This window comes from Saimiri boliviensis, chromosome 13, assembly GCF_048565385.1.
Source record: "Saimiri boliviensis isolate mSaiBol1 chromosome 13, mSaiBol1.pri, whole genome shotgun sequence".
Taxonomy (NCBI): Eukaryota; Metazoa; Chordata; class Mammalia; order Primates; family Cebidae; genus Saimiri; species Saimiri boliviensis.
This window is the reverse complement of record NC_133461.1, coordinates 101,931,595-102,075,773: the sequence shown is the minus strand read 5'-3', so window position 1 is coordinate 102,075,773 and position 144,179 is coordinate 101,931,595. Positions and strand designations below refer to the sequence as shown.

The 144,179-nt window shown below is 41.0% G+C and overlaps 1 protein-coding gene and 1 non-coding gene across 5 annotated transcripts; both read left to right on the top strand.

The window, feature by feature from the left end:
- Positions 1–29,859: 29,859 nt before the first annotated feature.
- On the top strand, positions 29,860–127,486 carry ADRA1A (adrenoceptor alpha 1A). 4 transcript variants are annotated; one of them, XM_010347764.3, is made up of 4 exons: positions 29,860–29,915; positions 30,095–30,297; positions 31,881–33,441; positions 115,961–119,051. In XM_010347764.3, the coding sequence occupies exons 3-4, from the start codon at positions 32,559–32,561 to the stop codon at positions 116,476–116,478; spliced, it is 1,401 nt and encodes a 466-aa protein (XP_010346066.1). In that variant the 5' UTR covers positions 29,860–29,915; positions 30,095–30,297; positions 31,881–32,558; the 3' UTR covers positions 116,479–119,051. The 4 variants fall into 4 exon arrangements, with proteins under 4 accessions (XP_010346066.1, XP_074240184.1, XP_074240185.1 ...); XM_074384083.1 differs by adding an exon at positions 127,365–127,486 and having other exon boundaries at positions 29,874–30,297; positions 115,961–116,346; XM_074384084.1 differs by adding an exon at positions 121,009–127,458 and having other exon boundaries at positions 29,874–30,297; positions 115,961–116,346.
- On the top strand, positions 97,783–97,889 carry LOC120360639 (U6 spliceosomal RNA). The gene has a single exon (XR_005577090.1). It is a non-coding gene; the product is annotated as a U6 spliceosomal RNA (small nuclear RNA).
- Positions 127,487–144,179: the final 16,693 nt, after the last annotated feature.

Here is a 144,179-nt window from a genome sequence, read left to right as displayed (position 1 = left end):
GGGTCATGCTATGCCTATTTGGCCCAGTCTGATATCAAACTTATATGCTCAAGTGATCCTCTTGCCTTGACCTCCCAAAGTGCTGGGATTACAGGCATGAGCTACTGTGCCTTACCTAGAAAGGAAGATTCTTATATGCTGTTGGTGGAAAAGTAAACTAGAACACACACTATGGAAAACAGTAAGGCTGCTCCTTTAAAAAACACAAATAGAACTACCATATGATCCAGCAGTCCCACTAGCGGGTGTTTCTTCAAAGACAAGGAAATCAGTATGTCCAAGAGATATCTGCAAACCCATTTTTAAATAAGTCAACACTCCTTAGCCAGTCTCCAAGAGGTCGCTGATAAATAATAATAGTGCATCTAATTCCCTGTACTGAGCCAAGTGAGCACCAGGTCAGAGGTGAACCACACTTCTGGCGGGCATGGAATCCGCCTGCAGAACATCAAAGACCAAAAGTGTCAAGGAGCCAGCCCAGCGAGAAGAGGGAACAAGGTGAGTGGGCTGGGAGCAAGTGGACAACGAAGAGGAGACTGGTAACGAACGGCGGATGTGTGAGGCTACACACTGCATGGTTCCAAGTACATGACATTTTGGAAAAGGCAAAACTGTGGCGACAGTAACAGCAGAGTGGCTGCCAGGGGATGGGGAAAGAAAGAGATGAACAGGTGGAGCACAAAGCATTTTTAGAGATGTGAAAACTATTCTGTATGATACCGCCATGGTGGATACTGTCACTGTGCATTTGCCAAAACCCACAGAATACACAACATAGTCCTAATCTATGGACTTCGGTTAATAATTATGTATCCATATGGGTTAATTACTTGAAACAAATGGACCACATAATACAAGATGTTATTAACAGGGGCAATGGAGGGTGGGGGTGCTCAGGGGGTAGATGGAAACTCTGTACTTTCTCCCCAATTTTTCTGTAAACCTGAAATTGCTCTAAAAAACAAGTTAAAGCCTATTATTTTTTTCAAAATGGATGAGCACAAGGAGGACATCATAGAAATAATGAGCATCTGAAGTGAGAGTCTAACAGTTTCGCTGGCTAAGCTTAGCCCAGACACAGGGAGCAGGTTTCGGGGACCATTGGTAAAGAGTAATAAAGACCCACTGACAAAGAGGGAAAAGGATGGGGATTGAAGATCCTGATATTCACAGCAAGGCAGAGGGGGCCTTTCCACTACACCAAAAAGCTTTTCTCCAGAGCAGCTCCCTTCTGCTTTAATTTCTTTCTTACGCAGAAGCTACCAACCATAAAATCTGATTAGACACTTGTATAATTTGGCTAAATGTGTTTGAAAAGTTAGCTTTATTTGTGGTGTAAAATTTTTATAACCCTCATTTTCTAAAAAGCAAGGATGATTCTTCTTCCTCTGCTAGAAGTTACAGGTGCTGACCAACTGAGTAACAGTAAACCCAAGTTTTGACCTCACTGATCAAGGACCTAAAAACAGAGACACAGGTGAGATTTTAAAGTTCTGAAGTCCTAATTTGTGATGAATTTGTGGGGTAGGGGGGTGGAGGATTCTATTTAAACCTGGAAAAATGTAGAGTTCAATTAAAAACTTCACAATAGTAAAGCATGCGTTGTGCCTGTGCACTTGTTAATTAACTCCCCCTGTTCTGTTTGGATTACATTTTAAAATAGTGCTTATTAGTTAGCCCACGGCTCCAGGTCTAGGACTTTTATTTTGCTCTAGAAAAAAAATATGTGAAAAGCCATCTTTGAATTTATAATGAGCTCAGCATCCTTAACAGCTTTCTCCCCACACGCGGTGAAGCCATGAGCAGAACAGCATGGTGGTTTGGAGTGGGCAAATTTTAGATTCCAATCCCAGGTCCTCTTATTTGTTATAAGACTTTTAAGAAACTTTCTCAACCTTTTCGAATCTTAGTTTCTCATATCTAAAGCAGATGAGAACTGCGTAAGGATAAATAAGTAGTTTATGGCTGGTTTCTTGCACAACATCTAATACACAGTAAGCACCAAACACATACTGACAGCTACTCTTATGCAAATTTCCTGCCTCTGTGCCCCAGCACCTTAGAGAAAGTCTTCGGGATCCGCCTGTCACCCTCTCTCTTCCTGTATCTGCTTAGTTTGTCTTTCTCCATTTCCAGCTCCATAGCCCTGGCTTTGGTTTGTCCTCCGCCCAATCTATTTCAGACTGGTTCCTGACTCTCTTTTGCCTCTGGAAGCAGTCTCTTGACTCCATGGCCGGTGGCTGCAGGCTCAGTGTATTCCGTTCCCACTTTCTCCTCTGGCCTTTAAAACCTAAGCCTTAGCCAGATCCTACCTAGTCCCAGAAGGGAGTTCAGACAAACTATTTTACACAAACTATTACAATCTTCCTTTAATAGAAAGACATTGAAAATGCAAACGTCCAAAAATTAGTGAGTGCATAAACAAATGATGGGCTGTATGGTAGGAGCTTATACAGCCTATAAAAGTATGTTTACAGAATTTTGAACAAATAAAAAAAAAATGCTTTGGTACAGTCAGTGTACACTGGAAGCAAGAGGAGTGTCCCACAGACCTGGGTATATTCTGGCCTCAACATTCATTTGCAGTGTTATATATCACAGGTTATTTAAGCTCTCTGAGCCTGAGTTTCCTCATCTGTTCAAAGGGGATGGAACCATACACCTCTTAGGATCACTTTTGATAATTACATCAGATAATGTGTGTAAAAACCTTAGCAGTCTGGATATTCCAATAAGAATCAACTCCAAATAGCCAGTATCAAAACAACAAAAACGGATTTTTTTTTTTTATTGCATTTTAGGTTTTGGGGTACATGTGATGAACATGCAAGATTGTTGCATAGGTACACACATGGCAGTGTGCTTTGCTGCCTTCCGTCCCCTCACCTGTATCTGTCATTTCTCCCCATGCTATCTCTTCCCACCTCCCCACCCCCCGCCCCTCCCCCATTTCCCCCCAACAGACCCCAGTGTGTAGTGCTCCCCTCCCTGTGTCCATGTGTTCTCATTGTTCAACACCTGCCTATGAGCGAGAATATACGGTGTTTGATTTTCTGCTCTTGTGTCAGTTTGCTGAGAATGATGGTTAACAAAAACGGATTTTTTACTCACACTTCAAGTCCATCAAGAGTTGACTGAGGGCTCTGTTCCAAATAATCTTCAATCAGGCACTCAGGCTGATAAAGCCCACTATCTGGAGCTTCACCTGGCACCAAAGCAAAGGGAAGGAATTGAGCAAGTCACATGGCTGATCTTACAGTTTCTTTCTGCAGTGTGTCATGGCTATGCCTAACTTCAAAGGAGATAGGGGGATGCAATCATGCCACATGTGGGAAATAAGGGAACCAAAATATGGATAAACAGCACCAGTGACTATCACAAATACCAATTATAGTGCTGGCACCTAGAAGTTTTCCACAATAAACATATGAATATAACATCATACATTTGTACATGTAAGATGCATAAAAATGAGAATATGATACCATTTTAACGGCAATGACTTGACAATCAGATTATTGATCAGATGAACACTTTTTCTGCTTCTATATTTGTTCTGTAATTATTAATTTTGCAGAATGAGACTATATTACTTGTAAATAAAGATAAATGAATAAGAATAATATTACTATTTATGCCTAGCTGTTTTTATCAAATTTTTAAAAGAATAATAGGATTTAAATATCATTCTCGATCTGGCTTGTTGGCTCATACCTGTAATCTCAGCACTTTGGGAGTCCGAGATGGGTGGATCACCTGAGGCCAGGAGTTTGAGATCAGCCTGGCCAACATGGCGAAATCCCGTCTCTACTAAAAATACAAAAATTAGCCTGGTGTGGTGGCATGCATCTGTAGTCCCAGCTAATCAGGAGGCTGAGACAGGAGAATCGCTTGAGCCCAGGAGGCAGAGGTTGCAGTGAGCCAAGATCATGCCACTACACTCCAGCCTGGGTGACAAAGTGAGACTCCATCTCCAAAAAAAAAAAAAAAAAAAAAAAAAAAAAAAAAAAAAAAAGTAATAATAAAATAAAAAATAAAAATCAATCTTCCCTCTCTGTTAACTGCAACTTTGGGTGCTCAGTACTTAGTGAAACAAACAAAAAAGGATATACAAATTTCAGAAGAGCCAAGAAGAATGTTAGCAGCCTATGTTTAGCAGCATTACAGATTCAAATGCTAGACTGTAGCACATGCCAAAACATGGGAGTTACAAACTGTACCGCAAATAGCATTGTAATGAGATACATAAGGATGGCAACAATAGACACTGGGGACTAGTAGAGCGGGGAGGGAAGGAAAGGGGAAAGACTTGAAAATTAACTTGAAAATAGTGGGTACTATTCTCACTACCTGGGTGATGGGATCATTCACATCCCAGACCTCAATATCACATAATGTACCCATGTAACAAACCTGCAAATATACCCCTGAATCTAAAATAAAAGTTGAAATTATTTTTTTAAAATGATACCACTAGTGAGAATCCTGCATAATAAGCAGCTTCATCCAAAATTGTTTGATCGAAGTTTAAAGTCCCCCCCAAACTTCATCTTACTTGCATTCAATAAAACAAAAAAATCATAATCTTTGGTTAAAATAGCCTCAAGAAGCCATTAAAAATTATAACTTTTGTAATGGAAAAAGGTGGCTGGATGTTTTTTAAAATTCCCCTAGGACTGAAGAAACTCGAAGCGTGTATCTAATAAAACAGAAACTCCTTGTGAATGATATTGCAGATTTAATGTCCTCCATTACATTTCTCCCATTCAGCAAGGAAAGCATTTTCTTTCTATCTCTGTGTGCAGTTACCAACCACTGACCCAGCACCCTGGCCTGACTCCCTGATAAACTGTGACCCCCAAGTCTGGGGAGAGGAGCTGGCTGTTTTGAGTCACAGTTGTCTGAGCCAAAGATGTCAGTTTTGTTGTGTTTTGTTTCTTACTGGGAACAGGGTAATTGGAAAGAGGTTTTGAGTTAAATGGTGCTTATAAAACAATCCAATGCAGCGTAATATTGTACTTCTGCTATAGATGATGCAGGCAAATAATTTATTTGTCATCAAAATTTTATTTTCTTCAATAAGTTAATGTCACATTAAAAAGGTGGAGGAGATTGATATTTATTAAAAGAGAATTTTAATGCATAATGACCACATAAAATGTGTGAACCTTAATTAGTTCAAACAAACCAAAGGTGGAAAATATTTGGTATACAACTGGGGATATCTGACTACAGGCTGGGTATTAGAAATGTCAAATAATTATTATTATTTTTGTTAGCTGTAATAATAATATTATAATGCAGGCAAATGTCCTTATTTTTATAGAGATATTCTGAAGTATTAGGCATGAAGAATGTCAACATATTCATAATTTTTAAAAATTAAGCAAAAAATAAAGCAAATGTAGCAAAATACTTACAGTTATGGAATATAGAGGATTATTCAGAGTATTATAATATTTTATCTACTTTTCTGTATGCTTACAATTTTTCATTATAAAAATTCTAAAATTAAATTTGAATATTTTATTCAAAATTATATATTTAAAATATTTATTAAAATATATACCTAAAATATTTTAAAATACTTTTTAATTCTTAAATCTCTTCATTATAAAAATGTTTAATTTTCCAGCAGTAGAAATAATATAAGGTATGAGAATACAATGATAATACCAGAGTATTATCAAGCTGGGAAGGATAGCAGAGAACATTTACTTTAACACTCTCACTTTTAGAGACGTGGAAATTGCTGCCTCAAGTGACCGGAAAGTTACCTGAGGCTACATAACTGGTTGGTGACTGATATGATTTGGCTCTGTCCCCACCCAAATCTCAACTTGAACTGTAATTCCCATAATGCTCACATGTCTTGATGGGAGATAATTGAGGTGTGGAGGAAGTTTCCCCCTTGCTGCTCTCCTGAGAGTGAGTTCTCACGAGTTCTAACGGTTTTATAAGCATCTGACATTTCCTCTGCCGCACCCATTCCCTCTCCTGCCACCCTGGGAAGAGGTGCCTTCAGCCATGATTGTAAGTTTCCTGAGGCCTCACCGGCCATGTGGAACTGAGTCAATTAAACCTTTCTTTATAAATTACCCAGTCTTAGGTATTTCTACATAGCAGTGTGAGAACAGACTAATACAGTGACAGAATTTAAAGGACTGGCAAGGTTTCCTGACTCCTAGGTACAACTCTACAACCACATTCTGATTCCTGGATTCTGTCCTGCCCACAGGTGGTCCGCAGCTAAGCCAACACAGCTGCTACTCCAGAGCCACCAACTCCACCTCCTCTGGGCCATCTGTTGCACCATGGACAGCATCACCACAGTTGTCCCTGTCCCCACTATGGACTGACAGGAGCTTCAGTCACTCCACCCTTATGCCAGTCCCTCCTCAGATGCTGTCCCCACTCTCAATTTGGCAATGAAAACCCGGTACAGTGCCCACTTCCTTCCAACACTGGAACCACTTTCACCTCTGACCTCTTAGGTTCTACCAGAGTAAAGAGAAGGTTTATTGTCATTTTTAACAAAGCAAATACCTCCAAAAATGCTTCAGTCCTAGGAGATATATCAATTGAGCCATATTTGCATTTCTTTAATATAATCTTTTTTTAGGTTGTGAATTTTTGAAGTGTGTTAGCAATGAACAGGCAAAAGAAATCACAAGGGAAAAAAAAAAAAAAAAAGAAATCACATGGATTAAATGCCTGATGTTTTCTCAGCAGGAAGGTCTTGCAAACATTTAGGCAGGTTATAAAATTACAAAGTGCCTAAAATTGCAAAAACAAAATTGGTTACACAGTTCATATTGATAAAGAAAACTTAAAAGTTTTTAAGTCAATTCTCATTTATCATTCTAGTTTTAAATATAATCTTCCTTCTTTTTGAAAATTTAATTTCAGGAACATGCTTCTATTGTATTTTTAATTCATTTATTGTATATATTTATTGAACATGATGTTTTGAGATATATATATATATATACATATATATATATATATATATATACATATATATATATATATCCCTACATAGTGAAATGATGACCACAGTCAACTAAATTAACTTAACTATCATTTCACATAGTTGCCTTTTTTGTGTGTGGTAACTATGCACATTTCCAGTGTACAATAAAATATTATAAACTCTAGTCCTTGTGCTACACATTACAGGGCTAGGCTTACACAGCCTGCAAAACTGAAACTTGGTAGTCTTTGACCTCTATCACTTTACTATACTTTCATAGTATGAGGTGCTGAAGGTAGAACAGTTGAAGGATTATACAAAATACTGAACACACACAGAGAGAGAGTAACACTAAAATATTACTTTTATTTATTATGATTTTGCTTTACCACAAAACTTTCATCAGTCTATGTTGTCTTCTGGCAAAGAATTATAGTTTTTTTGTCTTACTTGGGGATTAGAAATTAATTTCAGTTATGGGATTTTTGCCACTCTCAGTTCTATTTAGTGCCTATCCCAGGACCTGTGAGGCCCAACAGGTAGCAGGGAAAATAGGAAAGAATAGATCACTCCATCCTCGGAGTCCCTCCACAGTGCCCCTGCACCCCGCTCTGCTCTCTGCAGCGGTGGATCTCAACCTCACCTTCCTGCTCTTTTCTGTTCTGGCTGCTTCCTGGAACCTCACTCCTCAGCTGTCGGAATTTACTACTGCTTCCAAACTCTTTCCCATCTCCCAGACTTTTCCTGGTCCTAAACCTTCCAAACAACTGTTCCATTGCTTCTTGTATTCCAACATAAAATAACAGTTTATGGCTGAAAGTAACTGCCACCCCCTACCCCCCAAAATTCTAGAACTAGAAAAAATAATAATGAAAATTAAAACTTAATTACTTTAAAATGTATACACTGTTTTACTATGTGTTTTGTGGTTATCCTAGAAATTTACTCATTTATGTTAATATATTTAATGGCAGAGTAAATTTGGTGAAGAGAAATTTAGTGAACTAGCACATAGGTCAGAAAATTTTATCAAGACAAAAAGCTTAGCATGACAAAACAAAGAAGAGAGAAGAGATGTGGGAGATTCAGTGGCAAGATCTAACATGCAGTTGATTAAAATCCCAGAAAGTAAAGGAGAAAATAATACAATAATTGAAGAGACAATGACTGAGAATTTTCCAAAGCTAATAAAAGACATAAATCTATAGATTTAAGAAATCCAAGTAGGATAAACAAAAAAAGAAATTCACACTTAGGTATATCATAATACAAAATGCATAATTGCAGAAAACCAAAGATAAAGAAACATCCTAAAAGCAGACACAGGTAAAAGGACAGATTATGTTCAAAGGAGTGACAGACTAAAGCCTCCCTCTCAGCAGCAATATCAGAAATTAGAACACAGCAGAAAATGACCTTCAAAATACTCAAACAAAATAACTGCCAACATAAAACTTGATACTCAGCTGAAAATATCCTTTGAGGATGAAGATCAACAAAAAACATTTTCAGATACACAAAAATGAGAGAATTTGTTCCCAGCAGACCCATACTAAAAGAAAACTAAAGGACGTTCTTTAGGCACAAATAAAGTAATCTCAAATAAAGGTTGGAGATATAGAAAGAAAAGAAAAATGACAAAAGGGATAGATATAAGGATAAACCTAAATAAGCACTGACGTTGAAATTCTAACCTCCAATGTGATGCTTTAAAAGATGGAGCCCTTGGGAGATAATCAGATGTAGCTGAGGTGAGAGCCCCTTGGTGGAATTAGTATCTTTATCATACACTAATCAGACAGGAGTGATCTCTTTCTCTCTGCTATGTGAAAACATAAGAAGAAGGAAGGTATCTACAAGCCAGAAAGAAGGTCCTTAACAATAATGAACCTGCTCGTACCCTGATACTGGACTTTCCAGGCTCCAGAACTGTAAGAAACAAATGTATGTTGTTTAAGCCATCCAGTCTATAGTATTTGGTTATAGATGCTGGGGCTAAGACATGGATATGAACTGAACTAATTTAATCATCATGAAAACCTAATGAAGACCTGTTCTTATTATCTACACCTCATCACTGAGAAAAATGAGGCACAGGGAAATTAAATAACTTGTCCAAGATTAGATAGGTCATAAATAGTGGGGTCAGCACTCAATCCCAGGACTCTGGTCACAGAGTCTGTGCTTTCATCGACTATTCATCATTGGGTGGGTAGTGTGAAGAAATTGAATGGACATCAACACCCACTTTTAAAGCTTGGATTTGGACAGATTTGTATTAGAGAATAAAGACTGGCAAATGAGGGCTTGTGCAAGTGTTAACCTAAAAAATAAAGAAATATGGTGTCACCTATGCCTGCAAAGACGAAGCGTTATGGAATGAGTTGCTCAAATTCACACAAGGTGGCAATGGGGGAGCTTGCCTTCTTTAGATTAACCTTCAGATCCCTCTCATTTTGGGTAACTGTGGCATGTCTCAGAAGCAAGGAGGATGAAAGCCTGAGAAAAGACATCCATGGTTCCAATCTAACTCCACAAAGAGAAGTCCAAAGAAATGCAGAATATAGCCTGCTTTCCTCAGTGGTTTTTGGTGGTCCGTTCTTCCCTTCTCCAGACTTACCCGAATGTCATGTAAGCCCAGCCTTCCATTAACAACTGCCATAAAAATGAATTGGACTAAACTGACTGGAGTAGGATATAATCTAAAAGTAAACAAGGTATCTTTACTTGATACTGCTGAATTTCTCCCACTTTAAAGAACATTCCCTTCCAGATGCCTCCACACCCAAAGTCATGGTCCATCTGTCAGCAGCCATCACTGCATCTCCCCGCAGTACACGCTGTTTGCAGCACAGCATGGGACAAGCTCTCTCACAAGCTGGAACTAGAACCTATTTACATTTCTTCCTACAAACATGAAAATCCTGAAGTGTCTTAGATCAGTTTTGCTTTTGCCTTTGAAGCAGATGCCTCTTACTTTTCTAGCTGATTTCACTCCAGGTAGTCTTTCTGGCAGGGGAGGGTATTCTTAGTGGGTATATGCTGCAATGACCCAGGGTAAGCACCCAGTAAATATTTGTTGGGTGACACAGTCAAAGAAGTCGTCCCCTGAATGCTTTCCATGAACCTAAGTTTTCATGGGCCTAAAAGGAGAATGGCTATTTCCATTTGAATTTGGCCTGGCATCAACACTTCTTGCTTTCTCTGGTTTTGATACCACTTCTCCCACTGCCAATTTCTCATAATTCATCTGGAAGCCTGGGACAACTCAAACTGTCCTAATGCTCAATGCAACTCCAGAGCGTGAGAGAGTAATTCTGTGGGCTCCAGGCAGCAATACCCAGGGACTGGAGGCCAGAGTAGCAAACCCTTTTGGAATCTTGGAGTATAGAGGGAAATATCTTGCCAGGGGGAGACTTGTTTTGGTGTGGAAGTTATTTTACTCCATGGTAAAGTAGAAGCTGTGACATCTGAAAGTGGGTAGGGAACACTGGCATGTGTAAAAGCAGAAGCAGTTCGTGATGGCAGCGGATGAAGGTCACATTTGCATGTGATTCAAAACACTGAGGACAGAGCCACTTCAAGTAGCTGTCATGTGGCAATACCTGTCCATGTGCCAGTGCCCCAGGGGACTTTTCTGCAACAATTATTATACTCACTTTCCCATAGCTGCTTTGATTGCTGAAGCTGGACTGTCTCTGGGTTCCTTGTAACTTTCTCAGGCAGACACAGCAAACAAATGTAATTTCTGGTTGTACCTGTCTGAATTGCCACTAGTCAGTGGTGGGATTCCTACTTCTACACCTAATTGGAGGCTTACATAGTTTTTGGTGTTAGTGCCACTTGCCATTAATTTGCAGAACTTCGTAACTGGAAGAGAAGAAATATTTCTTTAATACTTACTATATTTTCTCTTTAATACTATCTATAATGTATTCATGCAATTAATTACATGTTCACCTCTCTCGTCAGTCCCTGAAATCCTTGAGAACAGGTAGAGTGTCTCATTCATCTTCATGGTCCTAGCACTTGACACAACGTCTTTACAGAGTAGGTATTTAATAAAAGACTGTTAAGATGCCATCTTTAGCAATCATCATCCTATTTTAAATCTTTTAAATGATAAATATAAGAGACTAAAGCTGTATGTCAAGTGGAAGGAAACCTATTCAACTCCCTAATCCCCTTTACCTCTTCTCACACAACTGCGGTGAATTCGAAAATGAGAATGGGGAAAACCTGCCCAGTTTTGTGCTCCCTATTGAAAAATATTCCTTAAGCTATTTTGATATAGTGTTCTACACCAAACATTCCAGAAAATTCTTGGAGAATCTTGAAATACAGAGAGCCTCCATAATTTTTCTCCTAAACACAATGCTGAAGGATGCCCAGTATCAAGTGTACAATATTAAATGCACAGCAAACCTGGTTCTGCAGTCAGAAGCTACTCAGTGGAAGCCAGGATTCAAACCAATTACCCATTTCTGCTCAGGTTCAGCTCCCTAGCTTCAGAAACGACATAGGTTTGTATATATATAGTTCCGGTGACAGATAGAGTATGGGAAAATCCTAAAGAAATATTGGTTTGAATTATAAATTATTAGAAAGCTTCTAACTTTTCTCAGAAGCTATTATTTTGTTTGTGTGGGAAACTGCTTTTAAGGAAAAATTGTGGTTTCCTAACTTTCCACAAAGGCTCAAAACCACAAAGGAAAAACAAATATTTTCATAAAACATATTCGTAGAGGTTGATTTTCAAATGCCAAAGATTTTGTCCTCTTAATATTAAAATGAGTGGTGGCTCATTTCTTTGAAAAAAGATTTTTAGCAAAATCTCAATTTCAAAGAAATTTTTGCTAAAAATTAATATAATATACTTTGGTAAGGAGGAATGCACATTTAACTAAATGCTGTTGGCTGTTTGTGGCCACAATGCTTTCTTGCTTAATACATTTAGGAATTGAACAGCTATTAATTGTTGCCAAACTTGGGCAACTGTCAAGACACAAAATGAATTTTTATTGTTCCCATGAGACTTTTACGGTATTTCTGCAGTGAAAGCAGGTATGCTCATGACAGTATGGCCATAGATTCTTAAGGTATGTCTCCTAAAAAAGCTAAATAAGAACTTCAACAAATTGTGGTCAATACGATGATCAAGCATACTTATTTCAAAAATTGTATTACAAATTTTGTTTGTATTTTGTTTGTGCAAACATTAAAATATGAAAAGCATACAAAAATATAAAACACGATATCCAATTCTCCAGTCTATTTTAATCTTCAGCATTCAATATCAGACCACATCTTTCTTTTAAAAACCTTGAAATGCTTACCATTTAACTCTGCCAGCTCTTTTATTCTCTGGGCCCTCATCCTTACGCTCCCCTGAAAACATGAGCACTTCCCAATATTTTTAAGTGTTCTCAAACTCTCTCCTCAGCTCCATCTCTCAGATGATAAAATCACTCACAAGTAGTTATGTAATGTGCCTATTCCAATTCTTATAAGCTCTATGAGAGCAGGGACTTTGTCTTGCTCCCTGCTAAATCCCTACGTAAGGAATATGAAAGCCAGCTCACAGCATCACTCCCGGGCTTCCATTACCCCTGTCTATCTAAAACTCTGTGCATAACTCTGCGTTCTGCTGCATTTCTCACCAGTGACCTCAAACTCAATGTATCTAAGCCACACATGTCACATTTAGTAACCGACTCACAAATCTCCTCCATCTAGCTTTATTATACCAATGGCACCACAATTTTTAAGTCACTTAGAAGTATCTCTTTTCCCTCATTAAACATTGATTTAATTGCTAAGTTATCATTGCTGTCAACTCTTTTTTTTTTCTTTTTAGATTCTAATATAACAAACCAGAGTAATGTTGAGAACAGAAAGAAGTGCTAACTAGATGAGCCATCAGGACCAGCAGGATGTAGAATCAGCCTGGGCTAGTCTGAGAAAACGGGACATACAGTCACCTTAGCCAAATGCTAAGTTAGTGCAAAAGTAACTGCAGTTATTGCCATTACTTTTAGTGGTGAGAGCCACAACTACTTTTGCAACATCCTAATACTATGCTAGAAATCATACTTAATACCAACAGTGCCTGTCCCCTGGCACGTCAGCTATATTGCAGGAGACCAAGCAAATACAAATAACTATGAACTTAGGTACGAAGTGATAATTACCAACACTTATATAAACATTTTGCAAAGTTTGCTAGATAAATAGATGTATTTTGGCTAGGTATATTAGGTAAAGTATAACAGAAAAGGTGACATTTGGATGAGTTTTGAACTGTGTTTATGATTTAAACATGAGTGTACTGGAGGGGAGAGCAAATCTGCTGAATGAGTAGTGAGACCACAATAGAAATTTCACAGTAGAAATTTCCGAAAAAGAACTAACCAGAAAAATCACAATAAAACATAGTCAAATATCCAATAAACATATGAAAAGTTGCTCAACCTCATTAGTAATAAGGAAAATGCAAACTAAAGCTACAATGAGCTATTCCTACATACCAAAATAGCTGAAACTATGAAGACTCATAACAGAGAATCTTGTACTATTAATGGAAATGTAATTGGTACCACTGCTTTGAAAAGGCGTATGTCAATATTTACTAAAGAAGAACGTACAGAATTTATACTTGCCCAATGATCCAGCAATTTCATTTTCTAGAAACAGACACAGAAATAAAAATTCAGGTACTTACACATCAAAATATTTTAACAGTATGTTCATAGCAACTTTATCCACAATAGTTAAACACTGGACATAATCTAAATGCCCATTAAGAGTATAAAGGATACATAAATATTGGTGTATTCATACACAGAAATAAATGAATCAAGTGTCAATAAATGCTCTATATAATTTATATGAAGCAGCATGATCCATAGAAAACAGTATGATTAAGTCTCACAGATACAATCTTGAATTAAAGAAGTTAAACATGATTGAATATATGCTGTATGATTTGCATAAAGCTCAAAAATAGGCATAAGTATAAAATTAGACATCAAGATAGTGTTTACCTATGGGGAAGAGGATGGTTAGCTATGAAGGAGGCTTCTAGGGCTTGTGGCAATGTTCTGGTTCAAACTTTGGCAGTTGTGATAATCTATTAAATTGTGCATTTACAATTGGTGAACTGTGTATTTTGCTTCAATTTAAGAAGTTTAAACAAAAGATAATGAGAATTTTCAGGAATTAAAGAATTACATGAATCTTCATTTTGAAATGACGCAAGTAGTATCTGATGGAATAGAAATAAATTCACATTTTGTGAAATTTTAGAACATAAAAGGTAAAAATAAGACTCTAAGAGTTACTAGAGATAAATTACTACAAAAAATGATGACTACATCAATAGCAAAATTATCATCAGCAAAAATGATTACTCATCTAAATGGTAAAGATAAATATATTAGAATTTTATCACCAATGAAACTATCTTTCAAGAGAAAACATGAAATAAGGATGTTTTCAAATGTATATAAAGAAAATTTTATGCAATTTATGAAACATCTGTGAAAGAACTATTAAAGGTTGCTATTCTTACAAGAATAAAACATACATTAAAAAGAATTATAAGAAGAACATATTAAATCTATAATCAGAGTGGAATATATTAGGCCATTTCTATCAGAGACTAGTGGATGGAGCAGATCTAAAATTTGTGAGAATAAATAAAATCCTCATAACTAAATTAATGTGTTTTAGCTAACAGTGGTATAGGTATCCCTACACTCAACAAATAGAGACTACCCATGTTTTCCAAGCACATAGAAAACAGTTCAAAAATCGGCCATGTGCTAGATTACAAAGTGAGTCTCAAGAATTTTATAGAGTAAATACCACACAGATGGTATTCCCAGACATCCATGCAATTAAATTGCATATCAATATTAAAATAATAAAGTTTGATATTAAGGAAATCACACTGCTGATTACTTCATAGATAAAAAAGAAAACCATATTGGAAATGTGTGAAACATCTAGAACTGAATGACTATGAAAACACTAGATATCAAATCAAACATTGCGGAGTATTAAGTTGAATTCAGTTATTTTATTGCTGTAGCTGCATTTGATTTGCAAAGAAAGTTTAAAATAAATTATAAAACATTCAACTGCTGAAGTCTAAAGTGCCCAAAAAATATATTCACATAAGACTAAAAAGAGTGTTTCTTAAAAAGAGATAAGTAATTTAAAAACAGCAGAAGTTAGTGGAAGAGAAGGCAAAGTAACACATTATGATCCCGATGCAATTAAATTTAAAATCAGAATTAAAAATATATTAGTTTAGAGGTAAAACCAATACTAATGAAAATTAAAAACAACAATTTTTAAAAGTTAATCATTAAAACTATGGCACTTTTGAGAAAGTAGGAAAAAATAGGATCTAAGTCTAGACAGAATTCTTAGACTTGACACCAAAAGCATGATCCATGAAAGAAAAAATTGATGAACTGATCTCACTGATACTTAACAACATTTACTCTTGTTATAAGGATGAAAAGACAAAACAAAAACTTGGAGAAATTATTTGAAAACCACATACCCAACAAAGAACTAATATCTAGAATATATACTAAGAACTACTCAACCTAACAAAAAAAAATTCCAAATAGAAAATAGTCAAAAGACATGAACAGACCTTACACTGAAGGTGACATTCAGATGGCAAATAACCTCATAAAAAGATGCTCAGAATCACTAACCATTAAGGAAATGCAAATTAAAGCCACAATGAGACATCATTACATACCTCCTCAGAATGACTAGATTTTTTTTTTTCATAAAAATGTCACAAAATCAAATGGTAGTAAAAATGTGGAGAAGCTATATTGCTGATAGTCATGTAAAAGGATATTGGAAAATAGTTTAGCAGTTTCTTATAAAAATAAACATGTGCACAACATACAACCCAGCAATGACACATTTGGACACTTACGCAACAAACCTGAAAACTTATTTTCACATAAATGCCTACACACAAATGTCTATAGTACCTTTATTCATAACAACCCAAAACTGAAAACGACATAATTGTCCTTCAAAAGGTGAATGGTTAAACTAATTGTGGAGCATATATATCATGGAATATTATTAATCAATAAAAAGGAATGAATTACTGTCACATGGAACACCTCAAATAAATATCTGGGATATTAAACTGACTTTTAAAAGGCAATCCCGGCTGGGCATGGTGGCTCACGTCTGTAATCCCAGCACTTTGGGAGGCCGAGACTGGCGGATCACAAGGTCGAGAGATCGAGACCATCCTGGCCAACATGGTGAAACCCCATCTCTACTAAAAATACAAAAAAAAATTAGCTGGGCGTGGTGGTGCACCCCTGTAATCCCAGCTACTCGGGAGGCTGAGGCAGGAGAATTGCTCGAACCCGGGAAGCAAGGGTTGCAGTGAGCCGAGGTCACGCCACTGAACTCCAGCCTGGCGCCCGGTGACAAAAAAAAAAAAAAAAAAAAAAAAAAAAAAAAAAAAAAAAGGCAATTCCAAAAAGGTTACAGACTATGTGTTTCCTTTTTATGTAACATTTTGAAATAAAAAATATTCAAAGAAAAAGAAAACAGAGTAGCTGTTGTAGGGGTATGGGAGAGGTGAGGGTGTGGAAGGAAAAGGAGGTGGGCATAAAAGCCTCCTTGTGGTGATGGAGCTGTTGTATATCTTGAGCATGTCAATATCGATATACTGGTTGTAATAGTATACTATGGTTTTGTAAGATATTACAAGTGGAGAAGCTGATAAAGGGTACATGGGATCTCTCTGTATTCATGTCTCACAATTGCATGTAATCAACTACTATCTGGAAACAAAATAAAAATTGACATAATACAGAGGGCAAGATAGCTTAATAGGAGGTCACAGGCTTTACTCTCCCTGAAAGTCCAACTAGCAACTATCCACAGACAAGAACACCTTTGTGAAAACCCCAAAACCCAGGAATGAGACTGAGACACACAAATGGACCGTAGAACCAAATAAAACCTGCATTAGAAAGGACAATCTCATTTCGATGACATCATTCCCTCTCCCTCCCCCAAGTCAGTATAGTGCCACATAGAGAGGATTCCCCTGAGCTCATAATTTCCGTAGTGGGAAAAGAAAACTGGAAGCAAACATCCAGTTTCCCTAACATTCTGAGATACTTCCCAGGAAGCTCACCTCTATCTTGCCAGAAATGAAACAATGGGGATAATGGCAGTGCTAGACCACCTGGGGTCAGGTAGAAACTAAAAAAGGAGGTGAACTCGGCAGTGACCAGTGTACCAATCTTGAAGGTCGTTCTGTGTTCCTAACAGTGGTGGTGACAGATCAGAGATAGCAGCCAATCGTATAGCTCACCTGCAAAGCTGAGCTGGTTGCTCCCAGAAGCACTGTGAGAAGTTCAACCTGGCTTGAATTTCTATACAGCCAGTCTCCAACCCCAGCCTCAAATCCTATCCCAAGGCCCCACCCAGGCAGCGAGATGCCTGCCACAGTACATTTCTGCAGAGAACAGAGGCTTAACCTGCCAGACCTGGGAGTTCAAGCAGGCTGGTCTTGAACTCTCGAGCTCAAGCCATGGCCTTGGAATGTGTGACCCAGCCTCAGAGCCTAAACCAAGGCTCCACTCAGGCAGAAAAACACCTGCCACCCACATTTCAGCAGAGAACAGAGGCTGGTCTTGCTCAACTTGGGAATCCAAAAAAGTAAGCCCAGCCTCAGAATTCACTCCAAAGCCCCACCCAGGCAGAAAGACAAGTCTCAATCAGACATCTCTGTGGAGCTAAGACAGTTGTATGGAACAAAGAAAGGCCGTTTTATGGAGCAAGGAAAGACAGTTCTATGGAGCAAAGTATGGACCCATTTATGCTGAGCTGTAACACCACCTGACCTCAAAGCCCAGCCTGCAGCCCTACCAAACTGCAAAATGCAAACAGTGGTTCCACCTGGCCAGGGAATACACACTGCAAATCTGCCCAATGGGTGGTTATTGCAGTGCCTAGCCTGCAGCTGGGCCTGTTTGCAGAGCCCAGTCAATAGTCTTGCCAAATGGTGGAACCCAGCCAGTAGTCCCTCCAGACCCCAGAGCTAAGACAGTAGCCCACCCAACTAAAGAAACTGACGGGAATCTCTGCCTGCTCAGGGTTTGTATAAGCTGGCCCATCTAGGATCAGAGCTAGACTGAGCAATGAAAATCTATCCCTGCCAATAACACCTGTAGAGTCCAGAACAGGTGGCTGTCTGCTTAAATGTGTAGACACCAATGCAAGGACCCAAGAATCACAAAAAAAAAAAAAATCAAAGAATCAAGACACCACCCCCTAACAATGAACACTAAATAAATGAAGATCTAAGAAATGGCTAACAAAAAATTTAGAAAGATTCTCTTGAAGTTCAATGAATCACAAGAATATACTAATAGGAACTTAAATAAAATTTGGGAAATCTATGAAAACAAATTTAAAGTTTGAGAAAGAAATGGAAACAAAATTTTAAAAAGTAGTAATTCTAGAAATGAATAAAATGAACTAAAAAATTCAATGGAAAACTACAATAACAAGCTTCAATAGCTGATTCGATCAAGAAAAAAGAAAAGAATCAGGCAGGTGTGGTGCTTCAAATCTGTAATTTTGGCACCTTGGGAGGCCAAGGCTTGAGCTCAGGAGTTAAAGACCAGCCTGGGAAACCTGGCGAAACCCCATCTCTACAAAAATAAAAAAATATATATAAAAAATTAGCTAGGTGTGGTGCCACATGCCTGTAGTCCCAGCTACTTGGGAGGCTGAGTTGGGAGGATTGCTTTAGCCCAGAAGTTCGAGGCTGCAGTGAGCCAAGAGTACACCACTGCACTCTACTGTGGATGACAAAGTGAAATACTGTTTCATTAAAAAAAAAAAAAAAAAAAAGACAGACGGGGCATGATGGCGCATGCCTGTAATCCCAGCACTATGGGAGGCTGACAGGCAGATCACCTGAGGTCAAGAGTTAGAGACGCTGGACGCGGTGGCTCAAGCCTGTAATCCCAGCACTTTGGGAGGCCGAGGTGGGTGGATCACGAGGTCGAGAGATCGAGACCATCCTGGTCAACATGGTGAAACCCCGTCTCTACTAAAAGTGCAAAAAATTAGCTGGGCATGGTGGCACGTGCCTGTAATCCCAGCTACTCAGGAGGCTGAGGCAGGAGAATTGCCTGACCTCAGGAGGCGGAGGTTGCGGTGAGCCAAGATCGCGCCATTGCACTCCAGCCTGGGTAACAAGGGCGAAACTCCGTCTCAAAAAAAAAAAAAAAAGAGTTAGAGACCAGCCTGACCAATATGGAGAAACCCCATCTCTACTTAAAAAAAAAAAAAAAATTAGCCAGGTGTGCTGGTGCATGCCTGCAATCCCAGCTACTTGGGAGGCAGAGGCAGGAGAATCCCTTGAACTGAGGAGGTGAAGGTTGTGATAAGCCAAGATCGGACCATTGCACTCCAGCCTGGGCAACAAGAGTGAAACTCTGTCTCAAAAAAAAAAAAAAAATCAGCGAGCTTGAAAATGAGTATTTGAAATTATCCAGTCAGAGAAGCCAAAAGAAAAAGAATTATAAATAATGAAGAAAGCCTGCAGGTGTTATGGTACACCATTAAGAGAACTAACATTTTTTTGAAGTTTTATTTTCTTTTATGTATTTATTATTTTTTACTTCATTTATGTGCTGAATGTGTAGGTTTGTTACATAGGTATATATGTGCCGTAGTGGTTTGCTGTACCCATCAACCAGTTATGTAGGTTTTAAGCCCCACATGCATTAGGTATTTGTCCTAATACTCTCCCTCCCCTTTCCCACATCCTCCAATGGTCCCCAGTGTGTGATAATTCCCTCCCTGTGTCCATGTGTTCTCATCAGAACATTGTTATAACAGGAGTTCAAAAGGATGAGATACATAAAGAACCAGTAAGCATAACTAAAGAAATAATGGCTGAAAACTTCCCAAATATGAGAAAAATGCAAAAATCCAAGTTTAGCAAGCACAAAGTCTTCAGTAAAATTTAACACAAAGAGGAGTTAACTAAGACGCATAACAACCAAATTATCAAAAATCAAAGACAAAGAAAAAATTCTGAGAGTGGCAAGAGAAAAGAAATATATCACTTACAAGGGAGTCCTAAAATGGCTGTCAGTAGATTTCTCCACAGAAACCCTGCAATACCATGACAGAGTGAGATGATATATGCAGAGAGCTGAAGTTAAAAACAAACAAACAAAAAACAGAAACAAAAACCAAAACCTGACAACCAAGAATGATTTTACCTGAAAAATCTGTAGTTCAGAAATTAAGAAAAAAATAAAAGCTTTCCCAGACAAAGCTAAGGGAGTTCATCACCACTAGCCCTGTCTTACAGGTATCACTAAAGGGCATTTTTTAAGCTAAAACAAAAGACTGATAGTAAACAACATAAAACATACAAAAGCACAAAACTCAGTGGTATAAGTAATACAGAGTCATATTCGGAATATTCTGGGACTGTAATGGTATTTTTTAAAGGAATTTTATCTACAGTACAAGGATTAAAAGGCAAAGTATTAAAAACAACTCTAGCTGAAATAAGCTGTAAAGAACAAATTATAAAGTGATACTGATTTTGGCATAGGAAACATAAAATGTGGGGAGGAGAAAGTCAAAATGCAGAAATGTTGTATGCAACCAAAGTTAAATTGTTGTTAGCTTTAAATAGTCTGTTTTAAGTATAAAATGTTTTATGTAAGTCTCATAGTAACCACAAAATAAAAATCTATAGTAAATGCAGAAAATATAAATAGAAAGGATTCAAAACATCCCACTACAGAAAACCATCAAAACACAAAGACAGCAAAAGAGGAAGAAAGAAACAAAATATCGATTAAATTCAAAACAGAAAATTATTTACAAAATGACCGTGGCTAAGTTCTTACTTATCAATAATTACTTTGAATGTAAATAGATTAATTTCTCCAATAAAAAGGCATAGAGTGGCTAAATGGATTCTTTTAAAGACCCAAATATGTGTTGTGTATGAGAGATTCACCTCACTTTTAAGGACACACACAGACTGACGGTGAAGAAATGGAAAAGATATTCTTCTATGCAGATGGGAGCCAAAAGAGAACAGCGGTAATCTGAAACTTATACTTTACTTCAGATAAAATAAAGTTTAAGTTAAAAATTTTTTAAAATAGGCAAAGACATTATGTAATGATAAAGGGATCAACTTAAGAGAATGTTGTGATTGTACGTCAATGCATAAGTGACACTGGAGCAGCTGAATATATACAGCAAATACTAAAGTACCTGAAGGCAAAAACACATTGTAATACAGTAACGGTAGGTGACTTCAATACCCCACCTTCAACAAAGGACAGATCTTTCAGACAGATAGTAAATAATGAAACATTGGGCTAAAACTATACTTTGGATTAAATGGATCTAACAGACACATGTAGAACATTCTACACATATAGAATAGCAGAAGACACATTCTTCTCAAGCACACACAAAATATCCTTCAAAATAGGCATATGCTAACATAAAACAAATCTGAACAAATGTAGAAGGATTAAAATGACATTAAACATCTTTTCTAATCACAGTAGTATAAAAACTAGAGATCAATAACAGGAATTTGCTAGAAATTTAGCTAATGGAGATGAATCCCCCTATGTTAGTTTAAACTCGTGTTTATATCATTAATTTTCTCTCCTCATATTTATAAACTCATTTGTCATCAAAAATATCAAATAGATTATCAAGATCCTCAGCTTTCAAGGTTTTTTTCCCCCAAGATTTTCTCAGCTGATTACTCAACCATTCTTTCCAAGGATTCCAAGGTACAATTGGTACTTGTGATAAAATCAGACTGACCTGACTTCTGATGTGTATCTTTCCTTATAGGCTTAATTCCTCATAATTGGATTCATTTGACTGCTACAAGGGCATAGAAAAGGTGATAAAGGTGGTTTCAGAAAGTAAGAAAAAAAGAACAGTAAAAATTATTCTGTTTTGCTTTTTCTGATGCTGGAGAGAGGAACAAAACCATTTTATCAATACATGTCCCACATCTTCGTTCAAAAAGTAAATAAACTGGCCGTTAAATTAACAAGACTAGAGAAACTCTGAATATTGATCCAGAACTCAAGCTTATCCATCAATAAAAGAGACAAAACACTCTGATTTTAAGCTTTTAAAGTAATAGTGTTATTATCTGTTGATCTTCAGCCAGAAAATTGAAGGGCTGCTCCTTATCAATACCTAATCTTTTCATTTCAGAAGGAGAGAACTTTAAAGCTGGTACAAATTCTTATCTTCTTCATGTAGGTTAATTTTAGGAAAATTCTCTGAGAGAAGTAAGGAAGCCCCTAAAGGTTCTTTCATGAGGCCAACCATCCTGATCATAGAGAAAAATCGCTGATAAGTCAAATTCTATAAAATCTACACAAAATGTTTGAAGCTAACAGGTTACTCAGGTATAAATAATATGATACTTTATATACTGATTATGGAAGAACTTATAGGGAGACCCTGTCTCTTCATATAAATTCATGACATTTTTCTTTTAAATGTCTATAAGAAGAAACGGCAACAAATATCACAAAGTGCTAATATCTTTCATGTATGTATCACCTTTGGCCCTCCAAGAAGCATATACCAAAATATTTCATCATGCAAGAGATTCACTGGGAAGTGCTTGTAAAGACAAGGAGGAAGGGAGCTGGGAAAGTGATCTGGTTTAGCTGTGCCCCCGCCCAAATCTCATCTTGAATTGTAACTCCCATAATTCCCACATGTCATGGGAAGGACCTGGTGGGAGGTAATTGAATCACAGGGGAGGGCCTTTCCCATGCTTTTCTCATCGTGGTGAATGAGTCTCATGAGATCTGATGGTTTTATAAAGGGGAATTCCCCTGCACAAGCTCTCTTTCCTACCACCATGTAAGATGTTGACCTTGCTTCTCATTTGCTTTCAGCCATGATTATGAGGCATCCCTAGCCATGTGCAACTGTGAGTCAATTAAACCTCTTTCCTTTATAAATTACATAGTCTCAGGTATGTCTTTATTAGCGCATGAGAACAAATTAATTCTCACGCTGCTAGTAAAGACATACCAGAGATGGGGTAATTTGTAAAGGAATGAGGCTTAATTGACTCAAAAAGATAAGGAGTGCCTCCAGACTATGATCCAAGTTGACATCCTCTGAAAAAGAAGGGAAAGAAAAGTGTCAGACTATTGCACAGTTGTAAGAAGCTGACCTGAGACAAATTCACCAATTCAAGAAATCCCATATATTACAGTAATGAGCCTGCATTAGACCCTTTGCCCTGCTTTGCCATTGGTTAAGAACAGCATATAGAAAGTGTGGCATGAATACAGGAATGGATCCAGAAGAGCAAAATCTAAGACAAACTAAGTCAATTTTGCTCCTTGAGCAGATCAAATGGCATGTTTTCAAGGCCACCATAATATATAAGGCGTTCTTACAAATCAGTAAGATAAAAGAGGAAAATACTAATATCAAAATGGGTAATGGACATTATACCAAATTATCTATTATCCACTCAGGCTCATTTTTTCCCTTTCTATGCTCTTCTCTGCATTTCAAACGTTAGAATAATCCATGCCATCAGGATTCTGGGTCACAATTCACCAGTGAGAGGAATTTTGTGAGATTTTGGAAAGTGGAAGAGAAGCAGAAGGCATTTCTCACCCGGTAACAGCGCTGTGCAAGGATGAAGACCTCAGCCAACAGTAGAGGTAAGATTTTCCCAGGAGCTCCTGGGTGACCTGCACATCACTGGTGCTTCAGGCATCTGAAATCACCAGCATGGTTTCCTGATACACCTGCACTTCAGAATTCCCGGAAGCTAACAGTAGCTTTCTCTAGTCTGTTTTCCAATTTAACCTAGAAATATTATAAGCTCCTGATTCCCTGTATTAAATCCTCCCTACATGAAACAACTATAGTTTCTGACCAAATCCTGGTGTATTAATGTGTTTTTACACTGAGACTGGGTAATTTATAAACAAAAGAAGTTTAATTGACTCACAGTTCTGCATGGCTGGAGAGGCCTCCGAAAACTTACAATCAGGGTGAAAGAGCAGCAGGAGAGAGAGGAAGTGCAGGAGAAAGTGTCATTTTTAAAGCCATCAGATCTCATGAGAACTCCCTCACTATCACAAAAACAGCATGGGGGAACCCGTCCCCATGATCCAATCTCCTCCCACCAGGTCTCTCCCTTGATACCTGGGGATTAGAATTCAAGATGAGATTTGGGTGGCGACACAGAGCCAAACCATATCACCTGGCTAACAGAAACATGAATGCCAAATAAATGTATAAAATTAAAATCACAATTAAAGAATACTAATTTTTAGAAACGAGATTTCTTGAATTAAAAAAAAGTTGGCTAAGGTTTATTTACATATATTTATGTATTTGTCTAGTTTATTATAAATAGTCCAAGTTGGCAAGAGACAAAAAATAAATAAGTTAAAAAATGAAACAGGTTCTGTTATGTACTCTTGTTGGGAGTTTACATTTTACATTTACATTTATAAGACCTTTCTAGAGGGCAATATCTATTATAACCTCTTAAATGTTCATAGTTGTTGTTATTCTAATTTTGAACGGAAATTAATCATGAGAAAAGTTAATCTTAAGGAAAATTTAGAGTACAATGTTATGAGTATTTATCAATGTGGCACATATAGACCATGTAATACTATGCAGCCATAAAAAAGAATGAGTTCATGTCCTTTGCAGAGACATGAATGAAGCTGGAAGTCATCATTCTCAGCAACCTAACATAGGAACAAAAAACCAAACAGTGCATGTTCCTTCTCATAAGTGGGAGTTGAACAATGAGAATGCATGGACACAAGGAGGGGAACAATACACAATGGGGTCTGTCGGGGGTGGGTGCAAGAGTATGAGGACAAACACCCAATGCATGCAGGGCCCAAAACCTAGATGACGGGTTGACAGGTGCAGCAAACCAACACAGCACATGTAAACCTATGTAACAAACTTGCATATTCTGCACATATATCCCAGAACTTAAAATAATAAACAGATAAAAGTATTTATCACAGTTCAAGTTATAGATAAGAAATTTTTAAAGCCTGAAAATTTAAATATTTAATTTATCATAACATATAGTGTCTTAGTCTGTTCCAGCTGCTATAACAAAATACCTTAGACTGGATAATTTATTAACAAAAGAAATGTATTGCTCTGAAAGCTGAGAAGTCCAAGATCAAAATGCCAGAAGATTTGGCGCTAGGCGAGGGCCAATTCTGCCTAGATGTTGCCTTCTACATGTTCTCACATGACAGAAGGGCAAAGAGGCTTCCTCTTGTATAAAGGCACTAATTCCATCCCTGAGGGTAGAACCCTCATGACCTAATCACCTCACAAAAACCCTACCTTCTAATACCATCACCTCAGAAGTTAGGTTCCATCATACAAATTTTGTGGAGAACACAAACATTCAGACAATGGCATATACATAGAAAAGAATCACCGTGGAGCTCTTATAAATTATGTTTTGGTATAAATGTAATAATAGAATGAGTTCATGAAATAATGTAAGTGGAAAAGTAAGATATATAACTATGGGTAAAGTATGATAACCCTATTTTATATAATGTATACAATGTATAATTTTTGAAATAATGAAATATAGGCATACATAATAAATACATGTACGTAAAATATTTCCTGGCATGTATGTGTGTATATATATTTATCCATGTATATAATTTATACACATTAGCAAAAAATGAGAAAATATGACAAATATTTAACAGTGGCTATTTTTCCAGTGGCAGGATTACAGGTAACTTTTATTTTCCTACATTTCTGACTTTTCCAAATGTGCTATTATGAGCACAAATTTTATAATTAAATACAAGTCAATAAGCATTTCAATGTGCCTGTAACAGTCCATCAGCAAATAAAGATAAGGTAAAAATGTGTCTGCACTTGGTACGCATACTGACTTTCTTTTACTTCCATTTCCACGTAATATTGACAAACATATTTCCAGAATTTGATTGATATGTGTCAGCTCAGATTTGCTATGCAAGAGCAGTCTTTTTTTTTTCCCAAGGAATCATTTGCTGATCAGCTATAGGTGGACTTGACCCCATATTCCTACCACAATATTCCCACAATGTAGGGATGGGGAGTGGCATGACTCACAAAACTTGGATTATGTTATTTTCTCGGGGTGATGAGAATTTGGACAAATGATGCCCAAGACAGAATTATTATCTCATCAAAGAGATCCCTCAGCAGTGTCTGTGTGCTGTGCAGTGTTCTCAGTTCGATAAAGGATTAGAACACAATCCTTCTTTAGAGGACTGTGACTCGATACTGCATCAATATCTTTCTGAGAAATATTTTTCATTTTATTCCCTCCTTAACGTCTTAAGCCTTAGGAGAATTAGTTGAAAAGCCAGGGCTTTTGGGTAGATACTAACATTAATACTTCTACTCTGTCATTTGTAATCATCAATTCCAGAACACTGCTCCTAATTTCACTATGTATTGTTTTCTAAGAGAATGATAGATTATTTATTTTTTAAAACCCTAATTCTACCACACTTGCTGACTTCCTCACTGGTCACTAAGAAAGTCCTGCCAATCTGGCCAGATCACCTGAGGCTGGGAGTTTGAGACCAGCCTTATCAACATGGAGAAATCCTGTCTCTACTAAAAATACAAAAAATTAGCCAGGCATGGTGGTGCATGCCTGTAATCCCAGCTACTCGGGAAGCTGAGCAGGATAATCACTTTAACCTAGGAGGCAGAGGTTGCGGTGACCTGAGATCATGCCATTGCACTCCAGCTCAGGCAACAACAGTGAAATTTCGTCTCAAAAAAAAAAAAAAAAAGAAAAGAAAAAGAAAAGTCCTGCCAGTCAACACACAGGTGTGTGTTCATTGCTCAGCCCTTCTCCAATCAGACTCATTCCTCTAGCATTCCTGACACACACGTGTGTGTGCACACACACACACACATCACTCTAAAATGCGGTGGCTAATAGTTCACCGTCCTCACTTTTGTCTAAAAATCTCAATCCTGTTGATTCCACAAATCCTAAATCAAGGAATATCATTTTATGAGTCTTTCCACAACCACTCTTTCAGTGGATCCTTCAGTTTCCATCACACCTGAAGTCTTCAAAGTATCACCCTCAGATCAAGACAAAAAACATCCCTGGCTAGGGTTTCAGGCTTTAGAAGCCCAGATTTGACTCCTTTGGGCCACAAGACTAATGCGATATGCCCACCTGGAGCCTATGCTCTCCCTTCTAGACCATGCCCTGAGACTCAGATCCCTTGCCCCACATGGCCACACAATCACTTTTAGGACCATCCTCTCTGGGCTGACAACATCACAAGTGTGTGTACCCCAAGGCCCAAGGCCAAGAAGGCAACTTTCTGGATATATGGGCTGAGTGTTCCCACACTTTTCCGTGGCCCCTCAAGACACAGGACAATGGGGAAAGTGGGAAGAAAAGAAGTAGCCAGTGATTAGGGCCAGCTCTCCCAACTCAGCTACATTGGATTATTCTGATTACACCATTTGGCTCAAGTGCAACCCTCAAGACACTTAGCACATCCTCCAGCTAAATTTACCAGTGTTCATGGATGACCTAGGTTAGAAATATATTTCACTATGAAGTAACACATAAAATGAGAAGAAAGGGAGTTAATAAGATTAATAATAGAGTTGTGAGCATTATGAGCTGAGTTTTGGAGAAAGATAATTTCTTTCAACCCTAATAACAAGCTTGTGGAAGTTCATTATCTCCCTTTAAAAATTAGGAAGCCAAGGTTTTGCCATGGTCTCACAGGAGGATCAGAATAGCATCTTTATGACCCCAGAGCATACTCCTCTTCACTTCACATACCCATGCATCCAAATCAGACACCTTCTGGGATGTCCATGTCAACCATTTCTTAAACAGTAACCAACAGATGGATAGTTTCCTGTTTGTGAATCAATGGTAGGTGACTGAAAAATTGGTTCCGAGAGTTCGTTTTGCAAAGAAGCAGGCTGAGAAGCAGCTTTGAAAGACCCACCTGCTAGCAGCATGAAGAGCTGCTCTTCCCTATCTTGGCACTAACTAGTTATTTGTTGGACGTGGGTGCAGGGGTGGATTATGTGTATTCCTAACTGTAGGAAAGTGGGGACTGGGAGTTACAAAGACCTTTATAATTTTGACCTTGCAGAGCTTAGCAATTTTCAGTTGCTTTTCTTGCTGGTAACACTCCTTCCCTTATCTACCATGGAACACATCTTAATGAAGAATTTGCATTCATGGTATCAGATTAATGAATATGAAACTAAATAGTGTATATCTCTCTGATGGATGGGATTTCTGAAGCACAGACATTATATACATATTTGATGATAAAGTACTAGAAGTGCAGGGAATTGAGGTCAAGCTTCCTCCTAAAGGGACTGAATCTCAGAGACAGCAGGTGACCTAGTAATCAGAGGGGGAGCTGTCTGCTCAACCAGGATGCTCCTCCTATGGCACAAAATTCCATTTTAAAAACTATTAAATTCAGCCGGGCATGGTGGTTCACACCTGTAATCCCAGCACTTTGGGAGGCTGAGGCAGAAGAATTGCTTGAACCTGGGAGGCAGAAGTTGCAGTGAGCTGAGATCGCACCACTGCACAACAGCCTGGGCAACAGAGCAAGACTCCACCTCAAAAAATAATAATAACAAATTCAAATCAAATGTGTTAGTTGTGAGCTCTGACTCTATAGGTGTGAGGCAGAGGTGGAGGATTTTGTATACAATAGAGAAAGAAACATAAATATTAGGTCTTCAATAACATAAGACTCCCTGACCCTCTCATGGGCATTCCTCTAAAGCATTTTGAGATTTATTGCTATAAAAGAGTCTCCCAAATATTATCCTACTTAGAAAAGTTAATCATTTTAATGTCATTTTGTTCACAGGAGGGAATTTAAGTGCACACCACTGCTTATAGTTATCTCTTTGTTCCTAAGTTTAAGAGGATGTAGTAAATAAGAACATTCAACTTTGAATCAATAAAGATGAAAGAAGATGACTTAGGTGGTGGGAATCAGAGTGGGAAAAACTTTTGTATGTTTCCAATATCCTGAAACACATATGACTTTATTCAATCACAAGGTAAACAAAGTATGGAATTTACAAGGAAAAGGTAATAAGAATGGTGGTACCAGCTTTTCATATTCCAGCTATTAATTAATTAAAGAGAAGTAGCATTCCTAAAAGGTTATCATTTTTTCAAGAAAATTGGAAAAGAATGTGTGGCATTTAAAAAATACTAAACCCTGTAGCCATAATTCTCTTAAAATTCATTTGTCTTAAGAAATTAGAAGTGGATCATATTAAATAAGGCTTAGATATGTTCACTTTATCTTCCTGAAAATATAATTTCATTACAATCCGATTTATCAAATTTATCTGATTTTACTTGCTATTTAAAATACCTTATAATTTACTTGCATATTTGGAATAACAATATTCTTAATATGCTTCTTGATTTTTGACAAAGCCTAGGCCAAATGTTAATCAAATCAAGCTGTTCAAAGTTACTTTGTAGCACATTTCCTTTGAATACATCATACACACAGCAATATCTAGCAAGGGCGTCAATTTTGCTTTATTTTTAAAATCAGACCATTTAAAGAAGTTATTTACTACAAATGACTCTACACATTCACGCGTGCGCGCGCGCACAACACACACACACACGCACACACACACACACACACACACACCCCTTTTTAAAGAAACGTTGGAACCCAACCCCCTCTAGGCAGGAAGAAAACATTACAGCTGTAGAAACACTTATGCCTGTTGCCTTAGAGTAATACGGCAGCAGCAGGAGATTACGGTACTAGCTGGGCTATTGCCTGTGTTACGTCAGCGAGAGCTGCAAAGTTCCTTGCCATTCTTTTCTGGTGTCGGGGAGCTGAGTATTAAAAGGGTGATTGTAGAGTTATCGCTTATCTGTATTTTTTTTTTTTCTTTTCCTATTTTGACTTTTTTTTTTTTTTTTTTTTTTTAATGCAGGTAAAGTGACAGAGGGCCAGGAGCTTAGGGACATTGGTGGTGGAGGGGTGAGTCAGCGGGTGCAAAAGGACAAGGATTTGGTTTCTCCGAGAGACGGTCCCCTCTCTCCGCCTCCAGAGAAGAGCAAGCAGGCAGTTCGCGGGACCGAAGCCGGGTCCGCCTCCCCAGCGCGGGAGCCGGTGGTTCAGCAGCGGCGCTTCAAGGTAAGTGCGCTGGGCCAGCGTCCCGCAGGGCCGAGTGGGTGAGGGCAGACCCCCCCCCACCCCCGCCGTCTGGAGAAAAGGAATCCCCACTTTTCCCAGCGCCTCCGGCTTTTTCCACTAGATTTTATACCGTCCCCCCCACGCCACCTCCGATTCCCTTACATATTCTGCGAAGTTGCCTTCTACTTAACAAGTGTCCTTTTAACCCTGTGTTGATCACCCGAGGTAGGAGGAAAAGGGTTTCTGCAATGGCACGTTTTTGATACCACCTGTGAGATCTTGAACTTGCATTTAAAATTAATTAATTAATTAATTTGAGACAGAGTCTCACTCTGTCAACCAAGCAGGAGTGCAGTGTCAGGATCTCGGCTCACTGCAACCTCCACCTTCCCCGGTTCAAGCGATTCTCCTGCCTCAGCCTCCCAAATAGCTGGGATTACAGGCGCGTGCCACCACACCGGCTAATTTTTTGTATTTTTACTAGAGACGAGGGTTTCCCCGTGTTGGCCAGGCTAGTCTCGAACTCCTGACCTCGTGATCCGCCCGCCTCGGCCTCCCAAAGTGGTGGGCTTACAGGCGTGAGCCACCGGGCCCAGAGAACCTGCGATTTTAACAAGTCTTTTTGCCCCAGGTCCCGCCTCAGGGCCCAATCCCAGAAAGCAAGGTGGGCACTTTCTCACGCCTGCCAAGTGCCTGCGGTCGGTACGCAGTTGTGGAAACCCAGTTTTCTTGTGTAGCAGGTGGCCCCCGGACCAGAAAATGCAAGGCGGCCCCCACCCGCTGGCATGCCGGCTTAATGTTTAAGCCTGCAAAATCCGCAGTGGCTGTCCCTTGCAAAGCTCTCTCTGCGGAGGAACGTCCTCCCCCCGACATTCCCCGGCAGTCCTGCTGCGGTTTGGAGCCGGAGCCCTTTGGGTGGCCAACGGTGAGGATTGCAAAGGCAACGTGGACAGACCTGGGTCGCGTTCAGCGCTCTGGTCTCTCCTGGCTTTGCTTGGGACCTGGCTCTCAGGACTGCTTGGCTGGTGGACACACCAGCGTGCCCTGCACACTCGAGTGAGAATTTCACTGGCGTGAGCGTGAGCGTGCGCATGGCCGTGGCCCTGCGGTCCCTGGGTCGCAGCGGTTCCCTCTCCCAGGCCGCCCCCTCCAGGTGACTGCGAGGCAACCTGTTCTAATGGACACCGAGCACATCCTCGGAATTCCCTGGCTATGTCGGTGCGACACACTCTCAGCCTCAATCGCCCCTCGGTGGCTTCGGGGATTTTAATTTCGCGGTACCGACTCACGCAATCCAGCCTTTGAGCGCTGGAGCCTCGGGTTTGGAGGATTTGTTTTTGTTTGTCGCTTCGGATCCTGAACTCCGGCAGAGGTGACGCGTTAGAGCGCGCCAGGCAGGTTCCCAGTGGTCTGGGCGCGAGATGCGCTCAGGAGTCGCCTCCTCTGCATTGGGGCTAAGCGGCCTGTGGACCGCAGAACCAGCCCTGCGCCCGGCTGGCGTCTCGCAACCCGTCGACCTGAGCACGGCCTCTCTCCCTGGGGCGCCTAGCTCACAGCCCGCCTTTCTCTTTGCGCTCTTTCAGGTGGACGCGGTTAAACGATGCTCACAGCCGCCTGGGTCTCGGCACATATTTCACATCCACGTCCCCTGCCCCGCGCACCTAGAAGCTGCAGCGAGCAAGAGCCTTCGGTGGGGCAGCTCAAAATGTAGCTAACTGCGGGCTGGGAGCAGCGCCCAGATGCCATAGGTCCCTGCCTTTGAGCGTCGACGGCTGATCCTTTGGTTTGCTGGGGAGGCTGGCGCTGGGGTTTTGAATTCCGAATTATGTGCATAATGCTGAATCTTCCCCCAACCAGGACGAGTCAGACAGTACGGAAAAGCAGACTCTCACTCTCATAATTCTTGGATTGCATGTTGCACGGAGTCTCTCTCCTCTATCTTCGCACCCAGCCTCGGGTACGGAAGGAGTCGGGGTCCCGGGTCAGGCCAGCCCAGCAGGTGGAGAGAGTTCTTGACCACCCCGCGCGCCCCTGGCCATGTCGCCTTTCATGCCCTGCCCCTTCGCGTGGCCTTCTGAGGGTTCCCAGGGCTGGCCAGGGTTGTTTCCCACCCGCGCGCGCGCTCTCACCCCCAGCCAAACCCAGCTGGCAGGGCTCCCTTCAGCCGAGACCTTTTGATTCCCCGCTCCCGCGCTCCCTCCTCCGCGCCCGCCCGGGGGTGGCCCTGGAGAGCCGGACCTCTCCCGGCCCCGGCTGGGACCATGGTGTTTCTCTCCGGAAATGCTTCCGACAGCTCCAACTGCACCCAACCGCCGGCACCGGTGAACATTTCCAAGGCCATTCTGCTCGGGGTGATCTTGGGGGGCCTCATTCTTTTTGGGGTGCTGGGGAACATCCTAGTGATCCTCTCCGTGGCCTGTCACCGACACCTGCACTCAGTCACTCACTACTACATCGTCAACCTGGCGGTGGCCGACCTCCTACTAACCTCCACGGTGCTGCCCTTCTCTGCCATCTTCGAGGTCCTAGGCTATTGGGCCTTCGGCAGGGTCTTTTGCAACATCTGGGCAGCAGTGGACGTGCTGTGCTGCACGGCGTCCATCATGGGGCTCTGCATCATCTCCATCGACCGCTACATCGGCGTGAGCTACCCGCTGCGCTACCCCACCATCGTCACCCAGAGGAGGGGTCTCATGGCTCTGCTCTGCGTCTGGGCACTCTCCCTGGTCATCTCCATCGGGCCCCTGTTTGGCTGGAGGCAGCCGGCCCCGGAGGACGAGACCATCTGCCAGATCAACGAGGAGCCGGGCTACGTGCTCTTCTCAGCGCTGGGCTCCTTCTACCTGCCACTGGCCATCATCCTGGTCATGTACTGCCGCGTCTATGTGGTGGCCAAGAGGGAGAGCCGGGGCCTCAAGTCCGGCCTCAAGACCGACAAGTCGGACTCGGAGCAAGTGACGCTCCGCATCCATCGGAAAAACGCCCCGGCAGGAGGCAGCGGGGTGGCCAGCGCCAAGACCAAGACGCACTTCTCGGTGAGGCTCCTCAAGTTCTCCCGGGAGAAGAAAGCGGCCAAAACGCTGGGCATCGTGGTGGGCTGCTTCGTCCTCTGCTGGCTGCCTTTTTTCTTAGTGATGCCCATTGGTAAGTCTTGACCACCCCACACTTTAGCATTTGGGGGTCTTCATCCTCCTCCCCTTCTGGTACCCCAAACTCCCAGTCTGGGAGAGGAAGGATTAGCATTTCAAACAGCACAGCTCTAGGGCAATTAGACAAGTTTCCATTGTTGAAATGTGAATTTTCATTCTCTTTCTAGTCCAGTCTCATTTATATTAGGTCCTAGAGCACTTTTTCAACTGTAAAGTGCCTTCCAACTGATGCAGATTAATTGGTCTCTTTAATAAGAATGTCAACTTTTCTTTATGCCTTTTATGCCTATAAGCATGTATTTAATTTAAATGCATCTGCTCTCTCTATTCTCAGAGTCTCCAGCAAGTGCTTAGGCTGAGGGTGGAATGTCATTTTCACTCTGCTACAGAATGCAAATTCTCTTGGCCTGAAAATAAGTGCCACGCTTATTTGGGACAAATGTGTGATTTTATTATTGCATTAGGTTATTCCTAAGGGTTTGTTTAATGGTCTGTTTATATTCTATATCTGTGCTAATTTTATATTATGGATTCAGCATGGAAGGAATTATGGTGAGCTACTAAGGAAAAATGATTTTATGTCCAAACCAATGTAAGCCTTAATAATTAATCTTGTTTCCAATAAGTAAATACTTATTTTTTAATTTTAATAGTAAATATTAAAACAAACACTTCTTTTATCCAGGAAGTTGACACTGTTTGAAAATAATACAGTACACATAATGTTACAAATCCAATTTTTGCAGATGCTACATTAGCTGTTGTCAAAATTAATTAGCTCGTTATAAGTATCGGCAAGCTGATCCACTTAGAAGAGTAATCTATCTCCTTCAATGAGATCCCAAAATGGTTGTGTGCTATTTTTAGTTTGTAAGCTCAAATATAGACCCAAACATCGATTATCCACAAACTCTAAACAAAACAAAACATCATGGTAAGCATTAATAAAAGTCCATTTCAAGTGCTTTACGGCCTAGTTTAAATGACATGTACTTAAAGTACTTTATTTTGCAACTCTGTGGAATAATAGCAACTCTTTTTTTGTACCGTTTATGTTCCAGACATTTTCCCAAGTTTTTTTATTTCATTAGTCTTCTCAACAACTCAGTGAGGTATGCAGAATTACCCTGCAATCACAGGTCGTGGGAAGGGATTCTTCAGGTTCTAATACCATGACCACCAGCCCTGGATAGCTATTTAAGTGTGAGTTAAAATTAAATGAAATTAATTTTATTTTTACTCAGTTCCTCAATTCCTCAGTCCCACTGACCACCTCTAAAGTGCTCAATAGTCACATGTGGCCAGTGACTACTGTTTTAGAAAGCAGAGATACAGGTCATTTCTATCACTGCAGAAATGTCTGTCCTGGGCTGCCACAGAGGCTCTCCTAATCCAACACCTGGCCTTCCACTGTGCCTGCTGGTCAGAATCACTTACTCTACTCCTGGAAATACATCACAAGTTTGAAATTATAGAAATTACACTCTTTACCTGAGCCCCTTTGCACATTTATTCACACATCTACTTGCTCAATAAGTATTTGTGGACCCTTCATTCTATGCACTTTGGATGAACAGGGCAGAAAAGCTCTTGCCAATGAGAAGTTTCCATTTGGAAAGGATAGCCATAAGCCAATGAATGTATCCTGAAAAATCAAGGATCAGCAAGCACTATCAAAAATTGAACAAGATGAGAAGCTAGAAAGTGACAAAGACAAAGAGAGCCTGCCTTAGTGGTTAGTGAGGAAAATTCTGTCTAAAGAGGTGATACTTGAGCAGAGTCCTGACTGGACTGAAGAGCAAAGCTTGCAAGATCTAGGAAGAAGAGCTTTCTGGGCAGAGGGAACAGTGAGTACAGAGATGGGAAACAGCCTGACCTGTTCAGTGAAGATCACGGAGGCCAGTACGGCTCAACTACAGACAGGGAGGGGGCAGTCAAGTTCAAGAAGAGATTGGGGAGGTAGACAACACCAAGTCATGTAGGGTATTTTAGGCTAAAGTAAAATTTGCATATTATTCTAATTGTGAAGGGAAGTCATTCAGGGGTGTTTGGCAGGTGAGTGGCTGGTCTCATTTGTATTTTTAAAGGATCATTCTGGTTGTTGGAAGAATGAGCTCTTTGGGGACAAGAGCAGAAGCAGAGGCTAGTTAAAAGTCACTGAGGTGACATCTTGGACTCAGGTGGGACAGGTAGAGGTGGTAAGAAGTGATCAGATTCAGCACTTATTTTAAAGGTAGAGTTGATGAGTTTGGACAATGGTGTGAGAAAAAGGGAGGTTTAGGGCCTGAACAACTGAGTAAATAGTAATGCATTTTACTAAGAGTTACAGGGTTACCAGGGACTGCAGGGAGTGAGAAGTAGGAGCCTATATTTTGTATACACTGTGCTGAGAAGCATTCAATAGACAAAGAAGTAGCCATGCTAAGTAGGGAGTTAGATACTGTACATAGATTTGGAGCTTAGAAAGGAGGCCGGCTACAGGTATAAACTTGGGATATATCAACATCTTTAAAGCTACAGGAATGGAGATAATGACAAGAAAGAAGATAAAGAGAGGAAAGAAAGATAAGAACAGAGCCTCCAGGAAACTCTGATACTTGGGGATCAGCAAAAAGAGGAGAAACAACCAGCAGACAAGATTGCAAAGGAGTAGCCAGGGAGAAGAAAAATCAGGAGAGTGTGATGTCCTGCAAGGCAGGAGTAATCAACTGTGGCACACACAGCTGAAAGGTCAGATTAGAAGAGGGTGACTGGGAGGCAACATGGATTTGGCATAAGGAGGTCCTTAGTGACAGGTAGGAGGAAGTTTTGTGAGGCTCACAGCTCCAGGGGCATGATGGAACCAAAGGCCTGACTGTGTACTTTCTAGAAAGAACAAAGAATGAAAATAGTGGGAACAGGGAAAATAGACAACTCTTGTGAAAGGTTTTGCTAGACAGTAGAGCTAGGAAATGTGGTGTGGCTGGAGGGGTGTAGAGAGAGCTTTCAATGGTGGGAAGTGGGGATATGACATGATATTTGCATTCTGATGGGAATGGTGAAATAGAGAGACACTGATGGGATAGGCCAGAGAAGAGATGGGATTCAGTGCCCAAGGGAAGCACTGGGAAGTGGCAATGAAAGCAAAGTGTGTGAGCCCCGAGGCATGTAGAGATGGAGGGAGAGTGATCTCCTCAGGATATGTTTATGTCCTCAGTGAAATATGAAGGGAGATCAACAGCTAAGAGTGAGATGTGAATGGGAAATGATGGCAGTTTGTACAGCAGAGAAGGTGTGAAAGATTCATCTTTCGGAGTGAGAGAGTAAACATAGTATGGAAGTTCAGTAGAGGCACTGGGAAGTCCTGAGACCTATTTGCGATTTACGGTCATAACATTAAAGTAGAGCAGTCAGGAGGGTTGTGTGTTTTTCTCTAACAGCTAAGTAGCTGAGGGATACTGGAGGCATTGCTGAGGACCGACTATGAGTCTCCGAGAACGTGTTTGTGAAGAGACACAGACTCGGTCGCCTTGGGGAGCATCCACAGCCAGTTGGTAGAAGGAGCCAGGGTGATGATGGGTGGCCTGGGATTTTGGAGTCTGGGTGGTGACTGAGCTATGCAGGGAGATGAGAAACAATAACCTGGGTCCTGGAGTCATCTAGGGGAAGGTGGACACTCTGCCTAATCATAGCCCACTCTTGGATCTGCTCTCCCAGGGAGTCAGCAGTGTGGAGGAGAAGATGTGGTGGAGAGCAGTAGGAGCCCTCAGAATCAGTTTGCTTCCTTTAAATCCTAGTAAGGTGCCAGACATAGTGGCTCATGTCTGTAATCCCAGCACTTTGGGAGACAGAGCAGGTGGATCACTTGAGGTCAGGAGTTTGAGATCAGCCTGGCCAACATGGTGAAACCTCATCTCTACTAAAAACACAAAAATTAGCTGGGCATGGCGGTCTATGCCTGTAATCCCAGCTACTTGGTAGGCTGAGGCTGGAGAATCACTTAAATCCAGGAGACAGAGGTTGCAATAAGCAAAAAAAAAAAAAAAAAAAAAAAAAAGTGATATGACAGGAGGGAAGTAGGGAACATACAGTTCACAGGGTCTGAGTAGCTGCTCATGTGTGCAAAGGATTCCTAAACCTGTCAATCTGTGCTCCCCAATTTCCTCCTGATACAAATTGAGTAAGAGATTATTTCCTCCAAGAATGTACCGCCTGTGCAATAAGCACCAAGCTCTGAGCTACACAGAATAAAAAAGACGAGTAAAGTACAGTGCCCTCAGGGTCCTCACAGTCTAGTTAAGGAGACAATTTGTCAACAATTAATGCAAGTCTGTGACATTGGTGCTCAGAGTGATATTACATGGTGCTCAGGATGGCGCTCACAGTGACATTATTACAGTGCTAAGGAGTATAGCAGTGAACTGTCTGTTGGTCACTGAGAAGCTTCTACAAGCATGGCCATTAACAGAACAGAGACTTAAAGAAGATGGCACTATTTCTGCTGCGTCATCAACTAGATGTTATACGTTTTTTCTTTATTAAAACTGTCTTAAGTATGATTTTCATGCAAAATGTGAACAGAAGAATAAATATATTATTATACACAAGGGACATAGTTCTTAAATATGACGTGCTCTTTTAGAAAGAAGAGGCTGTCGGTCTGTACTAGACTGCGGGAGAGAAAAGGGATTAAAAACTAAAACCAAAGCAGGGATGAGTGTGCTAAGCACAGCCAAGAAGTGAAACACCCATGTGTAATAGGACCTGACCCAGGAAACTCAGGTGGTTAGGCTATTTGATTGTGAAGGTCCTTCCTGTATATTGTGAGAAGTCTCACATTCCCTTTTCCCCAAGATTGCCCCCACTAAGGCTAGGTTGCTTGCTGCATGGAATAGCCTGAGTGTTGGGAGGAATCTGACTTGCCTGTTTCCAAGTCTAAATCTTGCTAGTCTTGTTCCCGTTTTGCATCCTAAATGTTTGGTTGAAATTCAGAACCCCTTCAAGGGAGGGAGGTCCCATGAAAGGTTGTTGGCAGTCATTTCTAATGTGAGGTGGCTAGCAGTCATTTATACTTTGGAGCAAATCCTTTCGAAAAGCAAATTTTGGTCATGGAGATGAGTAGAAAGACTATGAGGATGTGAGCCTTCGACACACAAAAAAACAAGGAAGGAGGAGGACTCTGCTTCCCAGGAAGCTCCAGCCCCTGAAGTCTGGGAGTTCTCTTTGTTGATTTCATCCCATGTCTAGAGCTCACTAGTTCCAGAGGCAGTGTGCTGCTGACTGGAGAAACTGTTGGCCTGAGATTTAAACCTAAGCTTCTCTTTTCTATCACAGGGGGTGTCATACAGGTCAGCTGCCCAGCATAGTGCCCACCACAGAGTAAATGGCAATGAACGTTCGTCTCACCAGAATTCAAATGATTCACAGACCATTACTGATGTATGTCAACACACAGATGTTGCCATGAGGGATGGATGTCCTTGGCATTCTGAGAAATAGGAAGCACTGGAAAGAAGAAAATGGAGCAGGCAACATTCATGGAAAACATAGTTGTATGTCTGAATTCTGGATATGTTATCTGAGTTAAACACAAAATCTAGTGTTATTATAGGACCTAAGCCATTGGTTGCTATTGCCACTGAATCAAAGGAGGCAGTATTGGGCTGAGATGTGGCTTACATAGACACAGAATATTTGAGAATTATGATTATAAATGAACAGAAGGCAGCACATTGATGGGGCAGGGGAATGTGTTTTAAGATTGGATGTTTGGGAAGGGCAGAGCCGGCAGGGGATTTATCAAGTGGAGGTAGCGAGGCAGAGAATGATTCATTCATTCATTCATCCAGCAGAATTTCACTGAGCATCTACTATATGCCAGGAAACTATAGAATCAATAGAGATAAAGAAACATAAATCTCTGCCCTAATGGAGCAGAACATCTGAACAATTAGATATCTAGGGAAGTTTTAAATGATGCTATATGAAAAAAATGACAAGGAAAAAGGACAAGTACATACAATGACATATGATAACCGCAAACCCTCTGTGGATGCCCAAGATAACCAGGGATTGAGGCTTGCTTCACTACAGATATAAAGGGAGCAGGCCCCTGGTTCTCGTGGAAAAGGTTTACCTCTTAGAGATAGTGGTGTGAAGAGAAACTAATGCCATTAGGATTTATTTTATTTATTTATATTTTTAGTGACAGGATCTTATTCTTTCACCCATACTGGAGTGCAGTGGTAATCATAGCTCACTGCAGCCTTGAACTCAAGTGATCCTCCCACCTCAGCCTCCTGAGTGACTGAAACTATAGGCATGCACCACCATGCCTGGCTAACTTTTATATTTATTTTTATAGAGATGGAGTATTGCTATGTTGTCCAGGCTGGTCTTGAGCTCCTAGGCTCAAGCAATCCTTTTCTTTTAGCCTCCCACAGCTTTGGGATTATAGACATGAGCCACCATACCTGGCTAGAATTTATTTTAAGATAAGAATCCAGTGTTTCAGATACTCTTACTGCACCACAAACCATCCCAAAAGGGAGTGGCTTAAAGCAACAGCTGTCTATGTCTCACAATTCTGTGGGCAGAAGTAAGTCAGCATCCAGCTTGCCTGGCAGTTGAAGCTGGCCATGAGTCTTGGTGGCCTCTCTTCCCTCCATGGCCGAAACCACCTTTCATATGGCACGGCAGTTCTCCTCCAAGAAAGCCAAGGCAGAAGTGGTGAGGCCTTTGAAGAGCTAGGCTCACATCTGGTCCAGAACCACTGCTGTTTCATTCTGCAGCCACAGCAAGTCAGGGGACCAGCCTAGGTTCAAGGGAAAGCCAGACGGACTCATCTCTTGATGGAAGAGCAGCAGGTGCATGCAGGGAGGGTGGATCGTTGTAGTCCTCTTGCAGATCACTGACCTCCCAAGTGTGCCAAATTACTTTTCTCTCCCATCCATCATTTATACTGAGAATTTCCCAAGTGTCAAGTTTCATGCAATGCACCAAGTAAAACCAGTTGGGGTTCCTGCCTCCCTGCAGCCTTCTAATCTCCAGAAGGAGAAAGACATTAATCAGACAGCCACAAAAAGTTATCAAAAACTGTATACAGAACAATGAAGGGAACGTAAATGATACCTTGAAAATACATCCTGTGGCTAAAGGTCGTCCTGGACTGGGAGGGTAGAAAGGTCTTGCTGGGAAGGAGGGCTTGACTATTGAGCCAAGATCTATTGAATGAGTAGGTGTTTGTGGCAAACATGGGGAGGGAGAGAAGAGAATGTGCGAAGACTATAGTGGGGCCGGCTTAATGCTCATAATGGCTTTCTAGAAGGCCACTGTGGCCAGAAACAAGAGGCCAAGAGATAAATGGTGTCCAGTGAAGTTGGAAAGAGAAGAACCAGACTAAACAAGGCTTTATAGCCATTTATACAAGTTTGTGTTTTTATCCAAAGACAAGCAGGAATGATATGATCAAGTTTATACAGCATTTCAAAATATCAAAGCCTTAGTGAAAAGAAGATTGTGGATAGACCAGTTGGGAGACCTTTATGTAGGACAGGGGAGCTGAATTCTGCCAAGTGCAATCCTTCTACTGTGCCATTTAAAAAACTTATTTCCATGAGCTGCCACATTGTTCTGGAATGCCTCTTTTGTCACTGCCTTCAGAGCTTAGATTTATGAGAAAACCTTTCTCATGATCAGAAATAGCATAACCGCACTTGGCTTTAAATTAATTTTGGCTCTTTCCACAAGACATTATCTGTCAATGAAGATTTACCATCATTTTCAAAAGAATGTGCTGCAGGCTCAGAAGACGTCAACAATGAGCCCTAACAATGCTTTGAACAATAGCTGACTCTTTCAAGTCACGCTATAGACAGGTGAGTTATTACTTGGATGGAGTAATAATCCTTCGTCACTTAGTAACAAAGTCATTGTTGTGTTCTGTCACCTCATGGTTTCACGGTGGATGTGAAAACAGTTTTCTAAGGCATTTTCTTTGTCTAACAAGTTTACTATATTTTAGCCCTGCTATTTGGTTTGCCAGTTTGACACATGCCTAGTTGGCTTTTCATTTTTACGCTTTGTATTTCTTCGCTTTTTGAACATTTCTTTTAAAAAAAAAATTTTTTTTTCCTTTAAGTTCTTGGATACACGTGCAGAACGTGCAGGTTCATTACATAGATATACATGTGCCATGGTGGTTTGCTGCACCCATCAACCCATCATCTCGGTTTTAAGCCCCACATGCATTAGGTATTTGTCCCGATGTTCTCCTTCTCCTTGTCCCCCAACCCCCAAGAGGCCCCAGTGTGTGATGTTTCCCTCCCTGCATCCATGTGTTCTCATTTGAACATTTCTTTTTACATTTTTATCAGTCACTTACATTTCTCCTCTTATGAAACTGCCTATCTGTGCTTTTTGGCCACTTTTTATACAGCCGTTTTTCTGTCTTTTTTTTTTTTATTGGTAAGCTCATTTAATACAGTGAAGATAAATAATTTCCTGTTTATCATAAATCCTGGGTTGCTGGTCTTCTCACACTATATTCAGACGGGCCAAGAAAATGCAGCTTATTTTCCAAAATTTGATGTGATCTTTTCTACAAACTTCCATGGAAATACAGATATGCATGCATTCATTCACATGCACACATACACACACACACACCCCTCCACACACACATGCACACACACATGCACACAAACATGCATGCACACACACTTTTAGTTAAATCTAGTAAGCTTATTCAAATCCAGTAATTCACGTATCATCTTTGCATATTCGGTCCCTTTTGGATGGTTTGGTGTCTTAGTCCATTCAGGCTGCTATAACAAAATGCCATCAACTGGGGGGTTTATAAACAACAGGAATTTGTTTTTCACAGTCCTGGAGGCTGGAAGTCTGAGCTCAAGATACCAATATATTTAATGTCTGAAGAGGGCCTGCCTTCTGCTTCATGGATAGCACCTTCTGGCTGTGTGCTCACTTGGTGGCAGGAGTGAGGCAGCTCCCTGGGGCCTCTTTCTGCCTCACCTCCTAAAGGCTCCATTTCCTTATATCATCATATTGGGGGCTAGGATTTCAATATAGAAATTTCGGGGGCGTATAGACATTCAGACCACAGCACAGAGCCTTTCAGATCTGCCCTCTAACGTACTGACCAGGCCTAGGGGCTTACAAACCTCATGGTAGTCAGAGAGGGTTTGACTGTGATTCCATTGGTTCCTGGCGCCAGTGACACAGGGTCTGTTGCTGTTAGCCAGGGAGTCACTTTGTCCCTACAGCCCTGTGAACAACTTTGACAACCTCCTGCACCAAATTCTCAACAATGTTTCCATCCCAGCCTCAGGGTACAGAGAGCCCAGTGGGTTCCTTCCACACCATGCTCTCTACCTCACCATGCTGGCTGCCACATTCACGGGTATGGTGGCTTTCATGTAAAGAACCGACATTCCAGGAATGGAGAAGGGGAGAAAGAGCCTCTGCCTCCATCTTTAACTTCAGGCATTTTTTTGTGACAGGCAGGATCTTGCTCTGTCACCTAGATTGGACCGCAGTGGCACAATCAGGGCTCACAGCAGCCTAGAACCCCTGGGGATCAAGTGATCCTCTCTTCTCAGCCTTCTGAGTAGCTGGAACTACAGAAGTGCACCACTGTGCCCAGCCAATCTTTAGGCATTCCTACCATTCTTGCTGAGAGAGAAAGAGCTCAGAACAAATACCCACTGTCTCTTTCTACCACCTTCTTCCCTATATTTCTCACAGTTCCTCAGGGAAGACAGAGAAGTCTTTCCTCTTCCTTTTTCTGGCTAGAGGGGTCACTCCCCTTTTTTCCACCTTCTGTGGAATAAAGCAATAAAGCAATAAAGATGAGGAGTATCTTTAAATAGTATAATCTTTATACATACTTAAAACTATCTTTTCCACTTGGCTAGTTGCATTCTGTTGTTTTACGGTTTTTTACAAATATTAGGACATTTAAAATTTTTACATAGTCAAATATTTTCATTTGCTTTTTCATGGGATGTGCCTTCTCAGGGATGCTCAGCGACACCTTCACAATGTGTCTATTTCCTCCTCATTCTTTTAGAGCATCATTTGTAATCTACCTGGAATTTGGGTTTATATTTTGCTAGATTATACCTCACTGTATTTATTTTGAAATGGTTAGCCAGATAGTTTCAAAAGACCAAATAATCTATCATTTCCTCTCTTTTTTGGTAAACCACATTTGTTATACTAAAAAAAATTTCGGATCTATTTTGGAACACACTCACTTTTTTCCCATTTATCTGTCTCTCTGCTCTAGTATTGCTGTCACATTATTTTAATGACTGTGGTTGCATAATACATTTTAATATTCTTCTAGTTTAAGGCCTGGACGAATATTCTTTTTCAAAATTATTTTGTCTATTCTTGTACATTCATTCTGCCATGAAAACTCTGGACTCACTTTGTCACTTCATTTACTTCCCAAACTACTTTTGAACTGTTGTTTACACTTTAATCACACCTGCTAATGTCTCGTGGAAAATTGATTATAACAATGAAGTTGGGAAAGGCTGCTTTGACATTTTGGCAGATATGACACTGTTCATTGATTTTAGATTGATATACTTCATATCAAAAAATATATTTCTATAGTTTATAGAACTATACAGATCTAGATTTAAAATGTATTTTGTTTGCATTTTTAATATAATTCATTCAAAAATGAATTATTAATTTTGTTAAATTACACATCTGCTTTACTGATATCCACCCATATAATCTGTTTTCATTGATATTGATTTGATAAAATTTTATTTCATATTATTAACGTATCCATGTATTCTTGGATTAAATTCTACTCAGTCAAGTGACATTACCCTTCTTCATGTTGCTGTATCACAGGAAGTATTTCACTTTTCATTTGCATCTGTATTTCTGTGTGAAATGAGTCTATTGTTTTATTTTAATCCACTGCCTTTGTTGCATTTTGGTAGCAGGTTTATGTTAATTTCGCAAAGCAAATTGTGACACTTTTCTTTTTTTTTTTTCTGTGATCTGTAACAGTTTAAATAGCCTAAGAATTATGTGTTCCTTGAAGGTTTGAAAAACTTGCCCATAAAACATTCAGGCCCAGCTCCTTTTATGGATGCAATTCTTTGAGACTGGTTTCTATTTCTTCCATGGATAGTGGTCTATTCTGATTGTCAGAGTTGATAATCTTTGTTTTCTTATTTTCTGTTTGCCTTCTCATTGAGGTTCAAGTTTTTAGTACTGACTTCTACATGAAATTCTGTAACTTTTTATTTCTTTGCTGTCTTTCTTCTTTTTGTCTTCACTCAAACTTTCTGAAAACCTGTATATTTTATTAGTTTTTTTCAAAGAATCCCAGTCCTGAATTTATTATTCATTTTAATCTCTTTTCCAGTGCATTAATGTAATCTCTAGAGATTTCTCCCTTTTATTCTCTGGTTATATTTTGCTCTTCAATATTAGCTTAACCAGAATGTTTAGTTCTTGTATTTTAATTCTTTCTTGTCTAAAATTAAAAACAATCCAAGCTGTACATTTGCTTTTCAGCAAAGTTTAGTTTCTTCCCGTATGTGTGGGTAGGCAGAACTGTCATCCAGTCAGTCTGTCTTTCTGCTTTTACTATGGCCCTTCTCCTGTGTAGGCAGGAAAGGATTTGTTGTGTTGTTTGTTCATTTGAAAATAATTGGCAATTTTCTCTCTCACTTTCACAAATTTAATTTCTAATATACTGCACTGTGGTCAGAGAGTGTGAACTCAATAATTTTTAGCTTATGGAGCCTATTGAGATTTTCTTAATGACTTAATACACACACACACACTTAATAGATTTAATTTTTAATGTGTATTTTAACTAAATATTAATATTGTTGTCTTCCAGATTTTCTTTATCCATTCATCTTTATCTTACCTTTATCTATTATCTACTTTATTTGTCAAATATTGAGAGAGGTATGATAAAGTTTCCCTTTGCTGCAGGGTTTCTTCCGATTATGTCTTACATTTTTAACAAGTTTTGCTTTATATATGTTTATGCTGTTCCTTCATGCATAAAAGATCAAGTCAATAATATCTTCATTTAAAGGTAAACTTTTTGTTCTATTTAATTATTCTTCCTGGATATGCACATTTGAAAAAAATTAATATTTCAATCTCTAATCTATTTCTGTTCACATTAGCTCATCATTTTAAATAGCAGCTTGTGTATTTCACATCAAATGGGTTTCTCATAATCCATGTCTCCAATCTGGGTATTTGTCATTAATAAGGATTTAACTATTTTTCATTTATCACGACAGATTATTTGGTGTGATTTTTGTCATCTTATATGCTTTCTGATGCTATGCTTCCTTCGTTTTCACTATTTTCGGTCTTTCATAAAACGGGTCTTTTTTTCTTTGCTTTTTAATTCTGTGGTGGTTTGGAAAGCTTGTCTCCTGCTTTTTATTTTACTAGACATTACTTTTGAGCTTTTCAAAAGCAAGTTTAAACCTTCAGTTCTTGCTTACTGTTACTCCACCACCTACCTTTGCCCATGGAAGCTAAGAAGTTTAGCACACTCTAATTTTCTCTTCTCCTTAAAACCTCTTACTTTTAGTTAATAAAATAGTGCATTTTAAATCTACATTATTTTCATTAAATTTTGTATTGCCTCTCCTGTCTTTTATATCTTTCTATAGTTTACTGATTGTCCTCCTGTTATATATGATCATGTACTCACTCCTGTGCTCTAGATTTTTCTTACTCTCCCAGATGGAGCAGAGTTGAGCAAACCATGGCCTGCTTTTGTGAGTAAAGTTCTACCAGCTGGGTTGGCCATGCCCTGTAATGGACATATTATCTGTGGTGCTTCCATGTGACAGTAGTGGTCTTGGGTAGATGCTACAGAGACTGTATGGCCCACAAAGTTTAAAATCTTAATTATTATATTAGAGAAGACTAAAGCACCAAACATTTCATTCACCAATAAAGATATAAGCAAAGTCCATGTGCAGTGATTCACACCTGTAATCCCAGCAATTTGGGAGGTCGAGGTGGGCAGATCACTTGAGGCCAGGAGTTTGAGACCAGCCTAGCCAACACGGCAAAACCCAGTATCTACTAAAAATACAAAAATTAGCCAGGTGTGGTGACACACACCTGTAATTCTAGCTATTTGGGAGGCTGAGTCACAAGAATTACTTAAACCCAGGAGGCGAAGGTTGCAGTTAGCCAAGATTTCCACACTGCACTACAGCCTGGGCAAAAGAGCAAGACTCTGTCCCTGATAACAACAAAAAAGATATTAACAAAACATATTTTCTCTGCTCTTACAGGCCTGAGCCTTAACACACGAAAGACAAGAATTTATATGACATAGAATTCAAGTGAGCTTTGTTTATTGATTTTTGTTTTGTTTTGTTTTTTGTTTTTGCATTTCAAAATATTCTTTTTCCTTCTTCATTTCTTGGCATTTAATGCTTCATAAATGATATGAGGTTCCTTTGATTATTGTTTTTTGTCAAGTATTCTCTTTGTTTATGTATTTATTTTTTAACCAAGATGCTGATAAAATTTTTTCTCTATTAAATTGAAAAAGTATATCTCCTGGGGACTTCTGTTTGGGGTAACTTTTCATTGCTATTGCCTGAGACCCAGTGCACCCTTTGCTCTGTAGCCAAAGGCAGCCTCCTTTGATGATCACGTCCTCTGCTCTGCTCTTCCTCTTGGAATTTCAATTCCTATACCTGCCCTCTTTTTCTTTTGCATTTCTCTCTCATGAGTCACTTATTACTAGTTTCTTAATTTCCATTTGAATTTCTCAAGTCATGTTCCACTTTACTTATTTGGTTTTTGTAATACACAATCTCCATATTCCCTCCATCCTACTCCACTTGGTGGGCACACTGTCCATCTTCATTGCCATCTACCCTTGTTTTATGAGCCAACAGCTGCTTAAGTCTTTTTTGAATACAACTTAGAGGTCTTCTTCTGCATCACCATTTTAAAGGTGAACACTTGCTCTCATGGCTCAGATCAATCTCCTCTATTGAATAGCTGAAGCTTTTCATGGGAACACTACTTTTCCTCTTTCTGTTCAGCCTCATAGAGGGTGACCTGGTGTTAAAATTTGAAATGGGCTTTGTTTGAAACTGGGTGGGTTCCTCTTCAAATCTTTCAGATCCAGATTAAGAGGAGAAGGGAATAGATTGTCTTTGTTTGCAGTTTGAATCTGTGAGAGTACAGATCTGTTTATCCATCAGGAGACGGAAGTAATGCGTTTTGATTTTGCACAGCAAAGGCCTTTTCTCTTGTCTGCTTGGTGCAGGGGGTGTAGTGCCCTCTCCTCCAGGTGACATGACTGATCGCCTGGGCACCTGTCCTAGAGAACCTCCCCCATCTGCTGACCTTGCCTGGGAAAGCCAAGGGTCCTTCCCATTCTGCCTAGATGTGAGCATTGAGATTTGCCTTTGACAAGCTGCTCTGATCCTGTGTGTGCCACAGTTTCTATTTTTCCAAGCCCTCGGGGCTATTCCTGAGAAGCAACTGAAGCCATCCCATCTTTCCTGTCTTTTGTTGATGTGAACCGAGTACTCATCAGTTCTTTATTCAGGCTGGTTCTAACCAAACTGTAGTTTCCAGAAACTTCTCAGAGATTCTGGTTTATGAACATTGGCTTTCCCTAAGGTTTTTAGCAGGGAAGTAAAATTTCACCAGTAAGTATATTCTTTTAGATGGACTGAGAATTTAGAAAGAGGATCTGAGAGTTCGGCTCTGTCTAGAAGTCACTGCCTGTATTCAGGCTCCTTTTCACAGGGATATTAAAGTGTGAAGCAGAAGTGAGAGTCACCTGCAGTGCAATTCTCTCCTTCAGTCCTTAGAAGTTTATGGTTCAAGACAAAGCAGACCCATCCTCCTGCAGTTTTTGACTCTCAATGGTTAGAGGAAGACACATGTGAGTCTTCAGACAGTAGCAGAATCCCTACACAGTTCAGTAAGCTGAGCTTTCTCTTGTGGCTGTGATCACGAGAGGATTGGGTAAAACCTGTGAAGAGTTTAATGAGTCTTTTCCTAGGAAAAAAAAGAAGTGAAACTATTCACACACCTGGGGATGTGTGTGATGTTAGGCGGTAGCCTTGTCAGTTCACGCTGCCATAATAGAATACCTGGGCAGGTACAGACTGGGCATCTTAGACAGCTGACATTGATTTCTCAGAGCTCTGGGAGCTAGAAGACTGAGATCAGGGTGCCAGCAAGGTCAGGCTCTTGGTGAGGATTCTCCTCCTGGGTCACAGATGGACACCTCCCTGCATTCTCACCTGATGAAGAGAGACAGAGAGCTCTCTGGTCCCTTCCTCTTTGCATAAGGGACGAATCTCATCACGGGGGTTTACCCTCATGACATCATCTAATCCTAATCACCTTCCAAAGGCCCCACCTCCTAACGCATCACACTGAGGGTTAGGGTTTCAACGTGTGGATTTGGGGAAGACACAAACTTTCCAACCATATTAGTGGTAGCTGCACAGCACCGTGTCTAATTTAAATCCCAGAAGTAACCAGGAAGATAGAGGTTGCTTTGCTCATGTAGAGATGAGGAAACTGAGGCACACAAGGGATTAAGTGACATCTTGCAGTAGCTGCCTGACTGCCTTCCCTGGAGCAGAGGAAAGGATTCTAGCTACAGTTAAAAGCCCTGGGATCACACCTGGTTCTTCCCTTCCCTCTTCACTCTGCTGTCCTCATCTGTAGGAGAGGCGCTTGGGTTGAGCCCAGTGGCTTTCAGATTCCCAGCTTCAGAACTCTTTGTGCAAAAGAAATCCCGCTCAGAAACTCAAGACATAAAATGGATAAAGGCAGCACGGTGTGGGTGAAGCAGCCAGAGAACCCTGCGTCCCGAACACTCAGCCCTCCCTTCCTGCTGGCAGCGGCTGCCGAGGGGGTATCCGGAGCACAGGCTGCTCTCTGTGCTAACAGTGTCTGATCCCAGACTCATTAAATGGTATCAGAAGAAGTTCGGGAAGAAGTGCGGTTTGTATTTTCAAAGGAGAAGGAGGCAAGGTTGACAAAGGGAACATGAGCTGTCATTATTCTGGAATGCTGGCAGAGCAGTCGTCTTTGCCCAAAAAGGGTTTGAAAAGGGAACACTGCACACTCACTTTTTTTTATGTGCTGTCCACATTTAGCTTCGTGCCGGGGCATTCGTTGCCAGTGAGAAACCTGCTGTCTACAAGTAGACCACATAGTTTAGTTCCTCTTAATGAAAAAGGTTTTTGACGTTTACCTGGAATTTTCATGTTTTTTCATTTCATGAGTTTGCTGTCATCTGGAAATTACTAAAGACCAATCTCAGAAACGGGTTTTTAAAAAGACACTTTGGGACAGAATAAAATCCCAGAATACTAAACTATTCCTAAAGAGGTCACATCAATAGTTCTCATTTGGGGGTGATTTTGACTTCCAGGAGGCATTTGGAAAGTTCTGGAGATATTTTTGTTTTTGTTTGTGCAGTGTTTTGGAGGTTTTGGTTTTTTGGTGTGTGTGTGTGTGTCTGTGTGTGTGCTTGTTTGTTTTCAAGACAGAGTCTTACTCTGTTACCCAGGCTGGAATGCAGTTGTACAATCTTGGCTCACGGCAACCTCCACCTCCCAGGTTCTAGTAATTCTCCTGCCTCAGCCTCCTGAATAGCTAGGATTACAGGCGCACACCACCATGCCAGGCTAATTTTTATATTCTCGTAGAGACAAGGTTTCACCTAACCCAGTTGGTCAGGCTGGTCTCAAACTCCTGACCTCATGATCCGCCCACCTCTGCCTCTCAAAGTGTTGGAATTACAGGCGTAAGCCACCACACCTGGCTGTTTGTTTGTTTTGAGATGGTGTCGCGTTCTGCTGCCCAGGCTAGAGTACAATGGTGCAATTTCGACTCACTGCAACCTCCACCTCCTGAGTTTAAGCAATTCTCCTGCCTCAGCCTCCTAAGTAGCTTGGATTACAGGCGCCTGCCACCATGCCCAGCTAATTTTTATATTTTTAGTAGAAAAGGGATTTCTCCATGTTGGCCAGGCTGGTCTCGACCTCCTGACCTCAAGTTATCCACCTGCCTCGGCCTCCCAAATTGCTAGGATTACAGGTATGAGCCACCGCGCCCAGCCCAAGATCTCTTTTTGTCACAGTGTCACAATTGGAGTGGGTGATGCTGCTGGCATTGTGTAGGTTAGACCAGGGATGCTGCCAAAAGTTCCACAACCACAGAAGAGCCGCCACAACAGAGAATTAACCAGCCCAAAATGGCAACAGTTCCAAAATCAACAAACTCTGGTTTATGCTACAGGAATTCCTGAAATTTACCAAAATACATTAGAAACGGCACATTTAAAGCAGACATCAGTTACTATTACTGTTCAGATTTTATTTACTGTGCTACCAACATCTTAGCTAGTGATTCAAAACAAAACAAAACAAACAAGCCAAACAAATCCTCAGGTCTCCAGATGCCTTGAGGTCCCCAAAGAGGCAATAGTTGTCTACTCACTATTTGTTGCATTGTGATTAAATTCACGTAATGCGAAATTCACAATTTTAATCATTTTAAATTGTAAAATTGAGTAGCATTTAATACACTGACAATGCTATCCAACCATCACCACTATCTAATTCCAAAGCACTTCATGACCCCAGAATGAAATCCGGGTCCCATTAGCAGTCACTCTGCATTCCCCACCCCCCAAGTCCCTGGCAGTCATCAATCTGTATGGATGTGCTGATTCCTGATACTGCATATGAATGGGATCATATATGTGACATTTTGTGTGTCCTTCTTCATTTTGCATAATGTTATCAAGTTTCATCCATGTTGTGGCATGTTTCAGTACTTCATTCCTTTTGTATGACTGAATACTGTTTATTTGTATGGATATACCATGTTTTATTTATCCGTTCATCTGTTGATGGACATTTAAGTTGTTTGTGCCTTGTGATTACTGTGAATAGCATTGCTGTGAAAATTCATGTACAAGTTTTGTTTGAGTACCTGTTTTCAGTTCTTTCAGGTATACTCCTAGGAGTTGAATTGCTGGGTCATATGGAACTTCTACATTTAGCTAATTAAGGAACTGCCAAATTGTTTTTCCTAGCAACTTTCCCATTTATATACCCACCAGCAATGTGTGAGGGTTCTAGTTTCTCTACATCCTCACCATTACTTGTCATTTTTTAAAATAATTTTCATCCTAGTGGGTGTAAAGTAGTATCTCTAGTGATATTGCTTTGCATTTCCCTAATGAATAATAATGCTGAGTGTCTTTTCATGTGCATGTTTGGCCATTCTTTGGAGTTATATCTATTCAGGTCCTTTGCCCATTTTTTAATTGGGTTGTTTGTCTTTTTGTTGTTCAGTTCCAAGAATTACTTATATATTCTGGATGCCAGACCCTGATCAGATATTTGATTTGCAACTATTTTCATTCACAGGTTGCCCTTTCACATTCTTGATGGTACCCTTTGGTGCACAGCTGTCTTTAATTTTTATGACATCCAATTTATCTACTTTTTCTTTTGTTGCCTGTGTTCTTGCTGTCTTATCTAAGAAATCATTTGTCTAATTCAAGCTTGTCCAGCCCATGGCCAGGACAGCTTTGAATGTAGCCCAACACAAATTTATAAACTTTCTTAAAAAATTGTTTTTTCAGTTTTTTTTTTTTTTTAGCTCATCTGCTATTGTTAGTGTATTTTATATGTGTCCCAAGACAACTCTTCTTCTTCCAGTATGGCCCAGGGAAGCCAAAAGATTGGACACCCCTGACAAAGTTGCAAAAATGTATCCCTTTTTTTTCTCCTAAGAGTTATAGTTTTACCTCTTACACTAAGGTCCTTGATCATTTTGAGTTAATTTTTACATTAACTTAAATAATTATGTGATTGATTGTAGGGTGCTGATCCAAAAAATATGTATATTTGAGTTAATATAAAATGGTGAAAGGTAAGCTTCCAATTTCATTCTTTTGCAATTTCATTCCAATTTCATTCATCTTTTGGAGATCCAGTTGCTCAAGCATCATCTATTGAATATACTATTCTTTCTCCCACTGAGTAGTCTTGGCACCCTTGTCAAAATTCAACTGACCATACATACATGAGTTAATTCTGGACTCTTATTTCTATTCCAACAAATGGAATTCTATTCCACATTTCATATGCCTTCTGTCTTTATGACAGCACCACACTGTTTTGATTACAATAGCTTTGTAGTTAGTTCTGGAATTGCTACCCACTATTTTTTACATTTCTAAAAATTTAATAGAAACTTTCAAAAAGACTACCTCTTTTTAAAGAAAATGATGTACAATAGTACAGGAATACAATGTCTTTGTATTCCTAAGTTCAAAAGCTCTGAAAATGGAAAGTTCTACATTAATAATTTGGGGCCAAAGTCTGACCTTATCAGAACTAATTCGGCAGTGAACCCAATCTGAACTCAGGTGAGTCCATTTATAGATTTTATATTTTACATGTTGTATTGCAGAAACTTTTATGTGTTTGATTGTAGGGTGCTGATCCAAATCCCACTGGTAGTAGTATATAATATACAACATATGATCCATAGGATCTTTATAAAATCTAAAAAATCCTAATTTCCAAAACACATCTAATACCAAAGATTTTGAAAAAGGAATGGTGGACATGTATCACAGCATTGGTTATCTCATGATGCTCAAAACTCTCATGAGTTTAAAATCATTGATTAGAAAAACACAAAGGGAAACAAATAATCCCAACTTGTTTTATGCACCTAACATTTAGACACAACACGTGTTCGCCAATATATTAGGCAGTTTACCACTCTGTCTCTGCAGCCATTGTGTTCCGTTTGTGAATTCCTTCAGATATTTACACAATGTGAAATGTTGCATTTGAATCAGTTCCTTTGTTTTAAAAATTGTCCTTGTGGATCATCTTTTAAAATAAAAATGCCCAGCTTATCCGTGAGGCGGGTGCATTGTGAGTCTGGTACATCCAATCCTATATTCTTAGCCCATTATTCAAGTGTAGTTTCATTTAATTCCATAGTTCCTCTATATGATAGTGAGTAGGTATTTTTATCCCCATTTTATCTGACAAAAAAAAAAGTTAGTCTATATAGTTTTAACTGCCCCATAGAGTCATGTTGATCATACGGCAAACAAGGCGTTTGCCATGACCATCAGTTCCAAGAGAAAATATACAGTCCTACACTTTCTACCCCGACCCTGATTATCTCATGTGGTTGACTGGATAAAGGGAAGAAGCAGACAAATGAGAGGAATTGAAGCTGGAAAGGGCCAGGAGAAATAGAGGGATGAGCAGGAAACTGGGGGACAAAGGGAGTAAATTACTAACAAGGCGAGTCTAATGTTCACTGAGTTCTCAGTGTCATGTCCAGTTCTTATCCCGCACTTGCTGATTAATCAAGACTTATTTACAAGGCACTAACCATCTGCTGGGAGCTCAGTTCTGAGCTAAGTCTTCCAGAGGTCAGGAAGAAGAGAAGCTACTTTCTTCAAGTCTAATTTGGGGAAAAGGATAACACACATGAAACAATAATCATCAGGACAAGATAATGTTCATTATAAATGCTCTAGGAATCCAGAGGGGAGATATGCCAGGCTGGTCTTAATTGTGGAAATTTCCATAGAGGGAAGGAGTCTTCAACCGGGTCTTCAAAGGTAGGATTTGAAAAGCCAATAGAAGTTCCAAGACAGGAGTGAACACAGCACATTCATGAGATCGTGAGATAATCCTCAAGTGAGAGTGTGTGGTGTCTATGTGTGTGGGGTGGGGGAGGAGAGAGAGAGAAAGAGAGAAAGAGAAAGAAAGAGAGAGAGAGAGAGAGAGAGAGAGAGTATGTGTGTGTGTATGTGTGTCACGGAAAAAACACTGACCAGAAGACTTGGTGAGACAATATTATTCTGGGTGTCTTTTTGAAAATCAGACAAATATTTTGGCCATAAAATAAGAGGAAGTGGGAGCCACTGGCAGTCTGAGGCAGGGAACCAACATTGTAGAGCAGTGTTAGAATAAGATCAGGTCTGCAGTGGCGAGGTGTGCTGAAGTGAGAGATTCAGGCTGGCTGTTTAGGCTTGAATGAGGACCTGCCCAGGGGTGTGGCAGTAAGATACAGAAGGTCGGGGAGAGAACAGTGATATTTCAAGGCAGGTCAATGGGAATGAGAGACTGCATCTGAGGAATCAGAGTGAAATTAATGAAGGAGACTTTTGAGCAGGGAGTAGTTGTCTGTAGACACAGATGCTGGGAGAGGAGTTGCTTCCAGAAAGCCTTTAGTATTGACCATAAATTGCCTGAAATTATGGTGTTTAAGTGAAACTGTCCGTAACTATGCTGTTCAACATGGTAGCCTCTAGCCACATATTAGAAATTAAATTGAAATTGAAATTAGATAAAATTAAATATTCAGTTTTGCCATCAGGCTAACTGCATTTCAAGTGCTCCATAACTTCATAGAGCTAATGGCCACTGCACTGGACAGCACAGATATAGAACATTTCCATCTTCTCACAATGTTCTATTGGACAGGGTTGACCTAGAGACTAGTAGAAATACTGGCACTTGGTGAGGGAGAGCTCTTGAGATGAGAGTCATGGGAATAGAAAATAGCAAAGCTAAGGAAATGGGTCACCTCCTCAGGAGAGCTGAACTTTAGAATATGTTGGCATGAAGAACAAGAAGCAGAAATTGCATGACGTTTTGGAAAAGTGGGGGACTCAGCATAGCATAAAATCCTGGCAACAAAAAGAAGAGAGAATTTCAGTGAAGAGAAGGTGATGCCAATGTCAAATACAGCAGAGAAGTCAAGGAGAAAGAAAATGAGAAAAAAAATAGTGTTTAGTAATCTGAGGTCATTTGTGACCTATCAAAGCTGATGCAGAGTGGGGAAGAGACATCATTGCATAGGAATGTCACCCGCTTTCTCTTGTGCTGGGGTAGGAGTTGTGGATCTAGGAACAGTTTCAGCAGAATGTTAGGGATGGGAGGCTTGTCATGGAGGATGTGGAAATGAAAGTGGAGATGGGGATCAGAGCCAGGAGCTGAGAGGACAAAGCAACGGGATGAAAGATTGTACTGTCACCATCAAGGGCTCCACCAAGGGTCAAATTTTGGTGCGGTCTTTTTTCCCCAAGAAAAGAAAGATTAGCACAGAAGAAGGGGGAATCTGTAGGCAGTGGTTGAGCGGATTCGAATGAAGAGGGTGGCTGGGAAAGCCAATGCCTTCACAGTCCGAATGGAGTAAGAAAGGAGGTGCTAAAGTGGGGTAGCCTTTGGGGGCTCAGGCAGTGGAGCGTAACGGGAGCTGTCATTTTCTGAGACTGGAACAGTTGCTTGAAACCAATGTGTCAGCCTGAACTGCCTGCTACTCCCCACTTCCCTTCCACTGGATTCTTTCTTGTGATTGCTTTCCATTTGGATTTCAGTTTGCCCTTTATGTGCTTTGTTTCATTGAATCCATGTGAACATTTGGGGTCAATGGGTATTTTGATTCTCTTTTCCAACCTGAGGAAACTGTGGCAGAGGGTGGTTAAGTAACTGGCCCAAGATATGCAGCAAGTAAGTGACAGAAGAAGCTGGAACCTGTTCTCTCTGGTGCCCTTAACATCCCTTGTATTCTTCACCCAGGGCACTCACGCAACCAGCCTATTCCTGCTATCGTGACTGGCTTGCTGCAACTCTGATCATGCCCACATAAGGTTGTGTTTGCTCTCTATAACCAAAATTCTCCTCTCGTTACTGAGAGGTGGAAAAATGGTTGAGGGGAAATTACACAAATAACACCTCCTGGTGTCAACCCAGTCTCCATAGGGGACAAAAATGCTTAGCAACTCTTTCAAAGTATCCAAGACAAAACTTGACCTTTAAGCAGTTTCTCCATTTAGAGTTAAATTTGTCTTTTGCAAATATGAATAAATCAAGACTTCCTGTTTTAGCTATTTAATGGGAAGGTAATATTTCCAACCTGATTTTAAATTTTTCTTTTGCCAAATTCCAGAGGGCAAGGAAAAAAAAAAAGAATGCTAAAGTTCAGGATAAAAAAGAAACTTCCCAAGAAGTGCGCTGGTACAAACCATTGCTGTGGTCATCATAAATGTCTTTTACTTTTACTTTGCAAACCAAAGTCTAGGGTTTCCATGGTAACCGCTTTGACCCCAGCTGGTTTGCATCATTTTGTTTGTATAGAAGCCAGTGGAGCAGGGCTCGGCTGTGTCACAAAGTTCAGGTGTCAATATGGATCTCCCGGGACAAATACCAGAGAGAAAAATATTGCATGCAACACCCTCTCCTACCCAACCACTACCTTCCCAAACCCTAGCACCCTGTTACGGTGCTGACCAAATGCCCAGGGATTTCCAGTCTCCCATCCTCTCAAAGTCAAACCTCCAGCTGCATCCAACTGTGACTTCTCTATATGTCTAACTGCGTCCATTGGAAAGGAGTTAAGCAGCAGGCTTTTAATTTACAAATGTCGCATCCATTTGAATGTTCTTGGGCAATAGTGTTTCATAAGGGTCAGAAGGTAGATTCGACAACCCCAGCCAAGTGAAAACTTGAGAAACTGCAGATTGCCTTCCTGTTATTCACCCAGGATTCCAGATGGAAGTTATTTATCAAGGTCAGGGCAAAGCTGCATACAAAGGTGTCTCCTACAGAGAACATGTGGTGTGAGGCTGTGCCGAGGGTCAAGGCTTCCATTCCTGTTCGCTCCTTGACCTTGGCAGAGTTAACCTGCCTCCGAGAGCATCTCTCGGAAGAATCATACGAACAGTTCATGCCTTTCTTCCCCCACACCCTTCCCACCACCCTACCCCAAGTCCTGTTCCTATTTTCTAGGCTTCGTGGGGGCACTAAGGAAGAAATATGCCTCCTTCCGCCAAAAGACTTCCATTTCTTAAAATAAATCCCAGCTTTTCTCCTCTGGAAAGCCATCTCAGAGTGGACTAAGATCTCAAAATATCTTTTATTTACTTTATTCAAGAATCGTTGAGAGTCTACTGGGCGCCAGGCAGGAACAGACCCTGATTTCAAGGTGGACACTAGCATGTAATCAAGCGCAATAAAGGACCAAAATCATTGTACACATACAGTCGGGGGAGGCTGGTTTTCCAATATGAAGTTCAGGATGTCAAAACATTCTTCATAAAGAAGTGAAGCATCACTTAACTAGCACCCTCATTGCCTTCTAATATTATTAGCATGCATAGTCCATTGTTAAATACACAAATTTGCATGCAAGTCTGTCTTGAGATCTATTGAAATGACAAAAATCTCTAGTGTAAAGACCTGGTCTTCGTTATACAGGGTTTAATGTCTGACCTTCCCAGAATAGAGCTGGTCACACAGTGAGGGTCAGGTGGCCTTAACTCTGGTTCCAGAGCTGAGGGGACACATGAGAAGAAACACAGGTGGTTTACCTGAGGGGGTGGCCCTATGCCGACGTTGAGGAGGGAGGCCTTTGCTCTGTGTCCGGGTGAGGAATGGATCGACATCTAAGCCCAAAGCTATAGAATAGGAACTTAGACACTACTTTTCTACCACTTCTTTCTTTGATAGTAATGGCATCTACAATTTTTAGCATTTCAAATGTTCAGATGACCCTGGTTCTCCCTTGCTTTGTGCCCTTGGGAAGCTTCCTTCTCTCCAGGCCTCAGTTTTTCATCAGCTGAATGATGGAAATGGCTTAAGTGATCATCTTTTAAGCTCTAAATTGTATTCCATAGGCCTAACCTGAATCAGTCTTAATCAGTTTCGAATCCTCAAGGCCTAAGCACAGTAGATAGTCCTGAATAAATATTTGTTGAATTAAATTGAAGAGACTCAAAGTCCAGTCCTACACTGTTGGCGAGCACAGAGATCCCAGTCACTGTGCCCTATTTTATATGAGCAGCACAGTGTCCTGTTGAGGTGGTAGGTGAAGGGTCTGGATTTTCTACCCATCACTAAGCCTCAGAAGATGGTATCAGTGACTAGGATCTGTAAGCTGCTCCAACTTGGCTTCTTCAGATATAGATTCATACAAAGCCTGGACATGTGCCTTGGGTTGTTAAATATCTGAATGTAAAAGGGAAAAATACATCAATTGTCCAAAGTACTTAAATGTGGTCTTATAAACTAAAGAAACCAACCACGCAGCTTTTCGGTGCCTGACTAAAAGAAAGCATGGTATGGAACATCTGTAGCATTAAACGTCTGTCCTGGTTTGTACTCAACTACTTGGCTTAACTTTGCACAGCCCTGAGAAATGCGAGTCTTGTGATTGGTATAGACAGCCAACTGGAGCAACTCAAGTCAGAAAAACATCTGAATTGTCCTGGTTGTACACTGCACTGCATACAGCCACTGAAATACAATTTCAGTTCTCTCGTAAGTTTCAATTCTACGTTACTTTGGTAGAAACTAAAGTAATGTATTGAGATAGGAATCAAAGCCATTAAATGTGGGAACATTCTGAGCATACATGAGAGGTACTGAGCTTCTATTCAGTGAGCCTTCTCCAAACATGTCAGCTCACTCAGGTGGGTGTCAAAATAGCCCTTGCAAAATCGTCTCATAAAGCAAATCTTCTTTTCCTGTGCTATAACATATCCCCACGGTAGACGCTGGTCAGGCCTCTGGCTGTCTAGCCCAATGGCTACTGTAGACTTCTTCTTCTTTTTTTTTTTTTCTTTGAGCCGGAGTCTCTCTGTCGCCCAGGCTGGAGTGGAGTTGTGCTATCTCAGCTCACTGCAACCTCCACCTCCCTAGCTCAGGTGATTCTCATGCCTCAACTTCCCAAGTAGCTAGGATTACAAGCATGTGCAACCACACCTGGCTAATTTTTGTGTTTTTAGGAGAGATGGGCTTTGCCATGTTGGCTAGGCTGGTTTCAAACTCCTGGCCTCAAGTGATCTGCCCTCCTCAGCCTCCCAAAGTGCTGGGATTACAGGCATGAGCCATCGGGCCCAGCCTGGCTAGTGTAACACATTACCTGGGGAGCTGGGTTTGTAAAAATCTGCCTCAATTAACTCTGAATAGCGTTGCTGGAGAGGGAAAAAATTTGCATACTACAAATGTTACGTGTTATAAAAATGTAAGATCTTCTTGTTACATAGATCACAAGGCATGAAGAATCACATCGCTAAAGCAGCAGCTGACAAGGGCCGGATCACCAAAGAAAATAAATGTGTAGGGACATGTATGGCAATATGACAGAGTAACTTGACTGCTATGAAATGTAATGGTAAAAACAGGGGCTTGTATTTGCTTGACGTTGGCTTTCTTTCTAATTTCATTTTTTACTATTTATTTTTATACATTTAAAAAAAAAAGTCATAGTGCACAATGGGTTTGAGAAAAACTGACTCTTTACACTGATGATTTGAGAAGCTCTGGTATGTGTGGCATCAAAAGCCCCAGGAAACAAGTGAAGAATTAAAAGAGAAGTCTGCATGTTTTACCTATCCAGCAAAAAGTCTGCAGGGGGTGGAAAAAGTCCAGCATTAAAACTGGACAGTTCACTTCTCTGCCAGATGCTAGTGTCCTGTAGACCCAGCCAGAGGACATGCTTTGATGCTCCGCCCTTGGAGATGAACTGAGTATTGTGAGAGGAATACAGGTCCAAAGTGAAAAGCTATCCGACCACAGGGGCTGATGGCTCTTCTGGGCTGGTAGGATCTAGGTGGAGATTGCTGTGCTCTACAAGGCTAAATAACGCTCATGAGCGTCCACGGTCAACTGAAGAAAGAGAGAATGCTAATTTCCTTGTCTGGAAACATCAGGAATGGCTGAATAATCAGCAGACAGCCTGACCTGTATTTTGGTCATCCTATCTCTAAAAGAATGCAACCTAAAAACACATCCTAGGCCAGGCGTGGTGGCTCACTCCTGCAATCCCAGCACTCTGGGAGGCTGAGGCAGGCAGGTTATCTGAGGTGAGGAAATGGAGACCAGCCTGACCAACATGGCGAAACCCCGTCTCTGCTAAAAACACAAATATTAGCTGGGTGTGATGGTGCGTGCCTGTAATTTCAGCTACTCAGGAGGCAAAGGCAGGAGAATCGGTTAAACCCAGGAGGTGGAGGTTGCAGTGAGCCGAGACTGAGCTACTGTACTCCAGCCTGGACTATAGATTGAGACTTCATCTCAGGAAAAAGAAAAAAATCCTAATATCAAATAGAGAAAGCTCCCCACTTCCACCCATCTCATTTCAGCTTTTCACCTATGATTATTCTTCCAGGTAAAATTTAAAACTATTTCGTTTAGTTCTAAGTAGACTCTTGGTTGGAATGCTGTTAATCTATAAGTTAGAATGGATAAAAATCTAAAGACTTCCCTCCCAGAATGCATCACTTCTTTCAAGTCAGTTCATTTTTGTAGTTTCTCTATTGTTTATTGCATACATTGCTTATTAAATGCATGCCTTGGTATTTTATAGTTTTGTTGCTGCTGTGAGTGGAATCTTGTCTTCATTTACATTCTAATTATAATTAATGCTGGCATATAAGAAAGCTATAGATTTGAATATGTTTAATGTTTACCCAGCAACCTTCCTGCTTTAGTATATACCACTAATAATTTGGGTTATCCAGACATTTAAATAATTATCAATATTTACTAACTCTGCTTTTCCTTCTCAATACATCTATCTCACTTTTCCTTGGCTCATTGCATGAACTATTATTTCCAGAACAACACTGAATAAATGAAGATATCCTATTGAAATATAACAGGCTTTGTTTTCATCTCAACAGAATAAATTATTTTGGAGCCATATGCCAGCCTCCTCTTCCTCTCCATAGTTTCTCAAATGCTTGCTGACAGAAACAAAATCTCATTCACTGGAGTATGAAAGACAATCTTGGTGAAAATAGGCAAGCCGGATAAATTGTCTCTGCTTTGCCTTAGCAATATGGTACTAGGAGAAGGTAGGATTTAGGGACTGATTGTATGTCTATTTCTCAGGTTCCTGCATTTTTTACAGCATCTTAATTGCTCTCAAGAAGAGTGACTGAGTCATTCCTGGGCTTCTTAGTTTGGGCTGGGTCAGTGCAGTTGCCTGAATTTTCCAGCACCCTATGCAAAGTTCTGCCATGGAGATAGCTGGATGTCTTTCTGAGGTGTTTACTTTGAATTTTATTCTTGGTTCCAATTTGAACCCGTATTCAAGGCACCCATCCCTGGCAAGCAAAAGGAGACGAAATTTATCCCTTGGTTCTATTTCCAACCCATTCAAAAATAGAAGGCAGTCAGAGTTCTCAGGAGCTAAGACGATGGGGGGCTGGGTGCTTGGCTTCCATGTGGCAAGGTCAAGGGAAATCATCCGGCCCGTGTCACCACTGAAACTGCCCAGGCTGGAAGTCTTGTCTGTTCCCCACTGGAAATAAATTTTACACTCTGAGAATCAGGGGCCCTCTTTTCTTCTGCCTACTCTCATCCTTTATCTATTTCTACACATATGTATACCTGTAACTCAACCAATATACATACACGTGATTGTGCACCTGCGCAATGGACACTGCAGTGTGCCCTCTGGGTCCGTTCCCTGTGGTGCCGGGACGGCCAATGTCTGGCAGCTCCCAGCTGGGTCTCAGTCCTGGCGGCTGCCCTCTGGAGACGAGAGCCTCCTCCTTTCTGGGGGCAGCCCACATCCAGTGACTGGACAGCTGTCCAGAGCAATGCCAGCTTCCCTGGGATGGGCTGAGGCTTTTATCCTGACTGCATGGCAGCCCAGCTTCTCCCTCCACCCCATTCTGTTTGCCTCCCTCCCACACAGACATGACATGAAAGGCACATCCTCCTGCAGGCAAATCTCCATCTCCAAGTCAGCCTCCTCTGGTAGACTCACTCTACTTTCCTGCCCTAGACAATCTGCTTCAATTGTTAAAGTGTCATCATTTTTCTCTTTTTTTTTTTCTTTTTTATTTGGTGGGAGTGACCGACCCCTATTCATGTCTTGTGCCATACACCAACTTCAGCTTCCTAAATTTCTCCGAAGAAAACCCATGTCCATGTCCCCGACCTGATTTGTATCTGCCAGTGTTTTCATTAAGTTTTCTCTGAATGCAATCTGTAGTCTATTGATTCTTCCTTTCCTCTATCAAAGGATACTTATCTAGTTTCCAGACTTTTGCCTCCACAAAGAGTGCACATTGTTTACAGGGGTCCCTTTGTACCTAGATGCTTTTACTTCTGTGGGAGAGACTCCTGAGAGGGGGATCTCTGGTTTAAAGGGTATGTGTGCTTGCAATTTTAATGATGTTGCCAGGTCACTTTCTCAGAGGTCTGGGACATGGTTTTGCCAGCAAGGCAGAAGAGCAGCCTGCTGCCTGCTCTCACCGTGAGCATCCCACCTGGAGTTCCCACCTGCAGATCAAGAACTAATCCACTCCAAAGACTCTGTTCACAACTTTAACATTTCTCAGTGCAAACCCAATCTCGTCCTTTCTCTTGTGAAAGGGAGGGAAGATTGGGAGGGGGAAGAGAAGGTTGGTGGGCCTGAGGAGTATCCTTGGGTTCTCAGGTGATTCCTTTCTCTAAATGGATGATAAATGTGGGCCGAGACCAGCGGGCCTCTTTCCCTACTCGAGCCTATAAACCACACCGCCAGGCCCAGGCATCTCTTAGGGAGATGTGGGAGCCAGCCTAGAGCAAGGGACTCCACAGGGCAGGGAGCCCACAGTGCAGGGGCGGTGGCTGCTGACAGCCCCAGAGACCACAACAAGGAGCACTAGATGGCACAGAAGGTGCCAGGATGGGAGGGAGGACGAATGCAGCTTGTTCCCCCCAGGGCCCAAAACAGTCCTTTGTTCCCTGCAAGTGAAACTATATTCTTCTTGTCCTGGAAAGAAAGCAAGAAGACAATGGGCATGTGGCTGATCTACCCAGGCTGGAAAGAAAACAGATTGAAGTGGCTATTCTTAAATTTAGGAAAATCTATTTAGGATATTTGGGCATAGATGCCCCTCCTCCAGTGTCTAGGACATTGGGTGTAACCTGGCACTTCCGTGACCTCTACACCCTTTCCAAACTGGCCATCATCAGTGGTGGGGTGTGGGGAGGGGGCTGGCACTGGGCAGTCACAGCAGAGCTCAATATTAGCCTGCCCACTTGAGCACCAGGCACAGCATTGCAGGCTCTCTCTCCCCACACTGTCTCTCTTTCTCTCTCCCGCCTCTCTCCTCTCTTTCTTTCTCTCTCTTTCCCCCTCCCACTCTCCTTCCCCCTCTTCTCTCTCTGCCTCGTCATCATCACTGGCATCTCCTCTCCCCTTACTCCTGTGTGAAATTAGGCTGACCCTATATGCTGTTTTTGTGACACAGAATTATTATCCATAATAAGCATTTCATAAGTCAATCCATTTCTGCCAATTGTTTTAAATCTCTCTTATTAGCTATGTTAAGCATGCTATTATCTTAATCTTCTTAACATCCATGTGAGAGTTTGACAAGTCAGCAGGGGATCTTGCCTTTGCTGCCAAGGATATGTGATTAGGTTAGGGCTCCAGAGACTGTGGCAGCAAAGCCCCAACGAGACCCATCTCCCGAGTCTATTTCTTTAACTGTAAAAGACCTCAGTTCCCCCAAAGTCCAGGAAGAAACATCCCCAAAGTCCAGGAAGTGCATCCGTGAGAATGAAGACACTTCTACAGACCAATATCTTGGGCTTTCATCCAGTCATTTAACTTTGTGTATATAAGATAAAGAGAAAAAGGGTGAGAGAAAGACTCCCTCCCATCCTCAATGACCCTAACCTCATCTGGGAGGCTACTGCAACCACCCAGCTTGGTTCTGGCAGGCTATAGAAGCAATTTTCATATTCCAAAGGAGTTAACACAAGCCTAGAGGGAGTAGTTGACACTCTGGTAGAACTTGAATTGTGCTTTCCCCTAGGATCATCTCAGGGTAAGCAAATAATTTGAGTTTTGGCAGCTGCGATGACTGTGGGCAGAACAGCTTATTTCTTGGTTAATTCCTTAAATAAATCCTCATCTCGGCAAACTCTTATTACAGCCACAACTGATGAGAAGGTTTGACTATACTGTCTCTCCAGTCAAACTGTCTTTGGTTTAACCCTCTGTTAACTCTTCCCCTTTCTATGTTAGGGGAATATGGTCTGGGTTCAGAGTGTCATCTTTTCATGGCTATTCATTTCCCTGTGGTCCAGTCATGTGTTATCCTACCATAAACAAGGGAGTCTTGATGAGTACGTTTGAGGTTCTGGAGATACCAGAAGAAAACAAGGCTCCAAGCCAGCTTTTAGAGTGCAAGATCTTAGGGAGCATCATAATATCACAGCCAAGCTTCTCCCTTTCTTTGAAATAAGGGCCTCAAGAGCAGCCTTCAAGCTTTGAGAGCAGGTGCAGAAGAAATAAACCATGAAGCATCTCTTCTAATATTTGTCTTGCATATCTACCCATCCTTCGGCTTTCTCTTCAGGGGACCTATCCAGAAGCAATCCCAGAAGCAGAGTCAGCTCTGGGAGGGAGGTGATAATTGGATAGACTAGATCAGTGACAGTTCTGACATAGATCTCAGAATGGAATCCATTAGAGGCTCAGGGCAGTGGTCACTCTCATATACACTGGGTGCTATCTTTGATCATCAGACATTCCTTCTCCCTGAAACACGCCAATTCCCCACCCATCCCCACCCCTCGGACATAGAGCCTTGACATTTAGGAGTGTGGAGCCACTGTTTCCCAAATGCTTTGACCTCTACTTAGCTTGTTTGTACCTTAGCTAAGGATTGTCATGTTCTTCTGCAAAACACATAGTAGGGGCCTGTGGGGCTGTCTATAAGTGATATGTTATAGAATTGCTTTTTTTCCGGGTTTTAATTTTCTACTAGGCTGTTCTGAATTCCACTGCAGCCTTTTTGCCTATCTTTATAATAAACTCCAAACACAGGGAGTGTTTCTTGTTTCCAGATGTGAAATCCAGGATTATGTAACTTAACAGCTGTATTTCTTTAAGAGGTTATTAAGCATTTTATCATATTACTGACTGTTTTTCCTTTTTTCATTCATGCAATCATCCTTTTTTTTCCCTAACCATATTATTTTCCTATGGGTAAAATTCATATTATAATTTTAAGTGCCAAGGAAAATTCTATTAGAATGACATATTTATGAAAAATGTAGGATGAACTGGGATCTTTGAAGTATCTTTGCTTTAAGAAGTGCATATAGCTTATTGCTTCCCCACTTTTGAGGAAGTTCCCCAGGCACCATCTTGTTTTCTGGTTGTGCCTTTCCCAGGACAGTTCTGCCTTGCCCCTTCCACCCTGTGAGGACATGGATAGAAGGAGCCTTCTATGAACTGGAAAGCGGACCTTACCAGACACCACATATTCTGGCACCTGGTTGCTGGACTTCCTGGCATCCAGAAGTATAAGAAATATATTTCTGTTTTTTTATATGCCAGCTAATTTAGGACATCTTGTTATAGCAGTCCAAACAGACTAAAACACTCGGAGAAATTAAGTAGGTATCACATGTCACTAAGCTAGCAAGTGGCAAAGCTGGAATTTAAATCCACATCTGTCTTTAAGATTTCCATTCAATCTAAACATTTCCCTTAAACAACTTTTGGCTGCAGTCAGACATTACAATGATAGCTATGGTATCATCCTGTGGCAGTTTTTAGAAAAAAAACAATTATTTCACAAACATGAATCATTGTTGTATTGTCATAATAGTAAAAAGGTTAACCTTTATTTAGTACTTACCATGTGCCAGATGCTATTTTAAGCACATCACATGAATCATCTAATTTCATCCTCACACTGTACCATGAGGGGGATTCAGTTCTTGCACCCCGTTTTATAGATGAGGAAACTGAGGGTTAGTAAGATGCAGAACGGGCACGATCATGCCTGGCTGTGTCATCAATACATATAAACTTGTGGCCTCCCTCGGACTGTGTAACCCTAAGTTTTTTTACTTTTCCTAAAATTGTGAAATGAAGAATGTTATGGTAATTAACTGAAGTCTTATGAGATGATCTCTTGAATCTATTTCCAGTTGGTAACTGGTTGCTTCTGGCTGGCAAATAGCTCTCCTACAGGTCCTATTCAGGGATCAGATGGGGAGACCTTCGCCCTATGCAAGGCATGATGTAATGTGCTAGGGAGCTAGCAAAAGACCCAAGATCTTGCTCTCCGTCTGGGGAGGCTGACAGGAACATACCAAGAAGGCAAAGCAAGGTGGCACATGCTGGAGCCAAGGGCACAGGACCGAGGAGCACCACAGTGGTCAGACTTGGAGGTAAGCATAGACAAAGAGGAACACAGGTCTGCAAGACTGTTAAGGCCTCATGGAAATGTTTTCATTTCTTTAAAATCAAGACAACAAAACAGACTTTTGGTCAATGAAAATGTGTTCATATACAGTATAGTCATCTTTTTACCAATAGAGTTATACAATATAATTTTTAACACTATGCATGGAAGAAGGAGCCTATGAAGGCAAGAGTCATCGGAGCCATAAGAGTCATAATGTGACCCTGCCATTGCCCCCTGGATGCAGGTCACTCCAAGGCCTTTGTGGGTGGCAGTGCCACACATGGACGGAGGCTGGATCCCTGAATTTGGTCTGCAGGAGAACTGCTTGCCAATCAGAAACACCCAACTACCCACTGGAAATAGCTACAAGAGATCATCTCATGAGACTGCAGCTAATTACTGTAGCATTCTTCCTTTCATTGTCTTAGGGAAAAAACGAAGAAACTTCAAGTTCCATGGCCTGAGGAAGGCCACAGAAGGAAACTCAGCCTGACCTGAGCTGAGCTTTGAGGGACAGGAAGTACTAGCTCAGCTGGAATGCACCCTTTGTTCATGAGCTCCATGAGGGGAATGAATTCAGTGTATAAGTGACCTGGCCATCTCCTCAGGAAGAAGAGGTTAGCACTCTCTGCACAGAATGTGTTTTGACATGGCCAGGGCCCAGCTCAGCACCTGGAACATTGTAAATATTCAAGGAATGGGGTTCATACCCTCATGCAAACACCAGTGTGCAGAACTTGGAAGTGGATTTTCTGTTTTAAGGAAGTATCAAATAGTCAGTCGACCTTTAGTATTAAGCCAGGACACCTGCAGGATACAAGAAAGACTGTTCTCCTAAGGATTGTTAAATCAGGAGGGAGAGTATAAATTAGCATGCATGTACAATTTATATATCATTACAAGCTAAATTCTGATTTTTCTTCAAGAATGACAGGGGCTCTGTGAACTGACATAGTTAAAAAAGACTTTTTGGAGAATGTGAAACTTGACCCAAGATTTAGGGAGTAAGTGGGATCTAAGTATCAAAATTAGGACATTTTGACAAAAATAGCTGACAACTAGAAGTTGGGGTAATATGGCTTCTGGGGGATGAGAGGCCCCAGGATGACCAGTGAAAAGTGTTCATGGTCATTTTATAGGAAATGAAGTAGGGCAGAATTAGAAAACAAACAAGCCCCATCTTCCTCCCTGCCCACCCTCCCCATGTTTTGTCGAACAACCAAACTATCCCACTTGAGTGTTTCAGGGAAGAATGGTTAAAGGCAGAAAGAAAAGAAGCGAAGCTACAGTCAGAAAGAAGAAAACAAGCAAGGGAGTGAAGACGTCTCTATTACCCCCATGCCCTAAAGAAGGAGCTGTCTCCCCTCTCCCAACACAGATGTGGGGACCAAGACCCTGAAAGGCCTGGAAAGCTCAGGGTGGGACATGTAGGGGCTGTGGGGAGCAGTGTCTCTCTGCAACATGCAGGCATTATTTTACGCCATACTTGAATTCTGAACAGTCAAATGCTGTCAGAAGGAAGGTGACATGTTCCTCCACTGGCAACTCAGTTCCATGCTGCAGATCTGCCTGCTAGTTCAAGAACTATGATGCCATCAAAATCCAATGTTCAATCAGAGAAGGAAGCCACCCTCTCTTCCTGCAGATGATTAAGAGGCAGACATACTCATGCAACGGAGAGCCTTGCTGTCTTTTCTTCCAGGAATAAAGATGGGCTCATTTAACATGATTTCTACCTGTTCTCCTGCAATTAGTGTTTAAGTGACTGTCTCTGGGTATTAGTCACTCTGAGGAAATGAAATGATGCTGTGGTAATTGGCCCTGTGTGTGTGTGTGTGGTTTTGTTTTTTTTTTCCTTCACTTCCCTAGGGAGTTCACTTGGCTCAGAAAGCATTTTTTAACCTAGACCCTGTCTGCACTCTTTATTTAGCTAATTAGAGGGCTTAAGGGAGCACACTGGCATTGAGCAAAAAGGGAGGAAGTGGGAGGGGTAGCATGTTCCACTGCGAAGAGCACTTGATTGAACTGGAATATCCGGGTTCTAGCCCAAACTCATCAATTTTCTCTTCTATTATGCGCTTACATTTTGGACAGCCGTATTTCAGGCATTATCTTATTTGAGCCTCACAATAACCCTACGATGCCGGTATCATGACCTCGTTTTCAGAGATGAGAAAAACAAAGCTTGGAGGAGGCCGCCTGGACTGTGGCTTCCCAACAGGCATGCAACAGGGCTGAGATGGAGGCTCTAGTCGGCCTTAATTCCTAGGTTTTTGTCATCCTTTATCAGTTTTTACTTACTAAATAGACCCCTGTTACCCAGGATGAGTCACTTCACCCCTCCGTTCTTGCTTGCTTTAACTGTTCGTGATTCTGTAAAACCGTGGCTCTTCTGAAGCTCTAAGTGCCTTTCTTTCTGAACAGGTGGAGAACTACTATACATCCTTTCTGTTATCTTTCTGCTATTTTCTCTTTACTTGCCCCTACCTCTTTTTTTCTGCTTTTCTTCTCTCTCCTACTACATCCAAACAAAGGCCAGTATAGTATGTGTGGGGGCTGAGCAAGGAGAGGCAGGGGAAGGAGAGAGAAGTAGCTCTATTCATTAGGCACCGCATTTTCCAGCCCTGGGCAATACCTTCTTCTAAATGAGCTCAGAGTAACATAGTATGGAACAAAGAAAGCCTTGGAGTATGAAGATTTCATTTCTAATTCTGTCACCATCTTATTATATTGTGGGGCTTTGACTGAGCCACAGTCTTATGGCGCCTCTGGTTCCTCACTTCAACAACTATAATTATAATACACATCAGAGAGTGATTGTGCCCTTAGAGTTGCAAAACTATGCAGGTGTCAAGTATAAATGAAGAAATGATGGTCCTGGTAGGAGTCCTAGGTCATCTTGTCCTGATCCTCTGTCTTACAGAAAAAATGGAGGTGGGCTTCCTGGTGCCACTTAGATAGGTGGTGACACAAATATGTTGACAGCCTAAGAAGCCTGATCCCTATCCCGGCGCTCCCTGAGTCAGTGTGTTCATCCCAGCTTCCAAGATGGAGGGAAGGTTTTGTTTCATAGAACTCACAGATTTCATGGGAGAACAATAATTACCTGTCAATGGACCACCTCCACTTTCTCTGGTTAATGTTTTAGAAGGTATCAGAGATAGGACTCACCAGAGACAAAGATATTATGGTGGCGTGCATTCCCATTCATGACCTATCTCGATGGTGAATTCTGTGAGGCTGTGCTCCGTGAGGAAGCAGATGGAAATCACCACCCATGCCCAGCCCCCAGAACGTGACAGAGTGTGGAAGGCAGACACGATACCATGTGGCCATATGATCATGTGTCACAGAGAGAAGCACACTTCAGAGAAAGGTGAGCCACACGTTCTGCTTCATGATACTGCCCTCGCCTATTTTTTGCTCATTTCCTGCTGGTGTTTGTTCTTCTGTTAATACCAGTAACAAAAAATTAGATTTCACAGGTGGAAAGGAGAGAAACACATTCTTGGCTGGGATGTATTTTGGATCTGTGTCCCTGCCCAAATCTCCTATCAAATTGTAACCCCTAATGCTGGAAGTGGAACCCGGTGGGAGGTGACTGAATCACAGGGGTGGTTTCTCATAGTTTAACACCATCTCCCCTTGGTGCTGTCATCATGATAGTGAGTTCTCATGAAAGCTGGTTATTAACAGTGTGTGGCACCTCCTCCCACCTCTTTCTTGCTTCTGCTCCAGTCACATGCCTGCCTCCCCTTCTCCTTCCACTGTGATTGTAAGTTTCCTGAGATCTCTCCAGTAGCAGAAGCCACCATGCTTCCTGCATAGCCTGCAGAACCATGAGGCAATTAAAGTTCTGTAATTTAATTTTAAATACCTAGTCTTAGGCATTCCTTTATAGCAGGCGTCCCCAAACTTTTTACACAGAGGGCCAGTTCACTGTCCCTCAGACTGTTGGAGGGCTGCCACATACTGTGCTCCTCTCACTGACCACCAATGAAAGAGGTGCCCCTTCCTGAAGTGCGGCGGGTGGGGGGGCGCGGATAAATGGCCTCAGGGGGCCGCATGCGGCCCACGTGCCGTAGTTTGGGGATGCCTGCTTTATAGCAATGCATGAACAGATTATTACAGCCTGTATCTAAACCAGCCTTGGGTTATTGTCTGTAAATAGCACCTTAGAATGTACACTACAATGTTTTCAACACAGCTTTCTTTTCCTTTTTTTTTTTTTCATTCTGCATTAGCCCTGTAAGAATCATTGTAATCTTCATTTCATAACAATGTAAATCTGTGCAGTCTGATATAGTAGCCACATGTGGCTATTTGAATTTAAATGATTTAAAATTGAGTAGATAAAAAGCTTCACTTCCTCAATGATCCTGGCCACATTTCAAGTTCTGAGTAGGTGCATGCTAAGAACTTGTTTGTATAATCCCTTTTAACCCTCAGACAATTTAGCAAAACATTCTGTGAAGTAGGCATAGCTTTATAGACAAAGAATCTGAGTCTTGGAGAGATTTGCTCTCTTATCAAGACAAATACAACTGAAAAATAGTGGATATCGCTTGGTCTGACTCCGCAATTTTCTCTCTCAACCATGATACATACTTTGCAAAAAAATTTCACAATTTCTTAAAAATCTGAACATGGAATTAGCAGACAACACAGTAATTGTTCTCCTGGTCGCATATTCTAGAGAGATCAAAATTTATGATCACACAAAAACTTGTACAGGAATTTTTACAGCAGTTTTATGTGCAATATCCCCAAACTGAAATCAATCCAGATATTTGTTAGTGAATGAAGGGTTAAGCAAATGGTAATACAACTCTACTTAGCAATAAAAAGGAGTGAACTATTGATACATACAACGTTCTCTAGATGAAGCACCAGAAAATTATGCTAAATGGAAAAAGCCAGTCCCAAAATGATTGCATACTGTATGATTCTATTTATATAACATTCTTGAAATGATAAAATTGTAGAAATGGAGAACAGATTAGTGATTGCCAGGAGTAAAGATCGGGGTGGGGCAGGAGGGAAGTGAGTAGGGCTATAAAAGGGCTATTTGAGAGCTCCTTGCCAGGATGAAACTATTCTGTATCTCAACTGTATTGTTGTCAATATCCTGGTCGTGATATTCTACTGTAGTTTTGCAAGAGTTGCCAGTAGATGAAACCTGGTAATGTGGTTTGAATGTTTGTCCCCTCCAAATCTCATGTTGAAATGTGATTCCCAGTGCTGGAGGTGGGGCCTGGTGGGAGGTGATTGGATAAGGGGGTTGCCTTCCTCATGAATGGTTTAGCACCATCTCCGTGGTGAAGTGAGTTCTCAGTTCACTCGAGATCTGTTTAAAAGTCTGAGGCCTCCCCACTCCCTGCTCTCTCTTGCTCCCACTCTCACCATGTGATATTACCTGCTCTCTTTTAGCCTTCCACCATGACTGTATGCTTCCTGAGGTCCTCACCAGAAGCAGATGCTGGTGCCATGTTTGTACAGCCTGCAGCAACACGAGCCAATTAAACCTTTCTTTATAACTCATCCAGCCTCAGGTATTTCTTCATAGCAACACAAAAAAAATGGCCTAATATGGCCTAGCCTAGTGGCTCACGCTTGTAATCTCAGCACTTTGGGAGGCCAAAGTGGGTGGATCACCTGAGATCAGGAGTTCAAGACCAGCCTGGCTAAATGGTGAAACCCCATCTCTACTAAAAATAAAAAAAAATTAGCTGGACGTGGTGTTACCCACCTGTTACTCCAGCTACACAGGAGGCTGAGGTAGGAGAATCACTTGAACCCTGGAGGTGGAGGCTGCAGTGAGCTGTGATCATGCCACTGCACTCCAGCCTGGGCAAGAGAGCGAGACTCTGTCTCAACAACAACAAAAAATGGCCTAATGCATCTGGTAAAGGTTACACTAAATCTATCTGTATCATTTCTTACAACCATATATGAATCTACAATTAACTCAAAATAAATTCTATTTTTTTAAATGTGACTAGCCAAATACGCTCATCACTTATAGAAGCTGCATCTTCTCAGAATCTGTGTCATCAAGCCAATTCTTTTTAACAGTGCTTGCATATTGTCATATACATGTGAGCATATGGTACATGTGCCGACAAATGCATGGATTTGTAAGGTGGTTGCAAAGAATCAGAAAATGCTTGGCCTATGCCATGGGGAAGGTGGTGAAAAGTCTACACTGAAAAGAGAATGGCTGTACTATTCAACCGGACAGAGACAAAGTAAACCTATGGTGATCAAAACTGTTTAATCAAGAAGGCATCCCTGAGGCTGAGATTTAAACATTTTTCCAGCATTATTGAGGTAATAATTGACAAAAAAACAAAAAACTGTATACACTGAAGGCACACATTATGTTTTGATACACATAGACATTGTGAACTATTCACCACAATCAGGCTAGCTAACACATGCAACACCTCACAGTTATCTTTCTGGGGGGCCACGAAGGGATGAGAACAAAAAACATCTACACAGCAAATTTTAAGTATACACTGTATGATCAACTATAGTTACCATGCCGTACGTTAGGTTTCCAGAAATTATTCCTCATGCATAACTGAAATTCTGTACCCCTTGACTAACATGGCATTCCCTCCATGCCCTACCATGGCAGTCACCATTCTACTCTGCATTTGAGTTTGACTTTTTTGGATTCAACAGGTAAGTGACATCACATGGTATTTGTCTTTCTGTGTCTGAATTATTTCACTTAGCATATTGTCCTCCGGGTTCATTTGCGTTCTCCCAAATGGCAGGATTTTCTTTTTTAAGGTTAAACAATATTCAATTGTATTCACAGCTAGTGCTTGACTTACGACCACGGTAGGGTCCGCGGAACGGTCGTAACACGGTTTGGTCGTAAGTTGAGTAGGCTATATGTACAGTTGAAATGGTGCACGCAGAGATGGTAGTGCTGCCAGAAGCTGGTCCAACTGTCGTACGCCCAGCTGGGCAACGTTTGCGCTGCCAGACGCGGAGCAGTCGGGGCTAGCGATTGTGGTCGTAAAGTCGAATGGTCGTAAGTTGCATGGGTCGTAAGTCAATCAATACCTATATATATCACATTTCCTTTATCCATTCATCTGTTGATAGACACCTAGATTTTTTCCTTATCTTGGCTACCGTGAATAACACTGCAATGAACACGGAGTACAGGTATCTCTTTGACATACTGACTTCAAATTCTTTGGATATGTATCGAGTAGTGGGGTTTGTGGATATATGCTAATGCTATTTTTAGTTACAGGTTTTTTCTCTGTGGGGGTTGCTTTTCTATCAGGGTAATGTTACTCACACAAAATGAGATTGAAAGTGTTTCCTCTTCAAATTTTTGGAAGAGTTTGAGAAGGATCGACACTGATTTTCTTCTTAAATGTCTGGTAGTGTTCACCAGTGATGTTATCAGGAATTGGGCTTTCTTTAGTGGGAGACTTTTTATTACTAATTCAACCTCCTTACTCATTATAGGTCTGTTTCAATTTTCTGTTTCTGCATAACTCAGTCTTAGTAGGTTGTAGGCTTCTAGGAATTTATTCATTTCTTCCACGTTATCCAATGTGTTGGTGTATTACTGTTCTTCATTAGGCATATATTGTTTTACTTGATGACATTTCATAAATCCTGGAGGCTTTCTTCACTCTTTTTAATCTCTGGATAACTTTAAATTCCTGGCCTTTTTATTCAGAGATTCTTTCTTTTCCTTGATCAAGTCTGCTGTTGAAGCTCTCTACCTCATTTCCAGAGGTATTATTGTATTATCCAGCTCCAGAATTTCACTTTCGTTCTTTTTATTTACAGTCATATGAAACGAACAAGGAACATTTTTGACCATTTTCCTATATATTATGCTTTGAGATTTTTAAGCCATCAATTCCTTGAATGTTTGGTGAAACTCATCTGTAAAGTTTTCTGGGTCTGTTGTTCATGTATAAGAAACAGGAAGTGCAGTTTTTAACAAATGATTTCAGAAAATTTTAAAGCAAAAAATGTTAATAATGTTGTCTTTGGATAATGAAATTCCAAGGAATTATTTTTTACTTAATATTATTCCATTTTTAATATTAAGATTTAATTTATATAGAGTAAAATTTACTTTTGTAGCATCCAGTTCTGTGAGTCACAACAAATTTCTGCAGTCATGTGCCATGACCATAAAAAAGACAGGCAAGTTCTATCACCCACAGAAGTTTTCTCACATCTTCTTAGAGTCAAACCATCTGTCCACCACTGGCATCCCTGGCAACCACTGACTGTTCTGTCTCTATAGTGTTGTCTTTGTAAAAATGTCGCATAAATGGAGTCAGTTTGTAGCCTTTAGAGTCAGACTTCATTTACTCAGCGTAATGCATTTGAGATTCATCCATGTGTTGCTGGGATGTTCTTTACTGTTGCTGAGTAGCATTCCACTATGTAGATATACCACATTGTATTCATCAATCCCCAGCTGAGGGATGTATGTCTGTGTTATTTCCAGATTTTAGCTCTTAAAACTAAAGCCAGTGTAAGCATTCATATACAGGTTTTGAATGAACTAGTTTTCATTTAATTAGGGTAAATATCAACAAATGAATTTCTGGGTGGTAGGATAAGCTTAACTTATTTTTGTTTACTTGAGACAGGGTCTCGCTTTGTCACCCAGGCTGGAATGCAGTGACATAATCACAGCTCACTGCAGCCTCAACCTCCCAGGCTCTATCAATCCCCCAATGTCAGCCTCTGTGGTAGCTGGGTCTACAGGCATCGGCCACCATACCCAGCTAATTTTTGTATTTTTTGTAGAGACTGGGTTTTGCATGTTTCCCAGGCTGCTCTCAAACTCCTGGACTCAAAGGATCCACCTGCCTTGGCCTCCCGAAGTGCTGGGATTACAGGCATGAGCCACCATGCTTGGCTCCTATGTTTAACTTTCTAAGAAACCACCAAGCTGTTTTCCAAAGTGGTTGTATCGTTTTGCATTCCTTTAAGCAATATGTGAACAATCCAGTACACAAAATTGTCAGAGTGTTTTTGTTTTCATTTTGGTTTTAGCTATTCTAATACATGTAAAGTGTATCTCATCGTTGCTTTAGTTTTCATTTTCCTAAAGACTAATGATATTGAGCATCTTTTTAGTTACTTATTTGATATTTGCATATCTTTTTGGTGAACTATGTGTTCAAATATTTCACTTCTATTTTTATTGAAATGTCTGTTTTCTTATTACTTAGTTTGAGGGTTTTATGTATTCTGAATACAAGTCATTTATCAGATATATGATTTGTAAATACTTTATCCTAGTATATGGCTTGCCCTTTATTCTCTCAGCACAGACTTCTTAAATAACAGTTTTTCATTTTGATGAAGCCCAATTTATCTTCTTTCTTTTGCGGATCATGCTTTTGGAGTTCTAGCTAAGAAATATTTAACCCCAGAATCCTTCACTAATTCCAGATCACAAAGATTTTTCTACTAATTTTTCTTCCAGATGTTTTACAGTTTGGGGTTTTACATTTGAGTCTATGACACATTTGAGTTAGTTTGTTGCAAAGAGTGAGAGGGGGTTTTGAACTCCTGTAGGATGGGGGTTGGCATGCCAGGGGCTTCCACCGTGTCTTCATCTTCCCCTTTAGGACTTCCCCTTGTGCTACAAGGAGGCGTGTGGACAAGCTGCTGAGCAGCTGCTGGACACTGAGGTGCCACATGGAGGTGTGGGTTAGCTAGTGTCCACTCAAGTGTTTGTGTGACCACACAAGTGCTCTGGTCTGGGTGCCGTGCATGCTGCCTCAGTGTGTTAGGCGTGTGCACATGAGTGTGTGCACACAATATGGGTGTGCACACATGCACACATGCACACACACACGTACACACACCATGATCACCTCTGTTTTTGCCCTTCTCCCAAAATGCTGGGATTACAGACATGAGCCACCATGCCCAGCTTGTTACTTGTTCCTCCATGTGTGTTACACTGGTTCCAGGGCCAGCACATGGGTGTGCTCTGATGCTCTGGTTAAGTCTCTGTCCTTGCCAGGCATTGTATCCTCGGGTCTCAGGAGAGGAGTCCCCAGTGATCTGCCTTGTCCCCAGTCAATAGGTCTGATCCCAGCAACTCTGTCCCCACTTTGATGGAATACGGTTTTTCCAATGCCCTTCCCCAGTTTCAGTGGATTTTCTCCAATTCCTTTAAGATGACAGGGTTTGTGTCCTTACCACATCAATTTTGGTTTTTGTTCCAAAGGAAATGTAAGGAAGACAGATCCAGGTGGGATTTTACACCTCTCCTGCAGGGCTGCTCCTCCCCACCTCCTCAGGCCTACACTAAGAGGGACACCTCCTCGGGATGCTGCTGTGAAGTGTTGTTTCTCTGTCTTGCCTTTCTGGAAATCTGAAAGAGTGACCAAATGGCAACACCTGCCAGGAAACCAGCTATGTCTTTTCAAGGCTCATGATAAAGCAACCAGCAGCACATGGACTCACTCTCTCCCTCGATTCTCCTCCTGCCCTGTCTCATTTTCCCTTTCCTCTCACTCCTTCTCCCCTGGAAACTCTCCAATGAAGCATTAGCACTTAATCACTGCCTTACTCTTTGTTTTACGGGGAACAGAGACAACTACTTTGCTCATTAATTGTCAGCCTTGTTCTTCTCTAGTAGACGCATCTGAAGCTGCACATTTTCAAGTATTGCTTTGGCTGCATTCTAAAAGTTTTGGTATGCTTTATTTTTATTCTTGTTCAGTACTCAACAGAGACCTTTCTCTCCCACAAACGGTATCCAGTGAAACTGACCAGGTTCCTAGTCATCTACCTTTCACTAATGGCCTAGCCCGGCCTAGCCCTTTGAGGGTTCAAGCTTGCACAAAGGGATCTCCATTTATATTCCTTCCAATCTTATATAAGCCCAAGGCCTCATCTTCTGTCCTGATGTGGTTTATGAAACCTGTATCACTTGATTGTCAAGACCAACAAATCCCATAAGGCAACCTGAAGTCACTGTTACATTAATACTTAAGATTTTCAGCTACCTCTTGTTTTCGTGCTTTGGAGAATTTTTTTGCTGTCTTGAGAAAAGATTGCGATCTTGCAAACCTAACCATGCATGTGAAAGTGAGCTTATCAAATTTTCCGCTCTGTCTAGATGCTTTCTGGCAAAATATTTTTCAGTATTCTAGAATGCCCTATTTCCAGAAAAGGAAATTTGTGTGAGATTTCAAGTATCTATTTAAGAGTGGTATCTTACTATATTTTGCCACGAGATTTAACCCAGTATGTTCGTGAGGATTTGGTAGTGGACATTTTTGAAACTCTGGCCCATATATCTAAATTATATTCACCAACAAAAGAAATAAAACACATGTTTTCTGAATTATTAAAATGAGTAAAATATATAAAGATTTGGTATCAAGGGACAATGTTGTCTAACAAGATCAAATTTTAAATTTTTTTTTGTTTCCTGAAAACTGGCATTCACCATTAATTTAGACTTCACTTAATCACATCCGTTAAAGGTTCAGTTCAAGAGATAAAAGAAGAGAGACATATTTTAAAGGACTTCTTAAATGACAAGGACCTATTGTTATATAAAAATGAAATGTGTCAAGTACTAAAAATTCAGCAAAGTAAATACAAAACAGAAAGTTAAAGTTCATCTAAAATTCTACCATACAGAAGTAACCGCCGTTATCATTTGGCCAAAACAAATCTAGACATCTCTCTAAATGGATGGACAGATGAGTAAAGAGATAGAAAGAAAATTATAAAACAGATGATACGTATTTCCTTACCTTAAAGAAGTACTAAATTTAAATTATTTAACAGAAGTAAAATTAAAGCTAAATGAAAGGAATCGCTTGGCTAGACACAGTGGCTCATACCTGTAATCTCTGGCCTTTGGGAGGCCAAAGATTCCTTGAGGCCAGGAGTTTAAGACCAGCCTGGGCAACATAGCAAGACCCTATCTCTACAAATAATTTTTAAAATTAGCCAGGTGTAGTGGCTCACACCTGAAGTCTCAACTATTCTGTAGTCCCAGCTCTTCAGGAGGTAGAGATGGGAAGACTGCTTAAACCCAGGAATTTCAAGCTGGAGCAATCTGTGATCACATCACTGCATTCCAGCCTGGGCAACAGAACGAGACCTTGTCTTTAACAACATAAATAAATGAAATGAATTTTAAAAGTAATCATTTAATTCCAGGAAGTGTTTTTTTTTTCTTTCATCATAAAAGATAGTCATCATTAAAACCACTGTTTTAAAGCTAAGAAAAATAATTATGAAAATAAACAAGCACCCTCTTTTTCTTAGGCTCAGCCAGACTCAAATTTTACGTAAAATAGTCTAATTTTAAAACTTGGCCACTAACTCATTATTTTAAAAATATTGTGCGAGCCAAACAAACTACATCTGTGGGCCCCAGTTTACAAAGCTTGGCCTGAGCTGAGGATCACTGGACTGACTTGGCAGGACCATGTCCCTTGCAGAGAAATCTTTCGCCTGCTCCAAGTCAGATAGAAAAATGTCAGCTGTCAACATCATCCTTTACTGTGTCCGGGTTTTTGAGTCTAGTCTAAAAAGACATTTACATATGAAATTGCTTTTTGTTTTTAATACCGTATTTACCTAGTGTTTGAAAAAAAAAAAAAAACGTTTTAACAATGGGAAATAAAAAGGAGAAAAAAATGCCAACTTATCAAAACTACCAATTGATTACCTTCTAATAAGGCGACTTTGTTACCATGTCAGAACCAAGGTGGTGGCTTCGCTTGTATGAATTCCGTATCACTGGAAACAGTCAAGCACAGAATGGATGTCCACAGTGTCACCTACTGGCCTGGGATCCAAGCCAAGCATCTGAGGGATGATTGGCTGGATTAATAGATAAATGGATGGAGGGATGCAAGCTGAATGAAGATCCCTTTTATAACCCAGGCTTCCTTGCAAGTAGGGTCTTAATTAATTCACTTATTTGTAAGAAGAAAGCTCAGTGAGGCAGGAAGTTAGATGAGTGGATTAGGAAAGAAAAAAACAAAAGGATGCTTTATAGTTGTTTTGCCTCCTTAATCTTACTTTAAAAAGCCTAGCCCCAAGATGTCACTGAAAATAATTTTACCTGCTCCTTTGGTGACTTAGGTTAGGTTGCCTGCTGTGTTTATAACAGAAGGAAGCAAATATTTATCAGTTTCCACACTTTCACAGCAACTGAACGAGTTTCTGAAACTCTAACTGAAAAACTTTTCCCTAGTATGTTTTACTATTAATGCAAGCATTGTTTTTTATTACCTGTCCCTTGCTTGCAATTGACAGGAAGGGCATGGCTACAGTTGACAGTGGAAAATTGTAGTTAGATGATAGGGCAAATCTGAGAATTGTAGATCAAACTAGAGGTCTTCATCAGGATATTTAAAAAATTAAATACATTAATAAAATACATTATTTTAATACATTATTAAAAATACTCCCTTTTTTGGATGTATTAAGAACTGACTTTACAAGAAAGAAGCTTATTTTATGATTTACTGGTACTGAAAATCACTTTTAACCACTCAAAAACTATCTCCTGAACTGTACTCACTTCTAAAATTTCTCCACTAAAAATAGATCCCTGTTTCCTGTAAATGAGCAAATATCGTTAGGAAAGTAGTATCATTATTATTTAAACCTATTAGTTATCAGATTATTCAGGAGAGTAGTGTAACTATTATTTTAACCAAAGTATCAGTTATTTGATTATAAATTTTCTGAGTGATTGTCAGTTGAGAGAATATGGAGATGCTGAGAGAAAAGCCTCAGAAGAAAAATGCGAGAGCAGGAATTGCCACTGCTAAAAGTGGGAGCAGAGGCGGAGGAAGAATCAGGCATGAGAACGTCAACGATGGAATAGACACAGTCTTTGCGCAGCTTACCTCTGGATGCATCTAATCAGGTCCAGTTTTCTCAGCCTCTCATTTCATTAGATCTCACTGTCTTTGTCTTCCAAGCTAGAAAACATATAATGTATTAAATAAGAAATTTTGATGTCTAGAAAAGACAAAGCAGCCGAGAGATATTCATAAGAATGTTGTTCGGGTGTAGTGGCTCACACCTGTACTCCCAGCACTTTGGGAGGCCAAGGTGAGCAGATCACAAGGTCAAGAGATCGAGACCATCCTGGCCAACATGGTGAAGCCCTGTCTCTACTAAAAATAGAAAAATTAGCTGGGCGTGGTGGTGCATGCCTGTAGTCCCAGCTACTTGGGAGGCTGAGGCAGGAGAATAGTTTGAACTTGGAAAACAGAGGTTGCAATGAGCCGAGATCATACTGCAGTCCAGCCTGGTAATAGAGCAAGACTCCATCTCAGAAAAAAAAAAAAAAAAAGGAATGTATTTGGCTGCTTTGTTTGTAATAGCCCAACAGCAGGAAATAGCACCAATGCCCATCACTTGTGGAATAGGTAAATAAACTGTGTTATATTCCTACTATACAATAAAAAGAAACAAAGTTTCTTTACACACACACATACACACACACACACACACACACACACACACAGAGACAATGTGGGTGAGTCATACAGAGGTAATGTTGAGTAAACAAAGTCAGACACAAATAGCACATTCCAGGTGACCTAATTTATGTCAAGTTCAAAAGCACATCAAACTAAGCTGTAGTGTTAGAGGTTGGAATAGTTGTTCACTTTATAGGGAGGGAGCATGAGGGAGCCTTCTGAGGTGCTGGAAATGTTCTGTATCTGAAGATTTGGAACTCCACAAATGTTATGTCCATCTAAAAAATACAAGAAATTCGAGAGTAATCTCCAAGGTGATGCTCCCATCAGTGGAGAAAATTTTTTGAGTGGGTTCTAGCGGACTGGAGCTTAGTGCCAGTGACAAGGAGAGATTGGTGTAAATACCAATTTGTCTTTAGAAAGCTAGACAGTGAAACCGAAATGGACAGAATCCAGCCTTTATTTCTGTTTCTTCCCCTAAAACCTCATACAAAATGATGAAGAAATGCATCCAGCGTTTGTCTATGTTTGTTAGTGAACTAAGTGTTTGATAAACTATGTCTTGTACAGATTCAAAGCAGTTCCTTCATCTTTTTCTATTAATTTTCTTCCAAAGCTGTTTGAACACAGGAGCACAATTGTGGGAAATGATGAAAGACTAAAAGGTCATGCCAAGTGAATCTTGAATTTTTTTTTAGGTAATTGATTTTTCAGCTAATTGATTAATCATAGTTGAAATTAGGGCAATTCTCTTTATTTTGCTTCCAGACTATTTAGGGGCAACTGAGTAGGAAGCATACTCATTAAGAGTAACTGTAAAACTTGCCACCTAAGAAACAAAGATGTGTTGGCCATATATGATTCTATGGGAGTGGGCATGTTGAGGTTGAAGAGTGGGACCTGAAAAGTGAGTCCAGGTCTCCTCTCAAGTTCTGTGCCATCTCTCCAGTGAAATAGCTAATTTTTTACAGCCAAATCACTGACCATATTTTAAGCTGGACCATGCCAGAGCCGCCTTACTAGTATGACATAGCAATGAAATATTGTTACTTAAAGCTTGCTTTCTTATTTAAATTGTTTTAGATCATCCCATAAATACTGTTACCTTCAACTGAGATCCTTGAAAAATTCTCCATTTCATTCTCCATCATCACACTGCTGGCAGATTCTAGCAGATGGTTTCCTTCAGGGCATACACGGAATCTTTCTCCCTAGTGAAAGAGAGTGGCTGTTTTAGGCTTGTTGCCTGTTACCAAGTCTTAGGATGGATCAAGGGAAAAAAGCCCATAATCATGATGACATTCAGTAGAAACTGCTTTGGGAATTCAGAAATGCAGCATGAAATTAACCCAAAGTGGCATTTGCCCTGAATTACTAGAACTTGAATGGCAACCCTTTTGTACAACTTTGCTTTGGTAGTTGTGATGACCACAATTGGTCAAAAATCTTGGCCTTATTGATTTGACCTCTGAATTTGTTAAAGCATTCATGGTTAACAAAAATGTTATGTGCGAGCAAGTGGAGCTCAGTTGAAGGGCAGGAAGTAATAAGACAGCCAGTTTTCAAGAGCAGATCTCCTTCTTAGAACCAGGGTTCCTCTGCTGGGATAAAAATTGTACCTGAGACACAGAACTGGGTATAATAATCTAAGAAGAAAATTTCATGAACAACCTAGGATGTCTAAGGACCAAATTGTTCAAGGGACTTTGCCAAAATTATATAGTTATATAGTGAGCTATTTAGAGAGGTAAGCCATGCCCATAACTATAACTCTTTTATCTTTATATGAATAGATGATATCCTTCTGCATTTATTGAGGCTAAATCAATAGCTTCAATAAAGCCATAGCTCTTTTTCTCAGCCCTTTGTGGGAAGAGACCATTCCATTTGTAGCACATTGTTCAGTGTACAGTAGAGGTAGGAGCTTAATACATGTTTACGTAATTGAATAGAAATGCACTATATACTTCACTACAGTTTATAAGTTTTGTGCTTTTATAAATGATTACTAATGCCATCATTCCATGGGATCCTCCCTATTAACCAGTAAAGTTATAAGGCAAGTATCATTCTAGCCTCCAAGGCAGGATGCCATGGCTCACTGGGAAACAGAATGGTAGTTTTGGATCTTAGAGTCTCTGCTCTTTCTAGGCTCATGAGAGCTGAGAAACCAGGTAATCAGGTAAAAGGCTAAGTTCAAAAACTGTTCAGAATTACTATTCATTTCTACTGTTTATATAATGAAACAAATCCAGCAACAGAAGACTAGTTGAATAAACTATGCTAAATACATACAATTGAATACTACACAGCTATAAAAAAGGATGAAAATATTTACACACTGAGAGAGAAAAGAGGATCAGGGTGTATTAAGTAAAAAAAAGCAGTATGTAGAAGTCTATGTAGTAAGCAACCTTTTGTGTAGGAAAGAAAAGCAAATAACTTATAGATATACTTAATATATTTGCATAAAACACTGAAAGAGTAAACATGAAACTGTTTAAAAGGATTACATGTAGTGATTGAAGGGGGATAGGATAGATAAAGTCAAGGGTATGACATCTCTGGTTCCATTTCCTCTACTGAGGAAGTTACTTTCTTTTGGACCTCATTGTTTTCAGGGTAATGAGATAGAACTTCTCAGAGGTGCTAGGCCCTGGAAAGTGTTGGCTTTTCAGTATGTGAACAGAGAAGCACATAGAGACAGAGGGAAGAATATTCTAGGCAGAGAGAATGGCATAATCCAAGTCGTGAAAGTTAAATAGTGTATCTGGGCAGTAGTACAAATTGACTCTAGCAATAAAGTTCATTTAGAGGAATAATGGAAGGTAAGATTGGAAATGCCCATTGAAATTATATCACGAAGACAAATTCAAGAGTTATTTGCTGAACACATATCTTATGCCCAGCATCATGGCAGGTGCTAAGGGTATTGTGGTGAATGAGGCAGGTGTCTACTCCTAAAAAGCTCACTCATCAATAAAAAGATAGCAAGTTTCTCATTGCAAACAGCAATGTACACTTTCTTCATTGGCATTGGGATATCACTAATGGCAGAAAAATGATCCCACCAAAGTTGTGAGACTTTTCATACCAAAGCTGTCTAGATTATCACAGATGACACATAAGAGAGATGTGGAAAACTCAGTTACTTATGACATTAATAACAAAAAGCAAGGACATATGTCCAAAATTTTGTGCAAGAAAGCAATGTGTTTGTTCCACCTACTGGATGCAGAGTTCAGGAAAGGGAAGAAATCGCAGGCGAGTAAAGTTTCTCATCTTAGTGAGAAGGAGAGAGAATGTGACATCTCAGCATATCCTTTTCATTAGGAAAACGTCCTAAGCAGAGGAGAGTGGGAGGAAAAAATGAGGTCAAGTTTAGAGTGGCTGTTTAGATGTTTGTGAGATAACACATTGTAATGGATCAGGAAGGCAGCTAGAAGCAGGAGAGGAGATGCACACGGCAAGGGGGCTTTGTCATCAGCATAGAAGTGATCTATGGAGTCCTAAGAATTGCCAGGATCACCAAAGAAAAAAAGGCATCAATGATCAGGCAAAAGGCTAAGTTCAAAAACTGTTCAAAATTACTAGCTATGCATTTCCACAGTGCATATAATGAAAAAAATTCAGCAATAGAAGACTGGTTGAATAAACTATGCTAAATACATACAATGGAATACTACACAGCTATAAAAAAGGAAGATCTTTAAACATTGATAGGGAAAGGAGGACCGGGGTGTATTAAGTGAAATAAGCAATATGTAGAAATATACGTAGTATGCAACCTTTTGTGTAGGAAACATAAGCAAAAATATATAGACATACTTTCTTATATTTGCATAAAACACTGGAAGAATAGGAAACTAATTAAAAGAATTATGTGTAGGGATTGAAGGGGGATAGGTTAGATATAGTCAAGGGTGTGACATCTCAAAGTATAACTTGTTACATTGTTCTTATTTTTGAGCCACGTAAATGTATTACCTACTCAAAGTATGACCTTAGAAAAGTAAGTACTGAGTGCAGAGCCCAGTGTCTAGTATAGAAAGCTTGGGAACTGTGGTTCCATTTCCAAAGAAGAGCAGGAGGCGATGGTGGAGACAGGGGGCCATCTTGTGAGGCTTGAACCTTGCAAAGGTAGGAGGGGAGCAAAATATTGGTGAGGAGATAAGGTAGATGGGTCCTGGCCTCTTGCTCAGTACTCCCCAATCCCTGTTTTCCAGCCAGGCCACCCTCTCCTGTCTTTTCCTAGGCATTCTAATTAACTCCCCAGTTTTCATTACGCTACATTCCCACCAAAACAAACACCCTTCCCAATGTTTTCCACTACTCCAAATCTTCACTCATTCCTTTTTTCAATAAACATCCAAGCACCTTTATGCACGAAATGCTATAATGGACCCCAGACATGAACATGCCATGGTCCTCCCCACTTTGAAGGATCACTGTCTATTTATTAAGAGAGACAGACACTGAGATTAACAACGCAACATGACAGAGGTGACATTTACTCCAAATAGTAAAAACTGACCAGCAGAGGGGTTCCCACCAGTTCTCTTACACTCTTTCTTAGTGATGCCAATCAATTGTATTGCTTTGATTTCTTCAGTTAAAATTTTTAGCCACCCATGTGCTTGTCATCCTCCCTGATTCTTGTACCTTCTTGTTATTTATTTGCCAAAAGAAGTAGCCCTGTGAAAATAGATATGATCACCCTCATGACATGGATAAAGAAGGGGAGACTAGTAGTTCAGTGGCTTGCACAGGGCCCAAAGCTAATTCCTTCTAGGGGGCTATGCTTAATGGAAAGGGGTTAAATTTCTGATTCGTATGAAGGGTACTAATTACTTGCTGTGAAAAACATTGCAAGGCTTCTTTTTGTGTTGATTCTACCTGACAATAGTGGCCTTAGGTAAGAAAAAAAAAAAAAAAAAAAAAAAAGCATGATTCAAGTTTTGTTGAAGTTTTGACAAGCCAAGAGTTACTGGAATTTTAGTAAGCCCTTTCATTGCACACATTTGTTTTTATAGCACTTTCCCCCCAACCTAAGTTTGACATTAACAGAGCAAAAGCCAAGCTATATTGGCCCTTGGTAAAGACACAGCTCATCAGAGTTTGGGGCCAGCTCCCTCTAGGCATCTTCTCTCATTATCACAGATGCCGGCCTCCTCCCCACGCACTCTGGGAAGCTCAGTGTTGTGGCTGGTTCTCCTTTTCTAGGATGTTCCATGAGGCCACTTCTAGCAGCGGCCACTGCGCTTGCTCTTCCTATTTCCATCTTCCAGGCACACAGCCTTACGTAATGACTGAACTCTCGATTAAGCCAGAGTAAAGAGATTTAAGGAGCAACCTGGGACTCTCTGGCGATATGAGAGGTTCCACTCTTAACTACAGCCCATTTCATTTACTCCCCAGCGTGAGGCATGACATCTCCCCACTAATTCATGGTGACCCTCCTTAGTGATGAGTTACTATCTGAGTTCCCACACCATCTGGATAGGATTCTGGACACTGGAGAGTTTCTATTTTTACCAGGCTCTGGCATTGCACTTACATTCCATTACAACTGAGCCAGAGGCCACAGAAAATTTGAATCATGTTCTTTTTTTTCTTACCTAAGGCCACTACTAACAGGATAAAGGGGCTTTTTGCACCCTGTTATCTGTGAGGCTACAATGGAAGAGCAAAACAGAAGGCAGCTTTCAATTAAAGAAAAAAAAATCTCTTTGGTGTAAGCACTCAGCTTCTGGGGCCAGTTCCACCTTGTCTGAAGGAAAGCTGCAGGGGAGTGATTTTGAAATTAGGAGGCTGCATGAATTGCAACCCAATTAAAAACAGGGCAGCGCTAATTCCCCATTCTTGGAGTAAGGGGAAAAGAGGCAGGACAGAATGGGAGCACTTTGGAGTTTGGTCATTACTCATTGCGTAAAGCTGCCCCGTGCCAGGAAGAATAAAGTAGGAAGAGCAAGCACATTGGTCTGCTAGAAGTGACCTCAGGGAATATCCTAGAAAAGAAGAACCAGCCACAACCCTCAGCTTCCCAGGCTCTGATTAGCTATGTCTTTACCAAGGGCCAACGTAACTTACCTTTGGCTTTGTTTAATAATGTCAAACCTTTGTGGGTGGAAAATGATATAACAATAAATGTGTTCAATTAATGAGCTTACTAAAGTTCCAGTATCTCTTGGCTCATCAAGGTCTTTGTACCAGGTAGAAGCAACACAAAAAAATAGAGTCTTGTAATACTTTTCACGACAAGAAATTATTACCCACCAGCTCTGCAGCTGGGGTATCAGAGCTCAAATCCAGTTCCATCTCTCACTTGTTGCATGGCCTTGGGCAAGTTACTTAGCCTCTCATGACTGTTTTCTAATCTGTAATAACACTGATGTATTGATATCCTCCTTGCATTTTTGGAAAATTAAATGAGCTAATATATGGAAAGCATTTAGAAAGTACTGGGCATAGAGTGGACACATAGTAAGTATTTGGTATTGTATTACCTGAAGTCTTGGTCTCCCTTCTTTAAGGCAATGTGGTAGCATAGTAGACAAGCAATTTGCCTCATCTTTATTTAAAGTGGGAATAATTACCACCTTGTAGATCCAAACCAGGAAATATTAATTCAATGTTAATTTACTGCCTAGCTCATATCACTCAAAATGTTAAGAAACCACAATTAATAACCATACGGAGGCAACAGGCGTAAATTGAGAGTGGACAAACAAGGAAGGTGACTTCAAGTGAAGAGCCAGCAGACAGAGGTGAGAGCCCCATTTTCAGTGGCCACAGTGGGGCACAGTCTCGCTGATCTTTTAGGATTTGATTGCTAGCCTAGAATTAGCATGCAAATCACCAACGGCATTAGAAACAAAATTCAGATCCATATCCTTTATCTCCAGAAACAATGTCTACGAAACCTGAGTCATGTATGTTTGTGTGTGTGCTGCATAAGTGCACGTGTGTGTGTGTGTGTGTGTGTGAGAGAGAGAGAGAGAGAGAGACTCCAAAACTTATTTGATGCAAATCCTTTATGGCCCTCACTGATGAGCTATGAAATTCCAATTTCAGGCTTATCTCTAGCTATTAATAACAAACAAGAATAAATTAAATTTCTATCGGATCTTATAATTGCTATTATTTTTCACACACCATCTCATTTTATCTCTGACACAACCATCCTCGAAGCATCATATGTTCTTCCAATGGGACACACAGAGGTTATCGGTGTTATTCTGGAATTAGACTCCAAACTTTGAGTCTGGAGGTTGATTTTTCATTTTATGTGATCATTTGATCATCACGTGTATGTTAGACAAGTCACAGCACAACTCTGGCACCCATGGAATCCATGGAATTACGAATTCTGTCCCTAGGCAAATACTGATCTGTTTACCATCACTATAGATTACCTTGCAACTTCTACATTCCTATGTGAAGAAAATCACTCAGTGTGAATCCTTTTGGCCTCTTTTCTTTCATTCATGATAGTGATTTGGAGATGCATGTTACATGTATCAATAGTCTATTCTTTTTTATTCTAGAGTATAGGTATAATGTTTTATACTTCCACATATTGATGAAATTTAGACTGTTTCTACTTTGGGGCTTTACAAATAAAGCCGCTTTGAACACTCATAGACAAGCCTGCATGTGGACGTGTTTTCATGTCTTCCCAAAATAGGTGGGAATATGCAGTTTGTCTTTCCTTGCCTGGCTTACTTCACTTAACAAAATGTTCTCCAGTTCCATCCACATTGTTGCAAATGACAGGATCTCATTCTTTTTATGGCTGAATAGTACTCCATTGTGTATATGTACCACATTTGCTTTATTCATTTGGCTGTTGATGGATATTTAGGTTGCTTCCATATCATGGCTATTGTGAATAGTGCTGCCAAAAACATGGGAATGCAGATGTCTCTTCAATATATTGATTTTGTTTCTCTTAGGTATATACCTAGAAATCAGATTGCTGGAAAATATGGTAGCTCTATTTTTAGTTTTTTGAGGAGCCCCCATTCTGTTCTCCATAGCAGCTGTAGTAATTCCACTCCTAATAACAAGGTATGAGGGTTCCCTTTTATACGCATTCTCACCAGCATTTGTTATTAACTGTCTTTTGAATAAAAGCCATTTTTACAGGGGCGAGAGATTTCATTGTAATTTTGATTTGCATTTCTCCGATGATGAATAATGTTGAGCACATTTTCATATGCCTGTTTGCCATTTGTGTGTCTTCTTTTAAGAAATGTCTATTCAGATCTTTCACCAATTTTTAATCAGATTATTGTATTTTTTCTTACTGAGTCATTTGAGCTCCTTGTTTATTTTGGTTATTAGGGTTTTTTTAGATGGAGAGTTTGCAAATATTTTCTCCCATTCTATGGATTGTCTCTTCAGTTTGTTGACTGTCTCGTTTGCTGCACAACAGCTTGTTAACTGGATGTGATTCCATTTGTCCATTTTTGCTTTGGTGGCCTGTGCTTTGGGATGTTACTCCAGAAACGTATGACAGTCCAACGTACAGAAGAGTTTCTCTGATGTTTTCTTTTAGTAGTTTCATAGTTTTAGGTCTTAGATTTAAGTCTTTAATCAATTTTTATTTTTGTACATTTCAAGAGACAGGGGTCTAGTTTGTTTCTTCTGCATGTGGATATCCAGTTTCCCAGCACCTCTTATTGAAGAGACTCTTCTTTCTTCAATATATATTCATGACACCTTTGTCAAAAATGACTTCACTGTAGATGTATGAATTTATTTCTAGGTTCTTTATTCAGTTTCATTTGTCTGTGTGCCTATTTTTATGCCAGTACCATGTTATTTTTGTTATCGTAGCTCTGTAGTGTAATTTGAAGTCAGGTAGTGTCATTCCTCCAGTTTTGATCTTTTTGTTCTGGATATCTTTGGCTATTCTGGATCTCTTGTGGCTCCATATAAATTCTAAGATTATTTCTTTTATTTCTATGAAGAATCTCATTGGTATTTTGATAAGGATTACACTGAATCTGTATATTGCTTTATGTAGTATGGACATTTTAACAATACTGATTGTTCCAATTAATGGACATAGAATAACTCCATTTTTTGTGTATCATCTTTAGTTTCTTTCACAAATGTTCTATAGTTTTCCTTGTAGAAATTTTTGGGACTTCTTTGGTTAAGTTTATTCCTAGGTATTTTATTTTATTTACAGCTATGGTAAATTGAATTACTTTTTAAAAATCTTTTTCAAACCATTTGCTATTGGCATATAAAAATGCTACTGATTTTTCAAATCAGTTCTAGTAGCTTTTTGGTGGAGTCTTTAGGTTTTTTCAAACATAAGATTATATGCAAACAAGGATATATCTTATATTTCAAACATAATATTGTATCTGCAAACAAGGATAATTTGACTTCTTCCTTTCCAATTTGGATGTGTTTACTTTCTTTCTCTTGTCTGATTGCTCTAGTTAGGACTCACAAAGCTATGTCACATAACAGCAATGAAAGTGAAGATTTTTGTCTCATTCTAGATCTTAGAAGAAAGGCTTTCATTTCTTCGCAGTCAATATAATACTAGCTTTGGGTCTGTCATATATAGTTTTTATTGTGCTGAAAAATGTTCTTTCTAGAACCAGTTTTCTGAGGCTTTTTATCAGGAAAGGATGTTGAATTTTATCAAATGCTTTTTCAGCAATAATTGAAATGATCATACAGTTTTTGTCCTTCATTCTGTTAATATGCTGTATCACACTGATTGATTTACATATGTTGAACTAGCATCCCTAGAACGAATCTCACTTGGTCATGATGAATAATCTTTTTAGTATTTTGTTGAATTTGGTTTATGAGTGTTTTGTTGAGTATTTTTGCATCAATTTTCATCAGAGATATTATTGTGTAGTTTTGTTTTGGGGTATTTTTGATGTCTCTTTTTGATTATTTTTCATGTGTTTTGGTAGCAAGGTAATACTGGCCTCATATAATGAGTATTTGGAAGTATTCCTTCTTCTTCTATTTTTTGAAATTGTCTGAGTAGAACTGGTATTAGTTTTTCTTCGAATATTTGATAGAATTCAACAATAAAGCCATTGATTGGGTTCCAGGCTTTTCTTTGCTAGGACATTTTTATTATGGCTTTGATATTATTACTTATTACTGGTCTATTCAGATTTGGATTTCTTCATGGTTCAGTCTTGGTAGGTTTTATGTATCTAGAAATATATATCCATTTCTTCTAGATTCAAGGATGATCTTTTTGAATACAGAAATTCATTTACTCTTACACCATTTGTTGAAAAGACTTTCCTTCATTGAACTACTTTCCCCCATTGAATTACTTATATACCTTTTTTGAAAAGTCCGTTTTCAAGTCCTGGCCTGTTCCTGGAGTTTCTGTTCTCTTCTATTCATCTATTAGTCTATCCTTACACTAACGTGATATTGTTTTGATGATGATCATTTTTTCTCTTTTTTTAAGACAGAATCTCACTCTGTAACCCAGGCTGGGGTGCAGTGGCATGATCTCAGCTCACTGCAACCTCTGCCTCCTAGATTCAAGTGGTTCTCATGCCTCAGCCTCCCAAGTGGCTGGGATTACAGTCATGCGCCACCTTGCCTGGCTAATTTTTGTATTTTTAGTAGAGACAGGGTTTCACGATGATGATCAGGTTGGTCTAGAACTCCTGACTTCAAGTGATCCACTCTCTTTGGCCTCCCAAAGTGCTGGGATTACAGGCATGAGCCACCTTGCCCACCAGATGATTATCTTTTTAATACATCCTGAAGTCAAGAAACATAACTCCTCTGACTTTATTTTTTTCCTAAATTGAATTGGCAATTCTAGATTATTTGCATTTCCACATAAACTGATTTATTCAAGTGTTCTTTCTTCTTAAATCACTTTTGAAAATTTGTGTACTTCAAAGAATTTGTTAAATTCATTTAGGTTGTTTAATTTATTGGCATAAAGTCTAAAATATTCACTTATTGTCCTTGAGGGCTGCAAACCCAACAGAGACTCCAAAAGTCACACATGACACATTGAAGATGAAACAAGCTACAGTAGAGAGCTCGTTCCATAACCTGGGCACAGCTGAGACCCCAGGAAAGTGTATCTTAAAGTAGCACTGCCTTGGCCTTAAAAGTAGTGGCAAAGCTTAAGGCCATGCCTCTAAGAATCAAACAAACCCACCTACTAGTATTCTTGCAGGCAATTACCCTATGACTGCACTGGGTATATCTGACCCTAGATTCAAATATTTGGCCATAGTTTCACTGAGACCCAGCACACAGATTCACTGGATGTCACTACACAACTCTCTCCTCTGTGGCACCTGGCCTTGCAAATTTTATTCATCTCAGTATCCCTGAGTGCCAGCATCTGATTTCTCCACCCAGAGATCAGTTTCGTTAGGGCCCAACTTCTCTGTGCCACAATTTTAAAAATTCCCTAAAGGAGAAAGCCAGAGTAACATCGAGCTCATCTCATGTGTTTTCTTCTCCAGAAGATCAAAATCCTAAATATTAAAACAGGGACTTCATATATTATAATCAATTACAACTCTCTTTTTTTTTTTTACAGCAGAATAGTATATCATACCCATTACTGTGTCATAGCTGAACCCCACTAATGAACTTTTGAACAACTCCGTACATTAAATAAACAAGAGCAATCTTGGCAACATTCAGGACTTTCTTTAGCTCATTAAATTCAACATCCATTATTGAAACTTGCTAGATAGAATGCACCATGTAAGGGATTGTTGGAAATCAAATGGGAATAAAGCAAAACACCTGCTCTGCAAGATCTCCCTGGGCAGAGAGAGAAAAAAGAAGGAAATCTAACAAACTGTCATATAGCAGAGGTGTTGGTAATACTACAGGAGAAAAATTGTAGTACTCATGGGAGCACAAGGAGAGTGTTTAATTTTGTCATGGGGATGGTGGTAGGTGAGTGATGTTTTAAACTCTTTCTTACAGAAATAATCTTATTTGGGTATTTAATAATGGTAACCTACATAACCCCCCAAAATCTTCTTTTTGTAAACTTTAATGTATTCTCTAAACTTTGTGTCTTTTCACAGGCAGATATCATTCAAGTTCTGTTTTTCATTAGACTCTAGTCAAATGACTTGACTTCCTGGGCACATGCATTAAATGAATGTCAAGGTACTGAATTATTATCCCTGTCTGGGGAAATAATTTGGGAATAAAAATATGTCCTTTGAACAAAAGTAAATGAGAATAAGCAGGAGGCAAGTGAGAGCTGACAGAGTTTATGACTTGTGTATGCAAGGGATAAGTATATTTGATTCTGCTTAAGATACTGAGTCCTTTTGAGAAAGCATTCTTTCTACGTAGGTTAAAAAAGCCATGCTTTTCTGAGTGAGATTTAGAACCTGGCCCATCCAATTCTCTGAAAGAATAAATCACTTGGAACATCACTAGAAGTTATTCAAGACTGACTAGCCAGACATAGGGGCTCACACCTGTAATCCCAACACTTTGGGATGCTGAGATGGGAGGATCACTTGAGATCAGGAGTTCAAGACCATCCTGGCCAACATGGCTAAACCCTGTCTCTACTAAAAAATCAAAAAGTAGCCAGGTGTGGTGGTGAGGACCTATAATCCCAGCTACTTGAGAGGCTGAGACAGGAGAATTGCTTGAGCCTGGGAGGTGGAAGTTGCAGTGAGAGGAGATGATGCCATTGAACTCCAGCCTAGGCAACAAGCAAGATTCCATCTCAAAAAAACAACAGCAACAACAACAAAAAAAACACTAACTTACTTCTCAATGCAGATGACAATTTGTATCTAAATCAAACAGACCTCTACCTTGACCACCTTGAAGACACCTTGTGTCTTTCTATTTCGTGTTTAAGACCTTGGACATTTTGAGTGCTTAATGATTATTTATTGACGTAAACACCATGTTATGATCACTTTTCCTTTGAAATTCCTCTCAAATCCATCTTCTCCATAGCCTCAATAAACACTCAAATGTAGTAATTCCCAGACCTGTTGGTCTCAAGATCCCTCTGTACTCTTAAAATTATGTAGGACATTGTATATGTAGATTCTATCTGTTGATATTTGCCATATTCAAAATTAAAACTGAGAAATTTAAAAATATTTATTAATTTATTTAACAATAAAAGGTCGGGTGTGATGGCTCACACCTGTAATCTCAGCACTTTGGGAAGCCAAGGCTGGAGGATCACTCCAGCTCTGCAGTTTGCCACCAGCCTGGGTAACATAATGAGACCATACCTTTGCAAAAAAATCAAAAAATTAGCCAGGCATGGTGCCTCATGCCTGTAATCCCAACTATTCAGGTGGCTGAGGCAGAAGGATTGCTTGAGCCCAGGAGTTCAAGGCTGCAGTGAGCTGTGATCCTACCATTGCACTCCAGCCTGGGCAACAGAGCAAGACCCTGTTTCAAAAATAAATAAATAATAATAAACCCATTGCATATTAACATAAATAACACACTTTTGTCAAAGCAAAGTATATTTTCCAAATTTAAAAAGGTGAGAAGGGTGATACTGTTTTACATTTTTGCAAATCTCTTTGGTGTCGGGCTATAAACAATAGGTAGATCCTCATATCTGCTCTTCATTTAATCTGTTACAATAACACACAACATTTCATCTCTGGAACATTTCACTCCACTCTCACAACAGAAAGATAATGGCAAAGGTAAATACTTTCTTAGTATGAGCGTAAATACACTGTTCACTTTGCAGCTCCTTTGGAAGACAACATTAAGAGAACTGATGCTCTAATACGACTCCCTTCACTTCACTCTCGATTCTAGTCTCATCTCTAAAAAAATTTGCTCAGTGAGGGAATAAACCTCTCCAATACATCCTGAACATATCTGCCTTTAAAACAAGCCAATGCAAGAAATTTCTGAGATCACACATTACAGAGGCTGCTTGGTAATCATGGTATCAAATCTACATGCTTGTGCCCAATTTCAGGGGTGTCCCTTCATCTCGTACCCCCTATCTAAATAATCATCTCTCTATTCATGTTCACTCTGACCCCTTCCCTTTAGAATCATTCCCCTTCACTTAAAATATCCTCTGCTCCACTGTCTCATATGTCCCCATGGTGTCTGATCCCTGAGGCCACGTGTAGGATGCACTTGTCCTCGAATCGTTCCTCCATGTCTTTGCGGCATTGCAGGCTATGAATTACTGTAGGATTTTTAGGAGTCTTGTTTCATAATGAATCCAGGAGGTCAGGAACAAAATCCCACCTCTGTGTGTCCTTCACAGCCCTGAATGCATTTGGCTTTCAAATAGGATGAATTAAAAAGCACATTTATGTAAGAAAGCTATAAAAAAAACTTATAAATGCAGATACAGGTAACTAAATGTTGTAGGTAATCAGTGAGTTATTTTTTAGTTATGTACTTTTATTCTTTTTTAACATGTTAAGTAATTATTATGGATATTATCAAATGTATACAAAAGTAGAGAAATTATGTAATGAAGCTGATGTAACTATCACCCAACTTTAATCATTGGAAACCAATTCACAGGCAGTTTAATTTTATTCAGATTCCTCACTCCACTCAGATGTTTTGGAAGCAAATTCTAGACAGCATGTCACTGCATCTGTAAATATTTAACCATTTACCACTAAACAATACTGATTTTTTTTTAAGTATAACAATAATACTATTATATCTAAACAAAAGCCAACAATAACTTTTATTATCAAATATCTTGAATTTTCTCTGGATATTTTCAGAACTTTTTTATTTAAATTGAGATCCAAATCAGATTCATAGGGTATGGTTTATCTGTCTAAGCTTGTTTCCTGTACACATTCTCCCTTGTCTTTTTTCTTGGAATTTCCATTTAATTTTTCTTTGAATAAACAATTTTCCATAGTCTGAATTTTGCTGACTTCATCACAATGGTGTCATTTAATACATTCTCCTTCTCCTTATAGTTCCTAGAAGTTGGTTATTCAACTTAGAAGGATTTATCACTTTGTCTGTTTGTTGTAAAACTAATGCTTAGATGATACTTCCATCAGGACGTACATAATGTTTTCTTGTTCTTTCAAAATATTACTAATAAGAGTGATCGCCTAAATTTATTATTTTATTTATTAGGGTTGCAAAATGGTGACATTCTATCATTCCACCTTCATTTATTAGTTGGAAAATACCTAGACGGAGCAACTTCCACTCATCAACCATTTGATTAACTGAGGTGTAGATTTTATAGGAAAGATGGGATATACACCTAGTTCTTTACTTGGCAATTTTCAAAATAATAAAGCAGTTATTAGTTTCCTTCAAAGGTAATAAATGAAGGTCTCTTTTACCCCAGCATCGTTGAGAGCTTACTAATTGAAACAAATTATTAGTCCCTATAGCGATTTTTAATCCTTTGTGAATCCTTATTGAGTCTCACATTGTCTCATCATTGGCCAATGGTTGTTATTCAAGTTAGTTCCTGAGTTCTTTTGACACAATACTGCAGTCTCTTAGGGCTATCTGACCTGTGGCAGTAAGTCTGTTCTTCTATGTTCCCTGCCCAAACCTGGAATTAGCCATTTCTCTAAGGAGTTTTGGTCCTTTTTTAGTAGGAGATGGTGTCTGAAGGACCTGAATATTCACTGCAACTGCACTAATCATTGCTTCTAGGTTTTTTTAGAATTCAAAGTGAAGAAAAAAGATTTTTTTTAAGAATACACCATTTGTTTTCCAGGTAACAAATTACTATAGTACACAAGATACAAATCTTAATAAGGTGCCTTTTCCATCATTTATATCTCCTTTCTTTTCTTCTCTCATTATACTGACTTAACCTTCTAGAACACTGTTCATTAATTATAATTTTAGACATCTTTCTTGTTCATAATAATGTTCTTAAAAATCAAAGAACAGAACAAACACTTTTGGTCTCAATTCCCTTTAAAGTGAAGGATAAATCCACCCTTAAATGTTAGCTAACTAGAGATCATAGGTCAAATCCAACCTGCATTTATTTATTTATTTTTTTTGTATGGCCACATGAATTAAATACAATTTTTACATTTTTAAAAGATGTTTAAAAATCAAACAAAGAATCTATTTTGTGACACAGGAAAATTACATGAAATTCCAATTTTAGTGTTCGCAAATAAAGTTTTGTTAAAACGTAGCCACACACATTCATTTACCTAAAGACTATGGCTGCATTCAAGCTACAGTCGCAGAGTTGAACAATAGAAACAGAGACCACACTGCTAGCCTAAAATATTTACTATCCAGCCCTGTACCCCAAAATTCATGAACCACAATTCTGAGGCCGGAAGAACCACACAGACTATCTATTACCAGGATCAGAGATCGCAGGCTTCTTTTCTCCTAAATTTCACTTTTACTATTAATTTATTCTGACAACAATGAAGATACAGATAAAGTTGCATGAAGATGATGCAGAATCTAATGATGTATCACTGGATACAAAAAGAGCCACCTCAGGTTACAATTTTAATCCTTAAAATGAGAGTGTTCGCTTCCTGCTAATTATTCCATTATTCCCTGATGTTTTTAACAATAAAACCCCATGCTCGCTTCGGCAGCACATATACTAAAATTGGAACGATACAGATAAGATTAGCATGGCCCCTGCACAAGGATGACATGCAAATTCGTGAAGCGTTCCATATTTTTGTGAAGGATATGAACAGACGCTTTTCAAAAGAGGACATATATGAGGCCAACAAACATATAAAAGAAAGCTCATCATCACCGGTCATCAGAAAAATGCAAATCAAAACCACCCTGAGATATCATCTCACGCCAGTCAGAATGGCGATCACTAAAAAATCTGGAGACAACAGATGCTGGAGAGGATGTGGAGAAACAGGAACACTCTTACACAGTTGGTGGGAGTGTAAATTAGTTCAACCATTGTGGAAGACAGTGTGGTGATTCCTCAAGGATCTAGAAATGGAAATTCCATTTGACCCAGCAATCCCACTACGGGGTATATACCCAGAGAACTATAAATCATTCTACTATAAAGACACATGCAAACGTATGTTCATTGCAGCCCTGTGTACAATAGCAAAGACCTGGAACCAACCCAAATGCCCATCAATGATAGACTGGACAAAGAAAATGTGGTACATATACACCATGGAATACTATGCAACCATAAAAAACGATGGGTTCGTGTCCTTTGTAGGGACTTGGATGAATCTGAAAACCATCATTCTTAGCAAACTGACACAAGAATAGAAAGGCAAACACTGCATGTTCTCACTCATAGGCGGGTGTTGAACAATGAGAACACGTGGACTCAGAGGGAGGAGCATCACACACTGGGGACAGTTGGCGGCGGTGAGGGGTAGGGGAGAGAGACATCGAGAGGTGGGGAGGGAGGGGAGGGTGGGGAGGGATAACATGCGAAGAAATGCCAGATACAGTATGCACCTGAAGTAAAGTAAATAAATTAAAAAATAAAATAATAAAACCCCAAAAGTTTGCCAGTTCCTGTCCTACTTAGTTATGGTTTGTTTTTACTTAATAGATTGGCAGATACAATGACAACTTTTATTGTATTTCAACTTCATTTCCAAATGGTATAAATCTGTGGAATTGTTTTGTGGTGACAGTGGGTTGTTCATATTTTTTATTTGTTTTCTTTTGCTTTGGCTCTGCTTCTCAGTTTTGGGATCAGGATTATGCTAGCTTTGAAAGTGAATTAGGAAGCTTTTTTACATACTTAAAGACTCTGAAAACACTTATATAGCATGAATATAAACTATTTGGATCCAACAATTTCTAAGGATACATTTTGTCAATTTTTTTAACTTCTATAATCATTATAGTTTTCAGATATTATGTCTCTTTGAATAAAATTTGACAAATGTCTTCAAATTTATCAAAATTCTTCATATTATCTGCATATGGTTTTTGACTTGAAATTGCTTTCACTTCTTTCAGCGCTTGAAAATATATTATTTCTCATTATTGATGGACAATTATGTCTTTCCTCTTTTTTCTGGTTAGGCTTGTCAGAGGCATGTCCGGTTTAAATGTACTAATTAACCCTAATGATTTTCTGGTTTTTAATTCATTAATTTTTGCTTCCTTTATTTTAATTTGTAGTTCTTTTCCAATTTATCTACTCGAATGCCCAAATTAAGCTATTTGGGTGTTTCTTGTTTAAATATAACTCATCTAAGTGTTCACAGAGGAGAGTAACTTTGGCTTTTTTCACAAAACTCTCATTTTCAGTATTTTCTAAGTCATCTGTCATTGCAGTTTTGATTTACTCTTGAACTGAAAACTTGATACATGTTGTTGTCTGTATTTTAGTCATCTACTTCAAGTAAAATTATAGCAATTCTTAAGCATTTTTAAAACATGCATACATATACCTACGTATTTGCTATCTCTTAATACATAAAATTTAATAAATATAGCTCTATTGGTAAGCATGACTTTTATCAACCTAACATAATTCTGTCTATCCCACGAAATGCCTTGTGTCATGGAGTCTGCTTTGTTTAATACTAATATTGATGTCTCTCTTTTTTTTAACCTAGACTTAGTATATATTTCCAAACTGTATTATTTTTGTAACCGTCTTTTGTGTCTTTTATAAACAGTATATATTCAACATTTTTCTTAATCTCTTAAATACAGAGCTTTAATCTATTTACATTTATTTTTATAATTCACATATTTGAACGTGTTCATAGTTTTACTCATGAAAGGGTAAGCATAGATGTACTAAAAATATAAGCAAGAGTTAATGAATGGTTACAAACTCATTATTTTAATCGTATATGTTAGTGGTAATAATAATAATCACCAATGTATATAACCTTACTATGTGCCGGACATTGATGTATATATTCCTCTCTACATTAATTAATTCATTTGATGCTTACAAAGTAAATATTTACTACATAAAGAACCTTAGTCAAAGGGTGAGTGAGGGGGCTTTGGGACAGATGCCTAATGCATGTGGGGCTTGGAACCTGGATGATGGGTTGGTGGGTGTGGCAGGCCACCCGGGCACATGTATACCTAGGTAACAAACCTGCACATTCAGCACATGTACCCCAGAACTTAAAGCAAAACTTTTTTTAAAAAAATCTTTTTGACCATGAAAAAAAAAAAAACTAATTTCTTACTAATTGATTCAAACTGCTTTGCTTTTGTCTAAATCAGGATCTAATTTTGCTAGTGAAAATTTAGCAATAAGCACACGGCACTACACAGTAGTAGAGAAACCAGGCAGTGGGTTGTGCAGATTCTTAGCAAGTTCAAGGGGTACAAGGCAGGATCTGGAGCTAGGCAAGCATGGGTTTGAACTCAGCTTTACTCTTACTGGCTGATAGTTTTTTGGCAAGTTATTAAACTCTCCAAGTCTCATTTTCCTCATTTGTAAGATGGAGATAAACAATGCATACCTTACAGGGTTGAGATGAGGTACTGCATGAAACTACTTGGCACATTGCTGGACACTTAAAAATACCAGTAAGTTACATCTGCTGTTATAGTTACCATTGCTAGTGCCACCATCATCACCCTCATGGTGCTCAGAAGAACTCTCCACACGGGTTATGAGATCATGAAACTTAAAAACTTGTCAAACTGTTTTTCAAAAATCATGTCTAACTAACTTCTACGAGGCTTTTTCTATAGATGACAAAAAGAACAAACAAAGTGCCAGATGTGATAAGAAAGCCCAGGTATCCATGAGGAAAAAGTTCCAGCAAGAAATCCAAAGTAATAAACATGTGGCCTTGGCTCTAGAGTGGACTTAGCACAACTTGAGGAAACACACCTGTTATGTCCCTAGTTAGACTCAACTTAATCTTAAAATAAAAACTCCAATAAATAAAATTATACCTTGCCTTTCTGTAGCCATAAACCTAATTATGGCTAATACTACCTCAAGTATTAGACAACAGACTCTGCAAGAAATGTGAGCACATTTCACTCTGAATATGTCTTCTCCCAAACACTCTGAATAAGAGAAACTGTCTTGAAATACTCAGGGATTCTCAGAGCAGCCGACAGGTGTGACGTCTGGGTACCCGTTGTGTAAGCCAGAACCACAGATCCAGGGGCACCTCTGAAGGAAGATGGGCTCAATGTCCAGTTTCTGACCTTGGAAATTATTCCCAAACGTTTAAAAAAAATAGTCAAGATAAGCACTAATGACGGAGCAGATACCCTGAAAGTAGATGCAGAGCTGCTACATGCAGAAGAAGGAAACTGATCATAGCACTGAGATAGCAAATGAGCAAATGCTTAACAGCCAGACGCTGCACTTACATGTGCCAGGAAACTGAGGCACAGAAAAGGGAACAAACTTGTCCTCATCCCTGAACCACTAAGTGAGCTATCGAGATTTCCTCCCTGGGGAACAAGAACTAAGAACTAAGAAGTCTGTCAGGCTTCGGTATTTTCATGCAGCACATGAGATGGTAACTAGTTCTGTTACCTCGCCTTCACTCTTCCCTTCTCTCCATATCTAAAAACTAGAGATGACAATTCTCCTTTTAGTCCTATACTTTCACTCAGATTTTGTTATAAAAAAACAAATCACACTTTCTGACCAACCTTCCCTGATTGTTTTTTCAGGCATACTTTACTGGTTGCATTTTGTCAAAGGCTTTTTGGACAGAATATAGTATGCGTGTTTTGTTTTGTTTTGTTTCATGTCCAAACATGTCTATTCTGAACAAACCTAATTATTAACATTCAGGATTTTTACTTTCATGTTGATGATTGGAATTACACATGTGTTTGCTTTCTGAAAAATAGGACATGGAATGTATGATTAATTTTCTTGAATATTCTGATGACTGTCTTTGTTTTGAACTTCAAGTACCATGACACTATGCACTACTTTCACTATAAAGCCAGCAAAGCAGCGACAGACTCGCAGATAGCATCATCTAGAAATTTAAAACATGAGTTTGGGAATCAAGCCTGGATTTGAATTTGAGCTCAGCCACTTTCCTTAGTTGCAAATTAAACTCCTTAAGCCTCTGTTTCCTCATTCTGTAAGATGAGTTTGATAATATAGTCACATCATGTTCTTGGGAGAATTAAATGGGATAATGTTTGTGTAATATTTTGCATGATGTCTGGCACATGAGTGCTCTATAAATGTTTTATTCATGAACAAATATTTATTTAACACGTACAATGTACCAGGCACAAATCTTATCTTTATGAAATTTATATAGGGAGACATGCTGAACAAATCATCACCCACATAATATATAAGAACAATTTCTTGAGCTATGAAGAAAAAGTTTAGGATGCTTTGATAGTATTTAATCAGAGACACCCCCACACCCAGCATGGAGTCTGAGGTATGGTGGATGGGTGGAGGGAATCAAAGATCATTCCCCTGATGAAAGGGGATGTAAGCTAAGATGTAAAGGGTGAGTCTGGGTGTGGTGGCTCACGCCTGTAATCCCAGCACTTTGGGAGGGCAAGGAGGGTGGATCACCTGAGGTCAGGAGTTCAAGACCACCCTGGCCAACATGGAGAAACCCCACCTCTACTAAAAATACAAAATTAGCCAGGTGTAGTGGTGCATGCCTGTACTCCCAGCTATTCGGGAGGCTGAGGCAGGAGAATCACTTGAATTCGTGAGGCAGAGTTTGCGGTAAATTAAGAGCGCGCCATTTCACCACATCCTGGGCAACAGAGTGAAACTCTGTCTCATTTAAAAAAAAAGAAGAAAAAGTAAAGGGTGAATGGAGGGGACAGAGGTGGAGAGGACACTCCACGCAAGGAAAAAAGCAGAAGTGCAAGGCCTGGTGCAGAGAAGTATTCCATAGATTAAGAGATCAGGGTATGTAATCCCAGCACTTTGGAAGGCCAAGGTGGGTGGATCATTTGAGTTCAGGAGTTCAAGACCAGCCTGGCCAACATGGTGAAACCTCATCTCTACCAAAAATACAAAAATTAGCCAGGCAGTAGTAGCATGCATCTGTAATTCTAGCTACTTGGGAGGCTGAGGCAGGTGAATTGCTTGAGCCAGGAAGGCAGAGGTTGCAGTGAGCCGAGACTGTACCACTGCACGCCAGTCTGGGTGAGAGAGTGAGACACTGTCTTAAAAAGGAATTAAAAATTTAAAAAGAGGTCAAGGTGGCCAGAACAGGGGATAGAAAAGGGAATGAAAGCCAGGCCAGGAGAGGAAGGCAAGAGCAGATCATATGGCTCAATGGGCCATGCTACAGACACTGCGCTTCATCTAAGAGTACTGGAGAATGTTTGAGGCCTTTAGGCGGAAACATCACTTAATTAGAGTCGCATTCCATAAAGGTCACCCTAGGGAAAAGGGAAGGTGACCCAGGCACGCAAGCATGCAGAAGATTTCATTGTCAGGGCTGGGTGATTGGATGCTGTGGAAAAAGCTGGAGAGTGCAGGGTTGAGGATGACAGTGGGTTTTTGGTTGGACAACTGAGAGGAAGCCTGCTAAAAGTGAAGCAGAGGAGCAAGAGTCTGTTTTGTGGGAGATGGTGAGTTCAGTTCAATGATGTTAAGGATGAGATGGTTTGGGAACATCAGGAGGAATGTCTGGTGATTGTTGTGTCTGGTAATCATCCTGTGTACCCAGGACTGGAGCTGAGGAGGCAGAGATGTTCTAGGCTTAGAGACTGGGGAGGAGACATCACAGAAAAGAGAGAAACTGAAGGCATGAAATGAATGAGCTGCCCTAACGTTGGTCTTCCCCCTGAAAGTACCAGCCAGTTCTCAGTTGATAACGCAGAAGGCTGAAAAGAGCAAGGATGTCTCTTGCAAGCAAAGCTGAGCTTTCTAAATGTGGCATTTATGATGAAGGAGGGAGGCATGGCCAATTCCTATTTACAAAAATGTCTATAATCAAAACAGTACCATACTCTATTGCCTTTTTAAAATTAAAGAGGAAATTGCCCCAATCCGTTTCTGCATTTTAAAATTGGTCTTCCCAGCTATACTTAGAAGCTATATTATAGCTTCAAAAAAGACATCCTGTATATTTTAAATGAGCTATTACAATTCCTACATATATTTATTATATCCATTTGAATACAGGACCCATGATTGATGGAGGTCTGGCCCTGGTCAGGTGTTCTAGTCCAGATGGAGCCTAAAACTGTTTACCCAAGTGGTGGGGGAGAAAGAGCAAAGACCTACAGCTAATCTTCATCCCTAGGTTAATCTAGGCAGGGGAGAGAGCTGTGCAGGAGCTGGGAGTGAAGAGCAAGGGGTTATTTATATTTCTACTTTACACGGAGCTAGAAGATGCTGCTGGAAGATGCAAGGGCCATACCTCTGGGTGAGCCAGTGGCCTGGAAGAAGACCTGGTATGTCCTTTCCAAGTAGGGAACTGTCCAGAGCACTCAGATTTAAGCATCTTTGCAGCAGTCCAGAACCAAAAACCCATTTTCCTGCTCCCCTGTTCACCTGTGACTACTCAAGCATGAACCAACTCACCTGTGTCCTTGCTGGCAGGGATCAGGATCTGAACCTGCCTTAGCCTTTAAGCTGACTATAAAGGGACAGAGTCCTGAAAAAGTCTTACACTTCCTCCTTGAGACATCAGTTTTGGTTGGTTGTGTAACTGCTTCAGATGTGTGGGGTTTGACCTTGGACTTGAATCCCACAAATAGGAGAAGAAATGATGACTACCACATCTGAATTACAGGCTTCAATGCTTCCTCCGGGACCCTATAAAATGTTTGTATAGGTACTGGAGGTAATCATTTTATGAAGTGCCTGCAACTTAGCTGTATAAAATTATTTGGAGAATGGTCTTGTTTTCATGTAAATGTCAGTGTCTTGAAGATCCGAAAGATCTCCTTGGAATGTAAGTTAAGACAGGCTCTGTTTCTGAATTTAAGAATCTGTTTCCAGTTGTGAGCAATTGAAGCAGGAGTTGTATTCAAAATGTTTTTTTATTCCATCAGCAAATGTCATCCACTGACTCAATAAACATTCATTGAGAATCATGCTCATCATTTAGAGAGATACGAATGAAGGATAAAAGGATGGTGGGTCTTTAAGGAGACTAAAACCATGAGAATTGACTATGTCATTCACTCAGCAATATCGTTGAGAGCCTACTAAATGCTGTACACCATTATAGGTTTTGAGGATACAGCAGTAAATTAAAAAGAAAACAAGCTCTTCCTTTAAGGAAGTTTATAGTCAAGAAAAGGAACAAAAATAGAAATAAGCACAGAAAGTAGTGATAAGTGCTGGAGAGCAGTGGTCCCCAATCTTTCTGGCATCAGGGACTGGTTTCATGACAGAATTTTTTCATGGACCTGGAGATGGGAGGATGGTTTCAGGATGATTCAAGGGCACTACATTTACTGTGCACTTTATTTCTATTTTTATTACATTGTAACATATAATGAAATAATTATACAACTCATCATAATATAGAATCAGTAAGAACCCTGAGCTTGTTTTCCCGAAACTAGGCAGTCCCGTCTGGGGGTGATGGGAGACAGTGACAGATGATCAGGCATTAGCTGCTCATAAGGAGCGCACAACCTGGATCCCTCACATGCACAGTTCACGATAAGGTTGGTGCTATTAGCATCTGATGCCACTGCTGATCTTACAGGAGGCAGAGCTTAGACAGTAATGTGAGCAATGGGGAGAGGCTGTAAGTTGTAAATATAGATGAAGCTTCGCCAGCCCACCACTCACCTCCTGCTGTGTGCCCTGGTTTCTAACAAGCCACAGACTGGTAGTGGTCTGTAGCCCTGGGGGTTTCCCCTGCTATGCAGAAAGTAACTGGTGCTAAATCCATAGGGGAAACAGCAAGAAAGAAAGTTATGTTATAACAAAGAAAGGCTCGTGCATCGGTGGGATTTTGAACACAGCCTTGAAGACAGAGAGAACTGGACAGATTCAAGTTTGAGTAGACAGAGGGGAGAGGGACAGATCACTGAGCAAAGAGCAGAAGAATGCAGCAGAGAACCACAACTACAGAAGCTGAGGTCACAGTCACCTCAGCAGACTAACAAAGTTAGAGGGAAAAGTCTACCTGGCAGGAAGAAGGCCTTGGTGTTGGAAACTCATGATTCAAGTCAACAGACATTTGCTGGAGATACTCATAGAAGGTAAATATCTTTGTGTGTTCCTGACCATATCTATGGTACTTCCTGGCTTGAGCAGGTGCTAAGTAAATTACGTGTTCAGTGAATGAGGAATGGAGGAGAAGGTCATGTAGGGCTGGTGGAACCAAATGATGAAGGGCCTTGAATGACAGAGTGAGGAGCTTGAACTTGATCTTATCAGCAACAAAAAGATAATGAGGCCGGGCACGGTGGCTCACACCTGTAATCACAGCACTTTGGGAGACTAAGGCAGGCAGATCACAAGGTCAAAAGATCAAGACCATCCTGGCCAACATGGTGAAACCCCATCTCTATTAAAATTATAAAAATTAGCTGAGCATGGTGGCACATGCCTGTAGTCCCAGCTACTTGGGAGGCTGAGGCAGGAAAATCTCTTGAACTCGGGATGCAGAGGTTGCAGTGAGCCAAGATGGTTCCACTGCACTCCAGCCTGGGTGACAGAGTAAAACTCTGTCTCAAAAAAAAAAAAAAAAGCACAACCCATGTCTTGCAGATACCCCATTATAAGGTTTCCTTAGCTACAAAACTGAGCCCCTTGATACACCTCCCCTCCCTTTAGTTATTTCTGGGAATTTTCCCCTCATGGTTTTTACCCTTTCCATTCCATCTCCTTGAAGACGATCAGATGACCACAGCCTTAGCCTCCCAGGCCCCAGGTGTGGAGGTGTGCAGCCAGTGTATCATTAAAGAACACAAGAGTTCTAAAGCCACCAGCAGGCAAAACCGTGCTGTGCTCCATGCAGGAACAGAGCTAATTCCATTCCTGCCTGGTGCAATCAGAGAGTTGCCTCAGTCCCTATGCAGGTGCACTCCATGACAGCAGCCTTTGGATTCCCCTCCCACCTCTCCTTTCTGTGGCCTCAGAGTACACCTCTAGGATGGATATCAGGGTGTCCTCTCAAAGCCCTCCCCAAAACCTCGGGTTCCCATCTGCCTTCCAAAGCTTGCCCCCTTCGCTTCTAGCCATCTTTCCACCATGTTCCTTCATCATCCCGCTTACGATGGGCCTGTTTTCCCCTTTTGACTGCTTCCATTTGCCTAGAAGCAGCTGCTCTTACAGACAGGAAGGGATAGTATCCATTACTGTTCTAAGTCTTGACGTTTACAGATGAGGAAACAAAGGCACAAGAGGGAAAAATGACTCACCCAGCTTTAAACAACCAGTTCACCATTCAGGGGTACTTGGGATGGAGGTGGTGGAGGAGGCAAATTTGGAAGGCATTTCAAGGAAAGACAACTGTGGGGTTTAGTGACTAGTTGGAATGTAAGAGGCAAAAAAGGTCGGGGAAGGAAGTAGACACACATTCTTCTGGCAGAAACTGTTCATTGGATTCCTGTCCTGACCTCGCACTGCAGTGAGAGAGAAAACCGGGTCTCCTGCCACTGGAGAGCATAGCACCTGTGCTCTGGAGGAGGAGATGATCAAAGAAAACAAGTAAATAAGAAAATGTACAAACTGTGATATGCACCATAAAATAAATAAGCCACTCAGCAGGTGGGAGTTTGAAGATTATTCTTCTTTAGACTGGGTGATCTCAGGGAGAGCTTTTGTACCGAGACAATAAATTTATATATATATATATATATAAATTTATATATATATATATATATATTTATATATATATATATATAAAATGGCAGATTTGTGCAACTGTGGGTCCAGCATGTGGGGTCCCCTGTTACTCTTTCCAGAGTTCCTGTGGGCATTGGGGTCCAAATCATGCATTCGGTAGACCTGCTCCTTTTTCCTGAAAGGATAAATACTGCTTAGGCTTTGTTAACTGGTGAGACAAACCATTTGACAAGTTTTAATCTGAGCAATTCAGACTCATCCAGGATGAAATTCCTGATTCCACAGAGCTCTGCTTGGCCAGCCAGGCAGATCCTGTCAAGAGTGCTTTAGCTGCCAGTTGCAGAAGTTTGAGGGGTGAGAGGACATCTCCCCAGCTGATCTCTTTCCTTCCCTGGATTGGAAGGAGCAGTGGTTTTTGACAGTAACCATAGACCAAAGTACCCCAGTCCCTGGAAAAGTGGACAGCGCTACTATCCCACATTGGGCAGGCCCCCCAGGATGCCCCGAGCCTGTCTCCTTCGGGGCTGTGTACCCAGCACAGTGTGCCCTGTTCCCCTTACTCACTGCACCCTTCCATGCCGTGCTCCCATGCTGTGTTCCATGCAGGAGGAGAGCTAATTCCATTCGTGCTTGGTGCAGCCTTCCTCACTTTGCCTACCACTCAAGCTTTCTGCCAGGAAGTTCAGAAAAGACCCCAATGCCAACACTCTCAAGTGAGCATGCCCATGACTTTACTCAGATACATGAGTGGAGAGCCGCACAATTTCAAGTCCCAGTTAAACACGGGAAGAAAAGACTGGCAGAGTGAAGTCATATCTGCCTGCTCTGTTGGTAAGCTTGATTCTATCATTAGGACATACGGGCTAAGTGAGGTTCCCCAGCTAGGGTACAGCTTGTCCTCTCCACCTGGGATCCAGGATGGACCATCTTTACTATCACCAGAGACCACTACGAGAAGCTAATAGAAGCTAAGGGCTCTTCCCAAGAAAATGTATCTCTGGACATACATATTTAATGTCAGTTATGGGAAGTCTGTCTGTGAACCTGAGACTGAAAACCTAAGGTTACAGTCCGTGCTTTATCTGGCCACCTTCTTAGAGATCCCTGGCCACCATCTAAGGTAGAAAATTGAAAAACTTCAGCCGAGCTCGGTGGCCCACCCCTGTAATCCCAGCACTTTGGGAGGCCAGGGTGGGCAGATCATAAGGTCAGGAGTTCAAGACCAGCCTGACCAATATGGTGAAACCCCATATCTCTATTAAAAATATAAAAAATAGCCACGTGTGGTGGTGTGCACCTGTAGTCCCAGCTACTCAGGAGGCTGAGGCAGGAGAATCACTTGAACGTGGGAGGCGCAGAGGTTGCAGTGAGCCAAGATCACACCACGGCACTCCAGCCTGGGTGACAGAGCAAGACTCCGTCTCAAAAAAAAAGAAGTATTTAAAAATGTCTTGCTGACTGCAAGCTGCCCAGGTAGCCACACATAAACCCAAGGAGGGCTCAGGCCAAAGTAGTTTAGCACAAAAGCATCTGGTAGACTCTGGGATAGCGCATTGCTCTTAAACTCTGATTTTACAGCTTGTCTCTGGGGTTTAATTTGATGGGGCAGTTTTCTTCCTGGTAAGAAGGCGCCATCGGGTCTGGCCTGAATGTTACTGGCACTGGAGCTCCTTGGCCTGTCTGTCCTCTGCTCATTGGATGTGTACCAGCCACATCGGAGAGAACACTAGCTGTGCAAGGAGAAACAATTAAGGGTTATTTTCTCCCGTGGTCACGTAACATTAGCTGCTTCTTTGGAGTCCACATTTTTTTAAATTGAGATCATTCAAACTCCAATTCTCAGAAAGTGATGCGCTGCCGACAAACCCTGAACAGCACACTCTGACTTTTAAAATAATGCAATTATTGAGGATACTCCTCTCCTCTTCCTTCTTTCTCCTTATCTCTGCAAAACCTGTTGTCATTCAGCGAAAGCTGGACATAGTGCCCTTCCACGCCCTTGTAGGGTTGCTAAATGGCACACAAAGACCAGGAGTGGAAGTGGGTGAGGTGGAGCCGAGTTTGGGTCTAGCTGTATGATTCTGGGGAGCTACTCTTGTCTCCAGCCTTGCTGTCTTCACCTGCGGAGGACGGGTTGGCAGCGCTGATCTCTAAGTGCCTGTCAGTCTTCACATTCTAGCCTTCTGCGACTCCAGCTAATTAGGGTTTATCACAGGCCAGTATCTCTCAACATTGTCATTAAGATGTCAAGTTTTCCAGGGGATAAAATGAAACACAAAAGCTGGAGGCTGGAACCAAGAAGACAGCCTCACAGCTTTCAGCTTCCATACCGAGTCACCCTCATTTTGAGAGAAACATTTGAACTAAGGGGGAACCCTCTAATGACCAGTGCTGGGTGGGAATTCGAGAACTCAGTTTCTACTCTCCCCAACTTTTGAAGCAAACCGGACGACTCTCTGGTGTAGCAAACTCATGGAGGAGACCAACATGGGCAGAAAAAGAAATGGTTGTATCTTGTATTGGAGCCACTGAGGCAAACTTTGCGGCAATTTTATAAGAAAAGGTGACTCTAGTGGCCAAACCTTTACTGAGATGACTCGTAGTGTCCCCCATAAGCCTATTAGATGAGCCCCAGATCAAAAATGAAGTCAGATGTTCCCAAATGATAGAGCATTCAGAGAAGACATTGCAAATTCAGAAGGCAACATTGCAAATTCTGTTTCCATTTCTTTTTGGCATCTGGAGGCCTTTACAGTGGAAGCAAGGATTCTGAATCTACAAAGATAGGAATGTTGATGATGTTTGGCCATAAACACTTGTTCTATCTACCTCAGTCTGACCAGTGTAAGTTAGTCAGGGTGTCTGAAGGGTCAGGAAAGGGACAGAAATTCTGCAGCAGACCAAATGGTGGAAAGAAACTCAATGAAGAACGAATCCATAGAGTGCGGGGATTTTCCAAAGTCCAAGAATTAAACCAGGCAAATTCACATGCAAAGGATGGCATGAGCTGCAGGGCAAGGTGCTCTGGGATTAAGTCAGGAGCTGCTGGCTCCTCTTGAGGCAGAGATTGTTGAGGAGAAAATCGTACCTATGCTTTGGCATTTTATTACCAAAGAAACAGGAACCCTTATTCTCATGTGGGTGATTCAGAAATCTGACTCTTCTTAGGAAGCATGACGAGAAAAACCAGAGGGTCCGATGCCAGTTGATAGAGCAAGGAAAAAATGATAGCGAAATAACATTACAGGAAAAAGAAACCAGATGACTGAAAAGAAATGGTGGACAAAAAAGGGGAATGAGACAGCTGAAGGAAGGCAGGGTTGGGAGAGAACATGGGGCTAAGCTGTCAAGCAGAGAAGAAAACCAAGCCACACTGTGAAGCAGAGCCATGGCAAGAACACAGAGACATAGTCATTCAGTCAGCCAGTCAGCCAGCCAGTCAGTCCGTCCGAGGGTCGGCCATTCACGCAGCAGAAACTCGGAAAATGCCTTCAAGATTCCAGCATTGTACTGGATTCTCAAGCTCCATGAGAGCAAAGCTGATCGGATAGACAGCTGCTCAAATGGACTTTCCCACCCAGTGATGGGGTCAAGGCATCCACCTGTAAACCAGGCTGGTTCAGCCCTGACAATCAAGGTCCTGACGGGTGGAGGCCAGGGACACGCATTCTCCAGCTGTCTTCCCACCATAAAAGGCACTGCCAGTCCTCAGAAAGAAAGATATTTGAGAAGGATGGAGGGTGGAGATAGAACTAATGCAGAGTTCAGAGAAAAGGGTGCTGGGGCGGGAAGGTTTGGGCAGAGAAGATGAGAGCAGGAGGAGAGAACCCTGATTGGGACCAGGCAGCTGCTTTCCAAGCCCGATTCCAGCCCCATCTCTCCTTCCTAGGAGAGGAAAAATGAAGGCAGAGATATGAGGATGGGAATAATGTCAATAAGGAGGGGAATAGCCCTTTTGCTGTCATTTTGTTTTGTTTTGTTTTGTTTTGTTGTTTTTTTAGACAGGGTTTTATTCCCATTGCCCAGGCTGTACTGCAGTGGCACACTCCCGGTTCACTACAACCTCCACCTCCCAGGTTCAAGCAATCCTCCTGCCTCAGCTCCCCCAGTAGCTGGAACTACAGGCGTATGCCACCACACCCAGCTAATTTTTGTATTTTTAGTAGAGATGGAGCTTCACCATATTGCCTAGGCCGGTCTCAAACTCCTGGCCTCAAGTGATCCACCCACCTTGGCCTCCCAAAGCACAGGGATTACAGGCATGAGCACCTTTGCTGTCTTTTCTCACTCTTTGGAAAGTTCCTGAAGGAAGCACAGCTGAGTCTCTCCCCTAACCCCAGCCAGTCAGCAATTGCTGAAAGAAAATCACATGGCTCCCCCGATGCACTCCTCGTCACAAGGGAAGAATACTCCAAGCATGAGAATGGATCCTGAAACCTGCCCCTGGTGGAACTGTCAGTTTGGGAGCGTCCAAATCCCTGCTATGCTTACACACATCTGGCTGCTGTCACACACTTAATGGGATAAATAAAATGTTGTCATTTATGGGAAGGCCTCTGGCCTGGAAGCATCTCCCACTCACTGTCTGAGAATCCAACATCTAGAGATTTGCTTAGGTTAAAAATAAAATATTCCTGGGGTTAGGGCTAGAGAGTAACTGACATTCAGATCTTAGTGAAAATTTGTTTTAACCAACTCTCTTTCTCACCCTATGCTTACACCTGAGCCACACTGAAGAAATGAGTGTGTTGAACGGGGTATGGAAAGGGGGAGGCCGGGACCAACCTGTGAAGACAGGAACACAGCAGGAGACTAGAGAAAGGGCCCAAGAGCTTGGCTCTGGGTCAGCCAGACCTGGAATTAAGAGGGAGGCCACACAAGGAAAGAAGCGATGGAAAGGAAATGACTGAAAGGAAATGTTGAGGTTTGAGTGTAAAACTGGGCTCTGAAGCAGAATGAGTGTCCTTGAAGGAACTGTGGGAAGTCCCAGGACTTTCAAACCATATTTATTAGCATGCACATTCATAGTGCATTTATTTTTTCTCTTTTTCAAAAATTGAAATTCTTCAATAAGGAAAAGCCCCTCCCTGCCCTCGCTGACTTACAGAGTAGTGACGTTCCCAGACAAGGTGAGTTTTGGTGTGCTCAGCTCAGACGTTCCTGCAGTCATTAAGCACAGGCCTAGGCAGGTCTTTGTGAAATGGGTTTCCCTAATCACATCACTGTCGCTACTAGGAGGAAATATTGGACAATATATAGGTATCATAATGTAAGACAAATTTCTTCCTGGAACTGACCGCATTTGCACAAAATGTTGGCATTAACCATTGTTTTTCCATCACAGATGAGGTTCAGAAAAGCATTTTCTTCAATTTGGCTTCCCCCAGCTGCGTACTTCATCACTTCCCATAGGCCATCCTCTCTCCTAAGAGATGTATTATTCCAATATATTTGGAGATTACATAAAGGAGCATGGGTCCTGAAATCACGCTGCCCAATTTCAAGCCTACCAGTAACTATGTGAGTGACCTCAGCTGAGCTATTCAAACTTACTACACCACAATTTCTTCATTTGTAAAATGGGGATATGGATATGAGTCACAACTCTTCATTGTTACTCATGATGATTAAATCATATGGAAAGTGTTCAGCACAGTGCCTTGCCTGGCTTAAATCAGACACTGAAAGACTGTAAACTTTATTATAATTATAGGACAACACTAAAAGCTTTAGAGCTAAATAAAACTTTCTCAGTTAACATGTTTTTTTCCTTAATAAACACCCATTGCACGCGCTTGTGTGTGTGTGTGTGTGTGTGTGTGTGTGTGAATTTGAGACACACGGAACTCAGCAGGGAGTGTGCTTCAGAGGTAATAAATGCTCACTTCAGAGGTAATAAACGCTCGCTTCAGAGGTAATAAACACTCACTTCAGAGGTAATAAATGCTCCACACTATTTTGTCTTCTTTGGGTTCTTCAGTATTTAAGTTTACTCTTTGTTTATATTGATGCACTTTTTGACTAAATTTCAGAGCACTGTTTGCCGAAGAAGATTTTAAGAGCACCGGCAATTTGTCATGACGCTGATAGGTCCACAGAGCAGAGAGGAAAAGGAAGACATAAAATCAAGACCTTAGGTTTGAAACAACAACAACAAAAAATTGTTCAGGGCCATTAGGAATCATCCATTCAAACTACTCCTTTTTCAGATAAGAAAACTGGACGCCCAAAGGGATCACAGGACTTCTCCAAAGCCACTCTGCCAACTGTACACGAAGCTGTGACAAAAAGCCCATGGAGAGGGAAAAGGAGCTTGGGAGTGAAGAAAGAAAAGAAAGGAGGTGGAAGGAAAGTCAAGATGTTATTTTGCAATCCCTCTGAAAGGAGTGAAGAGGGACATGTGAGATTGCATAATTCATAAAGCTCCTTTAGTAACAGCCTGTGGCAATCTGAGAATCTGAGAATAAAGGACATTCGATTGGGAGTCCCATACCCTTTATCTGTCATTCTTATCAGTATTATAGCAATGAGGTTTGTGACAATCTCTTTAATAAGCATTTTTAAGAGTTCAGCTTTTTACTGAACATGTTCTAAAACAGTGTTACCCAAAAACAAACAAACAAATCCCATGTTATTGTCAGACTTCAGATTCTTCTTTGCTTCCACTTTCTTCTCCTTGGCCTGGGCAGCAGTGATGTAGGGGCAGGACCTCCTGCAGGTGCACCACCAACTGCTGGAGCAAGTCCTCCTCTCCCACACCTCCACTGCAGAGGAGGCTACCAATCTTGACAACAGCCAGGGCCTCGGAAGACAAGCCAGGCCAAAAGCCATCATCATTTGCCCCAGCTGCTTTAGTAAGAATATTAACCTTATCTTCTATGATGATCGCCTCAGAGTTATGCAGAACAAGGGCTGAGTCAGTGCAGGCGAGCTCTGAGACAGAGTCCGTGGCGTCGACAAGTGCAAGGCTGGGCGGCCAGGAGCAGGGCTAGTGCTGGATGCACTAAGGGCCTCACGCCAATGCGGCCTCAGCTCAGAAGGATGGAGCATCTTGGCGGCAGCTGGGAAAAGGCTAATAAGCATTTTTAAAATTTGTAAATTGAGTAACTGGAGAATATAATCCCTCCTTTAAGACTTCACAGTTTTGTTCTGCTGCTGCCAAAAGCCCCATGGCAGTCTCTGTGCAGGACATGAAGGGTCCTGGGGCCTGGTTCCTGCAGTGCACATCAACAAGTAGGGTTTGGGTAGTAGAGAAGGTGGAAAAGGGCATCAAGGACACAGTGGCCCGACTTGACAGGACAAAAAAAAGTGACCAATGGCCTAGAGAAAAAGTGTATTGAGTCTGGCTAGAGAAAAATAATAACAAGCAATCATATTAGAAAGCTGGTTAGGTCCCTTGAATGTGAAGCAAATGACACTCATTTGGGAGTCATCAGGAGATACTGACAAGGGTATCTCATGGTGACATCAAAGGCATCATCTAGGAAAAGTGATTGAGAATCACTGGTCCAACGGTGGCAAGGCCAATATTGTGTAAAGTTGAGACTCTCATCAAAATCCGTAATTCCAATATTCAGAAGGGAAAGAATTCATCAACACTGAAGTTGTATGTTTTACACGACACTGCATCAGAGAATAAAGGGCATGTCCAGGTCACTGAATTTTAATACAGATTATTTGCATGGATTCCAACTTACTTTTCAATTTTGGCAAAACACCTTGCATATTGGACTCAGTCAGAATTTCACATTTTCATTTGGTAAAACTTCACAGTAGCCATTGGTCACTGAGAGCCAGTGCAGCCCTATCCACCCGGCCTGCTCCAGTAATTGGTAATACACACGGACCAAGTAGGAACGGTCTTTGAAGACATTGCAAAAGGGTGACATTCTTGGGAGCCAGTCAGTCAAATGTGAGAAACTCCAATGGATTTGGGATGATTTTAAAAGTTTTAAAAATATATGAAGATGTTTGTTTGATTGTTTTTCTAGCCAAGTGGCCTGCTGACTTGTAAATAATATGTATGAATCTGTGTGTTTTCTTCCAGGGTCTTTCTTCCCCAATTTCAAGCCCTCTGAAACCGTTTTTAAAATAGTCTTTTGGCTCGGATATCTAAACAGCTGCATCAACCCCATCATATACCCATGCTCCAGCCAAGAGTTCAAAAAGGCCTTTCAGAACGTCTTAAGAATCCAGTGTCTCCGCAGAAGGCAGTCTTCCAAGCAAGCCCTGGGCTACACCCTGCACGCCCCCAGCCAGGCCCTGGAAGGGCAGCACAAGGACATGGTGCGCATCCCCGTGGGATCAGGAGAGACCTTCTACAGGATCTCCAAGACGGATGGCGTTTGTGAATGGAAATTTTTCTCTTCCGTGCCCCGAGGATCTGCCAGGATTACAGTGTCCAAAGACCAATCTTCCTGCACCACAGCCCGGGTGAGAAGTAAAAGCTTTTTGCAGGTCTGCTGCTGTATAGGGCCCTCAACCCCCAGCCTTGACAAGAACCATCAAGTTCCAACCATTAAGGTCCACACCATCTCCCTCAGTGAAAACGGGGAGGAAGTCTAGGACAGGAAAGATTCAGAGGAAAGGGGAATAACCTTAGGTACCCAGTCCACTTCCTTCTTGGAAGACCGGCTCTTCCTGGAGGACAAGACAAGACCAATCAAAGAGGAGACCTTCTGGGAATGGTGTGGGGGGTAGACCCACCTCATCAGGGAGCGGGTAGGGTGCAGGGAAGAGGGAGAGTGTCTCACAACCAATCAGTTCCGAACCATACTGAACAGCATTTCCCTGCAGCTATTGCTTTCTTGTTCACTCTGCGCCCGCTTCAACGAAAACCACCATGGGAAACAGAATTTCATGCACAATCCAAAAGACTATAAATATAGGATTATGATTTCATCATGAATATTTTGAGCACACACTCTAAGTTTGGAGCTATTTCTTGATGGAAGTGAGGGGATTTTATTTTCAGGCTGAACCTACTGACAGCCACATTCGACGTTTATGGGGAGAGGGCCTAGAGAGGAAGAGCGTAAGATGGTGGCCGAGATCCAGACACGTTATTTTTAGAGCAAGTCGTGAAACTCCACCCTTTCTAATACAACCAGTTTCTCAGTTTGAGGGAAATTTGACAGTGAGATTTACCTTTGACTGCACTTTGAATGAATGCTGCCCCTCATTTCCCAGTGACAGTGAGGGAGACTCATGTCTCAGAATGTAGCATTCTCTATCCTTGGGTCAGGAGAGGGTTCAAAGAACAAATCAGGGCAGTATGGCTTTTCCCAAGAAAAGCTCTTGTCTACTGGCTTTTCCCAGTAGACAAGAGCATTGTTCTTTCCATTTAACTACTACAGAGAAAAATCCAGTAAAGTGTTCCAAGATCAGATGATGATAGGCTTCCTCTGTTATATCTTTAAAGACCAAGAGCTTGGAGGGCTGTTAATTTCTTGCAAAGATAGAGGCTGTTCACTTACTGCACAGTCATTTCAACACGGCTTAGAAAAGCCTTTCTTGGCAAATCACTTACCTATTCCAGAACTCTGTTATGAAAATCCAGAGCTTATAATATTTTGAAAGGCAAAAGACTGGCTCTCATCACTTCTCATCTGCTTCACTACTGCATAATGAATGAGCTTCGCCTGTGGCATGTTGGAATGAGCCTTATGATCCAAGTACGTTCTCCCCGAACGTTGAAAAATACTAATGCTTAGCTTCAGGTAGATACTGATGGATCACAAGAGAACTGTCTAAAGCAGGAGTTTGCAAACATTTTTTGATAGAAGCCCATTTGTTCAGGAATCAGATCCGGTAGTCAATTCAACTTAAGCTATTCCTACTTTTCTGCAAGAACCTGGGAAACATGCTGTATTTTGCTTTATGTATACCAGATTTTGGTATACATAATAACTCAGTACACAACTTATCTCCTTTCCAAAATTCCTGGAACCAGAAGTGTTTCAGATTACAGATCTTTTTCAAATTTTGAAGGATTTGCATATACATAATCAAATATCTCAAAGATAGGATCCAAGTCTAAACACAGCATTCATTTATGTTTCGTACACGCCTTATACACATAGCCTAAGCGTAATTTTATACGATATTTTTTATTGACTGTTTTTGACTACAACCCATAGACAGGAGACCAGGTGAGGAATTTCCCACCTATACATCATGTTGGTGCTCAAACAATCTCGGATCTTAGAGCCTTTTGGATTTCAGAATTTTGGATTAGGGCTGCACAAGCTATAGACCACTAATGATGAAGATGGTAACTATATGTAAAAATTAAAATATGGCTGTCATTCCACAATAAGAATTTTTAAATCAGATTTATGTTTTTGGAATAATTCTTGACAATCAGTAATCTAAAACAAAAGACTGGCATCTTTCCTCTATTAAGGTCATTTCCTCTAAGAAAATCAAAGCAGCTATAACCTTCACCGCAAGAGTAGTGGCCTTGACATCTTTTTCTTCTTCCCTTGCAGCAAGATGATAATTTCCTTAAATCCTTCTTAAAAAAACAAGTCTCTTCACATTGCAATAGATGGTATGTTTGCATGTGGATTTGGATTTTCTTATAGGTTGTGTTTAGACCTGGGTTGTGACTGTTTCTTCAGCCTTTTTCTGAAGAGTGTCTTCTTACTGGCCAGATACATATTCACCCTTGTATTCAGAACTTGGATTCTGGCACTGAGATGTTGGCCAGATTTTTAGAGTCTTCTGTTCTCTTTGCATGTCCCCTAAGAGCTCTGCCAGATGTGGATATCCTATTATAGAGGCAAGCGTCTAAGAAGAACGTGAATATGCAAACCCTCACTTCTCTTCTGCCTTGATAGGAAAGATCAGTTTCATTGTTGAGAAGAGCTTGGTCCAGGATCTAAGAAAATTACTTGCCCCACTCCTCCTTCCAGAAAGAATATCTCCATGGGAAGAATGGTTAACATTTTTCTTCAATAAATTACGGTTCCATGTTTGAGATGATCTTTAAACATCTTTACAGATAAATTTTAGATATGGGAAAGCTTAGAAACACAGGAAATCTGGCACTAATGCCACATCTAATCAAAATAAACAACTAGAGAATCTTTTGGTCATCAGAATAAAACCATAACAATTGTATCCATGTAAAACTATCCGTAAATAATTGTTTGCTACACTCTTCTCCAGCCCCCTCTCTCCAGGGAGGTAAACTTTTAACGTATTTCTCCTTTCCCATAGCATGACACACCAATTTTACAAGAAATTGATAATGTCTCCCAAAACTTAGTCAAAGTAGGGTAAACAATATATGAGTTAAATTACTTTTTGCTCATTTCTCCTAAATCTCTGTACCATTAACCATGCCAAAAAATATCTAAAATTGTTGCAGTACAGAAAATAATTGTCATATTTATACTCACATGTTTACTGCTTCTATTTGGGGTTGGAGGAATTTACCCAGAGTAACGATGTCTTCTCTAATGTGTTATAAAAAGTAGTTGCTTTGGGGTTGTCTAAACATCACAAAAATCAATGTGACCTTCTGGGATAGGGGAAATTTGAGCTTATTCTGCAACTCAAACTGCATGCATTAAGAGAGACCCTGAATCTCATTATTGAAAAATTTCTCCAGATTATGTCATGGATTTCAGAAAAGTATTTTACTCATCAGTTATCTTTCCTTTTCCTCTTCATGTCTCCTCCAAGAGGACTTTTGCTTATAATCACATAGCCAATCTAAAACTCTATAAAATATTCAAAAATAAATATTCCATGGTAGACAGCAGTGTTTGGATAAATAAATATTCTCTTAAGATTTTTCTGTTAGGTCTTACTGTGTGCCAGGAATCTGCAGGAAATTTTGTACCCATTGCCTCAAAACTCCCCGGAAACTCTGCTACTCCTATTATACAGATAAAAATCTGATCATTGTGAGAGGTTAAGGACTTGCCCAAGACCAAGGGAGAACCATGATTGAAACCTGCATCTCCCTATTCTGAACCTGTACATTTTCCATAGCTCCCCTTCTTCAAAAGAATGGGGTAAGACTTTTCCCATTTGGATTGGGTATGCTGAGGATGCCAAGGCACAGCCAAACTTTTTAATGTTTTCTTTCCTTGGGATTTGCCTCCAAATTAACCATGGCAAACATGCTGTCAAATCAGCCAAGTCAAACCCAAGAGCAGGGTATTCGTGGAAGGGTTTGCTGTCTGCCCTTCTAACCATCAGACTGCACCACATTTTTAGGAGTTAATGGCCTGGAATGTGATGAAGTCCTTGCAGGGACATACTATGGCATGTTAGGGGAAGATGGGCATGTAAGAGAATACAGAAGAGGCCACATTGGCCAAGAACAGTACAATCCCATTGCAGATAGGACACATATTGGGTGTCGTGTTGAAGTTATTGATGATCAACCACAGTTAACAGAAACACTTTTTGGCAAGTACATCCCTTTTAAAAAAGTAAATGAAAACAAATACAACATCACTCGCTCTCACTCACCTGTATTCCAACTGTATGTTTTTTTAAGTTGGACAAAAGGGAAGATATTTCATCAAGAATTGCAGAGAGCATGTAAATTTTATGAGGTCACCATGGGGAAAGGTTTCAGAATGCTGACTTCCAGGTAGCTGAAGACCTAGGCAGTCTTTGAAAAATGAGGCACCAGCTGGAAGCTATGGCTATGTATCAGGTGACATTGCTTGTTCCTAATTTCTCTTCACAAGTGAAAACTGGATATCCCAACCTTCTGGCCCAGTAGGTTTCATGGTTAAGACCTGGGAGTGAGAACATTTTAGGAACCGTTTGCTTGGGCAGGTAATTGTTCACTCTTTGATCACGGCTACTTAATAAGAGCTTGACAGACTTTCTCAATTACTTCTGGGGCTGGTCTTCTCAGGCTCTTTGGCCATAAAAGATGCTGCCTCTGTGTATTAATACTTGTTGACTTAATTAAGGAAAGAGTGCTGCTCATCAGCATAAGGTGCCCAAGCAGATGGAAGGTAAATTCTCTAAGAAGAAAACAGATAAAAAGAAAGCAGAGGAGGCAAATATGGAGACATCAGAGGTATGCTCACCAGTTACTCTGATTTTTTTTTACACTACTAGGACTTTTAACCATGAAACCACCTGCGCACAGCTCCAGTGGAGCCCAGTTGGAACCCTGTTTGCACCTGCTCCGTGTCTGCAGACTGTGCTGGGGAGCTGGGCTGAGCCAGGCTGCTGTGGTGCCCACCATCTTCAGAAAGCAATGGCAGCTGTGGCCTCCTGGCCCTCCAGAGTCCCTGGGAGCTGAGTGAGTGGAGATGACCATTGCGGGACTGGGCTGACAAAAGCAAGTTAGGATTTCAGCAGAGGACACCAGTCCCTTGCTGCTGCTCCCATCAGCCTTAGCTTGTTCACACTCCCCAGACCCAAATGTCGTGGAAGAGGGGCTGAGAATGGCCTTAGCTGCTCTATGCAGGAAAATGTCATTTCCACTTTGCTGCTGCAACATGGCTTGCTGGTTCTCTCACCTAAAAGAAGGTTGTGGGGTTTGTGGGTGGAGGGGTTTAGCAGCAGGAAGATTTACCATAGACATTGCTCAAAGCAGGATGGTTGAGTCATTCCTTGCTGCAACTGATAAGCAAGGAGCTGCCCTAAAGCTTGTGGCTTATTCATTTCAAAAGACAAAATAATTGCCTTTCCTTTCCGTGTGGCTCAGGAATTGTTACTTTATTTTTTTGCCATATCATATTCAGTGAAGCCACATTATAAGCTGGAAATGATTATTGCCAAACTAAGAAAACTACAGGCTTAATTAGGCAGAAAATCTAAGAGCAAATGTACGCTGTATTTGGAGTTAAAAAAAAAAAAATGAAGGCACTGGTTTCTTCAAAACCCTGGATTCCATAGATGCATTCAAATGCAGTAGAGAGAAAGCTAAGACAAAAAATCCCAACTTAAGTTTACTATTTCTGTCCATTTATATAGCACTTTATATTTGTCAAAGTAATTTTGCTTATCTTAAGTCATCCCTGCGCAGTAGAAGGAGAAGAAAGATTATTGCCTACACTTTAGCATATAAAGAAAAGAGGAGGTGGGAGATGTAACGGTTTCTTGGAATATCCCCAAATCCAGCCTCCGACTCCTTTTTCCATGGCACCTCAGTGTTCCCCAGCTCCACTGTGTTTCCCGACACTCTGACTTTCATATCTCACTCATTTGTCCCTGACCTATAATTCCAGCTCTATTGGCACCTTCTCTCCCCTCGTATCTCTGCCATGGCTGGGCAGCACCGCACTGTTCCAGGGGCCAAGGGCATATTTCTCTGTGATTCTGTTCTTTATCCCTAGATGGTGGCAGCAGAGCCAAGGAACTAGGCAGGGCAGGAGACTTGGTTTGCTCCACAGGGTGACAAGGAAGGCAGTAACTGTCACCTTACTGTCCTCAGGAACACAGAGGTCCCAAAGGGATTTTGGGGAATAATTCTTTTCCCAGTCAGCCTGTGGGTCATCGCATACACATTGGTCATTGCCAGCAGCAAACAACCTCTCCTGCACCCCATCCTGCACTTGGCATAAAAAGGACAGAGAGCCACAGAGAGTCCCCAGCCTACAAGCTGGATGGAGTCCATGTTCATCTGCTCCAAAGTCAAAAATGCATTTTTCCAAGAGGCATTGCTATAAATGGGGGAGGAGGAGGATGTTTCCAGATGAGCCACCCATATTAGTGTCCTAGGCCAATCATAACAAACAAATGGGGTGGCTTCAACAACAGAATTTTATCACACCATTATGGAGGCTGGAGAGTCCAAGATCAAGGTGTTGGCTAGTTGTTTCTTCTGAGGCATCTCTCTTTAACTTGTAGATAGTTACCTTCTTCCTGTGTCTTCATGTGGTTTATCCTCTGTGCATTTCTCTGTCCTAATTTCTGACTATAAAGACACCTGTTTTACTGGATTAGGGTCCACTCTCATCACCTCATTTAACCACACCATGCCTTTAAAGGCACTATTGCCAAATACAGTCACATTCTGAAGTCCTGGGGGTTAGAACTTCAACATAGGAATCTGTGGGAGACTCATTTGAGCCCATAAGGACTCCCTCCTCACTCTTTCATTTCTGCCCATACGAAATGTACCCATAATTCTTTTCCCAGATCAGAAGTTTAAATTCGACCCTTTTTGATCATCCCAATTTCTAAGTTCTTATAGCAATTGACTGTAGAACATATTTGGCAACTAATTCTGTACTCTATTGTAATCTTTCTGTTGTTTTTAAAAGACTATAACTATTTAAAGTATTTTAAAGGATACCTTGTATACACGGTACGTATATAAGTCCTGTCTTCTCAACTAGAGAACTCCTGGATAGCAGCAATGTTCTGTCACTTAGCATGCCCATGGCAGTACTCCAGCCCTAAAGCAGGCATGGAGAGAGGGGTGCACAGCAGAGCAAGTAATCAGATCCAACCAACCACTAGTTACAGACACGGACTGAGAGGCCAGTCCCCAGGGACCTGGAAACATCAGACAATCCACCCAGACAGGCTCAGGCTGATGACCCTGATGATTCTTAGGGACAGTAAGATCCCAGTTAGGTCTGCAGAGCACAACAGGGGGGAACCCCAGGTCAGCAGTGGGGAATCCCAGATATCTTAAGTCAGATGGGCATATGCTCACCCAGAGACCATCTTTACCCAAGAAAGCAGAGGTCCATCCTTAAATAAGACAGATCCTAGACTCCAAGGGGAGGGTGAGACAGAACAAGATGGGTTAAGAACCAACAGCAGAGCCCAGTCTTGAGAACTGGTGCAATGAGGACCACATGAGGGCCCTATGATCACCCCAGGGTCTCCATGCCAGCAATAGGTGGGTTAAGGGTATGTCAGTGCTGTCTTCCCTGTATCAGTATTGGCTTGAAAAATGGGTGCCAAACAGCCTCAGGTAGTTTTTCCTCTACTCTTCTTATAGCCTAAGAAAGGCAGAAAAGAGGAAAGGAAGCTGCACTGTTTGGATTCAATATGAGGACATAGACAGCCAGGCCCTGCTAAAAGCTGTCTTAATTTCAACCTTCTGAAGACCACCTTCCACTCTAAAAGCCTAAGCCCTCATGAGCACAATGAGACAGTCCTGCTGTGCAGCTGCCCACTCTGCCTGGTCTCAGGGCATCCTGGCCTGCCCACCTTGTGCCTCTTGAAAAATCCCATGCCATTTCCACTTAATCACCCAAGCCAAGCCCCTTGTATTTCCCTCATAGTGTTTCCCTGACAGCCACAGAGTGATATATTCTCTTCTGCCCTGGTTCCTGAGAAACGACACGCATTTATCCTCATTTGGAAGAAGCAGGACTGTTCTAGCTGCATGGCATCTGCTGTTGTGTTTGCTGGGCAAGAGACAATGCTGCTGTGGCCTCCTATCTCCCTCCTCACTCCCTGGGGACTCTCAGGTTGGAAGTGTTTCTGGTTCCATAGTGTCAATCACATCAGAATACCCTGGCTGTCTAGAGTCACGTGATGCACCAGCTTCAGTCCAGTCCGGAAACAACAGGGGGAAAAATCACAACAAAAGGCAAACCCTACAAAAGGATTCAGTCTATTCAAGCCAAAAGCCATCCAAAACCAAGTTCGAAAAATATAGCAATGGCTTACTGATTTATCCTTAAAAATTGCATTTCTTCCCCTCCCTTGTCTTCATTCCTGCTGTTAAATGCAGCCTTATCTCTCACAATCAAAAGACAGGCTAATTGAAGCCTCACATGATGGGAGAGCTGTGGCCCATTAGTCAAAAGCTGAGCATCAGGCAGAGTATTCATGCCCCAGAGTGCCTCCCCCAGTCAGTCCTGGAGTCATGACAGAGGTGACAGTAGTCGTAAAGAGCAGAGAAGAGGGGAACCTTCATGAATCAGATGCTGAGTAAGCAGCTTGAATCTACAAATAAGAATGCTCAAATTCAATCTGACAAGTAAAAAGCTATTAAAAAGAACACCTGTGAAGTATTTTTAAGATCAAAACAAGCATTACAAATATTTAAGTAACAATTTATTGCTAGTTTTCTACATACTTAAAAAAAAGAGTCAAACTTTTATTAGGAAGTAATTGAGTAAAAACTGAGCTCCCTCCCTTGCTCTCATCTCCATTCCCAGCAGCTTGCCTGGCCCCCTCTTGCTCTTCTGAACATCACGTACAACCCTGATACCTAAACTTCAGTAAGTGAGAGCTGATATTTGTGCAGCAGAAATTCTGCCTCAGCATTTAAAGCTGAATCAAAAACACATGCTTTCTTCATCAGATGTGGGGGAAAACAAACTATTTTTATCTCTGGGTGTAACAAGTCACAAGAAATTCGCTCTCCAGTATTAACACAGAAACTTATCCCAACAATGCTGACAACAAAATCATTTTGCTCCCTATAATGCATCCATGATGATATGATGATTTTTGCAGAGCTAACGTTTAAAAAGTAAAAATCATTCTTTTGGAGTATCTACTACATGCCGAGCTTTTTGGTAAGGTATGAGATTTCGCAGTCACATTACAAAAGAAATATTTTCCCAGAGAATAAATACAACAATATGGATATGAGAAGAGTAAAGAAAGTCAGGTCTGCAGGGAGTTTTGAAAAAACAGACAGATTGGAAAGAGTTGTGTTCTTTTGTATGTTCTCCTGGTGTGCTCCTATGCTCACTTCTCAGCTTGCTAAATGTGACCTTCCCAAAGCCACTCCAAGACCCATGCTAGGAAGGGCATTGGAAGGACCTGGAAAATGGAGTTCAGAGACAGTGGCTGATGGACTGAAAGCCACACACCTAAGCTTAATTGCAGTCTCAATCTCTGTACCTATTTAAGTGGCCCTAAATAAGGCACGTGACCTCTCTTAAGCCATTTTCCTCACCTGTGAAATGGGATTAGCAGATAAAATTGTGTACATGAAACGCTTATGAGCTGATAAAGCTAAGAAATCATAGTAGGCCCCCAATAAATGCTAACACTCTTTTCCCGTCTTCATTTCCCCTCTCAAATGCTAGCTAAATAAGACACAACTCTAAATTAGATCAAGGGTAAGGTATCTTCAAGCACTGAATGTGCCACGTGCAGGAAAAGGGAAAATAAGTCCTTCACTTTCCTTTGCTCTTTATCTCACTTCAGGTTTTCATTTCCAGGAGTTGGTCATCCCCACCTGAAGACATTCATTTCTCTGTAATTAGAAGGCAGGTCCCAAAGCACCTGCTGCACCACAGCTTGGGTCCTGTCATTCCTACACTGAAAGTGCTAGGCACCAAATCCCAGTGCTCAGTTATTCCACACACTACACTGTTTACTTCGGGTTGGAAATATCCCCACTTGGAAAATTTGTCTTAGCTTTTAAAAATCAGGCAAACTGCACTACATTGAAGATTTCCACCAAGCTCTCTGAATTGCAGACAACCCAGAACAAGAGTATCCAAGGCTGGTGTTTGTCATCTTCCTCACATTGGCTACTTGCTTTGCAATAGGAGGTATTTTAAATTATCATAGTTGCCCTATGAAGGATACTACATAAAATGCCATCATTATAGAAAATGTGTGTGTGTCCGCCTGTGTGTGTGTGCATGTGTGTGTTTATGTAACTGATGTTATGGAAAAGAGAAGTAGTTGTGATCACTGGAAGACAGTAGAGCATCTGAAGCAAAGCTTAGATGTAAAGTCATCTAAGGAAATAGGGCTAAGCACCTCTTGGCTTGGGCAACTGTTGGAAGTAAACATTTACCAAGATAAAACAGCAAATTCCCAATCGTGAACAGAGGCCATTTTGATTTCACTGCAAATTGAAATCTATCTCATGGAAACTCAAGGTCACAATCTCAGTGCTAATTTCAGGTTCTGCTAGTCGAGTCTAGACATTTCTAGGGCACCCTTTAAGTGGTCTCCAGGAGCCTTCTAGGCAGGTGTCTTCACAGGGAAGTCCACATTGCAAGCTCAGCTCACCATGACTCAGGCTGACGGGGCAGTCGGCCATGCTTGGAGGCTGAATTTGGCAGGGACTTGCTGCCATCTCCCTGCCAAATGGTCTCTCATGACTCCAAATCTCAAAAAAAAAGTCACTTTTGGGGATGAGGTTCTTGGCCCAACTCTGCTTTATATAAACACAGTCTTTGGCTATTTCAGTCTTCTGGATTTTGAGAAGCAGCTTCAAGGATGAACAGATCGGTGTTGGCCCAAATTAAAAAGAAGAGGGTTCAGTTCTGTTAGTGTTTGGAGAAAGAAGACCAAAAGCATCATCTCACAGGGAGCAGAATGTGATCAGTCTGGCCAATGAGGAAATTAGAGGGGTTCTCAATTTAAGAACTCACTCTACCAAAGTCTGAAATTGTAAAAATGGATACACTAAGTTTGGTGAAAGAATTCTTTACAGAAAGATAAAATTGTGATCACGCTGATACATGATGCCTAGGATATTAAAAATGCATGATTAATTAAAGGTTAGTCAACCTTGTGTTTTAAAGGGACACACACCCATGACATGAAGCCAGCTTCCTGTCCACAACTGTTGTCCTTACTGCCTGAGGAAGGGGAGCATGAAACCCACCACTTGTCCTGCTACCCACTGTCTTTGGAATCCACCCCAGGAGCCCAGGAGCCAGCAGCCTTGCCTGACACATGGATTTACTTCTTTATCAAGCATTCATCTAAGACACAAATCCAATATATTACTTTTGCTTATGCAGGAAAAACAGTAACTTAATGATTATTATGAATTAATGATTATGAATGCTAAGGGAAAGAAGAAAAGAGCCTTTGGGGACAAATACCTGGATTTTTTGCAAATCAGTTTAGTACAACCTCGCTCCCACATTTCATTCTTAAAAGTTCATTAAGAATCATTAGCCACATGTAGGGTGCTGGAAATTCCATAAGACACCCAAGTTTCTTAAGTAAATGGCATTTTAAAAAAGGGAAATTTGTGGGTTCAAATATTCTTAAGATATATATTCATCAAGTATAATGTATAAACTTTGTTGATTTAGATCTTTATTGAAACTAAGTATAAAAAGTCATTTTTAAGTAATTGGAGAAGATGAAGCATAGGCTGGGTCCTATTTGATGTTAGATAATTAGATAGTTACCTTAAATTTTGTTAGATGTGATAATGGCATTGTCCTTAACTGGTAGGTACATATCGAAGTATGTTTACAATTTGCTTTAAAATTTTCTTGCCAAAAGTGGGTAAGAAATGGTGATAGACGAAATAAGAATGGCAGACAAGGCCACACACAGTTCTTCCATGTCTGTGCAGGTTTGAAATTTTTCAGAATAAAATATTTTTAAAAGAAAAGTAAGTTAGGCACTTTTCACTTGTAAAAGTTAGTGTCCCTCAAAGTCTAGAACATTCACAGCCATGTAACTCATGCTGCAAAACAAAATCCCCTTCATTCAAAGAGAGCTGCTGTTGCACTCTCTGCTCTCTGATTTCTTGATTCATGCTATAATATTCAGTGAGGGTTGACTGTGCTCCAGGGCCACGTCCAGGAAGTGGAGCATAACAAGAGTAGAGACAGAGTCCTTGCCCTCCAAGAACCTACGAGATTGATACAGGGCCATGGGAGCTTGGTGAAGGGCCCCAGCAGGCTGCAGAGTTAGGATTCTCAAAAGTGGTGATCTCTATGGTGAATCCTAGAGGACATAGTGGGGTGGGGAACAGAAGCAGTTGTTCCAGGCAAGGAAGGAAGGAATCTGTGCAAAGGCCCAGCGGCTTGTGAACCTCGGGTGTGTGCTGGGAGTGCTGCCTCCTCCCACAGCTCAGGGCACAGGGAAGGCAGTCTTGCTTATCATGGAGGCCACTTGGCTGTACAAACTCCCATTTCCCAAGTTCCCCCAGGCAAACCACACAACTGCTCTTCTTCTCAATCTTTTTTTAAGCCAAGACAGAATCACTGAAACAGCCAGTCAGTGGTAAGTCCAGGGCTCTCCTGACAGTGACTGTGTTTGGCTTGGCTGAAAATCACAAAGCCTTGTTTTCCTGGTTGTCTGATTCTCTTTGTTCTCAAGGCTTAGTGCAGCATTACAAAGGGATGGCTAAACAGAAAAAAAAAAGAAGAAAAAAAAAAAAGGAGAAGGTCTATTTTTCTCTTCACACAAATAAATATTTGCTCAAGAATGGAAGTGTCTAATTCTTATGAATAACCAAATGCTTTGGATGTCTTAACAAGCAAATCATATGCAAGGCAATTCAGTGTTACTACTAATTGAGGAATTGTTTTTAGCAAGAAGATGGTATGCAGCATGTTTTTAAAAAACAAGTTTTTCTAACAACAACAACAACAAAAAAAAAAAACACGCAGAAAATAACTGAATCACTATAATATCCCCAAAGGCTGCTTTCACATCATCAAAGGGTCACATCTCATACTACATTGAAGCATGTAAGAGTGTCAGGGCCGGGTGCAGCGGCTCACGCCTGTAATCCCAGCACTTTGGGAAGCCTAGGTGGGTGGATCGGGACATCAAGAGACTGAGACCACCCTGGCCAACATGGTGAAACCCTGGCTCTACTAAAAATACAAAAATTAGCTGTACGTGGTGGCACACACCTGTAGTCCCAGCCACTCAGGAGGGTGAGACAGGAGAATCGCTTGAACTCGGGAGTCGGAGGTTGCAGTGAGCTGAGATCCGGCCACTGCACTCCAGCCTAGCAACAGAGCAAGACTCCATCTCAAAAATAAAAAAAGAAAGAAAGAAAGAGTGTCTACTTGTGTTACAAATGGAGCAAAGGTGGTGGGGGAAATGGAAGCAAAAGGGACAGACTTGAAGCTCCACTTTTGCAATCAGCTAGCAGTTTAGAAGGACTTGACTTGCTGGGGCTAAGGAAAAAAAATTGGAGGTTCATTTTGCCTGTGAAATTAAAATTATACATTAGTAAATAAAGCTGACGCCATTTAACCATGAACCCAGTGACACTTCCTGGCTTGCTGCGGCATTTTTGCTTGTCTCGTTGTTACGTTTGTTCAAAGTACAAACACAGCATTTCCACATTGCCAGAGAAGCAAATGTGGGCTGACTGGCTGATTTTAGCTGCTACGGTGTTTCTGTAACCTTTAGCAATTGTTGTGACAACGACAATCCCTGTAAGGTGCAATTTCTAACTGTGCAGCATTTGTGAACCATGTCCACCTTCTCCAGGTTTGGTATTTGGTCGAGTAAGTTGGTAATGTCATTACCTTTTCTTCCATTTTACAAAAATAAAAAAAGTTAATCTGAATTGTGCTGAGAGTTTGGTATGCACTCTATACTATTCAAGGGAGCATTCTCTATGTCAGAATAATATATTTATGTGTGTGAATCATTATACTTGAATTTGTGGCAACATTTTGTATCAATGTATATACATGACACCCAGGCTGACTACAATGGCTTCAAAGCATTTAATTTCTCTTACATGGACTCAATATCCTTGGAATGTGCTGTTTAAGTGTTTCTGAATTTTCTATATGCCATTTTTACAGGTCTATCTGTTTATGATGTGATGTGGTAAACAATCATGTTAGTTTTATGTTTCTTTTCAAAGAAAATGAATGTATATAGTACTAAGCAGATGAATAAATTATTGAAAAAATATACTTTATGGATCATGCCCACTGATAAAAATAAATTTGTTGAAAGTGACTGTTCAAATTATAAAAATTTATATTGTCCTTATAAATATGGATGCCACCTATTTAAGTGTTGTTCAATATTGACATGTGTTCTCTAATAAAATATTTTAAACCTCTTTCTCTAAACACATAAGACCCTAGTTCTTCAATCATGGTGTGTTGTTAATGTCTCCTGGGAAATGGAGTGGGTAATGCAGGCAAAGAAAGTTCGTGTCTCCAGCCCACTAAATAGGGTAGGTGGTAATAGTTTACCAAGTGTCCTTTGCTTCTTGGATGAATAGAGATGAAGATTTATTTTAAGATTTGTCTTCATTTATCCTTTTGTAAGTAATACTTTTTTTGGTTATAGAAATCACTCACTTATTATAGAAAATGTAGAAAATAAGTATAGGAAAAGCAAAATATAAGGTGACTTTAAGTTTGCCTTCCAGAGATAACACTATTATTTTCTTCAAGAATCTCATTTTAGGCTGGGTGCAATGGCTCACATCTGTAATCCCAGCACTTTGGGAGGCCAAGGTAGGCGGATCACAAGATCAGCAGATCGAGACCATCCTGGCTAACACAGTGACATCTCATCTCTACAAAAAAAATACAAAACATTAGCCAGACATGGTGGCAGGCACCCATAGTCCCAGCTACTTGGAAGGCTGAGGCAGGAGAATCACTTGAATGAGGGAGGCAGAGGTTGCAGTGAGCCAAGATCAAGATCGTGCCACTGTACTCCAGTCTGTGCAACAGAGCCAGACTCCAACTCAAAAAAACAAAAAGAATCTCATTTAAAAATATATATATAATCCTCACTTAAAAAAAAATAAAATAGAAAGTATATTGCAACAAATAATAAGTATGGTAGATAGGACATAGGGTATACAGGGGCTGCATTCGAGATATGGACAAGGACCAGAATACACCTGGATCTTCAGGTGTAGAGGCAGGTAGCAGGGGAAGGTGCTATTAGAAGTCTGACACATGAAAATGTTGGATGTGTTCAGGGCAGGACATACAAAGTCACCCAAAACCACGGTGACAGGTTATGAGGGCAATGGTTAGAGAAGATCACGGACCACACAGCTGCAAAGAAAGGGGAGCAGAGGGGAGCAGAAAGAAAAAGAAATTATTTAGGCAGTTATTAAAAGTAAAAGAGCCCTTGGTGGAATTTCTTTTCAATAACAAGCAGTCCAAAATCATTTCGTTTCTAACAAAAAGCAGCCTGAAAAATGAAGCTGCAGGCATAGATAAGCAAGCTAGAAGCTTCCATAGGTAAATGCCAGCAGCTGTACCAATAAAAAAAGGGCTACCTGGAAATCAGGTATATTCCAGGAGGTTTTCCCTTCCCTTTTCTTTTTTCTTTTCTTTTTTTTTTTTTTGAGACGGAGTTTCCCTCTTATTACCCAGGCTGGAATGCAATGGCGCATCTTGGCTCACCGCAACCTCCGCCTCCTGGGTTCAGGCAATTTTCCTGCCTCAGCCTCCTGAGTAGCTGGGATTACAGGCACACACCACCATGCCCAGCTAATTTTTTGTATTTTTAGTAGAGACGGGGTTTCACCATGTTGACCAGGATGGTCTCAATCTCTTGACCTCATGATCCACTCGCCTCGGCCTCCCAAAGTGCTGGGATTACAGGCTTGAGCCACCACGCCCGGCCTCTTCCCTTTTCTTTATTGCCACTTGGGCAGGTAATCTGGTGTGGGCCAGGTAAAGACCTCATTTGCATAATAAAAGATTAGGGTGGGATGGCCACCCTCCTCTGGCACTACGTAAATAGCACACTTGGTCCAACGAATCCACTACGCCCTATGTAAATGAGACACCACCTCCTCAAGCTCATCTATAAAACCAACCAACTCTCCCCCAAACCCAGGAAACCCACTCAGGCCCCTTCCTCTGCACAAAGAAGCTCTCTCCTTTCTTTTACCTATTAAACTTCTACTCTAAAAGCCACTACTTGTGTGTCCACATCTTCAATTTCCTTGGCATGAGACCAGGAACCTCACTTATTACCCCAGACCAATGACACAACTTCGATAGCGCCATATCTCTTAAAATTTGATTCGGGTTTTGCCAAATGGTGTCATGTGCTACAGATGTCCTTTTGGTCACAATTCAGGCTCAATCAGCATCACTCTGACCTTACTCCAAAGCCCCAGAGAGGCTGGAAAAGGGAGGGCAGGTGCAGGGTGGGAGGGCATCCTAAGGTAACATATAAGTTTGCAATTGTTCAGGCTTTGTTTTCGTGGAGCTTGGAAGTGGCATAGCTGGTTTGTAGACTAACACAACTGGATTATTCTGATGACTGCTCTTTTTAACTCATCTATCTTTTACCCTGGGCTGCAGACTGTGGAAGAGAGATGAAGTACAGATAACATACTTTGCCACTCATTGGCTTCTGCAAAAGTAGAGAAGTATCTAGAAATAGATGACTGCAATGATGTTAGGACCATATCTTTGCTATGTGTTCCTACATGGCAGTAAAGCCCTGCCCTGACTGGTCCAAATGCATCATCTCATTTAACCCTCATAACAATTCTCTGAGAAACTGCTAAAAATAAATCAGGGCACATTTGGTTGCGAGAAATAAAATAGCCAAATAAAAGTGGTTCACACAGTAAGAAATTTGTTAATACTATTATCAATACTTTGGCCTGAAGGCATCCATCTTTGCCAAAATGCTGTCCAGTCAAATCTCCTGGGTTTGAATCCTATCTAGTGATTTGTTAGAATGTTTGTCAATGAGTTCTCTGGGGGAAAAATATACATATATATTATGTATATATAGAATAATATATAATATATATTTTATATACAATATTTAATGTATATTTTATATATTATAAATTATATATAAAATTGACAAAATGCCACAGATCATGCAGTAATACTACCACAGGATCTGTGGCATTTTGTCAATTTTGGGAATGTAAAGTCTCCCACAATGGCCAAATTCAAGCTAGCAACATGTTGGTGTTGAACACACTATTGGGAAGAGATGTGCACAGTCAGTTCTCAGAAACCTGTACAAGCCAACTTCAGCACACTACTGATCCCACCCCTTTCCCCTTAGCAGTATGTGACCTAAGCCTATCTGAGTATTAATTTCCTTATCTGTAATAAGGGATAACATTCCTCATTGGACTGATACATGTAAAGAATGTCTGTGTAGCTCATAAAAAACATTCAATGCGTCTTAGCTGTTGCTGCAATTGCTGTTATTATTAACACAATATGATGCCTATTAGCACAAATCACAGACCTCTCAGAACAGCAAAAGTGTCCACCCACCTGGAGTCCCGAGTGGGGCAACTTTTCTGAGGTATGTGTGGCAACATTACAATCCTTTTTTGGGCATTATATAGCACTTACTCCTTACACTCAGCCATACTGAATTTTTTCAGTCTCTGCTTCAGACTCCAGAGTTTTGGGGTAACTCAGTTTCTTTACTTTTCAACTTTAATGAAAGTATGTAATGATTCTATGAACTAGTTTTCTTAGACAAAAGACCTCTTAATGCAAAATCATTCTGCCAGCCAATTATTATTATTAATGCTCTTTTTTATCAATTCAAATCGCCTTCAATAGAATGTATAAAAAACAACTATTTTATTCTGTTGTGCAGGTGGAGGAAAAAATACTTCATTTGTACTCATTCCTCGCATGTTATTACATTGTGATCCATACGCTCATTTCAAAATTATACCTGCACATGGTAAACTAAACAAGTTTACCATGGCACTACGGTGTCATGAGGTTGGGATGGGCTCTGGGTTTCTGAACGCTATCACATACAACACTGCAGCCCTCATTTGCAAAAACTGTACATAGGAGAACAAGAGCCAAATGGGAAACAACTTATAGTTTTTATTAATCACCAGGAGAGCTTGTGTTTCCAAAATTAAAGCATCTCTGCTGGGCTGCTCTGTCTCACTCAGGGTTTCCTATACCCAACTTGTTTCCATCTAAAATGTCCAGGTTTGGGGAATGCTATAAAAGGAATGTTTGTGTACCTCCAAAATCTCTATGTTAAAACATCATTCCTATTGTAAAACTGTTTGGAGGTGGGGCCTTTGGGGAGTCATTAGATCATGAGGGAAAAGCCTTCATGAATGAGATTTTTGTCCTTATAGGAGGAGACCCAGCTGGGTATGATCTGTAATCCTAGCCTGTAATCCCTCATGCCTGTAATCCCAGCACATTCAGAGGCCAAGGCCAATGAATCACCTGAGCTCAGAAGCTTGAGAGCAGCCTAGGCAACATGGTGAAACCCCATATCTACTAAAAATACAAAAATTAGTTGGGCATGGTGGCACATGTCTGTAATCCCAGCTACTGGGAAGACTGAGGCAGGAGAATCTCTTGAACCTAGGAAGCAAAGGTTGCAGCAAGCCAAGATCATGCCACTGCACTCCTGCCTGGGCAGCAGAGCAAGATTCTGTCAAGAAAGGGGAGGAGGGAGGAGGGAGGAGGGAGGAGGGAGGAGGGAAGAGGGAGGAGGGAGGGACGACAACTCCAGCCCAGATAGCTTTCTTCTCCCTTCTGCTGCACAAGGTTCCAGTGAGGACATATCCACCTATGAACAAGAAAATGGGCCTTTACCAGACACCAAATCTGGCAGTGCCTTGCTTTTGAACTTCCCAGCCTCCAGAGCTGTGAGAAATAAATTTCTGTCGTGTATAAGCCACCTATTTATGTTATTTTGTTACAGTAGCCCTAATAAACTAAGACAAGAACAAATGTCAACACTTACATTCCTCTAGCCCCATGAACCAGACACTAATGGAAAAGCTGAAAATGAGAGTACAGTCATAACCAGGTCTTCTTCTCGAAGGGAGGCCCTGATCATAAAGCAATGGAGAAGGGAAATGAGTCAGGAAGACTGGAATCTTCCCCACTAGGAATATGTAGTCCAAGAACAACCAGCCAGATCGCACATTCCTTTTTGGTTTGGGTGGGCCATTGAGGAGTCATAAGGCCAAAGGATAGCAGTGAAAGCAAAGGCAGAAATTTCTTCCTCTCTGTGAGTAAAGAGCAAATACAAAGAGAAAAGCAGACAGTTTTCCTGCCCTCTTCATATAAATGCCACATGTGGATATAAATTGAAAAATAAGTTTCAACCATCTCTAGTCCTACTTAGAGGTAACCACCCTTACCACTTTTTTGTGAGTTCGCGCATTCAATGCATCGCTATTAAAAATGTATTACATGCTAGGCATCAGCTTTGACCACATTAGTGAACAAACAATAAAAACATAAGGCTTCCTCTATGAAGCTAACATGCTAGAATGTCTTCCAGAAATGCTCTGTGATCATGCAAACGTGTGAATTGCTTAAATATTTTTATAAAAACAGAATGAGCCAGATGTTGACTGGTTATATTAGACACATCTCTATAGATCAGTGATTGAGCCATCAGCCCCTGATTATCTTAGATCCCTGGGTTTTTGCCATAACACATCACAAAGTTAAAGCAAAGTCCAGTCCCCTGTTCTTCGGAAAGTTCCAGTTTGATATTACGGGTCCTACAAAACAACTTTGAGAGCTTATTTTAGAGCTTCTAGTATTTTTAGGGGCCGTAAGTATATTTCAATAGTGTTGTCACTGCCTGAAATATTTTTGAAACTCTTTTGAGACTGCCTTCAGAGTCAATTTATGTGTAGTACCTCCCCCCCACAAATTCTTCATTTACTTACTATTGCAAATAATACTAAACAAAACATCTTTCTCCAATACAAAAGGTGAGTGTCACTTTCTAAAGGAACAGCTTCGGAGGTCCTCTCTGGTTGAGTCTGTAGGTGACTGGTGCCAAGACATTGGCCAGATAGCTCTGTCATTCTGTTGGCCAAACACAAGCTGGGAGGGTCAAACCACTATAAAAAGCCATGTTGAAGAAATTCAGTGGAAAAAATTAGGTCAATGGTTTTTCAACTCTTTTTTTTAACAGTGCAATCCTTTCTTTGGAAGAAATCTTAGAAGCTCAATATGCAAAAGAAAGGAAAACAAAGCAGTTCTGGACTGGTACTGGGAGTAGGGTAAGACCTCACTGACTCAGAACCAACCCCCAACACACACACACACACACACACACACACACACACACACACAATCTCCATGGTGACTTCTGAGGGGCCTCTAGAGGGCACATAGAGCACTGTGGAACACGGTTTAAGCACCACTGGACTACAAATCCTTCTGGGGCAGTTATCTTACCGTCCCATAGACACCCAGCCCATAGCCACTGGTCAATAAAGGTTTCCCAGATGAGAAAGGGGATCAGGTAGTAAATGGCTATTGAAGGGGTAGAAGGGGTGGGGTGCTCTCAAAAGAGCATTTAAAGAAGTCTACTAAAAAACAAGGAAAAATCAAAGACCAAAGATTATTACCAACCAGTGGTTCATATCTGCAAGAACGATTCCCTGAAGGTTGAAATCCAAAGCAGGCAAAAGTTTTTGAAAGTTGGGGAAAAAAAACAGAGGGGGAATCCTAGAACTCTTTGAATTAATAACATAAACGAGTAGGAGGCAGCCCGTGGTCTCGGGGGGATGGGGTGATGATAACTGATGAAAGGAGGAGGCAAATACTCCAATTTCATTTTGCTCCCTTCTCCTCCAGCAGAGGTCATAATCTATCTAAAGCCTAGAGAAGTAACACACATGGATTAAGTGGACGTACATGGGAAGCATGACCAAGGAAGGCACTGGGGGGTGGTCAGGAGGGCCCTGGCTCTGAAGCCATTCTTGAGGGTACCAGTAGAGGAGGAGGACCTAGGAATGGGTCTCTGAAGTGCCCCAGTGATGCTCTTCTCCACCGTCCCTGGGCAAGCTCTGAATACACTGCTATGTACAGTTAGCCAAGACTCAGCTGTGGCCTACCAGGGCAGGCACTGCTGCAAATGTTGTGCATACACAAACTCATGTAATGCTCCCAACAGAACCATGAAGTAGATTCTACTGTTTCCTGTTTTTATACAGAAGGAAAACTGATGCTCAGTGGAGTTTAGGGATTTGCAAAATTTTCACATAAAAAAATTTTCATTCCTAGTGAATGTCAGAGCTTGGATTTGAACCAAGGTACTTGAACTCCAGAGACCAATTTCTTAACCAATGTGCCCTGCCAGACACTAGACTCTCAGTTTTATTCCCATTAAGGAGTCAAGTTGAAGGACACAGCTGATATCTGTGGACAGATGAGCTTTGCGAGGGGCTGCCCTATAGACAGTGCAAAACCAGGGTACCCATACCAGGTGGGGTATGAAGGAGTCTGCCCAAGGCTGACACAGCCTAGAAAAGCTCAAAGAAACTGCTGCTCCCTGGAGGCAGCTCATCCCAAAATGATAAAAGGAGTCTCAGAGCTGAGCCTACCAGTTTATTTTGTCCAGATTTACCATCAGATTAAGCTACTCACTCCTTCATGGGATGGGTGGAAGAAAAGTTGAGGAGTGGGCAGGACCCACTCCCCCTAACAAGGAGCACACAGGGAGCTAGGAAAGATCAGGGCAATGGTGGGACCCAAAGTTGGGTAGGAAGCAAAATTCAGAACAGGACAAAGAGCCAGCAATAAAGCAAAGTGGAGAGACTGGATCCCTGCAAATGGTCTAACCCAGGAGATATCCTGAGATTCAAGAAGCTATGAAAGGTGGAACCAAGAGCTGAGCAAAGGGTCAGCAACCAGGGCATGCATTAGGTGGCTTCAAACACCTGCTTGTGATAGGCACTTTATACACACTGTCTAACTTACTCTTCACAGCCAACTTTTGAAGTCCAGAGTATGTTTCTCTTACAGATGAGGAAACTGAGGCATGGCACCATTAAACACCGGCTCAGTTTCCAGCTGTCCAGAACCAGGATAACGTTTCTTCTCTCCCCACAACAAACTCACTTCTTGCAAAGAACAGAAGCTTGCTACGATGCAAAATACTCAAATGCTGTCCTAAATTACAGTATGGCTTTTCAAATTCTCTGCTTTGTATAATAAAGCTTCTAGTAAAATGTTTAATACGGTTTTTCTCCAAAAGCATATTAACTACCCACTTCTGATAATGTTCTAACATCCTGAAATCAAAGCACACAGAGATAGACAGATAGAGATATATAGATACAGATGTGTATTTTAAGTTCTGGGGTATATTTGCAGAACAGGCAGGTTTGTTACCCAGATATACCTGTGCCATGGTGGTTTGCTGCATCCATCATCTACATTAGGTATTTCTCCTAATGCTATTCCTCCCCCATGTCCCCAAACCCCGACAGGCCCAGGTGTGTACTGTTCCCCTCCCTGTTTCCATGTGTTCTCATTGTTCAACTCCCACTTATGAGTATGAGTGAGCACATGCGGTGTTTGGTTTTCTGTTCCTGTGTTAGTTTGCTGACAATGATGGTTTCCAGCTTCATCCATGTCCCTGCAAAGGACATGAACTCATCCTGCTTTACGGCTGCATAGTATTCCATGGTGTATATGTGTCACATTTTCTTTATCCAGTCTATCATTGATGGCCAGTTAGGTTGGTGCCAGGTCTTTGCTATTGTGAACAGTGCCACAACAAACACATGTGGAAGCAGTTTTAGAAGCATGGCAGAATATCTAGACTAAGGGCATCCCTGAACATAGTGTTATGGCCACTACACCAGGCACCAGTTCCCAAAGCAAGCACTGTGCTCAGCAACATTAAGTAGTCCCTAACTTTGTGACACCCTAAGGGAGCTGAGACAATCTGATGTTTTTACATTCTGATGAGGAAGCCAATGACAGACCCAGCCCCAGTAAAACATGGACACTAATATTGAAAGTTATTATTCCTTTTGCAGCTACTTCCAGCCTTGACGATTGGAATCTCTTTTAGGACTCAGAATTGAAATTCTCCAGATAGTAAATATTGCTTCCATAAAATTTCCTCCCAGAGTTCATCATGGTAACATATTTTTTAATGACTTACAAAATGAGCACCAGTTAATCCCCTTGCTCCCTGTTAGCTGGTGATTGAAGAGACGCTGATTTTATCAGTGCTTGCCACCCACATGAGGGGCAGCAGGGGATCCTGCCACTCTATGATAAGGATTTCCTGAGGGAAGAAAAGAACTCTCCTCTTCAAGCTCAGTCCTGTGCAGATGGTGGGGAACTTCGAGGTTTGAAAAGAATTCACATCCATTTTTAGAAGAGTTATCCTCTCATCGTCACAGTGTGCCTCCCGCTGTAAACCTAAAGAGAACATGAGGACAGAGCCAGAAAGACAAGATCCTCATGCTTCAGGCACAAGGTCCCCCCAGGCATTGCTTTGGACTGCAATCACATGAGAAAGACTACAGAAAATGAAGAAAAACTACTCTGATGGACAAGTGTCCTTTTCTAGTTTGCTACAGTTAGAAGCTGTCCAGACAAGCAATAGAGTCCTCATCTCAGGCAAGCAAAGGCCCTGCAAGCTACCTTGACATTCAAGAGCCTCACCTTGGATATGGCAAGGAACTACAAGGCCAGAGAACCACCCCGCCATCCTTATAGATCATGTCCGAGATAGTCTAGGACCAAAATTTCCTGCCCATATGGTTCTGAGATTGCTTCCAGAACAGACTGAAGGCCATGTGGGTGACTACCAGTGCACTTGGAAATATTAAGAGAATCATTCCCATCTCCCTGGGTATCTGCATATCATGAATCTCCGGTCTTGTTCTTACCTCTTTCCTCATTCAACCTGGAGCTCTTGCTTTAGATCTGAATCACAAGAGCCCTCAGTTTCCTGGTTCAGTCACCCTTTTCCTGCAAAGTGCAGCAAAACCAACTATCTGCCTCCAAAATAACCACTGCCGCCACTCTTGGAGTCCTCCCTGTGTGCCAGGCAACGCACTGCGAGATAACAAGAAATAGATTCGGTCTTTGTTCCTGGTTCCTGGCACAGAGTCCCTCAAACCTTTGAAATTTCTAGAGAGGAGTGTCTTCAGTCACACCTGAGTTCATGCTAATGAGGTGACTTAAGGTGGGAACCCCAGAGAGCCTCAGGATGTGGCTGGCTGCCAGAAAGACCAAGTGGTCGAGGATGGAAACATTCAGCCCCACCAGTCAACTTCCAAAAAAGGAGAGGGTGCTGGAGACTAAGCTCTATTGAAAGCTCTTGAACAACAAGACAGGGTGAGCTCTCAGCCTGGTGAACACATCCAGGTGCTAGGAATGTGCCATAACCAGAGAGGTCCTCAAGCTCCGTGCACATTGGCCCAGATCTGCCCTGTGCCTCCCTTCTGTTCGGCTGTTCCTGAGGTGTATCCTTTATAACAAACAGATAAACATAAGGCAAGTTTTTCCCTGAGTTCTAGGAGCCATTATAGCAAAGTATCCAATCTAAGGAGGGTGTTATAGAAACCCCCAATTTGTAACCAAGTCAGACAGAAGTTGTAGGTGACCTGGGGAGGACCCACCACTTGCAATTGGCATCTGAAATGGAGGGCAGGCTTTCGGGGTCTACACTAAATACTGGTAGCATTAGAATTGAGTTAAATTATAGGGCACCCAGATACTGTCCAGAGAGTCCAACAAAAAACCAAAGCAGATTGCTAACTGCTTTCCGTACACTACCATTTACTGCTTCCAGCAATATTATAGGTGGTAGCTATTAATTCACATTTTCCATATTAGAGAAGAGAGGTTCAAAGAGGTTAAGCAACTTGCCCACAGTCAAACCACTAGGGAATCCACCCTGTAATACAACACCTGTCAGTGAGTTCCTGACTGATTTAGGCCCTCAGCCACACGTGTCCTTGATCAGCAGCACAAGTCTAGCTGCTACTCTAGACCTTCGATGTGTTCTGTATCAGTGGTAGAATGACAAGGTTCATAATTTAGAAAGGAGAGCTTTGATTCTCATAAAATATTGCAACATGTGGGCTGGGAATCATAGCTTAAAATCAGAAGCCAGAAACAGGAACTTCAAGGGTGTTTTACTGTGCTCACCCCCGTAACCCCGCAAACATCCATAAGACAGATTCATGCTGTATTAGGCAGCCAAACACACATATTCAATAAGCTACAGGAGGAATCATGAATATTTATGAGAGGAGAAGCATGCTCATGTGCAAGTAAGCTTCATGCTTCCCTGTGGGACCACGTTCAAAAAATGCAGCCTTAGCATGACCCAAGAGTAGTTTTAGGACCTCTGATGTCAAAGGTGAAGCAAAGGACATGAAAACCCTCACTGCACTTCCTCCCTAAACTGGACAGAACCACCCCCGTGGTCTATGGTCTCTCATCAGGAGAGAATCAGGGGTTGTTTTGTCAAAACTGCCAAAGGCAGGAGCAGCACCAGGTGGTTGGTCGAACTCAGTGGTGCAGTCTTTTGAAAGGGCTGATTTCTGTTCAGCCCTTAGGGAAGAAAGCCTAATGGGCGTTAGCGAGGGTTGGGGGACAATGAGGCATGTTCAACCTCCCATCATGTCATGGCTGGGAATGAAACTTCCAAAGTTTCTCTGGGGTCATCTTGGCCAAGCGGGGGTTCATTCAGTCAGCTGGGGGTGCTTAGAGATTTTTCATTCTCGTCTGGGTCCCATACCAAACACTTCCCCTTTCCCTTCCAAAAGCCCTTCCTGGTTCAGCAGCAGACCTGAGAAGGCAGGTGTTGCTTTCACTGTACCCCCAACCCCACACATTTATCTAAGCTACATCAAGAATAAAATAATCTCCACTGCCCCTTATCAGTTCCCACGGGCTTTACACATTATGCCGTATTATCTTTTCAAAAAATCCTGCAAGGAAGCATATTTTCCTCCATTTTATGAGCAAAAAACCATAGCTTCCTAGGATACTTTCACTTTCCAGTACAAGTTCCCATAATATTTGTTTTTGTCTTGAAAAACTTTTGACTAGTCTTAACCACTTCGTCTACTAGATCAATTTTAGTAAGGTAGAATCAGCTTGCCATGTTCCAAGAAAAAAAATCACTAGGATTTTCATTAAAATTGCATTAGATTCATAATTTTTTTTGAGACAGAACCTCGCTATGTCGCCGAGGCTGGAGTACAGTGGCACAACCTCAGCTCACTGCAACCTCCGCCTCCTAGGTTCAAGTGATTCTCCTACCTTAGCCTCCCAAGTAGCTGGGATTATAGGTGCCCACTACCATGCCCAATTAATTTTTGTGTTTTTTTTAGTAGAGATGGGGTTTCACCATGTTGGCCCAGCTGGTCTCGAACTCCTGACCTCAGGTAATTTGCCCTGCCTCCCAAAGTGCTGAAATTACAGGTTTGAGCCACCGTGCCCCACCAGATTCACAAATTAATTTAGAGGAATTTGTATCTTTGCCCTGGGTCTTTCCTCTTAGGCAAGGGGAGCAGGGTAGGGGTGGAGCCAGGGCTAGCCAAGGATGTGGAACGGCAGGTTCAAGAACAGGAGATACATCCATGTGTGGGTCCACAGTCAAGGGACATCTACCACCACTGTTCCCAAGGAAAGCCTCAGACATCAAGACAAAGAGGTTTTAGAAACAAATCCAAATATGAAGGTAAGGATGAGAATAGAGAGTAGGTCCAAGCTACCAAAGGGGTCAGAGTCCAGATGATGTCCTCCTGCAGGAGAGGAATGCAGGCAATGACGGAGTCAGTGCAGGGAGGACACCATACCTGCATGTGGCCTGGAGCTAGCTTCACCACCGCGCTTTCCCTCCCTCCAAGACAGAGCAGTCTGGGAGTCTGAGTGGACTTCACAGCACCATTCACACCTCTTTCCAGGACAACAGATCCCAGAACTGGCCATAATACCATCAAGAGTCAAGCATTCTTAGGTCACTCTGGTTGCCCATGCCTGCTCTGACCAGGGTATTCAGGGTCAGAATGAAGAGCTAGATTGCTGTGTCTAAAGGTAAGGCAGCCGTGAGAGATAGGGGAGACTTCACTGGAGAGAAGTCTGTGGGACCAGAAGATCAGAAGGTCACCAAGTCCATCACAGTGGATAACTGGGCTACATTCTGCCAGCTTCTGGAATGACTGGGTGATGAGATGCCCTTAAAGGCAGACAGACAGTACTGTCCACTCAGTGACTGCCCAGGTGCTAGTGTTGTTCAGTAGAGTACTTCTGAAGGCGGTCAGGTATTTAAGAATTTTGGAGAGAACCATCTCCCACATTGCAGTCTTCTTAACATCACACTTACCCTGATCTGTCTCTGACAAAGACCCAGGACCATAGGATGCTTTAGGACACCCACTGCCATGGCACTGGTGCCTCTGCTGGGGCTCTGAGATACAGCAAAGACCCAGTTTCTATTCTTACCACACCTTCTTCCCTGCAACCTGGCCTGTCCATCATGAACAATGAGCTCTCCTTTACCCAGGACTGGAGGCAGGCTGAAATAAACTGCATGGGCTTTCTAGGACATCTTTTTCAGTGGGGGTCTGTGGAAGAGACACCCTTTCAAATGCTTAACTACCCCAGCCTCATAAGGGGAGAGAAGAGCAGCTCAAAGCAACCCAGGCAGAGCCAAGGGCCCAGAGCCAGAGCAGCAGTCCCTCCACCCATCCCAGAGGAGCCACCACCCCCAGCCCAGTGGCACACAGTCTAGGAACAAACTGGAGCCTCCCCTGCTGGGTATGGAGTGAGAGAGAAAGAGTAGGGTAAGAGGTTAGAGAGGCATGAACAGGATCCCCTAGCCACATAAACCACCACCAATTAAACAGGGATAAAGGCTGTGGTTTTTACTGA

Bases quoted from the DNA above. Each gene is read 5' to 3' on its own strand.
- ADRA1A (XM_010347764.3), top strand. From the start codon at position 32,559: ATGGTGTTTCTCTCCGGAAATGCTTCCGACAGCTCCAACTGCACCCAA. The intron at 33,442-115,960 runs GTAAGTCTTGAC...GTTTTCTTCCAG, and splicing joins TTTCTTAGTGATGCCCATTG to GGTCTTTCTTCCCCAATTTC.